Source organism: Chaetodon auriga, chromosome 6, assembly GCF_051107435.1.
Source record: "Chaetodon auriga isolate fChaAug3 chromosome 6, fChaAug3.hap1, whole genome shotgun sequence".
NCBI lineage: Eukaryota > Metazoa > Chordata > Actinopteri > Chaetodontiformes > Chaetodontidae > Chaetodon > Chaetodon auriga.
The window spans coordinates 28,627,305-28,764,354 of NC_135079.1; the positions used below are offsets into that span (position 1 = coordinate 28,627,305).

Here is a 137,050-nt window from a genome sequence, read left to right on the forward strand (position 1 = left end):
GAGGAGGGCCTTTCTGTGTGGAGTTTGCATGTTCTCCCTGTGTTCACCTGGGGTATCCTCTGTAAAAAAATATACCCCCACTAAAAACATGAAAGAAGATCACCACCTGACCAATGGTGACGGCGACGATGGGTCCCCGGGCGCCGGTCTGGCTGCCCACCGCTCCTGGTCTGCCGCGGAGGAGGAGGACAAATTTCACCTCGTGTGCAGTGTTCCGCATGTGCATGTGTGTGACACATTCTTAAAGCGCCATCTGGTGACTGGTTTGTGTGGTCTTGGTGGGTTCCATTTGAATGATACTTGGGCATGGTCACTGATGATGATGGGGTGGATTCGATGATCAAAGATATCTGAGTTGATTGAATTACTGGTAAGGAAGAAATCGATACATGAATATGAATGATGAACTGATGAAAAAAAAAGAGAATTCTCTGTTGTAGGCGGCATCTGTCGCCAAGACCACAATCACTCATGAACTGGATTATTGTTTGTGTGGATTGCCAGGTGCGTATATTGCTTGATGTGTTAGATCTGTCTATTGATGGTTTATTACTGTATTAAAGTCACCGCCGATTATTATTGGGGAGTCAGAAAAGTTGGATATGGATGAAAAGAAATTATGGAAAAAAGATGGGTCATCAGTGTTTGGGCCATATAGATTACCAATTGTCAGTGGGCTATTGTTGATTGATATGTTAATGATGATAAAACGTCCTTCTGGGTCTGTGATGGTGTTGTTATGGATAAATGATATTGATTTACTGATTAAAATACAAACTCCTCTTTGTTTTTTATTGAAATGTGATGAAAATGAGTGAGTAAACTGAAATGGTTGTAATTTGATGTCTGATTTTGAGAGATGTGTTTCCTGTAGTAAACAAATATCTGCATGGAGTGAGGTGAGATGATTAATACTTTACTTTGCTTAGCCTGAGTACCAATGCCACGGATATTCCAAGAAACAAATTTTATTGCTGACATGTTGGGTGACTGTTAGGAGAGGGATTCATTATGCTGAGTGAGACTGTGGTTGACTGTGTCTGCGGGGAGTTTGAGCTGGAGTTTCATGAAGTCCTTTACTGATTTCTCTGGGTCATTTGTGATGTGTTCAGGGATGCCAGAAAAAAACAAGTTATCTCTCATACTGCGTGCTTGTAAATCCAGAATTGTTTCCTTCATTGTTTTATTTTCAGTGGTGACGGTGGTGAGCTGGGTTGTAACAGAGGTGAGCTGGTTGGTGATTGTGTTGACGGTTTTATGGAGGGTTTTGTTTTCCTTGGTGAGTTTTTCAATCTGTTTGTGGCTGTATTCTAAGCTTTGACGGAGTGACTGGAATTCTTTGTGTAGAACTTTGATGAGTGCGATTCTGGTGTCAAGTCCGGAGAGTTTTTGGTTTATGGAGATTAAAATGTCGCTCTGAATGATGGGGTGGGTTCGGGGGTGAGGATGGAGATGTGTGTGTGCTGGGTAGGGAACCTAAATGGGGTCTTTTGTAGGCTGGAGAGAAGCTGGATTTTCCGGGGGTGGTTGAAGTGGCCGTGTTCATTGTGCAGTATGTGGTAAAGTAGTCGATGTAGTTCTCTAAAGGGTCCCGGTCGATGAATGAATGAGGTAGTCCATTAGTAGAGATGGAGCCTAGGTTTATGGGGAGTGGAAAAAAAAGAGCTTGCAAAAAAGAAGAAAAAAAATAAATAAAAATTTTAACGTCCGTAGAGAAAAGTTTGTTCTAGCAGCTGGTCTCCACCATGTTGAATCGCACACTGTCTGTCACGTCTGCATCTCACCTCCGGACTCGACACCAGAATCGCAAAATACACCATAACTTGTCAAATATTGAAGTAAGAGGCTTTTTGCAACTTTGGATTTGCAAGGAAGCCTCCATGCTCCTCCCTTTCCTTGTGTTTTCTCTGTCCCTGTTCCTTTGTGTCATGTTAGTCTCTCCTTGTGTCTGTCCTTCCCTGCAATTATGGCTCATCTACACCTGCTCCCCGTGCCAATCAGCCACAACAGCTGTAGCCAATCCATTCTCATCAACCATTGGATAAAACTAGGATCTCCTCACCAGTCTTCACCAGATTGTTGCACTCACTAGCCTGGTTACATGTCTCAGCCACACTGTTGGCTCCAAGTTCTTTGTTCTGTGCTCTTGCCTTGCCTGTTTTTCTGAGTAAGTAAGTCTGCTCTGATTGTGTCTCAAGATCATCTCCTCGTGTCTCAAACCTGCCACGTCTGCCCAGATTGAGTCCACCACCGGAAGAACCTGCTGACTCACCACATCTGCCTGATTGCTCCTTTCTGGATTTACACAGAACATCTCTTTTTGTGACAATAAATCTTTTAGTTATACAAATCTTAAGTGTCTTTATTTTGCTCTTGGAGTCCAGCCATTTCCTCAGGCCCTTAACAGGATGAGTCAGAAAAGTCTTTATTTTAACTCACAACCTGCCTCATAGTCAGCTAGGCAAGCCATTGCCTGACTCTGAGGAAACCCCTAAGATGGCCGGGACACTTGCTGTATCAGTGATTCCTCCTAATGAAAACTGGGTGGCTAAGTTGACCTTCTGAACCATACTTGAAAATCTGGCCAAAGAAAATGGCATCCAGTCTGAACAAAACTGCTAATAATCTCTACAGCAGGATCACCAAAGCAGAAACAAGAATATCCAGGTTGCACGGTGAAGAGGCAAAAGCAAGCCCAATTAGGAAGAACTTTGTGAAACAAAACCAGCGACTGCAGGAAAAACTGACAACACCAGAAGGATTCTTCCAGTGCCACAATGTCAAAATCCAACTGTTTATCTTGTCTTTTAACTGATAAAGTGCAGTTTACTGGCTTCACCGCAGTGACAAAACTAACACACTACAAACATGGCCCAACATTGTGGGGCACAATCAATATAATGTGCTGAGTGCACAGACACAAGCAAGCAAAGAAGGACTTGGTGGTCTGTGGCTTTCACAATATAGTATTGCTTATACAACGATGAAGCTTACTTTAACTGTCTCTTCCCATACAAAAGCCTCTTACCTGTGATCGCTTTGGGAGCCTATAACATATGTTTCAGTCTGTCCGGTGCATCCGGCCTTTCTTCAAGCTCAGACAGTGACATGGCCATTATGTCACTTCATCAACAGTTTAACGGCAGGTTGGTCCTTGTAGGCAACAGAGGAACAGCTGAGAGGCGACATAGTAGAAACAGCACTGGCCATAAAAGTTCTTCTATGTGTTCCTTCTGCAGGATCGCTGAATATATGAACAGCTGATCTTTCTGAGGAACCAAATGTGTTCGATGAATACAGTCTGTTATTCAGCCGGCAAGTTGAAGGACTGTTGCCTATGTTACTGAAAATACAAACATTTGATTAGCAACTGTGCACCACCTTTAGCAACTCACATGGCAATTGAGTGACAGGGCGATGTGGGGAGCACAGATTGTTATATCCTTGATGACATCATGGCAAGGATTTGAATTCCAGCCAAATCTGGCACTTAGGTGTGGCTTGTAAAGCATGATGGGATTTGGCAGTATTCCTTTGTTTTGACTTTGTTATCAGGCTTTGGATTTGCATGTGGGCCTTTGTTCATCAATTTTATTTTATTTTACAGTCTCCTTATATAAAGTGGCTGCTGCTGGACATGGGTGGTAAGTGATGAGGAGGGGTGATAGAGGGGATTCCAGTCCAGCCTTTTGGGGGGCAGAAGGGAGCAGTGGGAGAGAGTTCAGCATCCTGACAGCTTGGTGGATGAAGCTGTTACTCAGTCTAGTGAAGCTCGCACAGAGCCTCCAGTACCTTCTCCCAGATGGTAGAAGGTTATAGAGGCTGCGTGAGGCATGAGTTGAGTCTACCACAATGCTGATTGCTTAGCAGGTGTGGCAGGTGTTGTAGATATCCAAGTGGGAGGGCAGAGAGGCACCAGTGATCTTTCCAGCTGTAGTCTTTTGTCTGTTGCTTTGTGTATCAAAGTTTAAAAAGAGATAAGTTGTTCACACTAAAAACAGCTGGGTTATTTCTTCTACTCAGCCGCTGGGTTATGAAATGTTTTACCCATTATGGGTTATTTGTATGTGATTTGGGTTATTTTTGTGCAACTCATGCGCTGAGTCAAAATCCATCAACCCAACATACATCGGCTGACTCAGCAACCGGGTTGTTTGTGCTTTGAACGTCACACATCACACGTCATCATGTCGACAGACGTGCTCCACCACGAATCCAAACACCGCGCCAGGCTTCATGCATCGAGAGCTCACACGTATGAGCACTGGGAGAACCTGACTGATCATCCTCGTGGCAAGGCAAATGTATAATAAAAGGTTTGTGCGCACTACATATCAAATTCACATTGTCTGTGTTGCATTACCTATTAAAATAGTATCTTTACCCCCCCCCCCCCCCACACACACACACACACACACACACAGACACCCTGATCAGTGCGTACACAATGAAGCCACCATGCATCGTAGTTGACCAATCACGTGCGGCTTGAACAGATAAAAAAAAAGTCGAGGGAAAAATAAAACAAAGCGGCTCCTGGTCCGGCTCCCAGGCAGGATCTGGCTGTTTCTCAATTCCGGTCCTCAGGGACAACTGCTCTGCATGTTTTAGATGTTTCCTGCTCCAACACACCTGATTCAAATGAGTGGCTGGTTATCAAGCCACTGCAGAGCTTGATGATGAGCCGATCATTTGAATCAGGTGTAGTGGAGCAGGGAACATCTAACACAGTCACTACGTTTACATGCAGTCAAAAACCCTTTCATAACCGGAATATCAGCAATAACCCGGTTGAAATACCGTGCAATATATGGAATGCCAGGAGGGGTGTCCAAACTGGTGAAGTTTCTTCAAAGTATTATACTTGCTTGCAAGTAGAGGAAACACGGGAAAAAATGGATACTAGGCCTGTTAACTGTTTTCAGTTTTGTTTTTTTTGCACTGAATGATTTCGTGCCACTGATTTGAACTGTTCCAGTTCTTGACCTTATTTATATTCTGTAATAATAAATTTCAAGGCGGCGCCTTGTAAAAATTCCAGTATTGTTGAAGTGTTTATTGCATTATATATGCTTTGCATGACCAAATCTAGCATGTCTTTTCTTATAGGTTTGTAGATGAACAGTTGTATAGGTATGGGTAGTCTATTGCAGTTTATTTTCTTATAGATTGTACTGTAATGACCCAGCATTTGGGTAGGGTAAATAACAAATATGTGTGGTTGAAACAACCCAGATTTGCAGTTAATTTGACCCAGTATTTGGGAAGAATATTTAACTCATCTGTTGGGTTAAAATGGACCAACCCATCTTGCTGTGTCAAATTAACTACTGCTGGGCTGGTGCTATAATGTTGGGTTTTATAACCCAGCGGTTGGGTTATAAAACAGCCCAAATTGGGTTATTTTTAACCCACCAGTTTTTAGTGTGTTGAGACCCTGCCACACGCTCAGTGTGTCTCTGCTGTCTCTGAAAAGGCAGGTAACTTTTTTGTTAACTGATGTTTGGATTTCCTGATGCCATGGGACAGTTTGGTTCTGGCTGTTTTCAAACCAGATGTGTGCTCCAAAAGTGGCGTTCCGGGCCTTCAGCAGCCCGTGGACCTCCCCTGTCAGCCAGTCAGCAGAGGTGGCACCCTTTGAAGACACTGGTATGACTTTCACCCGTGGTCTGTATGCTGGTTTTAGCATGGGAGTAATGTGGTCAGAGGTCGAAGTCGGGGAAGAGTGACACCTTTTATGCTTCTTTGTGGGTTGTGTAAACCGTATCCAGAGTATTATTTTCCCTTCTGTTGGAAAATCAGCATTCTGGTGTGTTTTTGGAAGCACAGTCTTAAGGTCTGCATGGTTGAAATCCCCAGCTAGAATTAGAAATCTGTCTGGGTGGGCTGTCTGTTGCTCACTGATGGCCTGATACAGTTCACCAAGTGCTTCCTTTCTGTCATTGTTGTTGGGACTGGGGGTAATGTAAACAGCGACCAACAGAATGGCTGTAAATCCCCTTAGGAGATAGAAAGGTCAGCACCCGATGAACATAAACGCTGCCAGCATCGCTGATGTAAACACAATCTCCACCACCGCAAGTTTTCCCTCCCTTAATCAAGGGTAGGGCATATTAGCCAGTCAAGTTGAATAGTGGAGTCTGGGATGTTGTCATTAAGCCATGTTTCAGTGAATACAAAAACATAGCATTCTCTCATGTCATGCTGGGTACAGCTCAAAAGATGTATGTGGTCCATTTTATTATTAGGGAGCGTACATTTGCAAGGAGAGTGGTTGGGCTGCCTGTGTAAACTACATGCTAACCCAGCCCTGATACCTCTGCGCTTACCCCTCTTCTGCTTCCTCTCACACACTTGCGGTGCCTCCTCTTTGGATGGGTAGCAGCAGTCATGGCAGATGATGCTGGCAAAGTAATCCAAGACCCCAAGGTTCTCAGCTTGTGTGGTTCCCAAGTTGTAATACAATGTTCTGCTGATGTCTAGCAGAAACTGATGACTGTACTTTTGTCATGGCATGAAAAATAAACAGTGTTTAAGTTCCCTCCTTATAGCCTTATTTAATGTGTGCTACTGTAATGTTATCTAGACTTCAATAACTTATCTACATGATAGGTAAATGTCAGGTTGCTTCTGTTGTGTTCACCCTGCTAATGAAAAAGTAAATTGTTTTCCTTCTGTCTCTCAAGCAAATGAGGTAAAACACACAGCAAGTGAAGCCTGAAAAATGAACAGACATTATTGCACAATGGTGGATGAAAATGTAAACACCAGTCAAAGCCCTTAAAGTCAGTTTTATATAACTGACTTTAAGGGCTTTGACTGGTGCCTTCAAAACCTCACAAGTCTCCCAGCTTGATGGGTTTGGGGCTGATGATTGCTTTTGTTGTACAGGCTTACTGTGCGAAACTGAAACAGTCACATTTTTTCCTTACTGAAAACCATCCCTGCCGAATGAAGGAAACTCTTCAGAAAGCCTACAAATGACAGAGGAAGGTATGTTTGTGCAGGGGTTATAAATTGAGAGGATGTGTATCAAGAATGCTGTGAAGTGATACCAGTCCCCTGTATCCACCTCATAACAGACAAACTGTGATGATGTGATTAACATACATTACACTCTGGTGTGATGGGTTATGGTAGACTGCTGAACCTCTAATAAATCTAATATCAATCTATTGCTTGTAATCATTATAAAGTGACAAGTTATACTGGCTAATTAGAGGCTTTAATTATTTTGAATCTTCTTTCCCCCAAATTATCTGAACTTATTTTAATACAATGATCTTTGGGAACTACACTCATTTGACCCAGAGATCGATTAGAAGATTGATACCATTCTTATATGGTAAATATGAAGCTATCAGCTCTTTAGCATATCTTAGTGCAGGCTAGGGTCCCACTCTTTTCTAGAGATCATTTTCCAGAACTTTTCCAGTCTTGACCTGAGGTGTTGGATCTCCTGTATTGTGCCATGCACTTGTGAAGGGGGTGTTTTGTTTCCCTGATGTACAAGTCTGTGCATTCATTCAAACATCTTCTAGAACCACAAGCATGAATGAGAATCTTCACAGATATACGGGCATAACCCTTTAATATCACTAGTTTTATTTCTATCTCATCTTACTGTTGCTTTTTTTTTATTTCTAGCCTTTTTCTATTTCTGTTTCAATATTATTATTTATTTATTTTGTATAGTGTTTTGCCATTGTATTTTATTTGGAAAGCCCTTTGCGCTCTATGATTGGCAAGTGCTACTGTAGCATTTTAAAAATAAAAAAAAGTACTGTAAGCCAGTATTTAGCCAGTGTTTGACTCACTCCCACTAATTGTTTTAACCCTGGCTTCCCATTGATTTTTATACACAGTAAAATTTGCAGTGTTAAAGTAACACTTAAAGAGTTTAAATTTAACACTATTCCCAGGTGTATTTGGTCCCATTCAGAATTGGTGTTAAATTGACTTTTGCACTAGTGTTAAAATTTTAGTTAAATTAATTCTAAATAGAGTATTCATTCAATATTCAATATCCCTTTATTACAATTCCAGTAAAAAATTAACACTCACTTACACTGTATTGTGTTATTTAAACTTAATGCTACAGGTTAAATAACGCTGGAGAGTGCAAATATCATTCTCAGCAGTGTTGATAATTGGCTCTTCTGTGATAACAAATCAACTCTGATTGAGTTAAATTCCAACACTAATTTACACTGCATTGAGTTATTAAAACACTGGAGGGTCAAATAACTCTGATAAGAGTTGATGATACACACTAGTGTGTTGATAATTTACTCTCTTGCTGTGAAAAACAAGCTGTGATAGAGTATAATTTTAACAGCCATTAACACTGCACAGTGTCTCTGAAACTTGACAGTATTTGAGAAAATAAATCTCTGCAGTGTTAATTTTACACTTAATTTACGCTTTTGTAGTGTCAAATTACAACTAAATTTTAACAATATTGTTTTTTCAAATATACCATTAAGTGAGTAAAATCACAAGTTATCACAAAATAATGCATTTAACAACTTTATTTTCAGCTCCCAACTATGTCAGGCTAAAATATCTCATGGAAAATACAAAAACACTCTAAAACATTGATCTTAGGTGTGCATAAATGGCAATATGGAACAACATACAGGGAGGAATCTGTAGTTCCATACTTCATTTGAACATCAAATGGTTTGAAATAACACAGCTCATTTATGTGCAACACCTTTAGAACGCTGTCTAAAGCTGCATCTTTAGCCTGACTATGAATCTCAAAAAACACTTCTTCCATGGATGAGACGAAACTGTTTACATTAGACTGACTTTATCCAGCTGTCTTGAGTTGTGTGACAGTAGTGACACACATATCTAGAGTGCTCCTACTGGACTTTCTCAACAGTTCAGATGTTGTGGCTGTCTCATCTACATTAGCTATCACTGCCTCTCCTGCACTGCTTAAATTACCATCAGTGTCAACCTGTTGGTCAATATACTCGGTCTGTTTGGTGTTTAAATGTTTTCTAAAACCAGAAAAAGTACCGAAAACATGGCCACATCCAGTCTGAACACATTTAAGTCTAAGATATTTTCCAGGCAAGTAACTGTGAACTACTCGTAAATGTCCAACAAGCATTAACAGATGGAGAAGAAACTTCAAGCACTTATGAAGTAACCTCACCCTAACTTCAGCAACATGAGTACTCTCCTTGACTTTACCAACATCAATATTGTACACAGTGGTCTGGATGAACATGTACAAGTTGTGGAGCATGGTGTTATATTATGTACCAAACACAAAATGTGCCTTTATCAGTTCATCCAAAGCACCAAGAGAGGAGGTTGATATGGACGGTATGGCACTCTTGTCAAGAATGATGAAAAACTGGTGGACTGCATTCTTCCTCACTCCGACAGCCAGGAGATAGGGTTGAGTGCTGTAGGTGATGGCATCGAGATGCTCTTGGATGTTTGTTCCAGCCTAAGAAGACAAAGAAATGCAGAGAAACACATGGTAGAATCACATGGTTTTAATGTTACTCTGCTGCACAGAGCACTGTTTGCTTGTTAATTCAAAATTTAATATTGAACCTGTGTCTCCTCTCCCAGTTGCACCAAATCTGACCAAATCTGCACTTTCTTGGGTCCCCAGCAATACACCCACCAAGTGTGAAATGGATTGGACGAATGGTTCTTGAGATATGCAAAAGGACACACACACACACACACACACACACACACACACACACACACACACACACACACTCAGACTGAATCAGAGATTCCTTGCTTTATACTATGATAATCAAAAGTTCCTATCATAAATTAGGAAAAAAATACAGGCCTTCTTGAAGACCACAAGATGCTTCTCTGTTTGGGACGCCGATACCTTTCCTGGCCTCTTCCAGCCTTGAGCAGAGGATGGAATCAGGTGTAACAGCACTAACATCGATAAGAGATCACTGTCCCATCCTGTAACAAGAGAAGTTTTCAACAAAATTCAGTGTATCTGCAATGTCAGCAGCATTCTTACAATATACAGAAAAGACCCAGCAGTTCTATATCATCATAAGAAGCTCTCCCACTCTAAAAAATAGGACTGTGTTTGAAATCAATATCACAAGAATCATAAGGATTTTTCTCGATATCAGTATATATCACAATATGGTTCATGTATGCAAAACCATGTCAAATAATCAAATTAATGTTCATCTCATTGAACCAAATGATAATGTTAGGTGTGATGTCAAACAAAACTTAAATATTTAAAAAAAATATTACGACCATAGCTCATTTTGTGAGCTATGGTCGGAGCGGTATCACCCAGCTCTATCTAAAGATCCTTCTGGCTGAGGTTTGGTTAGTTTTGAGGTTTTGTTCAATATACAGTACCAGTCAAAAGTTTGGATGCATTTTCTCATTCTAGTGAATGCTTATACATGATACATGATGTTGATATATTACAAGTCTATGAGTGCAATACAACAAGAACAGTTTGCTTACAAGTATCTTACCAAAGTCAAGATCAGCTTCAGTGCCATCCTCAGAAGGATCTGCTGCCAGCAGGAGTTTGTCAAGCTCAGTGATGGATGGAAGCTTTTTGCATTGTTGGATGATCTTTTTCTTGAATGTGATTGGCCACCTCTCCAGAAGCTTGCCTGATACACTCTCTCCAAACATCAGAATGAAATCCTGTTCACCTGGAGTGGGGGCATTGGGCGACAATTTCAGGATTTCCAAAGTTAATAGGTGTTAGTTGTTTGAGTATCAATACAATACCCATATACTGTCTAAAAAACAATTCAATTGTCATGATGCAAAAATAATGACAGATAATTACCAAGCCTTTGACGTCCTTGAAACGAGGAAAGTCAGACAGTATGTTGCTTGAGCGCTGGGTGTCAAGGACCATATTGCAGCGATAAACAAACCTTAGCTTCATCTTCTTGTTGACTGTGTCCTCATCAGCTGAATGTTTCATCAGTGAGACCTCTTCCTTGGACTCATCTTTGCTCAACACAGTCTCTGGAACAAACTGGGACTCTCATCTGACAGTTGGTCCTCCAGACTTGTTTTCACCGGATGGTCCTTTGGTTGATGCTACACAATACGGGAAAATACCATCAATACAGACAACCATGTACGCTCCTAGGCAAAAAATCAGAATCAGAATTACTTTATTGATCCCCGAGGGGAAATTGTTTTTGTTACCGGTGCTCCTTACAAGAATAAAATTAGAATAAAATCTTCTGGAATCTGCTGGAGCCATTCTCCCAGCTTGGGGGTCACTGTTCCAAGTGCCCCAATCACTACTGGGACCACTTTTGCCTTTATGCTCCACATATTCTCAAACTCCTCCTTGAGACCCTGGTACTTCTCCAGCTTCTTGTGCTCTTTCTTCCTGATGTTACTGTCACTTGGGATCACTACATCCACCACTGTGACTGTCTTCTGTTCTTTGTCTACCACCACTATGTCCAGTTTGTCTGTCTGGAACTGGAAGTCCCACAGGATCTTGGCTCGGTCGTTCTGGATTACCTTTGTCGTCTTTGCGTCTTCCACCTTGATCCTGGGACCTCCAGCCCATACTCGGCACAGATGTTCCTGTGTGCAATGCTAGCCACCTGGTTTATATATATATATATATATATATATATAGATAGATAGATAGATAGATAGATAGATAAAAGCAAAAATAGATAATAAAAAGAGTATTTACAGTAGGAAAGAGTATATACAGAAAGAAGAAAAAACATGCTTTGTTCTGAACAATAGTAACATGATTATTTAGTTAGGCCAGCAGTGAACTGCATGTTACGGCCCTGGCCATATTGCTCTGTTTGTTTGTTCCTGTGTGGTCCTGTGGCGTCCTTTTGTCCGGTTCATGTTTTTGTGTGTGAGTGTGTGCTCTTCTTTTTTTTAGCAGCTGTGCTGGTCCTACCCTCCTCCGTACAACAAGTGGTGTCGCTCTCCTATTGGTCCCTGCTGCAGCATCCAGCGTGTCTTAAGCCAGGGATTTTTCATTCACCGGGGGACTCGGCTTGACAGCAGTGGCTCATGTGTTTTCTGGCATTTTGACTAAAGAACTTTGTCCCCAGATCTCCGGTGTATATTGTGGCAGTGTTCGTTTTGGTAGTGTGGTTTTTTGGTGGTGGGTTTTGGATCTTCTCCAGGTTTTGGGTTCTAGTTTGTTACACTGTATATATTTAGCACTATTTTGTTTTGCTTTGGCTGTGGCCCTTTTTTTACCTGTACATCAGGTCTCTTTTTGTTAATAACAATAAATTGATGGTTTACCATTGTACCTGGTTTTGGGCTTAGAGTAATTTGTTGATTTGGAGACAAAGTTTGTTACTTTTTGTCACTCTTTTATGTTGCGTCCTGTTGCAGTATAAATATGAGTGATCTGACAGTGAGTGAAAAAAGTCCAAGGGACATTCAGAGGGAGGAGTTGTACAGCTTGATGGCCACAGGCAGGAACAATTTCCTGTGGTGTTCAGTTGTGCATTTTGGTGGGAGGAGTCTCTCACTGAAAGTACTCTTGTGTCTGACCAGCACATTATGAAGTGGATGTGAGTTCAAGATAGTCCGTAGCTTTGTCAGCATCCTCCTCTCTGACACCACCGTCAGAGAGTTACACTCCATTCCCACAATGTCACTGGCCTTGCAGATCAGTTTGTTGAGTCTGTTGGCGTCAGCCATCCTCAGCCTGCTGTCCCAGTATGCAACAGCATAGAGAATAGCACTAGCCATCACAGACTCATAGCAAATCCTGAGCATACTCAGGCAGATGCTGAAGGACCTTGGTCACCTTAGAACATAGAGACGACTCTGGCCCTTCCTGTAGAGAGCGTCAGTGTTCCTTGCCCAGTCCATTTTATTGTCAAAAAACAGGACAAGTCTCTCCAGGGTCTTCATGATGTGGGAGGTCAGTGCCACAGGTCTGTAGTCCTTGGAGGCCCCGGGCCGTAGCATCTTTGGCACAGGAACAAGGCAGGACGTCTTCCACAGCATGGGGACCCTCTGGAGACTTAGGCTCATGTTGAAGACATGGTGAAGAACTCCACACAGCTGGGGGGCACAGGCTTTGAGCACCCTGGGGCTGACACCATCAGGGCCTGGAGCCTTGTTTGAGTGGAGTCTCATCAGCAGTTTTCTCACCTGGTCAGCAGTGAAGCACACTGTGGAGGTGACAGGTGGAGGAGGGGTACTAATAACATTTTAGAGAAATATCAGTCTGGTTTTAGAGTGAACCACAGCACCGAGACAGCCCTTTTAAAGATTTTAAATGATATCAGGTGTAACGCAGACTCACAAAAACTCACAGTCCTGGTGCTACTGGATCTAAGTGCTGCCTTTGATACAGTAGATCACCACATTTTATTAAACAGACTCAGAAACCTGGTGGGCCTCTCTGGTACTGTTTTTAATTGGTTTTACTCGTATCTCACAGACCGCTGTTTCTATGTAAGTTTGGATGCATGTTCCTCTGGAACCCGTGAAATGAAGTGTGGGGTGCCCCAAGGGTCAATTTTAGGCCCAGTACTTTTTAATCTTTACATGCTTCCCCTTGGGGATGTCATCAGGAGACGCGGCATCAGCTTCCACAGTTATGCTGATGATACACAGCTTTACATTGCCGTGTCTCCTGATGACACGGGGCCTATTGATACCCTTTTAAACTGTATTTTAGACATCAAGTCATGGATGGCAGAGAACTTCCTACAGCTCAACCAGGATAAAACAGAGGTTTTAGTTATTGGTCCTGAAGCCCAGAGAGAGACACTTTTACCAAAACTACAAGGTTTTACACCCTCACAATCTGTTAAGAACCTGGGCGTCATTTTCGACTCTGAGCTCAGTTTTATTCCTCATATTAAAAATGTAACAAAGATAGGTTTTTACCACCTTAAAAATATAGCCAGAGTCCGCCCGTTTCTCTCTCAGGCTAACACAGAGGTACAGATGCATGCTTTTATCTCTTGCCGTCTAGATTATTGTAATGCCCTGCTCTCTGGTCTTCCCAAAAAGACTATCTATACAGTAACTTGCAATTACTCCAGAACTCAGCCGCACGTGTGCTGACGAGGACCAGAGGGCGGGAGCACATTACACCAGTTCTAGAATCGCTGCATTGGCTCCCCGTGTGTTTCAGGATCGATTTTAAGGTGCTTTTATTAGTTTTTAAGTGTCTTAACGGTCTTGGGCCATCTTATTTGTCTGAACTGCTTTTACCATACCAGCCCTCGCGGAACCTGAGGTCCTCTGGCACTGGCCTTTTAATTGTTCCAAAGGTTCGGACCAAAACCCACGGGGAGGCGGCATTCAACCATTATGGTCCGAGGCTTTGGAACAGCCTGCCGGAGGGCATCAGGACCGCAGAGACCGTTGGTGTTTTTAAGAGGAGGCTCAAGACTCACCTTTTTAGTTTGGCTTTTAATTGATTTCTTTTACTCTTTTAATTCAGACCTGTTTTATCCTAGCCTATTGTCTTTAGCCTTTAGGCGATTTTACTTTAGGTCTTAGGTCTCTTATTCCATTGTCTTTTAGTTTTCAGATCTTTTTATTCCATTGTCTTTTATGTTTTAGCTCCAGTGTCTCCTCATGGGGGGCCTCCACGCTGGGAGGTGTGTCTGACCTGCCCGCTGGGGCGTCGTCCTGGGGACTCCTTGGGCCCGGAGGACTGGGGGGCTCTGCCCTGTGTGTGGAGTCCATCCCGGTCTATCTGGGTCGGGGGTCTCTGCTACGGCGGCGCTCCCTGTGGGCTGTGACCCCTTGCAGTGTGGAAGAGCTCCCCATGGATGGTTTTTTCCTCTCTTGATTCCTCAGTGCCCTGCCATGTCATTATACCGACAGCTACGTTGGGGTGTGTGTGTGTGTGTGTGTGTGTGTGTGTGTGTGTGTGTGGTTGTGTGGTTGCGTACTATTTTGCTATCATGGGTGGGTGTATGTATTTGTGGTTGTGTTCTATTTTCTATTATGATGCTGATCATGTTTTTATCCTTTGTCAAGCACCTTGTGTTGCATTTTTATGTATGAAAGGTGCTATACAAATAAAGTTTGATTGATTGATTGATTGATTGTAGTCCTCAGGTTGGAGAGTACAGTCAGTCAGGCAGTCTGAGTTTCTAACAATAACAGACTTGTGTATATATATTTAAATTGTTATTTTTTATGCTCTTATTTTAGTAGATGTGTCATATTTTAGTAGATGTGGCATGCACCAATTTCACCAGAAAAAATTCCTCGTATGTGTAAAAGCATTCTTGGCAATAAAGCTTTTTCTGATTCTGATTCTGATTCTGATTCTGAGGTGTGAAGAGGTCTCACACAGGAGGATGAGGGGGGTGGGTGGTAGTTGATAGTGGTCGTCCAGGACAGGCAGCAGAGGAGCTGGAGGGGGGATGAGCCAGGCCTGCAGTGTCAAATCTATTAAAAAACAGATTCAGTTCATTGGCGCTGTCAACGCTGCCTTCAACTCCTCTGTTGTTGGTCGTTCTGAAGCCAGTGATGGTCCTCATTCCACTCCAGACCTCTTTCAAGTTGTAACATAAAACACCTTGGTACTTTAAAGTAATCCCATGTTCTTTATTGCACTTGCATGTTCTGGAAGAATGTTACTCCTAGCCTTGAGTTGTAAATATCCAATCCATTCCATTTTATTTATAAAGCACAATTTTAAATAAACACAAAGGTTTCCAAAGTGCTTTACAGTAAAACAAACACAATAAAACAAAATAAATAAAAGATTAAAAAGATAAGAACATAAAATGATAAAATATCTGTGCACATAAAATCAACAACCTAAGTGGCGTGAAAAGCCAAAGAAAAAAGGTGCGTTTTAAGAAGAGTTTTAAAATTAGACAGTGAAGAGGCCTGTCTAATGTGCAGCGGCAGTTCGTTCCACAATTTTGGAGCTGCAACAGAAAACGCCCGATCCCCTCTGAGCTTCAGCCTAGTTTTGGGAACCCTCAGGAGCAGCTGGTCTGCTGACCTAAGAGATCGGGTGGGTGTGTAGAGGTGCAGAAGCTCAGAGAGGTACGATGGGGCAAGACCATTTAGAGATTTAAAAGCAAATAAAAGAATTTTAAAATGAATTCTAAAGTGGACGGGTAGCCAGTGGAGTGAAGCTAAAATTGGTGAAATGTGCTCAAACTTCTTTGTACCAGTTAAAAGACGTGCAGCTGCGTTCTGTATCAGTTGAAGACGTGCGATGGAGGACCCACTAACCCCCATATAAAGTGCATTACAGTAATCCAGTCGTGTGGTCACAAAGGCGTGGATTACTGTCTCAAAGTGCTGTCTCTGGAGAAAAGGTTTTATTTTCGCCAGCTGCCTTAACTGGAAGAAGCTTGTTCTCACCACAGCTTTAATCTGGCTGTCAAACTTAAGATCAGCGTCCACTTTTACCCCTAGGTTATTGACAATAGGTTTGGTGTACTGTGCCAAGGAACCCAGATCCACTGGGGGGGTCACCAATGTGCCACCAAAGACCATCACTTCAGTCTTGTTTTCGTTAAAATTTAAAAAGTTTAGAGCCATCCAGGCCTTGACATCATCTAAACAATTTAACAGTGGCTTAAGGGAGAATGAATCAGCCTTTTTCAGAGGGACATAGATCTGGCTGTCATCAGCATAACAGTGGAATAAAATGCTGTGCTTCCTGAGAATGGAACCAAGAGGGAGAAGATATAAAGAAAATAAAAGAGGGCCCAGCACTGAGCCCTGTGGAACCCCACATGAGAGAGGAGCAGTGGAGGACACAGAGTCACCCAGGCTGACACAGAATGTCCGATGAGACAGGTAGGACCTGAACCATTCCAGCGCAGAGCCCCTGATGCCCACCCACTGCTCCAAACGAGCAATCAGGATGTCATGGTCCACTGTATCAAATGCCGCAGTTAGATCTAAGAGCACAAGGATTACACAGTGACCAGAATCAGTGGCTAAAAAGACGTTTAAAAAAACTCTTAAAAGCGCAGATTCTTTGCTGTGCAATGTTTTAAAACCAGATTGGAAGGCTTCAAGAACATTTTGTTCATTTAAAAAGTCCATGAGCTGGGAGTAGACGATCTTCTCTAAGATTTTGGACAAGAATGACAATTTAGAAATCGGCCCAAAATTAGCCATAACAGCAGGATCCAGTCCAGGTTTTTTAATCAGTGGCTGCACAACTGCATGTTTAAAACTTACAGGAACCACTCCTGAAGACAGACTACTGTTAATAATGCTATGTAAATATGGCCCAACAGTGGGAAAAACCTCCTTAAAAAGTTGAGGAGGAACCAGGTCATTGGGCAAGCCTGATGGCTTTAAATGCCCCACAGTCTCAAATGAGTCCAAAACAGCAGAACAAGGGACAAACACTGAGGGGTCATAAGCAGGAGGTGAAATAGGTGCTCTGGTAGAAGTGACTTTAGCAGCGAAGAATTGCAGAAAGATTTCACACACAGAGGGGGAGGGCTCAATTCCCACAGTCTGTGGTGCATTCAGAGCAGAATTGATCACTTTAAACAACACACGAGGTTTGTGACAGTTTGAGACAATAATATCGGAGAAGTATTTTCTTTTAGCCTCTTTCACAGAGGATTGGTAATGACGCCAACAATCTCTCAATATTTGAAAAGACACTTCCAGCTTATCCTTTTTCCACCTGCGCTCAGCTCTACGACATTCCTGCCTAGCAGTGCGGGTTGTTTCATTATTAAATGAACACTGTTCATATTCAGGCAAATATTAGGTGCCTGGCGATGACCAGTTCTGATAATAACAGATACTCTCTTTATTTGTGATGTCTGTTACATCAGTTCCACACCTGAAGACAGCACACACGCACACACACATACAGGTTGTTTATTAGATGTCTAGAACAAAGATATGGTATGCCCAGGCCTTGGGAACTGGCCATTTATATTCTGTAACATATATCTGATTACTGTACAGGGTTTGGTCAAATCCAACAAGATAAATGTGAACTTTTGTCTGACAAATGGGCTCATTCAGGTGGAGATCCTGTGGGAACTCTGTCAGTCTGAGACCAGCACTGCATTGCTTTATATGTGACCTCAATAAATACTTTGACTGTGAACTGAAGATTGCTCTGGACTGTTCTTGGGTTTCCAACAAAACCGGGCTAACAAAGTTGTTCTGCTGGAGTTTCCACTCAAGCTTCCTCCTGTATTTCTCCTTTGCCTCCATGATTTTCACCTTCAGTTCCCCCTGTATTATTCTCACCTCCTCCCTGTTACCAGCTCTGAAAGCCCTCTTCTTCTCATTGAGAATGACTGTGATGTCCTTTGTCACCCACGGCTTGTTATTTGGATAACAATGGACAGTCCTGGCTGGGACACTGGAGTCCACACAGAAAGCGATATAGTCCATGATGCACTCTTTGAGCCCATCAATGTCCTCCCCATGTGGCTCACAGAGTGTCTGCCAGTCTGTCACCTCAAAACAGCCCTGCAGTGTCTCATATACTGTATCTCCTCTGACCATCTCCTCATGGTCGTAGGCTGACTCTTCAGTAAAGGCACATAACAGGGAGTGAGGTGCACAAGGTGTATGCATCTTTAATGTTAGCATACAGCAAGTCCAGGGTTCTCTCCTCTCTTGTAGGACAGCTCACATACTGAGTGAAGTTGGGCAGTGTTGTTGCCATGGTGACGTGGTTGAAGTCACCCAAGATAGCGATGAATGCACTTGGGTGTTGAGTTTGCAGACGGGCTACGGCGGAGTGAATGACGTCACATGCCGACGTCCGGTTGGCGGGGGGGGGATATAAACAGCTACGATAATGGCATGTGAAAACTCCCTGGGCAAAAATACGGCCTGAGCGTAACAGCCAACAGTTTAATGTTGGTGATCTTCAAGCTTCACCATCTACACAAGAAGGTCTCCATTGCGGAGGCAGCGAAATCCATAGTGCTGAGGCCCAGGGACCATCCCGGCAAGAAGCTACGGATCACTGAGGATATGTCGGTGCGTCGGAGAAAACTTTGAGACCAATAATGGTCACTGTGGGAGCAGCTCCATGATAAAAATATCAAGACCAGAGTCTGGGACCCGGGCACCCTCTGTGTCAGGGTCCACGACGAACCTTTGAAGTTCGGGAGCCTATGTATTATCATTTGAATGACTAGATTAACCGTGTTGTCTTTTAATGCACGTGGCCTTAATTTGCCCTACAAACGCACAAGTTTTCTGGATGTATTAAGGATAGAGGGAGTGGACATAGCCATGGTCAGCGAATCCCACTTGCTTCAGAAGGATGTCCATAAACTGCAGAATAAACATTACTGTGTAAAGGCATACTCTTCGGCCCTTAATAAAATGAAAGGAGTATTAATTGTTGTCCGCCGTAATTTTCAGTTCACCAACTTAGGTGTTAGGTATGATTTAGATGGTAGAATCACTTTTATGAAAACCATCATAGAAAACAAGAAAATTGCATTTTTATCTATCTATGCGCCTAACAGTTTTGATCCTGATTTCTATGTACAATTGTCTAATCTCGTGCATGACCTGTCAGAATACCGTTTAATTATTGGGGCAGAATTTAATGTGGCTTGGGACCACTCTGTGGACAGCACCGCTGTAGTAGAGACCAGTGATCAGAGATCAGCGTCTGGTGCATTAAGAAAATGGACTCGGGAATTATCACTAATTGATATGTGGCGTGTTACCAATCACAATAAGCAAGACTTCTCGTTTTTTTTGGCAAGACATCATTCATTCTCTAGAATAGACAACATTTTTTTATCCAAGGATCTCCTTGAAAAGGTAAGCATGGACATGCTCCCCCTGGCCTTCTCAGATCATAAGGCTGTCATTTGTAGGGCTAACCTTTCTGTATCTCGTGACCATGCTCCACGCTGGTGTTTCAATACCTCGTTGCTGCGTAATGAGTGTTTTTTGGATCAACTTGAATCTGGCCTAGCAGAATTCATATCAGTTAACGAGCATTCAGTAGAGAGACCCTCACACACTATGGGATTCTGTGAAAGGTTATATTAGAAGTAACTGTTTATCGTTTGCCTGTAATTTAAACAAGATTCGTCAACACAGGATTCTCAAACTGGAACGCGATCTCGGACAACTTGAATGTGCTATGCACAATAACGTTACTATAGACTCAATCATCCAATGAAATAAAATAAAAGAGGAGCTGAATTCCCTGTTTCAGCAGCACGCTCGATTCCTTATCCATCGTATGCGTCAAAACTATTACTTTGAGGGAGCCCGCCCCAGCTGGTCACTTGCCATAAGCCTTCATGCTTGTGAAAATTTTGCGCATATACCTTCCATTAAAACATCAGAAGGAGCTCTGGTAACGGACCCATATTGATTAATTCAACCTTCCGCTCTTTTTATTCTAACTTGTACAGTTCTAAAGTTCCTTATGATTCTTCTAAATTTGATTTATTTTTTAAGAATCTAAATCTTACCAAATTGCTGCCCCAGGAGGCTATGTCTCTAGATAAGCCATTTACATTATTTGAATTGGAGATGGCTTTACGCAGTCTTAACAAAGGCAAATCGCCTGGGTTTGATGGAATTCCTCTAGAACTCTATTTACAATTTTGGTCTCAACTTGGCCTTCTGTTGCTGAACATGATCAACCATGCCATTTCAAGTGGCTCCTTTTCAAGAGATGTTAACACTGCTATAATTACTCCACAAAAAAGGAAAAGACCCAAATGAATGTGCAAATTATTGTTCTTTATCGCTCTTAAATGCTGACATAAAACTGTTTGCTAAAGTCCTTGCACTAAGGCTTGAGCCCTTTATGAAAAAGCTCATTCACCCTGACCAAACTAGCTTTGTAAAATCTTGCTTATCTTCAGATAATTTTCGGAGACTATCGCATATTGTAGAAGCTTCTACTGAGGTCCAAACTCCTTGTGCTGTATTATCTCTGGACACGGAGAAAGCTCTTGATCACCTTGAATGGCATTACCTATGGTCTGTCCTTCACTATATGGGATTTGATATCCATTTCATCAACATGATAAAAACATTCTATGCCTCTCCTTCAGCCATGGTAATGACTGGCAATATCTGTTCGCCTTTATTTCCAGTGTGCTGCAGCTCTAGACAAGGTTGCGTTCTTTCGCCATTTTTGTTCACCTTATCTCTGGAACCTCTGGCCCAGGCGGTGTGTCAGTCACCCCACAGTCCTGTTACGGTCAATGGCACGGATCATTTCATCTCTCTTTATTGTGATGATATTTTACTTTATCTTGGTGAAGCAATTAATTCTACCCCAAATATTTTGTCTATATTTGAAAAATTCAGGAGTTCACAAAATAAACTGGTCCAAGTCGGCTTTCCTTCCTCTTAACGAAACTATGAAGCAAGCTTCTTTACCAAACGATATTCCAGTGGTTGACCATTTAAATACCTAGGTTTATCAAAAAAGTAAGACCACATAGGCTTCAGGATGTAATTCATTCTAACATCCCTCTTAAAATTTGTAAATCCAAGTTTGGCTCTTTAATCTCACACCTTGTTGCCACATGGAGAACCGTGGAATCACACTCCACATTCACTTGAAATTCCATCCTCACCTTCCTTTATTTAATAATTTTGCCCTTTGCTTGGGTGGTCATCCGATTTCATTCCCTCAGTGGAGTGATAAAGGGATTAATACCCTTTCTGGCATTATGACACTCAGATCTTTTCAAGACCTGAAGTCTCATTTCAACCTACACGGCACATCTTTTTTCTTCTACCTGCAACTCCGTAGTGCCTTACGGGCATACAGAGTTCCCTGGGGAGAAAATGGAGAGAATGAGAGTGGTTGATTGTTGTATGGTGTCTTATTTGTGTATATGTGTAACTGTTTTCTGTTTGAATTATAAAATACAATTAAAAAAAATTGATCACCAAAAAAAAGGTGTTAGGACACCATGGGATAGCCGCACTGACAAGAGCTCTGTGTCAATTCAGCAAGCTTGTGTGGAATTACTTTGTATTACTGGTTCTTGTTGCACATACTTTTACTCCCTTAGTATGATCGGCAAGCACTTTTGGAGATAGGATTGTCAGCAGAAGTGCGTCACGGCTCAGTGCCAAACCTGACAGAAAACAACAAAGCCCTCTGCCCAGCATTCTACTAGCTAACGTTTAGTCCTTGCGCACGTGGCTGGAGCCTAGCATACCAAACTGTGCTGTCACAGAGGGTTTCCCCATGTATTGGTAAGATGGAATGAAGGACTCAGGCAAGTTGAGTAGGGATGTGTGCTTTATGGTTAACTCATAGTGAGCCACGGATGTCTGCGTCTTAAATATGCACTGATCTCCGGTTCCGCAGCTGCTGACCATCAAAGTCTCAACCCTTGTACCTCAACATAAATACATTTCGCCATCTGCAGGATGAAAGCAGTAATTTCTTACCACCTCGTCCAATATTTGTTGACTAATGTGAACAGGCATTCTTAGTGTACTCAGTTGTTACAATACGTGATATGTGATTGCAATTCAATTTAATGAGGTGTAGTGTTGTGTTTTATTCCCCGGGTTCAGCGCTGGTGAAGCTGCGAGGCTCCAAAATTTCTTTAATGCTGTAGCCGTCATTGAAGTACTTTCTAATCAGATCCTCTTCTGTGGGGCTGTCCAATGCTGAACCTGACAAACAAGGGGAGAAAAAGAGAATACATTTTCAACAAGGACAGGCTGTACCATTCTGTGTCAAATCAGCAAAGGGTTGTTACAGTTCAGTCACATAAAGTTTGTCTATATATTGTATAGATAAGGCGTGTAAAATATTTCTGTTTAATGTACGTTACATTAGATTATTACACTCCAAAATGCTGGTTAATCTGGGAAGAAGCCATGTTTGGGCATTTCTTAAAAAGTATGCCATGTTGTACCAAGAGTACTTCAAGACTACTTACTGTTGTCTTCAGCTTGTGCCAAGAACTGTACATTTTTGCCACGAGTGACAGAACACTTGAACTGTCCCCAGATCTTGACCGCAGAAAGGGCAAAACATGGCAGTCTGGAAAAATGATACGTTATGGTGAGTCCATTCAATCAACTCAATTTAAAATTACGTAATGATGATCACTAAATAAGGAGAGAGGCCACCTCAGGGGAACAGGTAATTTTGTGCGTGTTAGGTTTCTGCTGTTTATGGATACTTTGTTATACTGTTACCTCTCTCTCTCTCTCTCTCTCTCTCCCTCTCTCTCTCTCTCTCTCTCTCTCTCTCTCTCTCTCTGTCACCTTTCTCAGCTTTTTATTTAATCTTGAGTTTGTCTAATGCTTTCCAGATCTCTTCATAACCCTCCCATTTTGTCCTAATGTCCCTTCTCTGCTTCCTGGCATTCCATCTGTTACTCTTCATCATATTTGCTACCTTTTCTCTTTCCTTGCCATCTCCCTGGCCTGTACTCTACCTGCACTCGGTTTGTCATCTCTCTGACCACCAAAAGTGTCCAATATGAGGAGACGATGTCGCAGAGTGAAAACTAAAGTTAAATTAAATTAAAACAAGCTAACATTAGCTACGTAACTATGCTGCTCTTCTATAAAATTGTAAAAGATTACGGCCAAGTGTATTAAAAAAATACATAAAGGAAAACGTACCTTTTCACTCTCCTCTCCAAAACTTAGCCAACTTTCTTCTTCTTCTTCTTCTTCTTCTTCTTCTTCTTCTTCTTCTTCTTCTTCCTCTTCTTCTTCTTCTTCTTCTTCATCTTCTTCTTCATGTCTTTCAAGAGGGTCTGGTCCCACAGGATCCGTCCATCCCTCAGGTCGAGTCCCCCTAGTGGCCTGGTGCACTTCCGTTTTGTGGAGTGAATTTGCAGCATTTCTCCCTTGCAGTTGTTTTGGGGTTTTGTGTGTTTTTTGATATTTGCAGTATTTTTCTTTTGCATTTATTTTGTGGGTTTGTAAGTTTTTGCTTCTGCTTCATTTCTGTGATTGCAGCATTTTTCTTTGGTAGCGTTTTTCTGCTGCATTTGTTTTATGTGTTTGTGTGTTTTTGGTTTTGCATCATTCCTGTGTTTGCAGCGTTTTTCAATTTGCAGCGCATTTGCCCTTGTCGGCCACCGTAAGGGGGCAGCTCGCAGCGTGTGTGAGTAGTGACTGACAGATGTCAGACACTCCCTCAGACGCTCCTCTGACTCTGCTTGTTTTGTGTCGGGTGCAGTGCGTTCTTGCAAATCGCAGTAGGAGCAGTAGGTGAGACCAATGGAGCCGTTTTTTTTTCACAGATTACATGTTTCATGTACTGCTGTCTGGGCATAGGGACAGTTTTAGCAAATATGACAAAAATTACTTTTATACAAGTTGCCTACTGCAGCTTTAATCCTCCAGGCCAGGTACCTAGTGCCACTCTCGCCATCAGAATAATGCTCGTTGTGAATGCATAACAAAAACAGACACTTAATAACATTTAAAAGTGAAAACATGCTCTGGCAGGATTCAAAATGTTTCAATATGCTATACAGGTTTAGCTCACAACCCTACAGTCCCCCGCCTCCTCACACCTCCCCACTATCCACAACAGCCTCCACAACCCCCCTCTGCCCAAGCTCTCTCCCTCCAACCCTCCCTGGTGATCTCTCTCTTGGACTCAACTCCCACATCCCCCACTATCCCCCACAGCAGCCCCTCCACTAGCACCATCCCCTGTCTGACTGCAGGCCAGGTAAGAAGACAGCTGGAGATGCTGCACCTGGGCAAGGCTGCTGGCCCTGACAGCATCAGTTCCAGAGTCCTGAGGACTTGTGCCAGCCAGCTGTCTGTGATCCTGGGACACCTCTTCAACCTGAGCCTGGGCCTGCAGAGAGTCCTGGTGCTGTGGAAGACATCCTGCGTGGTTCCTGTTCCAAAGAAGAAATCTCCATCTGGCCCCAACAACTACAGACTCGTTGCCCTTACATCATGATGAAGATGCTGTAGAGGCTGGTCCTGGCCCACCTCCTACCGCAGGTGAAATCATCACCGGACCCTCTACAGTTCGCCTGCCAACCTCATCTGGGTGTGTACGACGCCATCATACACCTGCTGCAGCCTGCTCACTCCCACCTGGACTATAGCAGCAGCACTGTGAGGATCACTTTCTTTGATTTCTCCAGTGCATTCAATACCATTCAAGCCGCTGCTCCTGGGTGAGAAGCTGCAAGTGATGGGAGTCGATGCACCCACAATCTCCAGGACTAATGACTACCTGACAGACAGACCGCAGCTTGTCCGACTGGGCAACATTCTGTTTGAGACCATGGAAAGTAATACAAGAGCACCACAGGGGACTGTTCTGTCTCCTTTTCTCTTCACCTTGTACACCTCAGACTTTCAGTACAACTCTTCATCGTGCCACCTACAGAAGTTTTCGGATGACTCAACGGTGGTGGGGTGTATAAAGGATGGACGAGAGGAGGAATACAGACCTGTGGTGGATGATTTTGTGGAATGGTCGGGTAGAAATCACCTGCTGCATACCCTGGCAAAGACCAAAGAGATGGTTATTGATTTCAGAAGGAACAGAACGAGAAGGGGATGAGCGGACTCTAGCTGTGTCCCAATTCAGCGGCTGCATCCTTCGGAGGACCCAGCCTACGCGGCCTCCGGAGGCTGGGTCCTTCGGAGGCTCCTCCGTCGGCCGCATCAACTATCGGTAAATGGAACGGTCTAGCCTTCGGAGCATTTCGTGATTGCGTCACGATATCATAACTTCTTCCCTCCTAACCTGGGAAAAACACACGTACGGGGTGCAAGATGTGCCCGTACAGCTCCTATCGCTTGAAAGAGGAGCGAAATGTAGCCTATTATACAACTTACAAATTCACCTGATGTGAATATCTTCACAGTTACAATAGGATATTAGTTGACATGCGAGCTTGTAACATTTGTAAGTGAAGGGTTTTAATAAGGCTAAGTTAACTGAGCTCCTCATATCAACAGGTCGCCATTATTAAAAAAAAAAAACAATCGGTGCGCAAAGCATCTTGGGATATGGGAGGCCGTGAAGGATAGTAGCGATGCGTCCTCTGAATACAGGGAAAAGGAGGACGCATTTGTCGGCTGCATTTGGAGGATCCTTCGAATTTGGGCGAATTGGGACAGCCTTCGCGCAGCATTATGACGTACTCGGCCTTCAAATCCATCCTCCGAAGGATGCAGCCCCTGAATTGGGACACAGCTTCTATTTCTTGAGGAGGCTCAGATCATTCAACGTGTGCAGCAAAATGTTGGAATTCTTCTACCAGTCTGTTGTTGCCAGTGCACTCCTCTTTGCTGCAGTGTGCTGGGGGAACAGCATCGGAGCTGGCGACACCAGCAGACTGAACAAACTCATCAGGAAGGCCGGCTCCGTTATTGGCTGCAAACTAGACACTTTTGAGGAGGTGGTGGAGAGGAGGACACTGGACAGACTGTTATCCATCATGGATAACCCTAAACATCCTCTTCACCACCCCGTGGACAGGCAGCAGAGCTCCTTCTCTAACAGACTGCTCGAGCTCTGCTGTCACAAGGAGTGCTTCAAGAAATCATTCCTGCCACAGTTAATCCACTAACCTTATAAACCCCAATATTTTTAAATATTATCTGCACTAGTGCAATATTGCACATACAGTCTATGGTTTACATTTATTTATCATCCAAAACTGCACAAATATTTTGCTATATTGTACTATTTTTTACTACAACAAAATAATTTCCCAAATTGGGATCAATAAAGAAGCAGTCTAAGCCTAAGCCTTAGTCACAACAACAAAGAACTTCTGGGTGGATAACATCAGTGGTGCTACATCAGTGCTACAGTATTTTGTGTTACTGAACCAAAGTAAGACTCTTTTAAAGCTTAGAAATGCACAAACATTTTGTAGCTCTGGCTGTCCACCAAAAAACAGACATTCCTGATATGGGTGCTGTTGACATTTGTATAACTTTTAACACAATGTAAATATATATAGCCTATTTAAACATGTGTCCACAAACTACTATGTTTTACCAAAATGTTTAGAAATGCTTAAAAGTTATGTTTTGGCCACTGTCTTACACAAATTAACCATCATTTTCTGTTTTATTTTATATTATGCTATATATGTTAGGATCTAGACTATTTTGTGGTTGGTTCCTGTTTTATTTTGGTAGCCATCCCTCATGTGTCTTAATTTACTTTACTTCCTGTATTTTTCCCACCCTGGTGATTGTGTGATTGTGTTCACCTGAATCTCTATCTATTAAAGTCTCTGTGTGTTTCCTTTGTCTTTGTGGCACCATCCCTTGTGTGTGGTTTTCCTTGTTTCCCGTGACTCTTGTGAGAATTCAAGTGTAGTCCGTGGTTTCCCTGTCCTCCTTGTTTTTTTTGCTCGACCACTTAAATCAAAACAGAATGGTGCCACCTGAATTGAACCCAGCAGACGTTTTGTTCTGGTTGAAGGAGGTGAAGGATCTTGATATCCTTGTGATTTATTTGAATTATTGTGGTGGGGGTGGTCCCCTGGACAGTCAGGGTAGGTTTGTTGCTTTAATCTTGGTGGAGACCCTTATTTATAGCAAAGTGTGGTTTTGGAATCTTCCTAACTTGCCAGAGGTGTTGTGTTTAATAGACACCATTAGAACCATGCCATTCAGCAGTCTCAGTTCCCCAGCCGTCAGACCCCCAGCCTGCTAGCCTCCCGCCAGCTCCAGCTCCAGAGCCACAGCCGCAGCCACAACCATCCACAGAACCACAACCAGAGCCACAGCTGCAGCCACCCACTGAGCCACAGCCACAGCCAGAGCCACAGCCATGGCCACAGCTGCAGCCATCCACCGAGCCAGAGCCAGGGCTGCAGCCGCAGCCACCCACAGAGCCAGAGCCACAGCTACAGCCAGAGCCACATCCGGAGCCACAGCCAGAGCCACAGCTGCAGCTGCCCACCGGGCCAGAGCCACAGCCACAGCCAGGGCCGCAGCCACAGCCACCCACAGAGCCAGAGCCAGAACCAGAGCCACAGCTGCAGCCACCCACTGAGCCAGAGCCACAGCCAGAGCCACGGCCACAGCTGCAGCCGCAGCCACCCACAGAGCCATAGCCACAGCTACAGACACATCTGGAGCCACAGCCAGGGCTGCAGCCGCAACCATCCACAGAACCAGAGCCACAGCCGGAGCCACAGCCACCCACCGAGCAAGAGCCAGAGCCAGGGCTGCAGCTGCAGCCACCCACAGAGCCACAGCCGCAGTCACAGCCACCCACTCAGCCAGAGCCGCAGCAGCGCCCACCCACCGAGCCAGAGCTGCAGCCACCTCCTTCAGAGTTCTTCAGAGGGGTATCGCCTTTGCCGACAGCCTCCAGAGGGATATCGCCTTTGCCGCTGTTCTCCAAAGGGATATCGCCCTCGCCTTCACCGACGGCTTCCAGAGGGATATCGCCCTCGCCTTCGCTGATGGCCTCCAGAGGGATATCGCCTTCGCCGACGGCCGCAAGAGGGATATCGCCTTCGCCGCTGTTCTCCAGAGGGTAATTCAGAATCAGAATCAGAATCAGAATCAGAATGCCTTTATTAGTCCCCTGAAGGAGAAATTTCATTTCAGTTACATCCCGTCCAAGAAATATAAAAAAAGACAGTGACACATAACAGGGGAGGTCGCACACAGGGGGAGCGCCCCGTTTACTTAGATGAGAAAAAGGAAAAATACTTAGATGAGAAAAAGGAAAAACAAGAGGGAGGAAGAGGGTAAAAAAAGCAACTCCCAAAGTAGGCTCCTGTGGGGGGGGGGGATCTAGGATAATTTGTGGTTAGTTCCTGTTTCATTTCGGTAGCCATCCCTCATGTGTCTTAGTTTGCTTTATGTTACTGGTCCCAAGGCTGGTTCCACCGTAACAAATGAATTTTTTTCCTTTTCTTTTTAAGCTGGACGTCAAACCTCCTGCAAACACAGATGAAAGTTATCGAGAAGAACGAAGAGCCGAACCATCTGCTTTCTTCCTGAATTTCCTCTGGCGGGAGAACGGAGGTGCCCACCCTCGGAAACCGGCCACAACGCCACTCAAGCTTTTTTTTGGTTCTGCCTCCCCGCTCCCCAAAACCCCCATCTCACAGTGCCTGTGAAATTAATTACTTTGGGTCTAAACCCGCAACACTGCAATATTATTTGCTTGTTAAAAATAATAATAACAAAAAAATAAAGTGCTCCCAAATAATTACAATAATAATATGTAAATAATAATTTTACACAAAAGTGTTGCACCTTTTGAGTGTATCACACACTCCCCAACAAACAAAAGTGGCTCCTGACACCTGATCTAAATACTTCAAAACATTCAAATATTCAAATGTCATAAAAAAAAAAAACATTTCACTCTGAACACCACATGTTATCCAATTATGTTATACAACACAATGAATCACACTTTAAGGTAAGTATGAAATGTTTATGTGTTTGTGTGTGTCTCATTGTTTGTTTGGTTGGTTTTTTTTTTCAGTTCAGAAACAATGAATTGGTGAGTATGGGTATGGAATGATAAATGAGGTCTGGAAGGGATGGGGGTAGAAGTGAGAGTGGCACAGGTGAGTATAAGGTGTAGACTGCATTCCAACTGTATTCACAGTGGGACGTAACTGGTAGGATGGTTGGCCAAGGGATGGGTATGTGAACACGTAGCCCGGCCGTCTTTCTCTGGTAGACTGTCTCAGAGGGAGTTGGTGTTCTGGCCAAGGTCCTGGGACATCCTCCCCATGGTCAGCCACTTGAGGTATCTCTTGGTCATTGTTAGGCTGAGACTGATCCATGTCTTTCCCATTCTCACTGTGTGTTTCCAGTTCCTCACGTATGTCAGTTTCCCTTTCTTGCTCCGATTCGGTATGGATTTCCTCTCTCAGGTGAATGTCACCCTGTGCAGGTTTGTTTTGCAGCTCATGGGGAACAGTTTGGTCTGGTAAGTTACTTTCGACTCTTGTCTTCCTCACAGGTACCCGTAGCCGGTAACGAGATATGCCTTCCTCTTCTTCAGAGTCACTCGTATCTGGGCTCTGTGTCTGTTCTGTGGTCTTTGGAGGATCTGAGAGTCTCTTAGCTCTCTTTTGTGACTTAGGGGTAGGGGGTAGCTCTACTGGTAAGTCATTCACCTGCAGCAAAAGATTTCGCTGTAGGATGCGAGGGGGGCGGACTCCTGTCTCTGGACTTACTTTGTAGACGGGGTTATCCCCAACCTGCTCTTCCACTACATAGATGGTCTGCTCCCAGTAAGGTCTAAGCTTACCAGGCCCTCCTCTTTCACTGAGGTTGCGTACGAGGACTCTGTCCCCAGGCTGGAGAGTCACACCTTTGCTCCTTTTATCATAGTGTACTTTTCCCTTGGCACTTGACTGTTGGCTGTTTGTGTTTGCAATCCGATGTGCCTCCATCATTTTTCCTGCCCATTTTTCAGCATATCCTCTTGGGTTTCAACTTCTTCCTTGGCTATTAAACCAAAAAGAAGGTCAACAGGTGTGGGTGTCGGCCATACAACAAATAGTATTTAGTAAGCCTCGTGCTTTGTACAGTTATAAGCGTGGATCACATGAGGTAAGTGGTCCCTCCAATTCTCCTTTTCTTTCTCCCCCAGAGTCCGAAGCATCTGCAGCAGCGTGCGATTTAGTCTCTCTGCGGGGTTACCCTGAGGGTGATAGGCAGCGGTTCGAGAGTGACTGACACCCGATAACTGTCTGAGTGTTCTGAACAGTTCATTCTCAAACTCCCGACCCTGGTCATGGTGGAGTTTGGTGGGATATCCAAATCTAGGAATAAAATCATTAAACAGCCGGTCCGCAGCCATCCTGCCGGCTTTATTTCTGGTAGGGTAAGCCTGCGCAAACCTGGTGAAGTGGTCAACCACGACTAAAATGTACTCACAGCCACCCCGACAGGCCTCTAGGTGCAGGAAGTCAATGCACACAAGCTCAAGAGGCAAGTTAGATGTAATACTACCCATTGGTGCTCTCTCTGGCGTAGCTGGCTTTTTCTGCTTAATGCAAGGGCACTTTCTGGTGACGTACTCTTGAATCTCTCTTTTCATAAAAGGCCAGTAGAATCATTCCCTTGCCAGGCTCAAGACTTTTTCCATGCCAACATGGCCCATGTTGTTATGTAGGTGTGTGAGAGCTACTTGTTTGTAGATAGCAGGCAGGACCAGTTGCCTCCGACCTATTGTTTTCCTGTAGAGTAAGCCATCCTCTATGTGCAACCTGTTCCATTCCCTTAAGAGCCTCTTTGTGCCTGTGTCAATTTTCAGTCTGTTGTCCTCTGTTGGTGGTGTTATTTTCCTTTAACTCTATCACCTTTCCAATTACAGGGTCTGTTCTTTGTTCTCTTACCAACTCATCATGACTCACTGCCTGCAAAGGCTCCATCTGAGGTTGACCTTGAGATGAAAAGTTGAGGGCGGCCGCCCAGGCTATGTCTTTCTGTTGGGCCCTTCAGCTTCCTTCCCACATAGCACACACGGCTTCCTCCGATAGTCCATAACAACACTCTGCCATGTAAGCGTCGATGTCAAGGGGACAACGGGATAAGGTGTCAGCATCAATGTTGACTTTATCTGGCTGGTATCTGATGTCAAAGTGAAAGTCAGCTAGTTGTCCCACCCAGCGGTGGCCTACTGCGTTCAACTTGGCAGTGCTCAGGATGTGAGTGGATTGTTGTCTGTATAGACTGTGAAATGAGGGGAGTAGAATAGATAATCCCTAAATTTGTCACATATTGCCCACTTTAATGCCAGGAACTCCAGCTTCTCGCTGTGCAGGTGGTAGTTCTGTTCCGCTGGTGTCAGCATACGTGATCCGTAGCCGACCACTCTCATCTTCCCATCCTGGTTCTGATAAAGGACTGCTCCCAGACCCTTCTGAGAAGCATCCGTGTGGAGTGTAAAAGGGCGGCTGAAATCTGGGTATGCCAGCACCGTGGGGCTCAGTCAGCATGTCTACCAGACGTTCAAGGATCTTTTGGTGTCCCTCATTCCACTCTATCGGGGTCCGAGAGGACTGCTGAGAACTTTTTATCTTTCCTCTTAGCGGTTTGGACTGTGGGGTGTAGGGCTTTGCCTGGAGCAGGTCATACAGGGGCTTAGCTATGCGCGAGAAGTCTTGCACATATGTTCGGTAATAACTCAGAAACCCCAGCAACTGCCTAACATCCCCGACTGTCTGTGGTTTCCTCTGTTTCAGTACCCGCACTGCTTCTAGGTCTTTGGGGTCCACTTTCACCCCTTCTGCAGACACCAACCGGCCAACATACCGAACCTCTTTGCAAAACAGCTCACACTTCTCTGGCTTCAGTTTTACCCCATGATGCTGTAGGGCTTGGAGGACTCTACGCAGCACTTGCACATGTTCATCAAAGGACTTGGAAAAGCAAAGCACATCATCCAGATAGGGAATGCAGCACTCATCCCTGAGCGTGTCAAGCATCTCCTCCATGCTCCTTTGGAATGCTGCTGGTGCATTCGATAATCCAAACGGTATCCTGACCCACTCGTACAGGCCCCAGGGGGTTGTGAACACTGTCAGGTACCGGGATCCTTCAGCAATAAAGCCTTGGTGATAGGCTTTGCCCTGGTCCAGGATCGAAAACCAGTTGTATCCCCCCAGTTAGTCAGTGAGATCCTGGATTCGAGGGAGGGGGTGTCTGTCTGGTACAGTTTTGTTATTCAGGAGCCGGTAGTCGATACACAGACGCAAGGAGCCATCCTTTTTCCTCACGCATATGACAGGGGCAGCGTAAGGTGAGTGGGATTTCACAATCCATCCTTTCACCAACAGCTCCTGAATGTACTCTTTTACTTCCTTGTAAAGCGGTTTTGGGATAGATGCATATGCCCTCTGTACCGGAGTGTCATCCTTGAGCCTAATCTCCATCTGCAGAGAGGGGATACACCCAATGTCGCCACTGTCACGAGCGAACGCCCCTGACTCAGCGTAGAGCACTTCCTCCACCACCTGTTGTTGTTCTAAGCTCAGATGACTGATATTGACAGGCGGCAGCCAGGGCTCAGTGGGAGGGCCAATAGTGGGCGCGATGTTGCTAACCTCAGCTGTTGCCACTTTTGTCAATGCAAAATGAGCCTGTTGTGACTCAGGTTCGCCTGTCTCAAGGACCTTGGCGACATGTTGGATGGTACCTAAAGGGGTCCTCTTAGGAAGGATGACCTCATGCTCTGAGTGGTTGGAAATGGGTACTTTAACATAAGGCCGTTGCGTGTTATTGATTTCAAGGAGACCTTCTCCGACACTCAGCTGCCCTAAAGCAACGCTCTCCTCTACGGGTTCATACAGGACAAGGGGAAGTTGGTGGGGACCCTGCACCACACATTCACTGCTTTTCCCGCTGGAATGACAACATTGTCTTTACCCACTCTTACTGTGGCTGGGTCACAGTATGTTCTCTGTGGGACCTGGATGAAGTTGACCATGGCCACCACTTGCTCTTCTTTCATTCCAAGAGCGCTTCGTAGAAGTTTGACAACTGTGGCAATGGCTTCATCAGTGGATGCTTGTGATAATTTCTGTTTGAAAGTGGCTGAGAGGGAAAGCGTGGCAAGGGGTGAGGTGATGTCTGGGATTGTGGTGTCAGTGAATAAGCTACCTGGGCACTTGCTGCCTGTTGCTCGATTTAAGTGGCTACCATGTGTGTCAGGTCCTCCACCTGGGCACTGAGCTGCTGTATGGTCTGGAGGTTCTTACTATCTGCCGCAATGTCCCTAGGCTTGTTATCACTCTGCCAATCTCCTGTTTCCACCTTGGCACTATGTGCGTGTGTTGTCTTTTGCCGGGGGGGTTGGCCAAGTCTGCGCTGGTGCTCATTCTCATCCCTTATTATCCTCATTACTTGGCCGAGAATTTCCTCATCAGTGACTTGGCTGTTCGAGATGAGAGGTCTCTCTCTCTGTCGGAGATCTGCATATTTCGCTCCAAGGCCCTGGTAAATTGTGTGTAGGAAAACCTCCTGGATTGTCTTTGGGTCTTACGAGATGTCTGCATTGGCCTGTCTCGACTGAAAAAGGACTTTTTGTTTAAGCCCAATCATGCGGTATAGAAACTGCTGGGGTGACTCTTGCTCGGCCTGCCTAGCGCACATTAGCTCCTGAAACATCTCGGTGGTTGCCTTTTCACCTAGGTGAGACCTGAGGAAGCCCTTGAGTTCAGAGACAGTCATTTCATCTTTATTTACAAGTATTTCCTTGAAGGTGCCTGGTTTAATGATTTTCAGCACACCCCGGATTAACTCTGCCTCCACAAAGCCCTCTCTGACTCCCTCGTCAATTTGTTTACTGATGCTGTTATAACTCATGTCAGAACTCTGGTCTCCAATTTGCCCACCTTGCACTTTAAATTCTCTGCGCTGGATGTAAGGGAGGTCTTTTAGGGGGACCATTCTCTCTGATGTCCTCTGAGACATCGAGGGTGGCACTGATGCACCTTGGTGGTTGTATGTAGCGGCTGTGGCTTCACATCGACTTAACTTCTCACCCAACTCTTCATACACTTTTCTCAGCTCTTCTACTGACTGCGTGGTTGTGTTGACATGTGTATTGGAGTGGGGATGTGTTTGTGGTATGTGGTCGGGAAGTACAGTGGATGGACTGAGACTGGGCTTAACATGTACCATAACATCACTTGATACATCAACTGGCAAATCAACAGCAACAGTGGTACCAATAACCTTGCAGATCAAATCTTCCAACATCAATAATTGACTCATACCTTCATCCTCAAGTTCTAGTAAGGTGTCAGACTGCATGTAGGTCACAACATAGTCCATGCAGTTCTCTTCGTCGCTTGGGCTCAGCTCGACGTTGTCTTGGTTGTCAGCTGCAACATCCCTTGCCACCCGGTAGATGTCAGCACTTGAAAGTCTGAACAAACTCTTCCTGATGCTCCACACCAGTTCTCTGCGTGTTTTAGACATGGTGCGTGTAGCCCCAATGGAAACGTTGCTTAGTAATGTGTGTTGGTCTGATGAACCAGCAGCGTTGCTCCCTGATGACTGGCGTGCATCCATCACCCGACCCAGTAGTGCGGCTCCCTGGCGGAGAAAAGATCCCTGTCCTGCTGGATCCCCCTCTCCGGACACCCACCAACTGGACTGTAGTCACGTCTCGTCGCCTCGGTTTCATGGTTCTGATATCACTGGATCTGCTCCCTCAGAGATGGCGAAGGAGAGATCCCGGACGAGCCCCCACAGTTTGTTATGGGTCCCAAGGCTGGTTCCACCGTAACAAATGAATTTTTTTCCTTTTCTTTTTAAGCTGGACGTCAAACCTCCTGCAAACACAGATGAAAGTTATCGAGAAGAACGAAGAGCTGAACCATCTGCTTTCTTCCTGAATTTCCTCTGGCGGGAGAACGGAGGTGCCCACCCTAGGAAACCGGCCACAACGCCACTCAAGCTTTTTTTTGGTTCCGCCTCCCCACTCCCCAAAACCCCCATCTCACAGTGCCTGTAAAATTAATTACTTTGGGTCTAAACCCGCAACACTGCAATATTATTTGCTTATTAAAAATAATAATAACAAAAAAATAAAGTGCTCCCAAATAATTACAATAATAATATGTAAATAATAATTTTACACAAAAGCGGTTGCACCTTTTGAGTGTATCACATTTACTTCCTGTATTTTTCCCGCCCTGGTGATTGTGTGATTGTGTTCACCTGAGTCTTATTAAGTCCCTGTCTATTTCAGTCTGTGTGTTTCCTTTGTCTCTGTGCCACCATCCCTTGTGTGTCGTTTTCCTTGTTTCCTGTGACTGTTGTGAGTATTCAAGTCTAGTCCGTGGTTTCCCTGTTGTTCCTGGTATTGCTTTGGTTTTTGGATTTTGTACATAGTGGAGTTTTGTTTGCCCTTATATTTTGTTAAATCAATGACTTGGACTATCTCCACTCAGGCTTTTGTTATGTCTGCATCTTTGGGTTCTCTCCTTGTCTTAAATCATAACAATATAGCCAAACAGTGAGAAAATGTCTGCTGCAAACATTGCTGCCAGTCTATCTCCAGTTCTGTAGATGCAGACGGCCTGTAAACTATTATCTGTATCCACCTATTCTGTTAGGCTGCTTTAAACAGAAAAAGCCTAAACCTAATCCATTATGTACCAAGCTATATTTGACATTACAGCCCCGAACACAACTGCCATTTCGGCATAATCACTAATGTTTTATTTAGTTGACTCATATTTACTGCTGCTTAAAATTAAAGATTTCCACTGCTGACAGGTGCAAGTTATCCACCCGGAAGTATTGCCAATCTGTTTGTTTACAAACATTCTGATTCAACGTATAGGCTATAGCATTTAAAATGACCACAACCATTACTGTGTGCAACTCACATAGCCATTCTTAGAGTATGGGTCACTGAGGTAGGAAAATAACGTCACAATTCCTCTGGCATGCATTTCTTTCACCTGTCTGGTTGGTGATGTACTGCAAGATTGAAGAAGAGAGGATTTCTCAGTCACATTCTCTGGATTTAACTTAGATTTCAAATTAATCTGAAAGATAGATTGACAGCACAAGGGATAACTAAAAACAATGACCAAATTACACATTCTTCTCTGTCATGTCAGCTGCCAGTATGTTCGCCATTTTCCTCCTGGTTTTATCCACCAATGACTTGGTTCGATTGTATTCATTTATTCTACGTTCCCCACCAGGTTCCTTGGTAAGAATGGATACCACCAACTTAAAACACAATGCAAAACAATTCAGCATGTTGGGAACATATCCACTGCAATTCAAAGTTAACTTCAATGCTGGAAATAATGTATCAATCAATCAATCGAAGTATATCCATCTATCTATCTGTCTATATAATATCATGACTTCAACAAGGTCTTCAAATCATGTAATATACAATCTCCATTTATGCCACTTTCATCCTTGAAAAGAACTGAATTTAAGAACAGAAGTGTCACAAGAAAACACCGATGTTTGAGTATCAACTCTTGGCTTCTGTTTGCAGCCCCTGCCATTTTCTGGAAGGGCTATCTGAAATGATGATTGTATCCTGCAAGTCCGATGAATTGAGGGATGATAGTTGGAACTAGGGTTAAGCCGGAGTATCCGTCAGACGAGTATTCGGTACGGATAAAGCATTTTTGATGAGTACGAGCATGATACGAGTAAAACTTGTCAATATCCGTGCTCATGCTGAAAGAAAACCCTCATTGGGTAACTGACTGATTGGCCAGTCACACACAGCGCCCGCCCCTCCCTACACAGACACGTCTGTAGCTCGCGTTGCTCTCGTCAGTACTGCGTAGGTTTTCTCCAGCTCGCCTCTATTTCATGCCGCGTCGGTCACTGCCTCCACTCCACTGTTTTTTTGTTTTTTTTTTTAACTGACTGCTTGCTCTTAGTTTGGCTGGTGAAACTTTGCTCGTACTGAACGCGGTGCTTTTGAGAAGAATACAGTGAACATTCATTCATTCATCTTCTTTACCCGCGCATCCCATTTCGGGGTTGCGGGGGGCTGGAGCCTATCCCAGCTAGCAATGGGCGAGAGGCGGGGTACACCCTGAACCGGTCGTCAGCCGATCGCAGGGCCACATACACAGACAACTCACACACTCACACTCACACCTACGGACAATTTAGAGACCAATTAACCTAATGAGCATGTTTTTGGTCTGTGGGAGGAAGCCGGAGTGCCCGGAGAGAAGCATGCACGGGAAGAACATGCAAACTTCACACAGAAAGGCCCTGCCCGACCCAGGGTTCGAACCAGCAACCTTCTGCTGTGAGGCACGCGCACTACCTGCTGCGCCACCGTGCCGCCCTACAGTGAACAAGGCTGACATATTATTTCCCTGTTTGCCATCACTGGATGTTTGCATGAATCACCAAGTTCACACAGATCATTAAAAAAATAAACAGTCTTATAGACCACTTACACACATACATCCATATAGCTGAACACACAAAGTAGCCTATATTAATATTTTTATTGTATATCAATTTCAGACTTAAAATAATGTACCGATTTATGCCCCACCCATTTCCGTTAGGCCCCGCCAACTCCAAGTACAGATACGGATACAGATAATTTAGATGGTTGAACAGATACAGATACAGATACAGATAGTGGTGCTCAGGAGAGGCTACCATGGAGACAGATTATAACCATAATTGGAAAAGCAGAAAGGAGGAAAGAAGAAGAAGAAAGGAGAAAGAAAAAACATTATACACAGTTCCCTCATCAACCTGTCCCTTATCTAATGAACAATGTAAGCTTCACATGACAAAGAACTAACTTATCCATTAAAAAGTTAAGATTATCAATTTAACTGAAACAAACCTGTGTCACATTTGATGGTTAGCACCCCAGTTGCGGGATTCTTCACGATATACTCAAAAACATCATCATCCAACTCAGTCCCCAAACTGTCAACAACTTCCACACCTTCTGTTACAGCTGGGACACCAAACTTTGCAAATGCTAGGAAACAGACCCAAAAGGTTGAGTAAACAGGAAGGTCATTGGATATGTGATTATTTCATATTAGTCTACTACTCACTATTTACCTTTTTTTAAAAAGGCTCAAGCAAACACTATTAAGTGAAATGACATGACTATTTGTGTGAGTGACTATTTGTAGTGTTGTATCTTAAGTATATTTTAAGTCATCAATGCTTACAAAGTTAAAGAGTGTTAGAGAAGGGAACACTGAAGACATGTTTTGTTATTATAATTTTTTTTTTAAGCAAGCAACAGGCAGCTTGGAACAGGCGAAAGCAAAGTTACAGGAGGCAGGAATACTGCAGAAAGACAAAGCGGAGAGAGAAGTAAAAAAGGCCAGAAACATTTCTGATAAATTGTCAGTGTTCTTTAAGAGAGGGCAAGCATGCTATTCACATACAGTCCACTGCACAACCAAAACATAAAATGCCAGTTAAGACCTTGACTCCTCCAGAGACACAATGCACTCAGCCAATTGATAACACACCCTTGCAAAAACATCAAATGACAAAGCTTTTGTTGATGTTAAAACTGCTCTGTCCACAGCCTGCAAACTCCAAACCAAACTACTCAGAGCCTTTTCATTTGGATGTTGATGAAAAGAACGTTTTTGTGAATGGCGTTCTTTTTCAAAATGAGGAGAGTAGTAAGAAGCATGCAAATTAGAAAAAGGAAAGACTGTAACTATCTACACTAATTCGGCTTATGCAGTCCAAGCTGTACATGTGGACATATGTCATTTGAGACGGAAAGGTTTTATGCCCTGTTAAACATTTGAATCAGCTACTTGATCTCTATTTTTCCCTGCTTGAACCAAATCAGGTCGTTATAGTCAAGTGCTGAGGACATCAAAAAGGAGATGGCAGAATAGCAACCCTAACCCTAACCCTAATACAGCAGATATGGCAGCAAAAGCAATAGCAGGGTACTATGTATATCAACAAATGTCTCAAAAGATATCTTATATTTTGTGTAGATCCATTCTCTACGTCAGTAGAAGCCACACCAACCAAAACTCTCTGACCTATATAGATGCAATTGGAATCCCCAGAGGTGTACCTGATGAATATAAATTGGTTAATCAAATTGTAACAGGATTTGAATCACCCTTATTTTGGTGGGTAACCATAAATAAGAATGTGGACAGAATTAACTATTTAACTATGTTCATTTTAATATTCAAAGACTAAGTAACATGACCAGAGATGCCATAACGGGCCTACATGGAGAACTGGCTGCTACTTCATTGATGACTTACCAAAACAGAATGGCCCTCGATTTCCTTCGAGCTGAAAGAGGTGGTATGTGTGATATATTTTCCCTAGACTGTTGTGTTTTCATCCCAAACAACACCGCTCCAGAATTGGCTTGATAGAACGTTCTGTATTTATCTCACTTATTGCAACAGTGACTATTTTTACCTTATGTGGTTGTTGTTACATACCAATGTAGTACAGTATCCTGGTGAATTGGTTTCTATGCTCTCTGAGTTTCCACAGGAAGAAGTTGAAGCTGAAGAGGACCCGACATGGACGTAAATGATGATGTTCAATGCTTGTACATTTGAGATCTTGTATACACGTGACTTGCTAATGGTTAACGGTTGACAGCCCTCTGTTGGAGCAACACTGGCATTAGGTAGGCCTCTTCCATGCTGCTTATTGACTTTCACGTCATGGACTCACAAATACTCACATTGCATTAGACCTGTTTGATCACGACATCATGAAATTAATATTGCATATTCATTATGACCAAATATACTCTTTTTGTCGTTTTTGCCATATTTTCTTTATCCCATGGTTTGTGGTACATCATATTATTCATGTTTTTGTTATTTAATTTATTTTTCAAGTTTAAAATTATTTCATGTGTTCATTGTGTTTGAATAATACATTTCATGTGTTAATCGAGTTTCTGAAGATTGCTTCGGACCGGTCTTGGGCTTCCAACAAAAGAACCGGGCTAACAACTTCCTAGAGTCTTTGTAGAAATAACATAGGTTATAGCTATAGTAGTTAGGCACATATTCCCCAGCATGTCCTTTTTATTCTTTGTTAATTTAAATTTTCATTTGTGACCTTTAGATGTGCTGTTTGGTGGCTAGAGCCAGGCTAGCTGTTCGGCCCTGTTTCCAGTGCTAAACTAAGCTAACCATCTCTTGGCTGTTGCTTTATATTCACTTTACAGATATAAGACTGGCATTTTCTCATCTGACTCAAAGCAGTAAGGTAATAAATGCAGTCGCCAAACTGTTGAACTATTCATTAAAGTCACAAGAAATTATTTCGAATAAAACTGGCATGGCTATGGCTTTTGTCACGTTAATTTAAGATATAAACTGATGCAAAATGAGGTGATGATGGTCCACATGCCACTGTTTCCTGAAAACAACTAACCCACTCTTGGTTGCGCAAATACTCATTTACAGACGCATGTGTGGACACACACGAGAAACATGTCATCATTAGTTCTATGGGAAAGGAGGCTTCACTTTTGTTTGCGTTTGGGTGGAAGGAGGGGAAAACAGAATGAAGGAGAGGGCGTTCCTCGTTAGCGACTCTTCCTCACCCCCAGGTCCCCTTTCCGTTCAATGGATCTCTAACGGGAGAGTTAGTTGCCTCAATCAAAAGAGCGCATTCCTCAGCCTCAGACCTTGAATTAACCCGTCTCCCGTATACCCCCACCATCGTGATGTCTCTGTTATTGGTGTTAACGCGGTGATCATTTGAAGTCACAGTGCATGTGTCCTGCGCGTTTTCCGGCTGTAGTTCACCCGGCCAAAGCGCGTTCTGCCCAATCAGTCCGGTGCGTCCGCAAGGTGCGTAGCTTCGGCGAAGCGAGCAGCACGTTTCTTTCTGTCTGTGCACTCTGCATGTTACCGACTGTGGGGTTTGGTACTCCACGTTCTGTCCGCTGTTGGCTTGATGTTTTAGAAAGGGTGGATGGACAAAACAAAGACCCCCAATTTCTGAGTTTTGAAAACGCTTCGACGATCGAATATTTAATCTGCTTTTTGTCTTTCTGCGAGCTTTTTGTCCATTTTTGACGCCATGGAGTCGGTGGAGAAGGAGTGTGGAGCGCTTGGTGGATTATTCCAGGCCATCGTAAACGACATGAAGGTAACACATATAAATTGCAATAGGCAAGGATAAAATCTGACCTTTTGTGGTTGTACGGTGGTTCAGCAGACACAGATTTTTTACTGCCTTTGTCTCTTTCAGCTGGTCCTCCCCCACTGGAAACACCACTGCAGGACAAACTGAGATCTGTTATTTTTTATTTACATAATGTGCAGCAGGTCTACTTCAGCCAGTGTGTCAATCTGTACCACACTGCTTGCATCAAAGTGTTAGCGGAGCAAAATATTTTTTTATTTGAAAACCGCCTAGGTGGTGGCTTTTAGTGTTTGGATCAGAGGTCAAACCGCAACTTCATCATCATTAGAGTTAAATAGTTGAATCATGTCATAAAATTAAATAATCATCAAAATTGGAAGATAGTTTACATTTGTGCAGTTATCACAATACAAATGTTCTGGAGTACCATTTGGCCCCAAACAACTGACGAGGCTGAAGTTGGCATCCGATTCACAGCTTCTGATTGGAATTTTCCGGTCCACCTTAAAAGTGTCATAACGCCTGTAGATGACGGTATTCAGTTGTTTTCCTAATTCATGAACTGAGAGCATGAAACATTGTAGGACGATGAAAGGAGAATCAGCCCTAGATTACAATGGTATTTAATTATTCAAAAAAAACAGGATTTTATTTATTTTAATTGTAGATCTTCTCTCTAATATGTGTAACTCACAGTAAAATGCAAATGATGTATTTCTATGTCTTTTTCTGATCTACGTCACATTTGACCTGTTCCTGATATAAAACCACAAGACTTATACTCCTCAAATCTGGACTAGATAATTAAACAGAGTCTATACATTCATAAAAACACCGTCTCTGGTTTGTGAAACCTTTATTCTATTTGTGAAAATGCAAAAAAGGCGCATTTCACTGCTTTTTTTTCTCATCTAGACCACATTAGACCAAGTCCAGGTCTAGAACCGCTACACTTAGACTCCTCAAATCTGGACTGAATTATTCTACAGAGCCTAAACATTCATAAAAACACAGTCTTTGATTTGTGAAACCTTTATTCTATTTATTGTGGAGGGCGCTCATGCTACAAAGTGTTTTTAATAGGGCACGAGTCAAGCATCAGATGACTCTTTTCACCTAACAGATTTCTTATTAAGCACTGCTTCCTTTGGACAGACTAGACCTATAAATGAACCCTTGTTTGTCAAGCTCCATTAAAATTAGCCACTCAGCTGTGCTGTACTTGAGGGAGGGAGAGAAAGAGAGAGAGAGAGAGAGAGAGAGAGAGAGAGAAATGTAGTGATTATAGTGCAGATGAATGAGACTGAAGCCCTTAGTCAGAACATTGTTGATATCTACTATTTGAGATCTGACCTCATTCTGGCACCTGGCTGTGCCACACAAGCTTGTCAGACCAGCTTCATTCCCCTGGGAGCAATGCAGCTTTTCTGTGGTGATCTCACTGATTGTGAACAATGTTACAGTATTGTGCATAATTAGGTGCACATGATACATGCACAGTGCCAACGTAAACTCACAAAGCCCATAATAGACTGCACATAGAAATGTCTTGGTACAAGTAAGATGTTAGTTATATAGCTGTCAGATGATGATATGAGAAATTAAGCAGAAGAGTAAGAGGTGGTAGAAGAGGAGGTAAAGGGTGGAAAGAATTGAAATGATCCAGCTGGATTAGATCAGTAATCAAGAATTAGGTCAGCAATAGTAGTGATTCAAAGCCTCTGTGCGTGAGAAAACAACCACATTTTTCCTTTTTTCATTGAGCAACACTGCTTACGGGCTCCAAGAATAATAGTTCTGACCTCAGCCTCCTGTGAAAGATAAGGTATGGGAGGTAGAGCCTTTCTGTCTAGTTTCTTTCCTCCAGTTGTCTCCTCCACTTACAGTCCCTGGGAGCTGCTGGGTGTGGATGAAGCAATGTGCGTCCTCACATCCCCTTGCTGCTCTGCATGTAGCTTAATTCTTTTCCTACTTCTTTGCCCTCCTTTGCCCTCCTCCCTCAGCTGTCTTGCGTCCCTCCTAACCCTCACAGGCCACACAGGTTACATAGACACCTGTTAGAGTTAAGTGCAGTCTTGGAGGTTCATGGCAAACATTTTTGATAATGGATGATGATCATTTTCTCAGGCAGAGGCTTCATCCGAGAGAAATGCTGTCATTGCTGGATGAAGATTATACCAGAAATGATGGACACCTAGACTGTTTCCAGATTGTAAAGTTACCAGGGGCTATGTAGTGAGGATGTGTGGCCTCGTTTGGCTCCTCTCCATCATAGAGGTACACAGGGGTGTCCTTCCTCTTCTTTCTCTGAGGCTCAAGCTCTTGCTCTAATAGGATGTAGCCTTGAATGTTTTTTAACAAGATAGCATGTGATGATCCTGGGATGAATGCAATCCAAATGTTTCAAAGACCGGCCTCACTAACTGCCCAGTGCACATAAACACTTTTGATATTAGAATTTATGCAGATTGTGCACACACAACAGACCTAATAACATCTGAACATGCCAAAATGGAAGATAAAGGCATTTAGGTTGATTAAGGGCAATAGTAACATAATTGTGCACTGAGAGATCATGCTGACCTTTTGAAAGAGCACGGAGCTTTCACACTAACCTGTTTGTAACCATTAGAGGAAGAAGCCAAGGTATCTCTCAATTATTGCAGCTTTATTTCAATTTCAATTTCATTTTTTTCAATTTCAACTTTATTTCAACCCATTTCTAACCCATTTCAGTGTCTTATCAGTGTATATGAAAGAGAAAATACAGCAAACATAGCTGATTCAAATGTTATTAAGCAATGCCAGATTCTATCCTGTTGTAGAGAAAGTTATGTCTTCTTATGTGTATGTTTGAGACAGTAAGCTTATGCACTTAAATGTTCTTGCCGATGTATTTATTTGTCTCATTTCTTGTCAGAGCTCCTACCCTGTGTGGGAAGACTTCACTGCCAAGGCCACAAAACTGCACTCTCAACTCAGGTGAGAAGTAGTTCCAGTGAATGGTGTTGGGAAGAAAAATCTTGTGCAACATTTAAAGACTCTTTGGTTAGGCAGTTGTGGTGCAGTGAATATCTGTCAATGTATTTACAGGACCACAATTCTGGCAGCAGTGGCCTTTTTAGATACCTTTCAGAAGGTGGCGGACATGGCTACCAACTCTAGAGGTAAGGGGGAGAATTTTTGTCAGTGCACACTGATTATTGATGTCTTACGTAAATATTCCAATTACGTGAAAGTGATGATAGTGTAGCTCTGCATTATGGTTGAGCTACACTACCATAATGTTTTGTGTTGTGCACTTTAATGCTTTTAAGAATACAGTATTGTCTGCACTTGCAGTGTGTATGGAGGTAGGGGTTACCACACCAACTGAAACACAAGTAAGTGCAATTCTTCCAACGGCACACATTTTTATTTTGTGATTGTGTACGTCACACATCTTATAAGACCACTAGCAACTTTGTATGACCCCCTACCAAGACACACTTCTGGCTCTCTGAGATCCTTGAGGGATGGTGGTGGTGGGAGCTCAGAGAAGTGAAAATCTTATCTTATTGTAAATCTTATCTTATAGAAAATTACTACAGAGGCAATTGTTCAGCAGTCTTCACACATTCTCACCAATTTTATTCCAGCAACAGAGTTTATTGCTACACCATACATCAAGTTACCATAAATGATTCCTGATGTAAGTACTTAGGTTCTGTAAGATGAAGCAAAGTAGACTGAGCTTCAATAAAACAAGGGCATAGACCATGCAGACATGGCATGACTTCAAAGGAAAAGTGTGTCTACAGTAAAAGAAGGGAAAACAGCAGAATGATTGATGGACTAGAGAGAGATGAGAAAGAAGGGTGTATTTCGCATCACAGCTATAGATACATAAAATCCCCAGTGTCACTCATAGGTCCACTCATTCTTCTGCTCATCTGACAGGGGCATTAACTTGTGGATTAATACCATCCTTCTCAGGCCACAAACTGTGATACAAGCACATACCTTATGTTATGAGAGATTAATAAAGCATTGCTTAGATTAGCAGACCTGTCAACCCTGAGGTTTTTCCCTGGGATTTTCCTATATTTTACCATTCTCTTACACTGTCCTCCTGTTTAAATGTTTTCCTCTAAGTTTATCCTTTTTAAAAACAAACAAACAGAAAAACTGTAGCACTGACAGGAGGCATAACCCTCCTTGATTTGTTTGCCACACCCCCCTCCAGTATAGCAGGTGTAGAACAATGTGGAACATTAGCAGTAACATCTAGTGACAGGAAATCACTGAAATGACACCCATCAGTAAATGAAGAAATATAAGATAAGAGGTTGTGAAGTTTTAATGCACTCTTAACCAAAGTGCCACTTCAATCCCACTTATGCTGTGGAAGACGTGTTGGTCTTTGCATGCTCCAAAACACAACAATGAATTTGGTGGCAGGAGGAATGTTGATATTTACTGGAGCTGACTGGGTAATAGGACAAATTTGCCTTTCTGACAGCTGCCATGTTAAATGTTATCCTAAAATATTTTGGTGTTCAAATGTTCCACTCATTTCACTTCTTTTTACACTGAATAACTCAAGACTGTTTGGGACACAGTGGTATGGAATTTAGAGATTATCTGCTCACCATTGCGGAATTCTCCATTTCTGTACTTCTGTCTCCCTCTGTCTGTGTGTGAGTTTGTCTGTCTGCAGTGATCATATTTGACTCAACATCTTCACCTCCATATTTGGTTGATCCTAACACAGGGGACAGGCCCTGAGATATGAACTGCTGGCCATCAGGCTGTCACCCCAATTCCACTGTTATGTTGTGAACGAGGTGTATCTGCTAGCACAGGTTTCATTTTGTTCTTCTTCTTTTAATCTACCTTTGACACACTCATCCCATCACCTTAGTAGCTCTCACACACACTTTGCATGATTTCCTTTCAAGGAAATCAACATTTTCCCATCATTCAGTGCTTCTTGGTTCATCCAGACAGAGAAGACAGAGGAAGAAACAATGGTTTTATGTATTCCTTTCTTACTTTTTTGTTGACTTACTGGAAGGACAGCTTTTCATGGCTCCTCCTCATCTGCATCTTCATGCATCACAGTGCCTTGGTCTGCAAGCATGCCTCTTGCCTGTGTTGTCTGCTTTTGGAGTTTATGGTCATGCCGTCACCATCTGTGTTTTATGAAGGTGCTTGAGTGGTCAACTGCCAGGCATTTTGGTGTCATGTCATACAGCGCTCTTTGTGTAAATTGTGTTGATTGATCTATGTCCAAAGGCACATCTATCTCAGTGAACTGACAGCTCTCATCTGTCAACACCCATCTTTCCTGGGACATAGTTTGAGGCCTTGCAAACAATGTTTTAATGTTAGTTTGGTCAGCGTAGGGTTTTTTTTTTTGTTTTTTTTGTGTGTGTGTGTGTGTGTGTGTGTGTGTGTGTGTGTGTGTGTGTTGTCCAGATCAGTGATTCTCAACTGGTGGGTCACGGGCCTTTGCTTAGGCTAAAAAACAAATGTTAAGAAAAAAAAAACTGGGCTTTTATTTTGAAGGGGTTGTTTTTTTTTCATGCAGCCGAGTGCTGTCTGTCTGTGTCGTGGCTTGGGTCACTGCTTGTCCTTAAGGGGTAATGATGGGTCCTGAAGCCAGACCAGTTGAGAACAACAGTTGACCACTCCAGTTGAGAACAACTGGTCTAGATCATTTTTATCATTCATATTAAATTTTTAAAGAATTAAAGAATAGTGGGCTTTGTGTTTGTTGTTTTGTTGTTACTTGGCTGGATGGCATGCGTTTTCCTTTTTTGGACATGGTTGAATGACATGTCAAAGAGTCAATAGTCCAGCGCAAATAGTACATCAGGGTATGAGATAGAGACTCCATATTTTTTGGAGAGTGGGGCGATTCCAGTGGGCGTTGTGATTGCAGTGGGATTTCTACAGCTCTTGGTATCCAGACTAGACAGATGTATTTAGCAAATCCTCTTAGCCCCACTGTGTAACACACAGACACAGCCAGTCTTCCCTTTCTTTCCTGATCAGCCACCCCCAGCTTTGAAAATTCACACTAGGATTACCGGCCACAGTGATGCTCTGCAAAGTTGTGTTCAATGCTGACAAAACCTGTCTGTCTTTACATCTGTGCACCAGAGCCATTGAATGCAGACACCATTATACATACTCAGGCATAATGTTTCAGTGGGTCATTGCAGGCTGTCTGTCTTTTTGTCTCTGCTTTATGTCTTTCTCTTGCTCATGCAGTCCATACTCAGTGGAGGAATGGAGGTATGCTAGTAGATCAGTGTTTCAGTGAAGCAGTAATCTGCTCGGTTGCTGTGCTTCTCTGGGTTGGCAGATGGGATGGATATCCCTACCCACCATCTGGACTGGCTGGCATGGACAAGATGCGGCTGTGGCCTACTGCAGAGCGAGATCATGGGATTACTGTCCTCCATGCTATCCCACCAGTGCAGCTATTTTTGTGTACATGCCAAATAATGAGTGCACCCATGCGACCAGCACTCACATCCATCAAGATCAGCTTTTCATGTTTAAACCTGTGATAAACATGTATTGTGTTTAGTGTGTGCAAGGACAGGGAGCTTAGCTCTGCATCACAAGTGAGTTTGACTTAGAGTGACATGACCTAAAATTCATCACCATATTTTTGTTTGTTTGTTTGTTTTTTACTGCGTTGATCACAGTATTACAAAAATAACAGGGATATTCCACTCAAAGCAGGATTCATTTTCACTCTGTTGGCTATATAAGGGAGCATATAAAAAATATGTAACAGATGTGTTCATTGGCTCCAAATAGGAATAGGTCTATATGGTTTTAGAAGGTGTAACCTGCTCCATAATGCAGGTTATTTAGTAAATGTAATGTCTGTGTTCAGAGTTAGACAAGGGGTAGGATTAGGCAACTGAAAAACTGAGAAGCACATCTGGACAAGTGGCAGTGTTTATTTTTAGCAGCCTTTGTGGCCCTTAACAGGAAGCTGCAACAGAAAAATATCTCCTCCTCCTTTTTCTCCCCCTTCACTCTTGTCCTTATGTGTTTACACGACATATACACGCTGCACAGATGTTTGTCTGTCTGTGCGTGTCTCTGGTTGTAAGGTTAAAGTTGCTGTGTGTATTTGCCAGACAACTGAAGTGTGAGTCAAGCAATTGTTCCTGAGGCTGCTTCCTCTGCTTTTCATTACTATTGTTGCTGGTAAGTAGGGAGCGACATTCCACATGTAAGGAAGTGACACAAAGAGGTTTGAATGCTGTTTTTATTTTTGCTGCAGCCATAAGTTCAGATTCATTTATGATTAGGGTTTTGTATGGTTATTTCCAGCTTCTCAGATGTGAGAATTTGCTGCTTTGTCTCTAAGTAAGTGTAAGTCTAACATCCTTGAGTTTTGGATTGCTGGCCAGACTGAGTAATTTGATGACACCATCTTGGGCTCAGGGAAATTTTGATTGGCAGTTGTGATATTTTTGTACATTATACAATTACTCAAGAAAATAACTGAAAGATTAATTGATAATTAACACATTAGATTGAACTTTATTGTCATCCTCAGAGTGCAGCACAGACAATGAAATGCAGTTTAGCATCTAACCAGAAGTGCAAATAGTCATAATATCCAAAATATAAATACATACAGGTAGTGCAATTGGCATGAGGTACAAAACAGTATGAGGTAGGTGCAGGTAGTGCAGGTAGTAAGTGGCAGTGCAGTAAAAAGTATAAGTGAAGAGATGAAGTATATAGTGTATATAAAAGTATGACAGGCTGAGTAATGTAATGTCCATCTTTGTTGTAGTCTCTTGGGTCCTGAGTGAGGGCCACAGGGTGGTAAGAAGGGGTTTCAATGTCAATAGGAGGGTGGTGTTTTCTTTTTCTTTTTTTTGGGGGGGGGGGGGGGGGCACCACGATGTGGTAAGAGGGGGTATCACTGTCCATCAATGGGAGGGTGGTGGGGGTTGGAGGGGGGCCACGAGGTGGTAAGAGGGGGTGTCAGTGTCCATCGATGGGAGGGTTGTAGGGGTTGGAGGGGGGCCATGAGGTGGTAAGACGGGGTGTCAGTGTCAATGAGAGGGTGGTGGGGGTTGGAGGGAGGGCTGCTGGGGGACAGAGTTTAGCAGGGTAACAGCTCTGGGGAAGAAGCTTTTCCTGTGCCTGCTGGTGTGGGAACAAAGGCTCCTGAACCTCCTCCCAGATGGGAGAGGGGCAAGCAAGCCATGGCTGGGGTGGGAGCTGTCACTGCCGATGCTGCGTGCCCTTCTTAGACACTGCTTGTGCTGCAGGTCCTCGATGGCCGTTAGTTGGGCACCAGTGATGTACTGGGCGGTTTTCACCACCTGTTGCACGCCCTTCTTATTGGAGGCTGTGTAGCTGCCATACCGTACTGAGATGCAGTTGGTCGGAATGCTCTCGATGGTGCAGCGGTAGAAGTTAACTAGGATTTGACGAGCCAGGTTAATTTTCTTCAGTTTCCTCAGGAAGTAGAGGCACTGAGCCTTCTTTATCAGGGTGGAGAGGTTGAGGGTCCAGGAGAGGTCCTCGGAGATGTGGACACCCAGGAACTTGAAGCTGGAGACACTGTGACTGCAGCCTTTAGTTTTCTTGTAGTCCACGATGAGCTCTTGTCCTCTTGGTTACTTTCACTGAGTGATTGTATTCACCAAATCAATGAGTGGATGTGCCAGAATTTTCTTCAGCTTAATGCAGATAAGACAGAAGTGATTGTATTTGGCCCCAAAAATGAAAGGTCAAAGATCAGTGCTCACCTTAATTCCATGTCACTGACAACAACAGATAAAGCCAGAAATCTTGGTGTAATTATTGATTCTGACCTGAATTTTAACAACCAGTTAAAGCTCATTACCAAATCAGCCTACTACCACCTGAAAAATATAACCAGAATTAAGGGATGTCTGTCCAAAGAAGACATGGAAAAACTGGTTCATGCATTTATTTTCAGTAGGTTGGACTGTTGCAATGGAGTCTTTACTGGCCTAAACAAAAAATCAATAAGGCAACTACAGCTGATTCAAAATGCGGCTGCACGAGTCCTTACAAACACCAGAAAAATGGACCATATTACACCAGTCCTCAGATCACTACATTGGCTCCCTGTGAGTCAAAGAATTTACTTTAAAATCTTACTGTTGGGCTATAAAGCATTAAATGGTCTAGGACCAAAATATATTCTAGATTTATTAACTCCATATCAAGTATCCAGACCTCTCAGGTCATCAGGGACAGGTCTATTGTGTGTTCCCAGAATGAGAACCAAACAAAGTGAAGCAGCTTTCAGTTATTATGCGCCTCACCTGTGGAACACTCTCCCTGCACACCTGAGGTCTGCACCAACTGTCAGTTCATTTAAATCAGAGTTGAAAATATTATTATTTGCTACAGCTTTTACTTAAAATAATCATTCTAAATGCTAAATTATTGTCTTTTACTGGCTTCTGTTTTTAATGTTCCTTTAATTGTACTTTATTTTTATTTTTCTATTCTCCTCTAATCTCTTTCTTTCTTTCTTTCTTTCTTTGAAATGTATGATTTTAATGTATTTTTATGCTTCTGTAAAGCACTTTGAATTGCCTGGTGTATGAATTGTGCTATACAAATAAATTTGCCTTGCCTTGCCTTGCCTAGAGGATCAGGTTGTTGTTGGTGCACCACATCGCCAGCTGCTGAACCTCATCCCTTTAGGCTTACTCGTCATTGTTGTTAATCAGGTCTGTCACCGTGGTGCCGTCTGCGAACTTGATGATGGAGTTGGAGCCATGCGCAGGCACGCAGCCATAGGCGAAGAGGGAGTAGAGGAGACGGCTCAGCTCACAGCCCTGTGGGATGCCAGTGTTCAGGGTCAGGGTGGCAGAGGTGTGGTTGTCTAACCTGACAGACTGGGGTCTGTTGGTCAGGAAGTTCAGGGTCCCGTTGCAGAGGGAGGTGCTGATGCCGAAGTCACTGACTTTGTTGACCAGCTTGGAGGGGATGACTGTGTTGAATGCTGAGCTGAAGTTGATGAACAGCATCCTCGCGTAGGTGTTGTTGTTGTCCAGGTGCGTCAGGGTGCAGTGGAGTGCAGTGCCGTGGAGATGGCATTCTCTGTCGACCAGTTTGGTCGGTAGGCAAACTGATGGCAGTTCAGTGTGGGGGAAGACAGCATTTGAGGTGGGCTAAGACCAGCCTCTTGAAGCACTAGGTGATGATGGGGGTGAGTGTCACAGGGCGGAAGTCATTAAGGCCCACTGCAGCGTACTGTTTTGGTATCGGCACGATGGTGGTGGTCTTGAGGCACATGGAGACTGCTGCCTCGGCCAGTGACAGGTTGAAGATGTCAATGAAGACTCCAGCCAGCTGTTCTGCACAGGTGTTGAGCACACAGCCGGTTATGCCGTCAGGGCCAGCAGCCTTACGGACACTCACCCTGCTGAATGCAGAATGCACTTCATGAGTGGAGAGTGTGAGGGGCTGTTCATCTGGGTGGGGAGCAGTTTTGATGGTTGGTAACTTTCACACCGAATGCACGTATATATATACAGAACAGTCCCCTTAACCTGCACAAACCTTTACTTATGTGCTTTTGTTATTTGTACGTTGAGGTATTGGGTCAAAAAGCAATATCAGAGAACCCTAATGTTCTGTTTGGGGTTCTGGATACCATGGACCCTCTAAAAGCAGGTTTTTCAAAGTTACATACTTAATATTGTTTTATCACCTTGATACATTGTAACTTTTCTTAAATTTAAAGCATTTTTTTAAAGCATTAATTTCTAAACAAGTCTTGCTTATAAAGCTGATCTTGCACTGATGACATGTTTCAGAACTGTAGAAAATGGCACATTGCATCAGTTTGGGGTTAAACATGGTTAAATTGGTACTGACAGTAGTTTTTATATGGCATAATATGGTCTCTTTCACCCCAAACATAAATAACACCACTTTATAAGATAACATCCTGTACATTTCTTTGACTGTGAATGACTTTTTGGCACCTAGGGAACATAAGAATTATTATCAACACAATGAATATATGTGTGTATATATGTCATATATGTATATGTATGTATATATATGTGTATATATGTTCATTGGCAATCCATATTTAGTTTAAATGTTGTATAAAGAAAAGAAAAAAAAAGGGTGATTTTAGATAGATAGAACTTTATTATATATCCCACACCGGGGGAAGTTGTTACAGCCAGGAAGTTACAAAAAGCAAACACAGTGGCATAAAGAGGTCAAATTAAAAATGTAAAAGTACACAAGAAACAGAATAGAAAAATCAGCTATGTAAATGTCCATTTGTACAGATTATAAAAAATAGTAAATGCCAAAGAATCCTATTGCCATAAAAGTACTGTTGTCAGTAGACTGAGAAAACTAACTATTGACATGACATGTATTGTATTGCACTTGAAAAATACTATTGCACCTGAGAAAATACTATTTCACTTGAGAAATGCTAGCTCTATGTATATGCACAATATATACAGTTTATAAAAAGTAAGTTGCCAATATGGGTAGTAAATAGTTATTGCACAGTTGAGAGAAATATACAACTTAGATTTTGCACCAGGTGAAATGGATAAATGTGAGCAGGTATTAGCATTGATCAGAACAGTAGTGCAAATCAAAAGTGGGTTTATGATGTAGAATTGAGAAAGACAGCATCAACACAGTGCTACATGACATAATGATGCAGATGTAGGATGAAGGACCTGCAGTAGCGTTCTTTCTTAGAGACTGGATCAAAGAATAGAATCAAATCTGTTGAAAAACAGGTTCAGTTCATTTGCCCATTCCCGGTCTCCAGATTCAGGGCCTCCCTCACTGTTGCTACTGTAACCTGAGATGGGTTTTCAAGGCCCCAGGCCCCTCCAAACCTCTCTGGCGCTCCTCCAGCTTCCTCCTGTAGCTGTCCTTGCCTCTCCTTGTCTCCTGTTTCAGCTCCCTCTGCACCCTCCTCAGCTCCTCTTTGTCCCCTGATCGAAAGACCCTCTTCTTCTCGTTCAGCAGGGCTTTCAGTTCTGGGGACACTCAGGGTTTGTTGTTTGGGAAACACCACACCTTCTTTGTAGGCACAGTGTTTTCCGCACTAAAGGTAATGTAGTCCGTAATGCAAGTTGTTAAACTGTCAATGTCCTCCCTGTGCGGACTGCACAACACATCCCAGTCAATGGTTTCAAAACAGTCCCTCAGTGCCATGCTTGACTCCCCTGACCATCTTCTCACATGCCTGATGGTTGGTGGTTGTTTATTCATCAAAGGTGTGTATGGAGGGAGTGGATAAACCAGATTGTGGTTGGAACATCCCAGCGGAGGAAGAGGTGATGAGCTGTGAACATCCTTAGTGTTTGCATACAGTAAATCCAGTGTTCTATTGTCTCTGGTGGGGCACTTTACATACTGTGTGAAAGTGGCGGACAGGGAAGCGTGGTTGAAGTCTCCAGAGATGAGGAGGAGGGCCTGGGGGTGCGATGTCTGGAGCTGTGAGACTACTATGTGCAGAAGCTTGCATGCTGTTGTGGCATTGGCCAATGGGAGGATGTACACAGTTATCACGATAGCATGCGAGAATTCCCTTGGAAGGTAATATGGCCGAATGCTAACGACTAACAGCTCAATGTCTCAGGTGCAGTGCGCTGCTCTTTTACTCTGATGTACCCTGGGTTACACCATCTGTTGTTTAGAAACATCACTATGCCCCCACCTTCCCAGAGGAATCACAGGAGTTAACCAGAACAGAGCTCTGGATGGGACCACTCATTAAACACTTAGACCACACTGCACTGGTCCTGGATACTGGAGTTTAGGGTTCCCACTAGGGATGCACATGGTTAACCGTTTAACCGTTAACCGATAACAGTAACTCTAACCGATGAATATTAACGGTCAATTTTGTTTTTAAGCTACGTAATTCAATCAACTCATGGGGGCGTGTCGACAGGTGCAACACATGCCATCACGTGCTTTCCATCACAGCCCACTTTACAGCGAAGATGAAGAGAGCAAAAAGGAGTTCTGTGTGGGACAATTTCGACCAGAAAGGGGAGGAGGTCATTTGCAAATTATGCGGTACAGCACTGAAATACTCCAGCGATACGAGTACAATGCAGTACCACTTAAGAAACAAGCATCCAGCATCAGACGATGGAGGACCATCGCAGCGAACTTTGCCCTCCATGATGGCCGGGAGAAAGTGTGACGCGTGGCGGTCTGAGAAGATAACGGGCTAGCTAGATAATTCGGGCTAGTGTGAAACATGTTAGATTCATGTCTGAGTCTCAGGGATCACTGACTGTAAGCAGAAACACAGTGTCAGTGACCTGTCACAGCAGCCAGCTGGAGCGCAGCTCTCCATTGAGCCCGTGTGTCTCCATGCATGCTGGCATCATATGCAACATTAATATTACAGATATCAATGACAGCTCTGCAGATGACACCTGAAGTCACTGACTAATTCCAGTCTCCTTCGTGTTGTACAGTAGGGGAGGGTGTGTATCCTTGTATGCAATTACGCACAAAACACACATTACATTGAATATTATTTTTTTATCTCCAGACACGTCGCGGGTCATCCAGGTTTACAGTAAAATTGTTCGGAATGAAGCCGCATCATCCAGATAAACATTGAGCTCCATCAGAACTGTTTAAAAATCAGATTTCAGAAGCTCAAACTTTATTTTGGAAATGAAGCAGAACACACAATTAAAGAAATCACCAGCGCGCTCGCTCTCGACATAATTTAAAAAGCAATAGCAGACGATTGAAGCCTACAGTACTGTTAATTATATCTAAAGCTTGTAGCTTTTTTTTTTTTTTTTTACATTTTAGATGAGTAATCTAACTATTTGCCGTCATTGTAAATCTGCAGTTCAACACCGGACAGCGCCGAGTCAGTGACTCTCTGATTCCAACCTTTCCTTACATGGAAAGCCTTGTCGGAATGGTGGGACGTTTGTGTGTCGGAATAGCGGTATTTCGGGATGGTGATGTGTCTAAATGGTGGTATGTCGGAATGGCAGCATGTCGGAATGACGGAATGTCGGAATGGCAGCATGGAAGGGCATTTAAATCTTATCGGTTAACGGTTATTAATCGTTAAAGGGCGTCGGTTAACGGTCATAAAAAAAATCCAAAATGTGCATCCCTAGTTCCCACCAAAACCCAGCAGTAGGGGCTTACCCACCAACCATACCATGCACTCCTCCTCATGCCCAGCACACATTTTGAGATATATGGCTATGACTGTATATGGCTCTGAACTCCTATGCATTTTTAGCCAGGTAACCAGGCTGGTTGTGGACTTTCGTCGGCGCCCGCACTCTTCACCAACACCAGTGAACATCCAGGGAAGGGACATTGAGATGGTGACATCTTATAAGTACCTGGGTGTTCATCTGAACAATAAACTGGATTGGACTCATAACACCACTGCACTTTACAAAAAAGGACAGAGCAGACTCTATCTGCTCAGGAGGCTGAGGTCTTTTGGGGTGTGTGGGGCAATCCTAAAGACCTTCTATGACTCTGTTGTGGCCTCTGCCATTTTCTATGGTGTAGTCTGCTGGGGGAGTAGCATCACTACAGCTGACAGGAAGAGGCTGGACAAACTTATCAAGAAGGCCAGCTCTGTCCTGGGATGCCCTCTGGAACTGGTGGAGGAGGTGGAGGGGAGGAGGATGACAGCCAAGCTGTCCTCCATGACAGACAATGACTCCCACCCCCTCCAAAACACACTCACTGCACTGAGGAGCTCCATCAGTGACAGGATGCTACATCCAAAGTGTGTGAAAGAGCGGTATCGCAGGTCATTCCTCCCTGCAGCTGTCAGACTGTACAATAAAAGCTACTCCAAGTAATCAGTGCAAAAGTCTGGACAATAAGCTGTGCAATAAAAACATGTACATAACAGTCTGTAAATACTATCTACAATTTCTTACAATTTTTTTTACAATTTCTTTCTTTTTATTTTTATTTAAATCCTCACTCTTTTGTATATACTGTTTTTGTTTCTTGTCTCTCTAGTCAATCTAAACCCTCCTCCTACCTTGTATTTGTCACATGCCTGTGTGCATGCAGGGTAAAATGGGAGTGAATCACTCTGTGCCTGTCCATCTTCGTCCTTGCAGCTGTGTATACCTCCCATAATACTTTTTGATAAGAGGAGAGATGCATAAGCTGTGCACACATGACCTGTGTGCATGTCTGAACTTACAGTTGGTTTTATTAACTCTTGAGCCAGTCTTAAGAGAGGCTGTTACCTGACAGATACACCAGTCCTTTAAAGATAGACAACCTCTGTCAGTTGACATCATCAAGTGCAGGCCATTGTGTGTTTCTTTCTGTTTCATTCTCTGTCCCTCCTTCTCTCTCTTTCTCTTTCTCTCTTGCTCTCTTTCTCTTTCTCTCTCTCTCTGTCTCTCCGCCCTGCATGAACTGTGTTTAGGAAACAGAGAGAACAGGAAAGGGAGGGCCCACAGGGAAGAATAGAGGGATATCCTCCCAGGGGTCCTTTCTTTTTCCTCCAGGATAGAGGGGATGAGAACTTCAGAAATAGGGGGTGATTGGTAAATCACACCACGTGTCCACACACGCGTGTACACAAACCTGTGCACACATACTCCAGAAATCACTCATGAACACAGATACAGTTATGCATGCCTCCTCTCTCTGTTGAGGCCGGCCTGCTGCTGACAGATGTCCTCTTTCCTTTTGTGCATGCAGCCCAGATTACAACAGGATCAGTACTGCCACATGACTGTAACTGTGGACAGTTACTAAGACAGTGGGACATCAAGGGCTTTTGGGGTTGAAAACCATATTTTATTTCACTCAGGCAGAGAGGAACTACTGTAGCCAACTCACAAAAGCTGTTATGTACACTGTGGTGACAATGCATGCAATCTGCAAATGTAAAATGCATGTTTTGTCAAGAGGGAGGAAGTGTAGGGTTTCAGTTTTCAGGTACTGTCACATTTTCTATACCCAAATGAATATGAAAACAATGGGCTTTGCTTTTACAATGAGCACTTGTCCACTTAGTGGCTGGAAATGCTTCTCCAGCAAGGGAAAAAGCACCCTGATAAATCAATCTGACAGAGATAGAGAGAATTCAACCTTGAAAAATTATCTCCTGATGTCTTTTCATAGAAAATCATATTTTTCTATGATTTGTAATGTCAGCCTCTTCCATCATTCGTGAATATTTGTTTTGTTTGTTTTATCTAAGGTGCCACCAGGGACGTCGGCTCAGCTTTGACAAGGATGTGCATGCGACACCGCAGCATTGAGGCAAAATTACGCCACTTCACCAAGTAAGTGTTACATGTTTTTTTTTTTTGCCCTCCCTAGTGCATTTTTCTCTTTTCTATTGCCTTGGGGGTATTATTGTGTTCCTAGATCTCAGCGTCACTGCTCATCTTTCTCTCATTCTGCCACTCACCACTGGATGTTTTTGTGCCATGGAAATTAATCTATTTGTTATGCTCCTCATTATCTCACTCTCTCTTTTCATGTTGTGTCTCCTTGTCGCCGTAGTGCTCTCATGGAAGGCCTGGTTACGCCACTCCAGGGCAGGATAGAGGAATGGAAGAAGACAGCTACTCAGCTGGACAAAGACCATGCCAAAGGTCAAAAACCAGGAAATACAAACTATAAAAACTTGTGAGCACTCTATATTGGTCAGATATCTATACATGTTTGGTTTTGCCTTTCTCTCTGCAGAATACAAGCGGTCTCACCAGGAAATCAAAAGGAAGTCGTTAGATACCATAAAACTCCAGAAAAAAGCAAGAAAAGGTGAGGAAAACTGTCCCCAGAAACCGGAACCTGTTAATTTATAAAGCCTTGGATAAAACACCTCACACAACTCTAATGAGATTTTAAAACTGATATTAATGATGTCTGCTTGGCTGCTGGTCCCTGGTGTGCACCAAAGATTCAGACTGAGCTTTAACCCACCAAGAGTGTAATATCAAAAATGACAACTCAATCACATCAAAGTGCCAACCATAATTTCAGAGGCACCTTTTTAGCTTTGGATAATTTGCCAGTTTGTCAGCTCTACCTGCATTAGCCCCTGCTTATAGATGAAATTAAACTCATATTTCCTATTTTCATACAGGGCTTACCGTACCAGTGGTACGGGCTTGTCAACATGCAATGTGCCTTGACGAGATACAGCTAACACAGCATATCCTTCTGTTTCTCCTCTTGCTGCCTGATCCTGCAACCCCCTCCTCTATTTCTTTCTGGCTATTTCCCCTGGCTGTAGAGCTTCTAGGTATGTCTTCTGAGCTTTGCCCTGTTTGAAAACTTCCTGAGATAGTCATCATAATCATCTTTGGATCACTGTCTGAAGAAAACCCTGTGCATTTTTTCATTCAGCATTTTTGGTTGAATGATTGAAGTGTTTGACATTGTGGGAAATACTTATTTGCGTTCTCAATGAGAGTTAGGTGAGACAATTTATACCACTCTAGTTCATGACAGCAGAAAGTTAGATTATCTTAGCACAAAGGCTGGAAACAGGGGTAGCAGTTAGCCTAGCTCTATCCAAAGGAATCAAAATCCACCTACCAGTTTCTCTCAAGTTCATTAATTAACAAAATATATCTCTTTTGCTTAATCTACAAAGAAACACAAGTGTAAAAATGACACATTGCTGTGTGCCCCAGTTTCCAGGCTTCATGCTATGCAAAGATAAGCAGCTGCCAGTGGTAGCTTTATATATGGTGTTTTCTTGTCTAGCTCTCAGTAGGAAAGTGAACAAGTGTCCAGTCCCATAATGTTGAACTATTCCTCAACCCAAACCTTAAACGATGCACTCATTGTCAATATTCTAATATTAAAGAATGCAAGTAGTACATGTACATTTAAGTGAATAGGTGAAGGTCATAGTAGGAAAAGCACAGGTGTTGCTAATAACATTAGAAATGGCTCTTTCTTTTCCAGTGTCTCAGTAAGTCACTACAGTGTGACAGTGGGCCAGTATGCACAATACCCGGACACTGAAACTGAAGCAGCTAAATGTAATTCAGCCATCATTAGTTTTATTTAAACCTGAAAAATGACCATAGAAAAATGGCACATACTCTATATTTGTCTCATATTTGTTTGCTCCTTGTACTTGTCTTACATCAAGATCATTTGAAAGACCTCTTTCAAATGTAGCCCTTCCATTTTCCAAATGCCTTTTTAATAGAGCAAGAAATTGTTTGGCAACTTATCAATCTTTCATTCTTCTGAGTAATAATAGCTTCTGTGCCATGTCATGAGCTGACATTTGGCTCCATGATGACAGCTAAGTGTTTGAAGTATTATTATTTAGCAAACTTTTCATTTAATAATGCCTTTTTAAATGCAGGTACCCTTAATGATTAGCCAACTTAGACAGTATGTGATAACAAATAGTGTTAAGACAGGGTTGTTGCCCACCCCAGGGGCACCAGGACTCACAGTAAACAAGCTGTATGTAAAACAAAGAGGAAGCCTTTGCTTGTGTTCCGCTCAACTGCAGGATTTATTCTCCTTTGATTACTGTAATTAATTTTCCATAGTTCAACATGTCATTTCAACAATATTAGTATAGTCTTACAATCGCTAACTTTAGCACTCATTTTACTCCACACATTCACAAATTCCTCCTATTAATATATCTTATAAACTCTGTAACAAACACACATATGCAGAAACATAGTTTAACAAAACTGAAATATATGCACCTGCACTCAATACATACTCAGATCAGTATCAACTTTTGCTTGTGTTCTGCTCAAATGCAGGATTTATTCTGCAGTGCTTGCCTCCAAGCCAGGTTTTGTTTCCTCCTAAGCACCATGCAATCTCTAGTGACCTGTTTGAGTATAACACCAACAAAGTAACAATCAGTACAATGAAACTGGCACTTAAATCACTGTTTAAGACAATTAAATGAAAGAAATATAATGGGGAGTCTATTTCTAAACACATCTTACTGTTTTAGCAATGAACTGTACCATAGTCCCAGAATGAACCATACTGTAGTCTCAATGACTTTTTAAACATCTTTTATGCAATTTCTAACTCCTGTGTATGCATTTATCATTTACACTAGCAATGTAGCAAGGCACAAATCTGAATTCACTCAGAACTATATTTTTTATTTATATTTTCAAGTTGTAAGGTAGTTACAGCGAGTGCATTGTTTGAGACTGAACCAAAAATTCCAATATACATTTTACAGTGTTTAAAAAAAATGTAACTAGCAGTGTATGTGTATTAAATCATACAATAAGAGAAAAAGAGAACTTGGCATGTCTGTGGTCATTTTTATTGCATCCTTTCACTCTTTTGCCTTCCTTTATCTACTGTGTCATGTAGTGCCATTGTGGTATGCAGTAACTCTTTCTGTTTACTTTCATGTGTCATCCTTATCAGGACCTACATGTCATTACCAGTTGTTTTATGCTAGCTTATGATTGATGACATGTTTTCAGTTTGTTCTCATTGCCATGCACATGAACCATTTGTTTGTACTGTTTTTCAGTGTGTTGACCTAGAAGCAGCACAGCAATTTTACCATGTCACATCCTCAATTATTGCCTGCCCCTCAAATTTGCGGTCCCTTTTCATTCCTCCCCATCTTTTGTTTATGTTTACTCAACCCCCTTCACCTCTTTCCTCCTTCATTCCATCCTCCCTCCCCTTGTATGTGTCCCTGCTCCCCTTGTTTTGCCTTGCATAGGTCGGGGTAACCTGCGTCCCCAGCTGGACAGTGCCATGCAGGATGTTAGCGACTTGTACCTGCTGATGGAGGAGACAGAGAAGCAGGCAGTGTGCAGAGCCCTCCTGGAAGAGAGAGGACATTACTGTACATTCATTAACATGCTGCAGCCTGTGTTGGTGAGGAACATTCAGCCTTTGTTACACCTACAACTTGTAGAAAATAAGTGTAAATAGTACTGATGTAAAAAACAATGTTTTACTTAACTTGCTCTTGTTATTGATGTGGTATCTGTTTAATTTGATCCATCCTGTTTTTCCCTCCAGAATGTAGAGATTGCCATGCTGGGAGAGATTACACATTTACAGGCCATTGTTGATGACCTCACTATGCTGACTGAAGACCCACACAAGCTGCCACCAGCCAGTGAGCAGGTAACAGAAATGTTATACTACTCATGCTAATACCAATGGAGATGGTCAGGCTGTTTAGATCACAATGACATCTACCTTGTCTTATTACAGTCCAAGGCTGTTCAGCGATGTGTGGTGATCTTCTATATTACAAGTATTTTCTGTGGATCCACAGCCTGATATAAACTTCTATGCAATTGAGCTCCGTTGTTGTCCCGAAACTATATAAAACGAGCTTTGATGGATTTATTTTGAGTTGATCACGCATGCTTTGTCCATCTGCTGTAAATACTTCTTAGAGCACCACATTGTGTATCACTCCACTGATAAAAGTAGTCCCCAACAAGTTCATTCTTTTCCCCTGAACAGCTGTTTAAGCTGTTTCATGACATTTGTTGACAGCAGCAAAAAATAATAGAATGTCAGAAAATAGCGTACAGATACATAACTACAACAGTGTTGCCTGATGCTTTTGTGGTATTTTTAAGAGGTTGGATAGTGCGGCATGATTTGAACACAACATGACTAAATGGAGCTTGAGAAATAACTTTTTTGGGGGTCGGCAATAGCAAAACAAGTTGTAATCAGCTGTAAGTTATTAAAATTTATCCGAACTATTGCCTGATTTTTCCAGTATCTCTTTTAAAAGCAATGTTGCCCACCTCTATTGTTGCCACTGTATCATCACCATTTGGTTGTGTGATGCCGCAGGTGATCCAGGACCTGAAAGGCTCTGATTATATCTGGCCATACCAGACCCCTCCTTCCTCCCCCAGCAGCACTGGCTCCAGGAAGAGCAGTATGTGCAGGTACCCTATATGCATGTATGTGTTCGTCATACAATAAGATATGATATGTTTCATGTGCCTGGGCGATGTGTTTGTGTTAATGTTGGATTTTAGTCATGCTGGATCTGAGCAAATGTGCACATTGTTGTTTTCAACCAATTTATTCACACAATTGCAAAGGATTGAACAATTAAAGGTTTTCAAAACATAGCTTTCTGTAGTTAATTTTTATTTTGGATATTTTTGTCTATCGTTGATATTATTTCGTTTTTTTTTTTACCATCTATTTTGTTCCACTTGTTCTGTTTTTTACCTCTCCTTTTTATTCTGCTGTTGTGACAATTGAATTTCCCCAGTGGGATAAATAAAGTATCATCTTATTTTAAGTAGGTGTCCCTCAGTCAGGACGTAGTACATGACATATCTTGGCACCTTCTCAGCTATTGTTCCTGGCCGATCTCCACTTCTCAAGCTCACTTGAGCTAGTCCCTGTTCCTGAGCAACTGTGACTAGATGGTCTGTTGCCGCGGTGGCCGGCTCGATTATCTCAAAGCAATTCTGTGTGGAAGAAGAGCATGCAGGGACCATGATTGGCCAGATTGTACTGTAACGCACTGGTTTAGGACCCAAGTGCAGCACTAACAGAACACTAACAGAAGTCTTTGTGAGTTTGTGCTGCGGCTCAGTTGGTGCTCGGTGCGGAGCAGACTACAGATCCAGGAAATGTTTGGTGAGCCAAACAACAAACAGTTCCACTGACTCTTGAGTTTAACATGGGCAAAGCAAGAGATGTGGTCAGAGACAGAAGGCAGAGGTAATTACCAGGGGTGCAGAGAACAGACGAGGTCAAAACCGCGAGATCAATCCAAATGATAATGCTGAAGAGTCTTGCATGAAGGAGAAGAGTGCAGACTGAGCAGGTGAACAGATGGGAGGGTGGAAGGGGTGGGAGAGAGTGTGGCAGCAGGTAAGGAGCTGATGAGTGTGACTATGACTTCTGTCCCACTCTAGGGAATGCAATATCTCAGGAATACCTTGAGTGAATTTCTTCAAATTTGGCACAAACATTCCCTTGCATTTAAGTATGAATTGATTCGATTTTGGCCATCAAAGGACACTGTAGATTAGGGCTCCTCAACTACATTCACAATTTTTATAGGCAGACACTGTGGGGGCTGGACTTTCAAATAAATACATTTATTGAGGCCTAATTATTCTATTATTGTTTAATATTTCCACTGTCTTGTAAATATTTGTATTTTATTTTTATAAGCCTATGTCAGTGTGAACAGACTCTTAAAAAAAACATAAAAAAAATCCATAATGATAATTAGATACTTACCCTGAAAATTCTCTCACACCTCAGCCAAGGATACAGTCAGCGCTCAATACAAACCCGCTGTTTAACTACAGAGGAATGAGTCCTTATTTCAACAAAAAACTTTTGAAGGATGCATTCTTTAGATTCATAAATATTCCACGAGCTGGATGGGAGGCTTTGGCCAGTCGAATGTGACCCACAGGCCTCCAGTTGATAATTACTGCTGTAGATAGTAGCCACAGTGACAACACAAATTCTAAAAATTGGCCATAACTGACAAATTTGTACACTAATTATGACAACATTTCACAAAAATAACTCAGGAACAGAAGGGGAGATTGTGACCAGATTTCACATTTGGTTGAATACTGAATTGGTGAACTAATCTTGGTTGCCCACCTTGAAATTGCGTTGATGGTATAGATTTTCTGTGCTGCCAAGGTTGAAGATGTGTGAAGTATCCAAGTTGTAGAATTTGCAGCTTCTTTGCAGCAACATACATGTTTGCATTAATTTTGCTCATACTGTGCTTCAAGTGATTGGTGTTGCACTATTTTACAAAGTTCTGTATCAGTCCTCTGTGCTCCTCTGTAAAAATAGTCTGCAAGTGAACACAGCATGTTTTTGACTGGAAATTATTCACTGGAATTGTACATGTCCACATTATGATAGCTAATGTTTTGCCAATAAACACAGTTAATAACTTATATCAAAATCCTCACTACGTATATTATATTTGTCTGGACAGACATGGATGTAGACTGCAGCTTAATTCTAGTTTTGAATTATGGATATAGACAAGGAGATTCACATATGTCTATATCTAAACTGAAATATCTGCATATCTGCAGCTATGGCAGACAGCATTTCATGTTAAAAGAGTTTCCTGTGTGACGGCTTACTGCAAGGATGTTACTATTAACTGCACATCTAGTTACATTTGTAGCAATCATAAGACAGACAATCACAAAATACACTATATTGCCAAAAGTATTCACTCACCCATCCAAATAATTGAAATCAGGTGTTCCAATCACTTGTGACTGCATTGTGCCAAGTGTAAAGTTTGGTGGAGGGGGGGATTATGGTGTGGGGTTGTTTTTCAGGAGCTGGGCTTGGCCAGAAAAAACAAGGTCCATAAAGACATGGATGAGAGAGTTTGGTGTGGATGAACTTGACTGGCCTGCACAGAGTCCTGACCTCAACCCGATAGAACAGCTTTGGGATGAATCAGAGCGGAGACTGAGGGCCAGGCCTTCTCGTACAACATCAGTGTGTGACCTCACAAATGCACTTCTGGAAGAATGGTCAAAAATGTGGAAAGCCTTCCCAGAAGAGTTGAAGCTGTTATATCTGCAAAGGGTGGACCGACGTCATATTAAACCCTATGGATTGAGAATGGGATGTCACTTAAATTCATATGCGAGTCAAGGCAGGTGAGCCAATACTTTTGGCAATATAGTGTATGTGCAGTGTTCTGGCAATTTTGTACTAAAAAGCACAGAGTCGTTCGTTGTCTTTCTGTGAGTTTATTCTGACGCCTGCAGACGGACTCCCTTCTTGTTGTCTCAAGTGTGAGATGACAAGAAAGAGCCCGGAGCAGGAGAAGTTGATAGATTATATGCAATATATTATCTTTGTAGACAGGATGACTTTGTTCTATCATCAGAACAATGTCAGCACAATAGGCACGTCATAATGTGTTGTACAATCAGGACACAAGGTTCACTTAATCAGTGTATAATAACATACTGTACGTGGTTACATGGTCAGCAGATTATGACATACGCACCTAATCATATGATACGGTTGTTCATTTGGCTTTAAGACAGTGAATACTTATGATTAAGTACAGAGAAGATGAATAATAAGAATTCCCATTACAGCAGTCAACAATAGTGTCTCTCTTGCTGGCTACCAGTAGTGGAAAAAGCCCTGAGAGCTTTTACTTAAGTAAAAGTCACAATACCGCTCTGTAGAAATACTCTGTTACAAGTAAAAATCCTGTGTTCAAAATTTTGTTTCTGTAAAAGTATAGTGTCAAAATATATTTACAGTAAAAAAAGTAACTCACTGTGCGGAATTGCCCATTTCAGAATAATATATATTATTGAATTCTAATTATTGATTTATTTCAAGCAGGAGAGACAAGTGAATGAATGTAAAGATAACTGTTTATTATGACGGATGATATGTGATGATTAAGTCTTATCAGAAAGTCTTGGGCACTTAGACTTCATAACAGCATGAAAGAACTAACTCAGGGAGAGGTTCCTATTTAAAAGGCAGCAGGGACGTGATAAGCTAACGGTGAAGGTGTAGCTGTGCTACTGGGTGGATGTGAACAGCTGATATCTCATTGACAGACAGACACAGACAAAGACAACAAAGAAATTATAAGTGAGCATCTGTGAGATGAGTGAATGCAGGATGGTATGAGAAGTATGCCACAAGCCTAAGCATGCTGATTGAACATTCACTAGAGCTTCATTAATACATACATCACTTTAATGTTGCGGCTGGTAAAGGTGCTGCTGTTTGTTACAATATGTATACTGCTGGGTAGCTTGTGAATTTCATCCTGGGGATCATCTTATCCATACTGTTACTTAACTTTATTGATTATGTTTTGTATTATTAATCTGAATCTGCTAAGTAATTTAAATTATCAAATAGTAAGTATAAGTAAAAAAAATTGCAGTATTTGCCTCTGAAATGTAGTGGGATAGAAATATAAAAAATGGCAGAAAATGTAACTGTTCAAGTAAAGTACAGGTATCTCAAAGTTCTACTTAAGTACAGCACTTGAATAAATGTACTTTTTTATTTTGCAACACTACCGGTTATCCCACAGGGGACTCTTGTGAAAGGCTGTATGTCATTGCTGTCAGTTAACTTGTCCATGGTCAGGCCCCCAGTCTAATGGGACAGTTGATTGTATTTGAAGTTTTAAGCCATGAGCCTACATGAGAATCTAAATCTACCACCTAATGTTTAAATTTCAATCATTTATTCATACATCTTTAGCTTTTCTTAATGCTTAACATAAAGAAATATCAAACCTGGTTACTATTTGAAGTTTGACATGCATAGTACAAAATTATGACTGACATATTATTGCAGATGTATTCTCTCAGCTGGACAACGCTGAAATACCACTCAGTGATTTCAGTGATGAAAAATTCTGTGAGAAACCAAATATTGAAAATGATCATTTATTATGTGTTTTTCATTTAAGAAGTAAATGCATACATGAAAGGGAAGTATAAATTACAATGTAAATAATTGTATTTCACTTTTTTCCTTGTTTGATTTGTTTTCATTGAAGCATTGTATCTCTTCCATATATATTGAGTTATATACTGATGTGATATCCTGTCAACAGTCTCCTCCAGATGCCCTCGGCAGGAGCCCATCGGCTCAGCAGCGTCTCCTCCCATGACTCAGGCTTCATGTCCCAGGACACAAACACCCACTCTAAGCCTCCGTCACCCGTGCCCTCTGATGTCACCAGCCAGGTAGGTGTCATAACACTAAAGTTTGTTCTTTGATAAGGAATAAATGAGTTTTATTAGAGCAGCTGCCATTCACTAATCAGAAGGTTGTTGGTCTGATCCCTTGCACCTGCAGTCTACATGTCAAAGATACTGAACCCAAAATTGCATCTATCACCTTCAGTCTAGTTTGCATGTCAGACATAGACGTATCTCAGTCTGAGTCTCAGCTCAGCCAGAGCTCTCCATTTTTGCTGCAATAGAGCTTTATCAGTTGCAAATGTTGAATTTTTATCCCACTGGACTGATAGTTATTCAGGTTCTCATGGTCTGAACATAGTGCAGTATAGGAGAACACACTCAGTAGCACACCAGCACACCAATTATTGGCAGCAAATTAGACACCTTTGAGGTCATGGAGAGGAGGACACTGGACAGACTGTTATCTATCATGGATAACCTTGTGGCCTGCGGCTGTGGCTCAGGCAGTCCACATGCCGAAGTATCCTTGGGCAGATACTGAACCCCAGAACTGTGTGAATTCAGATGTATGTCGCTTTGGATAAAAGCATCTGCAAATGACTTATTGTAATTGTAACCCTGAACATACTCTTCACCACCTCATGGACAGACAATGGAGTTCCTTCTCCAATAGACTGATACAGCTCCACTGTCAGAAGGACCACTTCAGGAAATCATTCCTGCCACGAGCCACCACACTATACAAAAGTAATTTAAACAGTAATCTTCACCAACCTCACAAACTCCAATAGTTCAATGTTTATATATTATTTTCACTACTGCAATATTGCACATTACTGTTTATTGTTTACATTTATTTATCACTTGCAACTTGCACATATTTTTTCTGGTATATAGTTTAGAGCTCTCTCTCTCTCTCTCTCTCTCTCTCTCTCTCTCTTTAAGAATGGCTGTTATTCTTTGTTTATATACTTAGTTATATTGCATTATATTGTAACACATATAATATATATTATACTCTATATTGTAATGTTTATTGTGATATATAACTATACACTTAGTTATACTTAGTTATATTTTTTGTTATTCGTGTTTATATATTTAGTTATATTTTTTCCAATTCCTATTCTATGTTTATATACTTAGTTATATTTTTAAGAACATTCTTTTCTCTTAGCTTTATTCTCATCCTTATTCTTTATTGTATATATTTTATGTTTATGTGTATGTTTAACCTGATGCTGCAACAAAAGAAAATCCCAATTTGAGATAAATAAAGTTAAGTCTGAGTCGTTGATATAATTGATGCAATATTCTTTTCTGAATAAATTATCTTTCAGGCTACTTTATTTTCAGTCCATGCTATGCTGTATGAGATAAAAATACCTCCCTCCTCCTAAAGTTCATCAACACTCTTCTACAACGCTCACCCTCTTCCTATGCACCTCTCATCTCTCACACCTGTAACTCTCTCCTCCTTTCCTCTGTTTTCTACTTCACATACCCTTTACCAGAAATCAACAAGTTCAGCCTCGTCTGAGGCTTCAGAAGCCTGCCAGCCCGTCAGTGAGAGCAACTCTCCTACAGCGGTTAGTACTGCATGTATGTCACTACTTTATTGGGTGCACACAAACTCACACACACACACACACACACACACACACACACACACACACACACAGTGTGCTGTTCATCATTGTTATGTTTAATTTAAAGAGGCCTGTGGGCTCTACTTCACAACATGCAGTGCATGGGTGTTGAGCACTCTTACTCAGACATGTCTGTCTGGTCTGCAGTTTGGCTTATGCTCATACCTTTCGCCCTGCTTTCTCTCACACTGGCACCATCAGGCATCTCTCTGTCATACTTCCTGCATCCTCCACATCTAACCACTCTCCTGGATCCAACAACCCCACACCCACATTATGTCTTCAAAACTGTGTTGCTTCTTCTTTACATTTTCAAGCTGTTTTCCAATCTTTCTTTGCAAAGATGCAGTAAATTGAGACGACTCTTTCATTTAAAAGCACTTAACATAACCTAATGTAATCATACTCATATCTACATCAGCATCTAACCAGTTCATGAGCAAGATCAGCAGCTGCCATGTTTAACTGAGTGCAGAACTGTTGAATGGTAAAAGCTAGATATGCACAGTTGGAAGACAGTCTATTTTTTTCCTTTTGCTGCTGCAGGACTGGGCCAAAGTGAGTGCCAGTGAGCCACTGTTGGCTGGCACTCTGCAGCATAGGAGGGAATCTGCGGATAAGATGAGAGAACTGGAAGCTCTGCCCAGTCCATTGGGGTATTCTGGGATGCAAGTAAATGATCCACACCAAGTGAGAATAGGCCTAACAAAAATCACACCCAAGGTAAGTATAAAAATGTAAATCTAAGTATATTAATTTATATTGCTTGAAGAGGTTTTGTGTGGTCAATTGCATATGTGAATGTGTGCTAATCTTTTTGTATTTTCTTCTTCCCTGTATCCGTGCGTGCGTGCGTGCGTGCACACCTCAGCATGGCGAGCAGCTCTCTCCAGCAGCCAGTACTTTAGCTATGATTCTGACCAGAGGCTTGAGTATGGAGCAGCAGAAGAGCAGCAAAGACTCTCTTGAGTACTCCAGCTGCTGCAGCACCCAGATCAACATCCCCTCCCACTCTGAGGACACCATACCCTCACAAGGTAACTCAACGAATTTCTGAATTTCCCTGTTGTTTTTTGATGGAGTTTTGATGGGAATATTGTGTTTATTGGAAAATGCAATAGCCATTTGCCTGCAGTGCTTACAGTATTACTGTAAGAATGTTTTTATGTAATAAAGCTGAACATAACTCTTCAAATCAGTGTTGTTTTCAGTATTTATTATTTAGTGGCGAAATAGATTCTCATGACTCACTGTCACTTCTAGGTTCTGATTGTGAGTGCTACCCTCTCAATGGGGATGCTTACAGTGAAGGACAGGCAGACTTTGGCAAGTCCTCAACCATCTCACGACACAGTAACGTTGATCAGAGCTACCACCGCATGATTCACACCAAGAAACCTGCCAGCACAGCAGGCCTTCCTGCAGGTAAGACTTTGCTGGGAACTCCAAATGGCGCAGGAGGAAGCAGCTCTGGAGCCATCACATCAGGGACAGCCACCATTCGCCGGACACCATCCTCCAAAACTGGAGTGAGACGCACACTGTCCACATCTGGTCCCATTCCCATCCAGCCTCCCATTGTCCCAGTTAAGACCCCCATATTGCCAGATTCTCTGGGGTGCGTCAGCCTGTCCCATCATCGAGTGGAGAGCGAGGAGTTTCTGTATGGTGATGACGCACTTTGCAGTGACTACATGAGGGCCTCTCCAAAGCGGATAAGCCTCCCTGACACAGCTTGGGGCTGTAGAGGAGGAGGGATGGACAGGACTGTTTATACCCAGCAGACCCCCAGCATGGCTGGCCACAGTGCTGAGGAGGACCTTCTGCTCGCTGCCAACCGCCACAGCCTGGTGAAGAAGATAGGGGAGCTGGCAGCCAGCGCCCATGCCCTCGGTGATGGTCAGTTCTCCTTCCAAAGCTCATTGCTAGATGCAGATACAGCTGTGTGTGTGCCCCAGGAGCCATCCTCTACAGCCAAGGAGGACATTGATATGCTGGTGTCAATACGCCGGGGGGTGAAGCTCCGCAAGGCAGTGACTGATGACAGGTCAGCTCCCAGGATTCTACGGTAGCTGGGAGAGAAGTAGGCTGTGAAGAAGCAGCTGTGGTCCCATTATTTACAAATTCATGCTTTGTGGTTAAATGTAGCAGCTCTCATGTCATACATGAACTGAGGTACAAGTAACAAAGAGGATGTAACGTGGTGAATGAAGGCCAAATGAAGAGTTATAACCATGGACAATGTCAAGTCATTTCATTTCGTGTATGTATTGCGTATGTACAAATGAATCCAGATTTTGTTTGGTTTTTATTTTTGTTTTTGGTATGATCTTCATTGTTGTGGGCTTTGTGGCTGTGCATCTCTACTCCCTGTGTGACCATTTGTTTCAGCCAAGTTTGCCCCTTTAGACCTAGTGATGAAGATATCACTGCTGTAGGGATCTAATGCTGTATCTTTTCTCTTGCTCTTATGGTTGCCATAGTATTATACATTTTTTTAAGTAACACAGTGCTTTGTGAGCTTGTTTGTATGTTGTGTTTCTTATCATTACTGTATTGCTGTTTTGTTTCACAAGCTTAACAGCAGGTGTGTAAGTCAAGTAAAATAGGAGCGATATGGCAGTGTTTTCATTTCTGTACTCTACTGTCAATGTACTCTGCAGTTAAATGGCTTTTATTGTGAAATGGCGTAATTGTCTTTGTCAGAAAATGTAGTGTCTTTATTAATTAAGTAGAAAATTCTACTTCCATATTGTCAGGAATGCAATCAGGAACTGTCCATTTTTTCTGACCTGCAGTGTACTTTGCTGTTGTTGCAGTAGTTATTACCATATGTATCCGCATTTATTAATTGAACAGTATATTTCCACAATGTAAAGTTGGCTTCAACTATAGCTAACTTGAAATTGTGTAATTTTACTGGAATTTTATTTCCTCAGGAGCTTTCTCTACTTTAGATTTTATACTGCAGTTAAACAATCGGTATTTTATCAGTATTTTCCAGTACAATAATCTTAATTTTCAGCAGTCTGTGTGCTATGATTTTATTTTATTTTATTTTTTTTTATTTTAAACTTTAAACTGTATGTCTATTTTTCCCTCTAATTTTATGCTTATTCCACTGTAACCTTGCCCTATTTACAACACTGCAGTCCTCTAAAACAACACATAGGGGTGCCATAGAGCCAGCCAAGCTAACACACTGGCCCAGAACAAGCAGTAATGGAGGACATCAGTGACACTACAGCTTAAGTAAAGTCACGTGACAGGCTGGAAATATGAATGATAAGAGGGATAAAGCAGAGCCGAAGATTGCAAATTCACATTACACTAGTGAAACACTGAAAACGTAATCATGTTCAATTCAGTTTGAACTTTAGTTATATAGAGCTAAATCACAATACAAGTTGTGCCATACGCTTTTCATACAGAGCAGATCAGGACCATACTTGTTAATCTACAGAGACCCAACAAATGAACCCCATGATGGTGGTGAGGAAAATCTATTATTTCAAATGCATGCCATCAAATAACCAAAATGTAGCTTACATAGACTGTTGAGACTGTTTCCAGCAAAAAAGAGACCATCATGTAAGTAGAATGTACAAAAGTGTAGACTTTTTTTCTTTCTTTTTCATTTTTAAATAAATGAGCGTTTAGAACATGTTCTGAAGCAGGTAATGTGAAAATGATGTTCCTCTGAGCTAGTTTAAATTCCCCTCATGCTTTAAATGATTGGTCCTGCTGGAAAACAACCACTTGCTGCATATAGAAGCTTTCCCCCCAGGACAACAGTGAACCGCAAAGGACCTCTATTGGAAGACAGTGCTGTATCATACATGAGTCAATTTCGAGCTGTTTTTATAAAGAGGCTACTTGACTAGGAGATGGAACCATCTTCCAGTCTTTGTCGCGGAGGCAGACACTGTCTGTACATTTTAAATTAGGCTTAAAACTTTCCTTTTTGATAAAGCAGCGATTGTTTCTTAGTGTGCTAATCACTAAAGCAACCCCAGGCTTCACTAATCATAATGGAGATAATAATAATGATAATAGCATTCCTCAAGCAAAGGCCATACATTAATCATTTAATTATTTTTGGCTTTTCCCTTCAAAGTGGCTGCTGTTCTCATTTTTTTAATCATATTTGTTAAGTCTTTCAATGAACAAAAGTCAGATTTATTAGATGTGGCATTCGAGATGTAAAATGGCTAAATATAATGAGAGGATTTGGTTAATGAACAAGTGTGATTTCTACAGCCTGACTTAATTACTACAGTAGGTAGTAGGAGCCTTTAGGGGGTCACAGATAAAATCTAATTATCTGCACCTAATACAAGAGGGAAAAGTCTTCATATTTATCGGCTCCTCTAACTGCTTTTTTAAGTGGTCCATAGACACAGAAACACTACAATGAATAGAGCTGCTAGTCCTGTTGGGTGTTGAGACATTTCCTGAAATGGCTCTTTGCAGCTTTTCTAGGGGATCATGTGGGGGTAGGTTTTCCATAAATGTTCACAGATGAATAGAAGCCAGAGAGCTTAGTACTTAGTCATCCATTTTAATTGCCCTGTCATGCGTTACTAAACCTGCCTTTTTCAGCCAATTATATCATTGCCTTCTCCTTAACAGTCTATTTTAAACACACTATTTACTCTGTGGCATAACCTGCTAACTAATGTTAGTTCCAAGTCCTCTTAACACCACCTTTAAACATTTCCTGTTTTTTATTTATTTTTTTTTTTTAAACCCAGATTTTCCAGAAGGAATAATAGACAACCTGTACAGACAAGTTACATTATAGCACCTCCAACCCCCCAATCTCAGTATCTCTGGGCTCTGATGAGAATAGAAGCAAAGGTAGAATGCTTTAAATGCTACAAGCCTACAACCTTTTCCTTCAGAAGCTACGTCTGCCTCTTTTTGATTGAAGGGAATTATTCATTAAGTAAGCATGCAGCTTTCTAATGTTTCTGTTTTCTTCAGTGTGACTTTTTTCTTTACTGCCCCACAGGTTTCAGTTATTTGTTTGTAGAAGAGGGATGATGAGACTGTTTCATTATTGTTTGTCATTACAGCTTGTTATTCTTATGTACTGTATGTGTGTATGCTGGTTTTGTCTCAGTAGATAACTGCTGCAACCTTCAAGTAAACTCTCCCTGACCACTGGCCTGCACGGGCCGTTGTGATTGAATTAGCTTTTGCAACAGCTGTCTCACATTCAGGCAGTCGCAGTGAATTTCACCGCGTGAGACAGGATTTGATTTGCATTAATGAAACACTTAAGAAGTTCAAAGATAAGTTACAGAGCAGAACAAAGAGGATCCTCTATGACAGTGTCTGTTTAAGATATCACAATTTCATGGACAATTCCAGTGATGTAGCTTGAGGTCATTTACCATGAACAGACTAGACTCTCTGTCATTTTGGTCTGAGGTTTTTTTTTGTATACATATTTTGAAATACCTACCTTGCCTCAGCTGAATGATTGTAAAAACATGAAAAAAGTTTGGCAGTTCTCACATGTCCTGCATGATAACACAGCTACATAAAAGAATGAAGGTTTATCTCCCATATGAACTTGGTGCTCTGTCTGCAAGCTGTGATTCAAAATTGTCTGGGTCACTCATTGCCAGTTACCGGAGTTATTGTCTAAAAACACTGCAGAGAGTGTATTTGGCTAAAACTGCAGTGATGGACTAGGGTTTCAAATTGATAAGGGTCTTTCAGCAGGAGCATTGATGAATGTTGAAACTAAACATGAGAATGAGCAGAGCAACATCATGTGCCATTGAATTACACGTCCAGCATAACATCACATCCCCCATGCATGATCCTTGCGTGCCTAAAATCAAGGTTGACATGAGATGAAAGACAAACTCACACAAGCAAAGGCTTCAACAGTGCTCTGTAACCCATTATTTCCATAGCTTTTTGACAATTTAGAGCCCTCCAGTCCATGTATTATTTAGTCTTCTGACTTGTCATGCACAGAGAGGTGAGGGGAATTTGAAGTGTGCAGTCTGTGGGAATTAACTGTAGCTAAGTACAGATTAGATTTAGCTCTGGGTGCTTGGCACTGCAGCAGAGTGGGAGGAGAAAGGAAGAACTATCAGGGTGACTGTTAATTTCAATGGTGTGCATGTAACACAGGCTACAGAGATGTATGGAGTGAAGCAGTACAGACTGTCTTAAATCGTCATGTTTAGACAGTTTAACAACTCAGATCCTAACAGTTGAATTTAAGTTATTATTTAAATGTAAGCATTTTTCAGTGTTTTGTAGTTTCTTCAAGTTATAAATGAAGCGTGAATGTGTGGACATGTGATGGCAGAAATGCAGTGCATTGGCTGGACTGTAACCTAAAGTTCACGTCATAGGCTCAGACAGGCAGGGAGAAGATGAGTGCAGTCCAGAGGTCAACGGGCACTGTAGAAGTGTTCTTGAGCAAGGCAGCTCTTAATGCTTCTCTGGAGTCGGTATGGAAGCCAGTCTGGTTGGTTACCAGAAAGAGCGTCAATGGGGAAGGGAGCACAAGTGTTGACTTGACTTTTCTTTGGCGAATTTGTTGTAGACGGTGTCATACCGCTGTGTGTGCACAGGCTCAGTCAGCTTGGAGACGTTTGAGGCGGGAACCCTCCTGACCATCACATGTGGTGGGGTTCACCGCCAAGTCCCTGCGCTTAGTACGCCCTGGTGCTGAACGCTGGGTACGAATACAGCAACCAACTGCCTGCAGTGCCGTGGACAGCTTGAACGCAGCCAAGCACGGTAACTCTGGTGCTACTTTTTCATCACTTTGCACAACTCGTGCAACTTTCTCCGCGTCTGTGGGTCCGTGAGAGACAATGGCTCCCATTGTTTACAGTAGGGATCTGCTGCTGGCCCTGCGTAACACAGCTGTGCGGCCGGAGGAGCGACCTGATGTACCCCGCAAGTTAAGGAGGCAGGGGTGCCGCGCTGGGATCAATCGCCGCGACAGGGGGAGAGCTTATATACCGACTCTCCCGTCCGTCATCATGGGGAACGTAAGATCTCTTTCCAATAAGATGGATGAGCTAGGGGCGTTGACCTGGCATTATCAGGAATTCCGGCGGTGCTGTATGCTATTGTTTACTGAGACATGGCTCAGGAACGCAGCACACAGACGTGACTGTAGCGCTGGATGGATTCTCACTCATACGGGCAGACCGGATAGAGAGGAGCGGTAAGAGGAAAGGAGGAGGGCTGGCAGTGTTTGTGAATGATAGATGGTGTAACTCCAGGCACATCACTATCAAAGAGCAGCACTGTGGACATTGAGGTGTTGGGTGTTAATTTGAGGCCATATTATCTACCGCGGGAGTTCATGCCATAGTGGTGGCTGTGTATATTCCTCCCTCGGCTAACACCGATGCCGCCTGTGACGTTATCAACACCGTGATCAGCAGGCTGCAGACTCAGAAACCACAGGCCCTCTTCCTGATCTCTGGGGATTTCAATCATGCCTCTCTGTCCTCCACTCTGCCCAAATTCATCCAGTATGTGCCACCAGAGGCAATAAAACACTGGACTTATTCTAAACCAACACCAAAGAGGCATACGAATCATCACCCCTCCCCCCTCTGGGAAGAGCTGATCACAACCTGGTTCATCTCCTGCCTGTACACAAGCCCCTTGTCAACAGGCAACCAGCTGTGTCCCGCACAGTGAAGAGGTCGTCTGACAAGGCTAAAGAGGCTCTGAAGGACTGCTTCGATACAACAGTGTGGGATATACTCCGTGACTCTCGTGAGGAGGACATTGACAGTTTGACAGACAGCATTACGGACTACATAAACTTCTGTGTGGAGAACACTGTACCCACCAGGACTGTACGGCGTCATTCAAACAACAAACCCTGCATTAATCCTGACATTAAGGCTCTTTTAAAGGAGAAGAAGAGGGCCTTCAAGTCAGGAAACAAAGAGGAGCTTCCAGGAGTTTGCTTCGGGTAATTATTAGGGCCACGGGTTGAAGCCCCGAGCCCTATTGTTATCCTGCGTGTTTTTGGGGCCACGAGGTGAAGCCTCGAGCCCTATTGTTATCCTGCGTGTTTTTTCTTTTTATTCTTCCTCTTCCGTGTCAAATTTCGATTCATTACTTGTCCTACAGCTTTGAGAGGACCCAGGCGAATTATATATCAAAACGCGCGTCTTGATCGGGATCAGCGTGCTATTACTACTCGAAAAACTGCGAAAACTTTCCCATAAGGAATGAATGGGAGGAGGTAAAAAAACTAACAAATCATTGGACTTTTTCTATTGCCTAAATGCCCTAATTTGAATTAGCAGCCTCTAAGTGCGGCCACATCTGTCTCTGACTCCAATACAAAGATTTTCTGAGACAAGCAGAACGGACCCCTGTTTTAAACTCGCAAGTGTCGACAAAGTATGTTGTGTAGAAACACCGAAATCACATTCGATTGTTCAGGAAGTCCTTACAGCGATGATGGTCTGTATATTTTTCTGATAGGAGCTACCGTTTTGTCAGAATCAACCCAAATGTCAGACCAGTGTAGAGGCAGCAAATCGCTCTGTTTCTCCGTCTGAATGCGTGTGTGTCTGTTGCGCTGTGAGGGCATGCGCGTGCGTGTGTACCTCTCTCTCTCTCTCTCTCTCTCTCTCTCTCTCTCTCTGTGTGTGTGTGTGTGTGTGTGTGTGTGTGTGGTCGGTCGTTCATTGAACGATAGTTCATGAAGTCGTTCATATTTTGGCAGAACGTGAGCTGACCGTACTGGATTACTGCCTGATGACCGTTACTATGAACTCGTTCATTCTGGTGTCTGTGAACGGCACGCTCTCTCAGTTTAACTTCGTTCAATAGGGTGCCAGATTTCTGTAGAGCCCCAGGCGAAAACCCGGCAAAACACACCGTAAACAGGCCTTAATATGTGGCGGAAAAAAAACACCCGATCTGGCAACACCAGCCACCAGTCTCGTACCGCCGCATGCGTCACATGGGGTGAAAGCTGCAGCTGTTACTAGTGTGGACTGAATGGACAGCAACAAAGCATTAAAGCAGCAATGGGGAAATGCTGTCCCCTCGATGCTAATGTAAATCATGGTTGGATAAGAATTCAACATTGGATATGAAGATGAAATCTGACGCATAGTTGCAGTGTTAAAACTGATGAAATAATTGCTGTCTGTGGTTCTATATGGGCTGTGTCAATAATTTTGAAAAATAATAGCTCACAGCAACATATGTTAGCCTCATAGCATAATTGCCTAAGTCATTTTTTGGCCAAATTGAGATATCTGCCTAAATCTACTCTCCTGACACTGCTGCTTCATTTTGCCTTATCGCCTATGTCCTCAGCCTATCAGAAAGCTAGTTACATTCCAAAATCACTATCTGCTTAAGTCATCTCTTTGATTTGGGCATTTTTTTTTTTCATTGTTTTTTCTTCTTTCCCGAAAACCTTAAAATATGACTTAGGCAATTATGCTATGAGGCTAACGATATGGGAAAAAAAAGAACTATGAACTACTTCATTTTTAGAATGGTGAACTTAGTTGAAAATGTTGAATTGTGAACTATGAACTGAACTAGGTCATTTTAAAATTTGTTAACTAAACTTTGAACTAGTTCATGTAGAAAGTGAACTTTCCAAACACTGGCTCCTTGTATATAATATCATAATGTTACTAGTATTAATTGTTTGAAATGTCTGAAGAATCTCATCATAATGTACACACTCTGGCAGTAGCCCCCGTGGCCCTTTCAATATTTTCTAGTTCTACCTATGAGGTTTCTGAACCTTTTATTGCAGATGTAGAGAATATGATAAGCAATTGAAATAAAATAAAGATATTAATGGAAGACACAACATAAATATGATAGTCCTACATCCAGAATTGTACTTAAAGGTGGCATGTGGAGTTTTCTTATTAATACAGAATTCAGTCAAAAAAAAATACTGCTCCACAGCACTACTACTGGTCAGAAATTCAACAGGGTACCTTTAAATAAAATACAGAAGTCACATCACCAAAATAAACTGGACTCTCAAAACCCAAAGTTCTCATTAAGCAGCATAATGGCATCTGTTAATATTATGTTATTATGTATTACATTATTGTATTATTATGAGTGATGCATTAATGTATTAGCAGAATTTTAATGTTGTAGTGTACTTGGTTTAGGTGGAGCTAAATCTACCTGCTTTATATACTGCTGAATAGTACTATAACAATACATAAAAAATATTAAATATGAAAATAATTATCCATTTAAAATCTTAATCTGCAAAAGAGAGTTATAAAAAGAGTAAAATATTTCCCCCTGAAATGTGGTGGAGTAGAAGTATAAAACAGCATAAAATGAAAATATTCAAGTGAAGTGCCTAAAAATTGTCCTTGAGTACATGTAAGTAGTTGCTGGACTATCAATACATCTAACAACTAATGCACTCAGGTCAGTTATACTAATCTGTTACGTCTACTTTGTTATGTTTGCACAGAAAGACTTCACTCACTCTCATTTTGCTACTACAAGTACAATAACGTCATTGCAACTAACTGCTGTCTGCAGACAAGACAGCAAACTGACCGCTAGACTCCACCTTTGAAGTACAATTTGATTTATTACAAATTAGTTATCTTGTAATGTTATTGCAGGGACAGAGACATTCAGTTTTTCTCGTAATACTGTTCTCTTGTTATGCGTCCTCCTTTCAGCTATATGACCTTGGCTCCCCAGTTGAATCCTCCAACACTGTGCCAGGCTGCTCTCTTATTGATGACCACTGCACCAACAAGGAGCAACTTCCCTCTTGTGGTAAGAGGGGGCGCTGTCATGACGAGGGGGGCTCCTTCAGCTGTGTGTGTGAACCAGGGTTTACAGGGCCTCAGTGTGATCAAGGTAAGCATTTAAAATTGCTTTTAAGATAAAATTAGGTTTTCAGCAAAACCTATATATGGGCAATCAAAATTGAACATGTGAGAAAAATGCCATTTTGCTGTTATAGGAAGATAACCTCACCTTACAAAATTTGCAGAACAGCAACAATGATGTCTAGCTATGATACCATTGTTTATTTCCCATATGACAGCTGAATTAATTATGTAAGTCTCCTGTGTTTTTGATTGACAAGTGGCTCCAGAGTTCTCCTTTGATGGCTGCAGCCACATTCACTTCCAGCTCTTGTGGTCATTGTCTGCACGACAAACAAGGGTTCAGGTTGGGATTCGAACACGTGCCACTGCTGGTGTCATCCTCAGCCTGCTTTCCCAGAAGCAGAATGAATACTTACGTTTGGAGGTGAGTCATGCTTGGTCACTTCCATCCATCTTGATAGCCCTGACTGCCTTGTTTATGGGCCCGAAAAATTATGATTAGGGCCCTGACAATGATTGCTATAAATTCTTGCCAGGCTGACTAATATCAGGGTTGGAGACATATGGGTGTGTATAGAGGAGGTAGGTTTGCCGACAAAAAGCCATAATTTAAAAGGTTGTCTCTCTCCCCTTTCTTATTGATGACCACTGCACCAACAAGGAGCAACTTCCCTCTTGTGGTAAGAGGGGGCGCTGTCATGACGAGGGGGGCTCCTTCAGCTGTGTGTGTGAACCAGGGTTTACAGGGCCTCAGTGTGATCAAGGTAGATATGGTATAATGTGCAGACTGAATAAATAACCAGACCCTCACAGGTTTGAAAGTCTGTGAAGGAGTTCTTGGGAATGAGCCCTGAAAGACCAGTAACTTTTAAAAAAAGTAAAATCATACCATTTCATGTTTATTTTTTGCATCAAACATGATATTGAGTTGAAAAAATTCTGGAGAACTTCCAAATTCCAAAATTCACTGGTGATTGCGTAGGTCTCTAGGGGTGCTGCAGAAATTTTCTATATATTTTTTTTTTTTTACTCAGAATTTATTAAGTCTTTTGTCTTTTGCTCATTTTTTGTTGTAGACTTGAGGGTACGATGAAGTAGTAAGAGTGTGTGTGTGTGTGTGTGTGTGTGTGTGTGTGTGTGTGTGTGTGTGTGGATGTGTGTGTGGCCGTATATTACAAATGTTGTAGGTGTTAGATTTAGATAAGACTTACACAGGGGAAATCAAGTCATTACAGCCAGCAAGTATTACAAAAAGCAAAAACAGTGGCACAGAAGGGTCAAGATAAAAAAGTATACAGGATGCAGAATAGAAAAACAACTATGTATACATTATGTACAGATTCTAAAAATACTAAATGCCATAAAAATTAAGCTTTGGACATGTGCAAGGTGCAGTTATGGGAGCCCTCAATGGTTTAGTCCACTGTGTTCGCTCATCTTTAACTACTAAAGATGATTATGTTTCTTGTATACCTTCCCTTCGGAATGATTCCTGCTTCTGTCATGCACTGTGTATGGCAGCTCTGCAAAGCATCATAGCTGTAAAATTGCTGAATTAAATTTTTCCACATTTTTACCAATTTTCGTGGCAGGTTCACCACAAAGAGCATTTTCTGACTAGTTAAATATTGCATTTCTTGCCTGGCCCAAACTTTTCTTTTTCAGCCCTTTTTTCTTTGTCTTTTCTTCATCACGGGAACTGGCCAACTTCTTACTTTTTTGTGCTTTTGCCCATCAACAACAATAACATAGCAGGTCCATGTCTGTCAGTTTAGAATTTGTGTAACCCCATTTTACAGTTTCATTCACACAGCCATTCCAAAATTTGAACTATGGGTTAGCAGTGTTAGTACACTAGTGTTACTACAGCTGATGAACAAAGCAGCCCAACTTGTTTTGATATAGCAATGCAAAAGTCCCCATATGGAGTCCAGAAGAAGAGTTTTAACACTTCAGATCTGGAACTCATCCAAAATCATCATCAAAAATCATCATTATTATCAGTCAACATCTTTATTATTTCTTACTTCTTAGGGTTCTCTGGTCTGTTTGAATATCAGAATTTCAAATCAACAAAGCTTCACTGTGTATCTCAGGTTATTCAAGGTCTGCTGGCTGTTTTCTACAACCTTGGAGATGGAGACTACAACCTGACACTGAGCCACTATCGCATTGATGATGGAGAGTGGCATGAAGTGGAGGTCGATCGGTACGGCAGGGAGTTCACTCTGCGGCTAGACCATGGTGGAGGGAGACGAGAGGCTACAGCATCACCTGAGTAGAGTCAGGAGATCATTATTGACCCCTCTGTAGTGATGCTTGGGAACTCTTTTCCCTCAAGAAACAACCTTCTATCAACAAAGCAGCAAAGGCTGCTTACCTTTGTTGGTAGAATGAAATGAATTAAAGCAATTTTTCAGTTGAATTAAATCATTGATATATCATCAAAATATCTCATGACACTTTTCATATAGAGAGGGAAGAAGAGAAAGAGAGAGAGAGAGCGCGAGAGAGAGAGAGATGCACAGCAATAATAATGACAAAAACAGAATATTAAGATAAATGAGTCGTGAACAAGTGAATTAACTGTTAACATCAATAGAGAAGGTGAATGAATGAACAGGATAATTTGTAAATAGGTGAACTGGGAAATGCATACTTAAAGCAATGGATTTCACAGATGACTTGTATACCTGTTAATATGAATGGGTATGCTGTGTAAATGATCCAGTGCTTATTTTTGCCACTTGCTGATGCTTCTACATTTCACAACCTGTCCCAAAGGTGTTTTGATCCCTTAGCAGATGCAAGACAGTGAGTCAGTGGGACTAATCTGTATTTAAATAAGGTGTAAGACCTCATGCTACCCACTGAGTAAGCAAAGTAATCAGAAGAAAAAAAGAAGCCCATGCTGACAGCTTAGCCTCAGACAGTTTGGGTGTTTGTGTAACTGAGAGCGTGCATGTGGATTGGTCTGCAGGTGTGTCAGTGCGTGTGTGTGTGTTTACACCCTTGCCATGGTGTAAATGTGTGTCCACAAAAGATTTTGCCTGAGCATTAATGCATGTCTTTTGGCATTGTAAACTCTGTTGTTGTTTTTTTCCTCTCTTTGCCAGGCTGTTTGCGAGATGTGAGGATTAACGACTGGTCCATCCCCCTGCATCTGGATCAGCCTTCAGAGGGTCTCCAGGTGGTTACTTCACAGGGTGTCTCCATTGGCTGCTCTTCAGAAGCCTGCAGGAAACAACACTGCATTCCTCCCTTGGTCTGCATAGATCTCTGGAGACACCACTAGTGCAGGTACTGTAAATATACAGAATCAATAACCTAGCATGGGAATGACACCTTACAGTGTGCAGGCACTTTTTGCACATATTTACATACATACATCCAGAGAAAAGGACTGCATACTACAGCCTTGCTTATAATAAATGAATAATTTCAGCATTCAACTGTTACAATCTGGTAATTTAAAGGACCCAAAATGCCACGTCAGAGAGAACAGGAGACTAGAGAAAGTTAATAGTTCAAATGAGTCTTCCAGGAATGTGCAAAAAGACAAATCTAGACAAATCACAAAACTTGGAAATCTCAGAGAAGGAGCAGCCAGAACAGTATTGAATCCAGTCCTTACTGCAGATGTAGACAGGGCAAGGCATGAACGGAGACAGATGGGGATTAGGCACCTGAGCGTAAAAACACTAGAGTCAGGGAGGCAGGGAGCAGACAGGCAAAAAAAATGAAAAAAGTACTATGGATAGTTTCAGAGCTTGGTTTTTACCACACAGATGAACTGACAATTCAACAAAAACTGGATGAGGCACTGAGGCTTATATACTATGGGAGCAGGTGAGTCTTGCTTGCTTGACTGAGAGCGGCTGTGCTAAGGATAGGTGGAGGCAGAGCCCAACCTGTCAGCCATGCCCTGCAGTGAAACATATTCACACATGACAGACAAGGGGGAGACAGACAGGAGACAGAGGGAGAGGGGAAACACCAGACACAATGGGGAAAAGGAGGGAAAACTGTAGATCCGTACATCAACTCACAAATTGTATTAAGAAATCATGTCAAGACCCACAGACTTGCACAGTGTGGAATCTCTTTAAGGAGATTAAATAATATAATTCTTGAAAAGAAAATTTAATGTAAAGTCATTTAAAAATCTGACATCAGAAATCTGTCCAAAGCAACACATTATTATTATTATTATTATTATTATTATTATTATGAGGAGAAGAAGAAGAAGAAGAAGAAGAATCATTAAGAATAATGAGTTAAAACAATTCAAAAACAAAATGTGTTTTGCAATAGTGTCTAGATCAGGGGTGCCCAACCTTTTTTGACCCAAGATCTACTTTTCAAGTAGCCAAACTCCCGAGATCTACGAGTCCAGTGTCAACATAGCAAACCCACACACATCGTTTTCAGCCTGCAGTAACTAACCTCACAACACTTTTTCTTGTTGTCACACAACCACTAGACATCACGTCACAAACCCTCCCTCTCTCAAACACACACACACAAATTCCTCTCACACAGCTGCCAGTTTGCAGTGTGCTGTAGCACAAACCCACTCTCTCTGCTACTCTCTCTCTCTCTCTCACACACACACACACAGACACGCCAATCTGCATGATGAGCAATAGCCATAACTGACCTTATTATGAACCAAACAGAAAAATAAACCAGTTACAAAACAGGTAGATATCTGAGTTTGAAAAATAGAAATCACTTCCTACCGTGGGAGACCAGGCACTGGGAGGAGGAGGCTAGCTTCTTGTAGTCAGGAGTGTAGGAGCTTGTTGCAAGGCGTAGGCAGGCTGCAAGGTGGTCATCAGTCATTGTTGATTTGTACTTGGACTTGATGATTTTCATGTGCGAGAAAGCAGACTCACACAAATAAGTTGATCCAAAAAGAGCTGTCAGGTTCAAGGCACGTCTTCTGAGATTGGGATACTTCTCCTCCACCAGTATTTTCCAGATTACTACATGCTCTCCAGGTTGAGCGGATGTTGATCTGGCTTTGATCATTTGGCATTGTCAGAATCTCATCCTCAAGAGTGGAGCTTTCCAAGTTGAAAAGTGATCTGACTTTGGTGGCAATGTCACTAACATCAGTACTTGCACCAAATGGATAACACATATAGCTGGCTACAGACTCGATTGATGCAAAGTCAGTAAAACGCCTCTCAAACTCTGACGAGATGCTCTGAACATGCTCCTCATGACATGCACTGTCAAGCTGTGTCAGACCTTTACCTTGACGTTGTAGTTCTGCTTGCATTTGAGGGAAGTTGCGCAGGTTACTACGCTGCAGCCTGCTTCACATCAGCTGTAGCTTGCTTTTAAACGTGTTCACTGAACTCATCATGTTGATCATACATCTTTATCCTTACCCTGCAGCACTAAATTCAATTCATTGAGCTCGCCAGTGAGATCAGTGAGGAAAGATAAATCTAAAAGCCACTGGTGGTCCTCTAGCTTTGTGTGGTAATCCACATGTTTTGAAAGCTTCAGGAAGTCCTTGATTTCAGCCAACAGCTCCGTAAATCTGGCCAAAAATTTACCTCTGCTTAACCACCTAACATTAAATTAAGATTAAATTAGATTAAAAGCCTTTATTGTCATTATACGTGGTGTACAACGAGATTTAAGACAACTCTGGTGGTGCTAGAAAAAAGAATAAATAGCAAATAGTAAATAGTATAGTGCAGTAATAGTGCAGTAGATAGTAATAGTAAAGATAAGATAAAAATGGCATAAAAGGGCATTTAACAGTATGATAATAGGCATTTATCAGTATGATAAATTTAACAGTATAGTCATATTTGCAGGAGCAAAAAGAAGTTTCAGCAGCAGTGGGATATATTGCACAGTGGGATATATTGCACATATTGGGTTTATTGCACATATTGCACGGTGAACATCATCTACCTAGTGAGTACTGAGTTCAGTACTCTGATTGCACTGGGGTAGAAGGTGTTAAGGAGTCTGGAGGTGTGAGCCCTGACTGATCTGTATCTCTTTCCTGAGGGAAGCAAGGAGAGCAGTCTGTGTCCGGGGTGTGAACTGTCACGGGTGATGTTTGTGGCCCTGCGCAGACATCTGGTGTTGTAGATGTCTGCCAGAGAGGGCAGCTGGACTCCAATGGTGCCCTGTGCTGACTTCTTGACTCTTTCCAGAGCCTTCCTGTCAGCCTGGGAGCAGCTTCTGAACCACACCAGGATGTTGTGGGTGAGGATGCTCTCCACAGAACACCTGTAGAAGGACAGCAGCAGGTCCTTGGAAACGTTGACTTTTCTCAGTGACCTTAAAAAGTACAGACGCTGCTGTGCCTTTTTCACAAGGACGTTGGTGTTGGTGCCCCATGTCAGGTCCTTTGAGATGTGCGTTCCCAGGAACCTGAAGTCATTGACCTGCTCCACCTGGTCCCCTCCGATGAGAAGAGGAGGGGGATCCTCTCTCTTCCTCCTAAAGTCCAGCACTAACTCCTTGGTTTTTGAGGAGTTAAGTGCCAGGTTGTTGAGGGAACACCAGGTAGTGAGATTAAGGACCTCATCTCTGTAGGCTGTCTCGTCGTTGTTGTGAATCAGCCCCACCACAGTTGTGTCGTCCGCGAACTTAACAAAGATGTTGCTGTTATGAATTGGTGCGCAGTCGTGGGTGTAGAGGGTGTACAGCATTGGGCTGAGCACACAGCCCTGGGGAGCCCCAGTGCTCACAGTCAGGGTTGAGGAGCGGTGATCCCCCATCCTGACTGACTGCAGACGTTCAGTGAGAAAATCTTTGATCCATCTGCAGGTATACTCACCAATGCCAAGACTGCGCAGTTTGGACAATAGTCTGCTCGGAACCAGAGTATTAAAGGCAGAGCTGAAGTCCACAAACAACATCCTCGCGTAGCTGCCAGAATCTTCCAGGTGTTTACACACTGTGTGGAGGGCTGTGTTGATTGCATCACCCTTGGATCTGTTGGCTCTGTATGCGAATTGGTGTTGATCAAGACTGGGAGGCAGTAAGGTTTTGATGTGCCTCAGGACCAGTCTCTCAAAGCACTTCATCACGGTGGATGTGAGAGCCACAGGCCTGTAGTCATTCAGGCCGCTGACCGACTGTTTCTTGGGGATGGGTACAATGGTGGCCGATTTGAGACAGCTGGGGACCGTGCAGGTAGCCAGTGAAAGGTTGAAGATGTTGGTGAAAACCTCTGCTAGTTGGTTTGCACAGCCCCTCAGTACCCTCCCCTGTACGCCGTCGGGGCCAGCAGCCTTAGATGGGTTCACACTCCGGAGCACGCTCTGGACCTCCTCCGTGCTTACAGTAAGGGCCGGGGTGTCAGCTGGCAGCATCGTAGTCACGGGAGCATCCTGCTCTGTTCCAACCTCAAATCTAGCGAAGAACTGATTCAGCTCCTCTGCTAGATCTGTGCTGGTGCTGGTAGTGGGAGCGCTGGAGCTGTTCATGTTGACAAGGTCACGGATGCCCTGCCAAACACGTCGGGGGTTCCCCTCCGCAAAGTGTCCCTCGATCTTTCTAGCATAAGATGCCTTAGCCTGTCTGATGCCTCTCTTCAGGTTGGATCTGGCTAAAGTGTACAGTTCACTGTCACCTGACCTGAAAGCAGAGTCCCGTGCCCTCAGCAGCTGTTCTACCTCGCTGTTCATCCACTGTTTCCTATTTGGATAATGTCTAACCTTCTTCTCCTCAGTGACATTATCCATGCACGTTTTAATATAAAACAGAACAGTGGATGTGTAGGTAGTTAGGTCCTCTTGTGCAAAGATGTCCCAGTCAGTTGTGTAAAAGCAGTCCTGTAGTTGTGGGATGGCATTTTCAGGCCAAGTACGTGTGATTCTCACCTCAGGCCGTGTTCTTTGTATGAGAGGTCTGTATGCTGGGGTGAGAAATAGGGACAAATGGTCTGATTGTCCGAGGTGGGGGAGGGGGGAGACTTTGTATGCGCCCTTGATGTTGCTGTAGACCTTGTCCAGCACGTTGTGACCTCTCGTTGCACATGTAACATGCTGGTAGAACTTGGGGAGCATAGTTCTTAAGTCCACATGGTTAAAGTCTCCTGCCACAATGAAAAAGCCATCCGGGTGTGGGTCTGTTGTTTGCTAACAGCGGCTAGCAGGGTCTTTAATGCTATGTTAGCATTAGCACTGGGTGGTGTGTATACAGCCGTAACCATAACAACCGTGTGCTCTCGGGCCAGGTAAAAAGGACGACATCTCAGTGTAATAAACTCCAAATCAGGGGAACAGTGTCTTGCAGTCACTGTAGCGTTAGTGCACCACCTGTTGTTGGAGTAGATGATCAGTCCTCCTCCTCTGCTTTTCCCCGAGTCGCTCGTCCGGTCGGCTCGGTGTGCTGTGCGTCCCGCAAGCGTGATAGCTTCGTCCGCGATCCCCGAGTGAAGCCAGGTTTCCGTCACGACGACAATGCTGCTGTCTCGCAGGTTTTTCTGCGCGTCTATGGTGACCGATAGTTCGTCAAACTTGTTGTTCAGCGACCTGGCGTTCGTGAGGAAGATGCTGGGTAGCGCTGGTCTGTACGGGTCTCTCCGTAGCCGAGCTTGGACGCCGGCTCGGCAGCCCCGGCGCCGCCGCCTCCTTTGTTTGGTCGCGGGGATGGTGAACCACGGGCTGCTCACTGGTCTCACTATCTCCGGTGGGATGTTGTCGTTAGAAGTCCGGCTGGAGTTGGACTCTCCATAACGCATACCAATCCGGAGTAGTTCCTCTCTGCTGTACTTATTAGTGCTCAGCGAATTGCAGGAAAAAGAGGTAGAAAAAGAGGTAGAAAAAGAAGTAAAAGTAGAGTCGCACCGGGAGAGTTGTCTGACTGCTGCACTGCTGCGCGCCGCCATCTTTGTGCCATGTGAAACAGCAGGTCTGTGAGCTCAGCATCATTCTCCTCCAAGTGAGCACAGAAAAGCCTTCTCTGCATACCCCTGGCCTGAACTGAACACACAATCTTCATTGCAATATTCATCACTTCTTTCATATTTTAAATCTTTCCACACAATGCTAATAATTCAGGATATCCAGGAAAGCTTCATTTTCTTTGTACAGTGCCATGAACCCATTGGAGCGGCCCATCAGAGCAGGCACCCCATCAGTTGTGATGGAGATCAGCTTGAAGAGTGGCAGTTTTGTCTCGCTAACAAATCCCTTGAAAGCATTAAAAATATCCTCACCTCTGGTGTCCTTTTAATGGCAAAATGGTGAGTAGCTCTTCCTTTGCGCTCATGTCATCAAAAACGATCCTGATGAAACACACAATTGTGCCACATCCGCCATATCAGTCGACTCGTCAAATTGGAGGGAAAAGCACACACACGTCAATATCCTTCCTCAGTTGCTCCTCCACATCCACAGCCATTTCCTCACACTGCCTTGTAGTAGTATTGCGGGAGAGTTGCACTTCTTTAATGGCCTTCAGGATCTCTGTTTTATTTTTAAGTCGTCAAAAAGGCTTCACAATATCGCCGTCTTTGAATGGCTTCTTGTGTTTAGCAAGGATGTGACTGACGCGATAGAAAGCAGTAGTTGCGGCCTTACCCTGGGTCTTCGGTTTGGTGAAGATTGACTGCCGTGCTGCAAGCTGTGCTTTCAAATCCTGCACTTTTGTGGTGTTTAAAGGCATTTTTGCAGGGAAATCCCTCTCGTAGCTCCCGTGTATCTTTTAAAATGCCGCTCCAGATTCCCTTTCTTTGCCAATGCCTCCTTTGCATTGCAGATCAAACAAACAGACTTTGAATGAGAATAAACAAAAAAAAACCCATTCAGGGTGAAAATGGTAGGTCTTGGCTCATTTCCCCTCAGCCATGTTAACGTTTACGAGTGCGTAACCGCTAGCTGCTAGCTACTGTTGACAGTTGTCAACTTCCTGTCATGCATGTCATGTGCTACTGCTAGCCCGGTTCTTTGTTGGAAGCCCAAGAACAGCCCGAAGCAATCTTCAGTTCACAGTCAAAGTATTTATTGAGGTCACACATGAAGCAATGCAGCGCTGGTCTCAGACTGAGAGCTCCCGCAGGATCTCCACCAGAATGAGCATAGTTATGAGACAAAAGTTCACATTTATCATGTTGGGTTTGACCAAACCCAGTACAATGATCAGATATATGTTACACAATATAATTGGTCAGTTCCCAAGGCCTGGGCGGCATACCATATCTTGTTCTGGACATGTGATAAACAACCTGTATGAGTATGTGTTGTGTGAAGCGCATATCTAAATGCAACAGACATCACAAGCGGAGGAGACAAGGCTGTCAATAACCAGAGTGCCATCTGCCTTTTTGTTATGAGAAGTGGAGAAGTGGCTTTCAAGTTTTATTTAATAAATCCACATGCACATACTGTAAACAAGAAAAATGTAACAATACCGATGATATATTACTTGCATAGCAAGAACAGTTTGTGTAATATATATATATTTTCTGAAAACTTGAAATCAAAGTGTCCAGCAGATGGCAGCTAGGCTGAGTTCAGCCCTGTTATATTGTGTGTCTAGTGTGTCAGCCTGAGAGAATAATGTTTATTCATTAGCAGGAACTGTGAGAGTCTCGGCTGCCCCTTGAGACTACCCCCTTGAAATATCTATGTTCTGTGATGTCAGCACAGCCTCAGTATATAAAGCATTGAAAACAGCAGGGGGAATGATATATAGCATGTAGGCATGTAGAAGTCAGTACTCCTGATCTGACAGTTTCTCAGGTGTTGCCTGTCTTTGCTTTATGCTACTCTCTTCTCTGCACAGGTGCCCTCCAGGCCACTTGACCAAAGAGAGCTCCTTGGGCAAAGAGTGTGTCTACACACTATGTGCCAGCTGACCATGCCGCCACGGCACCTGTGTGGCTCACTCTCCATCCCACTACTCATGCCACTGCTGTAAGGGCTACTGGGGACGGCACTGTGAGGTGATGCTCGCCATATTCCGCAATGAGGACAGCAACAGTCTCAGTCTCAGTTCCATGTTTGCCATCAGCATCTGTGTCTTGGCCTTTCTAGGTAGCTATGTCGACTATGTCCTTTGTTATCTGTGGTAACCCAACACTGTCATCTCTTTTCGTGTTCTTTTAATATATTTTGTAAGTTTGTATCTCTTTTGTCTTGCTTTTTCATGTGTAGACATTGATTTTCAACCCTACAACTAATTTGCATTCATAATTATATTGTGGTAGCAATTAAATTTTTAAAGACAACATTTCTTTGAATAAATGAAACACTACGTTTATGTACTTCGCTGGAGTCGCAGGGTTGGATGGCAGGCATATAATGTGCAAGTCTGTGACACCAAAATTCAGGGTTCATGTCCAGCCTTCTGTCTGTGTCTAGGTTGAGGCACCAAAAAAGCTTTGGTTCATTTTGATTAAATGTTGATAAAAAATATTATGTCTCAAGTCACTGCTGACATTTTCTCTATTAAAACAGACCACGATTTTTCCCTAACTTGAGCAAAGTACTCCACTACCTAAACATAACCCCAAAAAAGTTGAATAATGCTGTAGTCACTATTTACTTTTTTACGAAGTATATACGATGCATGCAAGATTGCCTATTTTGGTGGAAAACAGATGAAATGCATTGCCATTGAACATATGTTCAGTATCAATGTTTTTGCAATTTGCCAGGTATGTTTTTTATGCCCCTATCTCCTAGAAATAGCATTTTATAGACAAAAAATTTTCATTTATAATTACATTGTAATCACTGGCTGTGATCACTGCCTGGGTTATGTTCACAGTCAGTATTTGTTTGAGTGAATTAAACACAACATTTATGTACTGTACTGTGCTGCAATTGCAGGGAGGTGGATGGGGTGATTGGTGGGCATATAAAGTGGTGGTCCTAGTCCTGCTATGACACCAAAATCCAGGATTTGCGTTTCAGCAACTTTTCAGATTTCAGCAACACAAGCACTTTGATTAAGATTGGGGAAAGATTGTGATTGCTGCTGACTTCTTCTGCATTAAAATAGACCACGATCTTTTTCCTAACATTAACCAAGTGCTGTCAGTGCCTAAACATAAGCATAAAAAGTTGAATAATGCTGTCATCACCATAAGTGCATAATGCATTGCGTGACTGCCTATTTTGGTGGAAAATAAATTAAACATGTTGTCAGTAAACAACAGTATGCTTTTAATATCAGCATTTTTGTGATTTCCCAGGTACATTAATTAACAAAATTTCCTCATTATGTTCATACAAAACGTAATTCAGTTGGTATCACATTTCCCTCAAAACATATTTGCAGTTGCCTATTAGTTGTATATAAACAGAATTTCTGAGAGACAGGGATTTTCATGCTGTTGTACCTTTTTTGTTTGTTTCTTCACATTATAGTTATGGCAATATCACTGATTTTATCTGTAGCATCCACTGTTCTTATTTTCCACCTGTTTGGTTCTGGAAAATCTACATACAAATATCTTGTAGCTGCATTGATCTCTGGAGTTGAACCAGGATGTTATTTCTTCATGGGAGGTTGGTAGAAATATGAAAAAATATCAGCACCACAAGAGAGAAGCAATAGGGGAGACAATTGTATGTCTTAATCTGTGGTTCACAGAGAAACTGTGAAAGTCATCGCCTCCGTGTCCCCTTTCTCTTCTTGTGTTACACTCTGACTTCAAAAGTCAATTTCACTCTCAGCCTTATTTTTATCTGCCCAACTCATTTTATATCTGACCATCCACTCATTTTTCTCCCTTGATGTCCTTTCTTTACCTTCCACATTTCTGTGTACATTTCTGTTTTCCCAAGTCAACCTAAAGAAGAGAAGAGATGCACTTTATTAATCACACACAACAGTGCACGCTACATGCACACACGCCATGCTTATGTGATATTATTTCTCCGCATTTGACCCATCCTTGGTCAGTCCTTCCTCCGCGGCGGACCAGAAGCAGTGGGCTGCCAGCCGACAGTGGCGCCCAAGGACCCAGTTCCTTTCGTCACCATTGGTCATGTGGTGATCTTCTTGCATGTTTTTAGTGGGTTTTTTTTTATGGAGGATACCCCAGGTGAACACGGGGAGAACATGCAAACTCCACACAGAAAGGCCCTTTGCCCACAGCACCCCAGACGAGAATCGAACCCATGTATGTGACCATAGTGTTGTTGTAATTGGGTCATGGACCAACAGGGTTGAACCCAAATGCAGACCAAAAGACAGTACTGCTGCAATATAAGAAATGTATTAACTACAGTGACTAAAAAATAGAATTACAACCAGGAGGCAGGTGAGGATCAGAACCAAAGTAAAGAGTCCAGTCCAGGCAAATAATTCTAACAAAGGAGCATGAGTCCAACAAATGATTCAATTCAATTCAGTTTTATTTCCAAGTCACAACAGATGTTGTCTAAGGACACTTCCATATGGAGTTGGTACAGACCATACTCTTTTTCGACACAGAACCAACAATTCCCTCATGAGCAAGCACTTGGCAACGGTGGCAGGGTAAAACTTTCTTTTAACAAGTAGAAACCTAAGGCAGAACCAGGCTCTGGGTGGGTGGCCACCTGCTTTGATTGGTTGGGTTAGAGAGAGGCAGAGACGGAAAGAGAGAGAGAAACAGAGAGACAGACAGACAGTATCTGTGTATACAGCACTATGGATGTAATAATAATGGAAGTATGACTAATAGCAGTAGCAGTTGCAGTGGATGTCAGGCAGGGCCATGGCAGGAGACGTAGCCATAATGCACAATCCATGTTCAACCACTATCCATGGGAACCTGTGAGATGACAAAGCACAAAGACTCCTGGGAAGAAGCTAAGTTAGTAACATGCCTTGGTAGAATGTGCAGATGGAGAGGGAGAGAAGAACAGAGGAGCTCGGTGTGTCTTTGGAAGTCCCCCCCGACGGCCTAATCCTATAGCAGCATAACTAAGGGCTGGTACAAGGCAAGCCTGAGCCAGCCCTAACTATAAGATTTATCAAAAAAGGAAAGTTTTAAGCCTACTCTCAAAAGTAGAGCCGGTGTCTGCCTACTGGACAAAGACTGGAAGATGGTTCCACAGGAGAGGACCTTGATAGCTAAAGGCTCTGGCTCTCGTTCTGCTTTTGGAGACTTTAGGAACCATAAGTAAGCCTGCATTCTGGAAACACAGTGTTCTAGTGGGATAATAAGGTACTGTGAGCTCTTCAAAATAAGATGGTGCCTGACCATTTATGGTTTATAACTAAGGAAGCTAATATCGGAGAAATATGATCTCTCTTCCTCTTTGTCAGAACATGTGCTGCAGCGTTCTGGGACAACCTTAGAGAATATTGAGCAACAAATTTGGGCAGCCTTATACTAAGGAATTGCAATAATCCAACGTGGAAGTTACGAATGCATGGACTAGTTTGGGGGATGTGCCTGATTTTTGCAATGTTGCGTAGGTGAAAAAAGGCAGTCCTTGAAATTTGCTTGACATGGGAGTTAACGGACATATCCTGATCAAAGATAACTCCCAGATTCTTTACAATGGTGCTAGTGTAATGCCATCCATAACTGCTATATCATGTGAGTTTCTAAGGTGTTTTGGGGCTAGTACTATAACTTCAGTTTTGTCCGAGTTTAGCAACAAAAAATTGCAGGTCATCCAGGACTTTATGTCCTGAAAACATGCTTGTAGTCTAGTTAACTGATTGGTTTCTTCTGGCATCTTTGATGAATATGGCTGGGTATCATCTGCATAGCAATGGAAATTTATGGAGGCTTTTCTAATAATGTACCCTAAAGAAACCATATTTAGGGTGAATAGAATTGATCCAAGCACAGAACCCTGTGGAACTCCATACCTGGCTTTAGCGAGCACAGAGGATTCATCATTAATGTGTACAAACTGAGAGCTGTCTGAAAAGTAGGATTTAAACCAGCTTAGTGCAGTCACTTAAAGCCAAAGTGTTCCAGTCTCTGCAATAGGATACCTTGGTCAATGGTGTTGAATGCAGCACTAAGATCTAATAAGACTAATACAGAGACAAGTCCTTTATTTGATGCAATTAGAAGGTCATTTGCAAGTTGAACCAGTGCTGTCTCTGTGCTATGATGCACTCTAAATCCTAATTGGAAATCTTCGAATAAACTATTGTTATGTTGAAAGTCACACAGCTGATTAGCAACTGCTTTCTCAAGAATTTCTGAGAGAAAGGGGAGGGTAGATATAGGTCTATAGTTGGCTAAAACCCTTGGATCAGAAGTAAGCTTTTTAAGATGAGGTTCTATTCCGTCATACTTATTTTGTCATATTTAATAAAGAAGAGCCAATTAAGGGAAAAAAACTTCTTTAAAAGCAACTTTGTTGGGATGGGGTCAGAAATACAGGTTGATGATTTTGATGACGAAATTATAGAAATTAGTTGGTGAAGGTCAACAGGTGAAAAGTGGTCTAAAACCACTACAGGTTTAATAGCTATTTCTATGATTTCTGTGTTTGAAAATAAATCAGTACATATTGAGGGAAGGAGGTGAGGAATTCTGTCTCTAACAGTATGAATTTTATCATTAAAGAAGCTCATGAAGTCATTGCTGTTCAGAGCTAAAGGAATACATGGTTCAACAGAATTATGGCTCTCTGTCAGCATGGCTACAGTGCTGAAGAGAAACTTTGGATTTCTTTATTTTCTACTATTAGTGAAGAGTAATAGGCTGCCCTAGCACTGAGGAGGGCTTTCCTATATGTTTTAAGACTGTCTTGCTAGGTGAAATGAAATTCTTCTAAATTGTTGGAACGCCATTTCCTTTCTACTTTTCGTGAAGTTTGCTTTAATTTGCGGGTTTGGGGGGTATACCATTGGAGCTATGGTGAACCTGTAGCACTATCAACCAGGTAGTCAATTTGGGAGGGCCTAAAGTTAGGAGTTTCTTGGGAGTCCTCTGTTGTATTGAGACATGGCAATGAATTAAATGCTCATGGGATCATATCGCTATATTTAGCTGCAGCACTATCAGATAGGCCTCTGGTATAGGAATTTTTGCCTAATGGCGAGTAGTGTGGTAATATGAATTCAGAAGTTATTTGGTGATGGTCCCTTTGAGGAGACTATTAAGTGTCCAATGCCATATGTCAGAACAAGGTTGAGAGTAAATAACTCCTCTTCTGTTTACTTTTGATTTTACTAAGAAGAAGAATCGGGGGGAGACATTCCCCTTTATTGTCACACATCATGCACACATGCGGAACACTGCACACGAAATGAAATTTGTCTTCCGCATTTCACCCATCCCGGTCGTCCTTCCTCCGCAGCAGACCAGGAGCGGTGGGCAGCCAGACCGGCGCCCGGGGACCCAGCTCATTGTCACCATTGGTCAGGTGGTGATCTTCTTGCTGTTTTTAGTGGGGGTATATATATATATATATATATATATATATATATATATTTTTTCTTTTTTTCTTTTTAAATGGAGGATACCCCAGGTGAACACGGGGAGAACATGCAAACTCCACACAGAAAGGCCCTTTTTTCCTCGCGCAGCAGGCACCGAAAGCATGTTGGAGGACACACCCCCCGCAGCGAGAATCGAATCTGGGACCTTCTTGCTGTGAGGTGACAGTGTTGCCACCGTTCCACCGCGCCACTTAGTTTACATGGTTGAGGGGCAGATACAGTCTCTATGGAGTATTGGGTGGGTAACTGCTCTGATGGAAGCGCAGAGAGGTGCATAGGACTGCAACTCTGCCTCATTGACTCAACTCTAAGTTGTCATGGGTTTGGTTCACTAATAAAATCGGTCATATTTTGAGAGATGAGATCTGCTCCATCCAAAGTGGGATGAATGCCGTCTCTCCTAATCACAACAGGTCTTCCGCAGAACAACAAAAAAGTTCAAGCAAACTAAAACAAAGTACTGAATCACCGGAAAAAAAATCGTACTGACAGGAACGTGTGATGTGAACTAAGGCGAACTGACAAAGACAAAGGAGAACACACAGACTTATATAGACAGGGAAGGAGAACTTATCAGACAATCACGAGGGCGGGAAAACACAAGAAATAAAGTACAGTATGACACATCAGGGGCCCGTTTCACAAAGGAGGTTCAACAAACTCCGAGTCTAATCCTGAACCCTGAGTTGATCTAGCCTGAGATAGGAAACTCCGAGTTTCCGGTTTCAAAACAGGTGATTTGAGTTAGTTCAATCAACTCAGAATAGGTTAACTCAGAGTTGAGCGTGTGCACCACGACTATAAAAAGCCAACACAATGGAGCCCCGATTCGACGAGTCACCATGGCGACGGGGAAGAGGAGGGCTGTGTTTTTTACCCCACTGGAACTCGAAATCTTAATGCGCTCATACGGTGAATTTGAGCATGTTTTTAGAAAAAAGTGTAACACCACTGCAGCTGCAAAAGAGAGGGAGGCGGCGTGGGAGAACATTGCTGCTCGGGTCAATGCGTAAGTTTAAATGTAGTCCTTTGCAATCACAACAATATTACAGGGGAAAACTGCTTGAATGGTAGCTCATTAATTTATTTCATGTAGGTGCAATCCCACGGGGGAGAAGCGCACTTGGCAGCAGCTCAAGATGAAACATAAAAACATTGTTCAAACAGTTAAGACACAGCATAATTTAATGGGGGTACCTCATTTTGATCATGTGTTACAATGTAAAGTGAATATTAAGTGGCTGTTTGACTGTGCAGTTGTTTTATCCCCAACATAATGCTGTTTTCACACACATAAATGTTTTCTCATCTATATCATATTCTCTTAAATAATTAAGCCTATTTAAACTAACACAGACTTCTGCTCAGCCAACAGAAAGCAGGCAGATGCCCGTAAAACGGGTGGTGGCCCAGCACCTCCACCTGTAACAGAGGCAGAGGAGCTGGCCCTAAGCCAGAATGTTGGAAGGCCAGTGGCTGAGGGAATCCCTGGAGGGAGCTCATCTTCAGAGCTCACCCCCCAAGACACAAGTGCCTTTATAAAATGTAATATGTCTAGGCCTATATATCTCCTTTAAGCTTATTCATAAAAAATATTTATTTCCCGTTCATGTCTTTTTTTTCTTCTGTCCCAACAGATTCTGATGGTGCTATCTGCCTGGTGGAGCCCCCTCACGCCACAACGGACCTTGTAACTGTAATTAGGCAATACTCCAAAGATTTTGCCAAATGGTAGTTTAAGTATACTGAAACAGATCACTCATGTAGGATGAAGAGCACGAGGAAACTGTGTCTGCTGCCTTTACAGAAAGAAAGGCCTATAGAGGTAACATCTCTCTATCAGTAACATACTGATAGTTCTTTTCCCATTTACATTTGTTAACATTCTGGTGGAATATAGAGTGTGACATTTAGCCTACACTGAAGTATTAACACATTCTCATCCTTTTTAACAGGGCATGGCTGGGCAGCAGCAGGAGAGTCCCTCAACTTCCACTGCACAGATTGACACAGTGAGATGGATGTTCAGTAAACACCAGATGTTCATTCTGTGGAATTCATGTGCAACTGTATAATTTAATGCCCTCCTTATGTATTCCCAGTTACCAGTAAAAGAGATTTATAAAATTCACCTGCTGAAAAAAATCCAGAAAACCAACAAAGAAATGCAATACTTGGAGCGCCAGATTAGGAGGGCTGATCTAGAAATTGAAATAATGGAGCACAAATTAGAGGTGGGTGCATAGTCACAGGTGAATTATGTTAAATATGTTAACTATTGGAACATTAACTAACCTAGCTCTTGTATTTGTAGGAAATAAAGAAGACCAAATGAAGTGTGTATTGTGTCTTTATTTGACTGCTGTGGTGGTGGTGATGATGGTGATTATGATGATGATGATTATGGCATATGGTGTCTCTGACTGCTCTGCCGTCCTGCATAGCTGGCAGGTGGATGGGGTCATCATCAGGGTCTTCCATTTGTAGGGCAGGGTGTTGCTCTCCTCTAATAGTGGCAATATTATGAAGAACAACACATGCCACAATAATATCACAGGCCCTCTCAGGGGTCACCCTGAGGTGACGTAGGCACTGGAAACGGGCTTTCAGTAGGCCTATGGTCATCTCCACCCGGGCTCTCGTCCTGCAGTGAGCCCGGTTGAAGTTCTGTTGAGGGCCTGGTTCAGGGTCAGGGTAAGGGGTCAGCAGCCTAGGTTGACATGGGTAACCTCTGTCACCCAGCAGAAGGCCATCAAACTCTCCTGTAATGTGTAGTGGACACATCAGAGTATATTAAAGGACAGAGACAAGTGAATTATATTGTGCAAATCTTTAGGCTGCTTACCACGTCTGTTGCTCAGGTTAGACTCGCGATAAATCCTTGAGTCATGAACAGACCCAGGCCACTTGGCCTCCACATTGGAAATTAGATTTGCAGCATCACATACGTATGATCTTGACAGTGCAGAGAATGACAGATGTTGAACTATGATGCAGTATTTAACATTTTGAAACAGCAGTCAATCTACACGTACCTGCACATTTATGCTGTGAATGGACTTCCTATTCACATAATCGGCTTCATTATGTGAGGGAGCCGTGATGGGGATGTGTGTGCCATCTATGCAGCCAATCACACTGGGAAATCCTAAAAGAAATTAAAATTACTAATCCCAGTCTGAGGCTGCAGCACAATGTCATTAACGGAATATAATTTAAAATTCATTTGGATCTCTACATCATTCACCTGCAATCCTGTGGAACTCCTCGTTGATGACTCTGACAGGTTTATGTCCAGGGAAAACCACAAAGGTGGGTAATAGCCGTTTCAGGGCGAGGCACACTTTTCTGACAGTTGCCTTACTCAAGCGCTCTGCATCTCCGACATTATACAAAAAACTCCCATTTGCAAAGAAACGCAGCGCAACACACAATATCTGCTGGGATGTGAGAGCATGACTGGCTGGTAATGTTGCAAATGTAAGAACGGATTAGGTTGTGTATGTAGATGATGGACTGTGACGTGAAACGGTACCGTTCAAAAAGACAATTGTCTGGAAATGCCAGAACATCTATGCGCGGTCTGATAACCATCTCCCGACGAATATTTAATTCCCTGCGCAGTAATGCTGCACCTTCATCCAAGGGATCGTTGTCAAAAGGACATGCCATGTTAGTGAAAAAAAGTGCCTACTGACTGATTTTTTTAAATAACAGACGGCAGAACTATGTTATCCCAAGACTGAATGAATGAGGAAATCAAATACCGTGTGTGGCTGACAGAGGGCGGAGACAGAGAGAAACTCGAAGTTCATTGAGAAAAACCTGGTCCCGACCAGGTTAAGTTCATAGAGTCTGTTACTATGGTAACTGACCAAGAGCTTAAGTTACCTCTCTCTGTGAAACAGGCTAGAGTTACCCCTCTTTCTCTGGTTTGAGGTACCTCCCTTTGTGAAACGGAAAACTCCGAGTTTCCTTCATTTCAGGCTCAACAAACTCAGAGTTTTCACTAAACCTGCTTTCTGAAACAGGCCCCAGTTCTGTGAACATGTTGCATGAATGCACACTGCCATCTATTGGCAAATTACTGGCATGACATTTGACATTAACAATGGCTCATTACAGCAGATTCACACTTTTTTTTGTCTCCGCTGTGCACAAGGTCAGATTCCCCACAGTGGGATCTAAGGATCCTTGAACTAGTTCATAGTTGTTTTTGGCGTCATTAATTACAGTTTAGCTCCAGCATTATTACATTCAGTAAAAGTGCTGTGTGCTTTATCACTGTAACTTTAAAATAGAGATTTCACTTACTTCAGTATTTTCTATTGTGTTTACAGTGTAAGCATGTTCATGATAGAGTCTAAATTGTAAGTAACAACAAAAAAAAAAATTGTAAATTGGGCCCTGGTGCTGCATGCATATCTGGTTCCAGGTGTTTGGTTTCATATATTTCTGAGAAGCTATAATTTTTCAGAATTCCAAGATTCAAGACCCTAAACCCTAATCTCCTACAGTACAGCTCTTCTGGAGAAGTTTCAGTAGAAAATAGACCAGACTGTTGTTATACAGGACAGCTGGCCAGGTGTTACTGTGAGCAGAAATAAAAGAACAGATCATTGGTCTCAACAAAAGTACCCTGAATATATGAAGGATGAGATGAGAGACATGAGAGACCTTGATTTATTTATTTAAATAGATGTAATTTAGCTTTCAGCCATTAAAGGACACTGTAAGTCCACAAGCAGCTGCAGCAGCACAGTAGACAGTGGCAAACAGCACCTGGGGGTAGTTACAACTAGTGAGGAAACAACATTAAATGGTTTGATTAACAACGTTGATGTGAATCATGTTACAGCTTTCACCGTCACCGGGTCTCAACTAGGTTGAGCCCATGGAAGATTTTGGAGCAACACATGGGATGCACCCAATCCAAATACTTTATCTGTGAAAGTACAAATAATACGATGGAAACAGATGTTTCTTCTCGAAGCTGCTTGTTATTATTCAGGAAAAAAAATCCACTACATGACTCTGCATTAGCCATTATATTTCTTCAAATCAATTCATATGATTGTGGATGGACAGAAAAATGCCCTCCCAGCCGTTGACTGGCATATTGGAAAAACCCTTGATTTTTGTTGTTAAAATTTGTAATTTTTACTTTACTGTAATTGTTACATTCATAACAAATCACTGATTTAATGTACCACCTGGAAGGCATGCTACAAGTGACACAAATCCAACACACCCAAGATGTTGTGACCAACATGTGTATGCTAAATGGCTAAATGATACTGGATTAGAGACTTTTTCACCAACAGGCCTCAGGTGGTGAGAATAGGGAATGCAACATCATCCCCTCTGGTCCTCTGGTCTCTCATTCAACTGAAAATGTTTGAAAACTTTCACAGTGGGGCAGAGAAGCTGAGTTGTCCGGTTATAATGTGAACTGAGCATGGTCAAGCAAAGAATTTGAACCAAGAGCAGATTGTGGAGGACTGTGCAGTGCACAAGACTCAGAATGACCTTCAGATGTTCAATTCATGGAATTAATTGTTATTTGAACATCAGGGCTCAGTGGTGTGAGGTTGTTACACTGGTGTTGTTGGATTGACATTTAATGCAATTGTAGCCCACCAAATTACGGACACTAACCCTACTACTAATATTATAGTAATTATTATAGTTATAATAATATTCTAGTACTCTTTCCATCTCTGTTTCCCTAATAAGAAGCATGAGCCCATCAGAATTAGGATTTAAGATTATTCCTTTCAACTGAAAATGTTTTTTTTTTTTTTTTTTTTCTTTTTTCTTTTAAGGTTTGTTTCAATAAGTTTCTATTTCCAATGCAAATTTCCAATTTTCCAATGCAGATTTTTTTTTTTTTTTTTTTTTTTTTTTTTTACAGTTTCTGATTGTTCAGTTAAAGCGGGGTGGGGGTGGGGTTCAGACAGATCGGACGTGGAAATATATTTCATAATTAATTATATGCCAATTTTCAACAACAATTGCATTGCCAGTGAATATTAGGTTAGAAAATACATGATTTAACATGACTTCCACTATAAACCACATCTACTTCTGATCTTATCTTTGATATTTTTTTTTTGGTTTTTGATGTTGTTGATTGAACAGATACGCATAACAAATACAGATGATGATGTCTCTGGCTTCTCTATCCACCATGTATTTCTGGAGTTTTCTCTAATCTTTGCTTTTTTTTGAAATAATGGATAATTTTACCTCTTTGGGTCAAATGAGTTAAATGAAACCATTTCCATTTCATCACTTGTGGAAATATAGTGAAATTATTTAGTTACAGTGGCTTCTAGGTAAATGAAGTGCAGTTAGATGTGTTCCTTTCTGAAATGTAGTGGTTCTTCACTCCAAGCTGACAATATAAGCTAATAAGCTAAGTATAAGCTAACAAAAATCAGAAATAGTCAAATAAAGTTACTAACAATACTTCAGTAAATGTAAGCTTATTTGCCACCACTGCTGAACACCACATAATAGTACATGAATTTGATTCACAGACTAGAGTTCAGAGACTTGGAACACTGAAGCTGTTGAGGACATCTTACCAAGACACAACATTGGTTTTTGTTACTGAGCTGTAGGTAACTGTGTAATCATATTTTATAGTGTTCAATGCTGTTCCCACACACAAGAACCCCTGAAGAACCATTAGATATTCATTTAAAAACCCAACAGATTCCACAGACTGACAAGTATGAAGCACTATATACTCACAGAACATCTGGATGGATGATACACTGTGTCTATATCCTCTTGTGCTACAGGATACATTTCTGATGAAATCTCGCTGTAGACGGCGGGTGTAGGGGGGAGGTAGTTGTGGTGGGGCAGAGTATGGAGGTGGAGCAACACAGGCAGAGTGTTTGATGTGACAGCTGGAGATTGGAAGAATGAGGAGGTGACACAGAGCTCTAGCATCCTCAGCTTCAGCCAGTCAGTCTGTCAGTCAGTCACTCTCTGAATTCAAACTCTGGTTACTCTTGTGTTATTAACATGTATGAGTGTGCGTATGTATGTGTGCCTGCGTTTATCCTCAGGCAATGGATCTGGGAAAAGTGACAGTGTGTCGTGGCCCTCTGTCAGTCGGCCAGGAAAGTGGCATGCGTGTCAGCTCTTCTGACAGATACTCTCAACAATGGTGGCTGCAAATGTGGGACATGTCTTGTGACAGAGCGACACAGCCTACACAACAACTCACAGCATGCAGACAGGACAAGAGCAGTCAAGTTTGATGTGAAAGGGTCAATGCTGAGGGCCTGGGCTCTCAGAGGGTGAGTGAAAGCTGCAGTGATTTCTGCACAGCTGGAGACAGCGACGATACCACTCATATATATCAATATTCCCTGTGTGCAGTGTATAACTCAACCACTGCCTTGTTTTACTTATCATATTGTTTACTTATGTAACATATCATCTTTTCTTACTGATGCTTTGTGCTATTGCACTCTCCCCTGCTGCTGTAAAACTGCAATCATGACTAATTGTTTTTACTAAGTCCAAGGTAGTCTTACTTTTTTGAGTATAGAACTGTCCTTCTGTTTTCTAATATCCCTAATTTATACTTAGTGAGTGATTAAGACAAACAAAGAATCAAACAATCACAACTGATGGATCTAATGTACACAGGGGGTCATAAATGGACTGTCATCCAATGCTGTTTCAATTTTTTTTTTTTTTTAAATGGTATTTCTATATTTACCTCCATCCTGTTTCTGCATCATATCAAAAAGTTTAAAAAGTTAAATGTATCAGTGTGTTTAATGATTCAATTTCAGTCTTTTGTCATGTGAAAATGACTCATTTCTCTTGTAATTTGCACATTGGTGCCTATTGTGAACATTATTATTTCATAAATATATTAAGGTTTAAATTAGGTTGCACCATTTTAACTCATTCATGCTCTAGCTATTTTAATTATTGGCGGAACAAGTTGTATGAACCCAGCATTAACCAAGTAATTTGTGTACAGTCCCTAAATTCGCAACAGCGACTACGAAGTTTACTTGTGGTAAGATTATTTTTCTTCACTGCTGTTTCCAAGGTCAAGAGTGAAGTTTCATCTTCAGTGATAGACGTGGTTATTTTAATGTCCAAACTATCATTAGCCTGCTTTGTTTCATAGCATCTTATCATGCAGTTCTTGTCCTCTACTCACAGATGGCACTCTTTACCATATCTGAACTTCAACTCCCACCACTGATCTGTGCTCTTTTCAAACTCTGACAGATATATACTTCATACCCTCCCTATGTGGTTCACTTTATTCAATTTATGATTGACTACATTGAGATCATTGAATGGCACAATCGTGATGTGTTCTGTGAGCAGTTGATTTATTAATCACTGTCTTCAGCTAGGCAGTGAATACTCAAAAAGTAACCAGCAGGGGCGGGGTTTACGGACAGGCAAGCCAGGCAGTTGCTTGGAGCCCCCGGCCACTAGGGGGGCCCTGGCCACTTATTTACAACAACGATTACTGATAGGCCTGGGCTTTCAGGGACCTCTGTTGGTCCCTGGACCTCACTTTGAGAACCACTAATCTGTTTTTTCAGTATTCATCTCAAATGTCCCAGAAATTGTGCATTTATGTGTGCAAAAACCAAATTTTTGTGACGTGCATGGGTGGGGTGGGGGGCCCCAGGGATTTTTTGCTTGGAGCCCCAAGAGACCCTAGCAATGTCACTGGTTACCAGTCACTTCCAGAAATCAGCTTCCTACACAACCTTTTTTTTTTATTTCAAAAGTTGTAAATGGTTTTGTTCTGCACTGGTGAGTTTGAGATTTGTTGAGTATTACACAACAGCAACTGAACCTGTGAGGTATTCTTGTGTTGAATGTGGCCATTTGAGGCACTCAAGGACTTAATACATCGATGAATGAGGAAGAGAAGTGTTGAGAAGAGCAGTGGTGGAGAGGGGGAGGGTAGAAGTTGAGGGGGCCTGACAGATGGGCTTTGTGAATAAATCACTGAGGGGCCTACTAACCAGTGCTGCTTCCATCAATACCTCAAAGTTTGTGTAATAAATTACAGCAGACAATGCTAAATAAGCATTTTCTTAACAAAGCCAGGTGAAAATATTACAATATTTCATTTTCAGAACTTCGGACAGCAAAATAAAAGCAATAGTCAGGCTAATTTTCTGAGGGGTATATGAGGGCACACAGCCAAAGCACAAGATTTTTTAATACATAGATCATATATGTCAGCTCTTATCTTTGAACTTTCATTCTTAGTATTTATTTTCTAATTCTTAATGGTAATCAGGCAAAATTCACTAGTCTTAGCATAGCTTCAAATGCCACCTTGCATTTCACTACACATATTGTATGAATATGTGACAGACAAAACCTTTCAGTCTTCAGCCATATCTGCCTCGGTTTAAAATTGGCTACCTCAGCACATTTATAATGTGAGTTCATATGGCTGCATTGTAAACAGATTCAGCAGGTTCTCTTATGTTTTTCCCTAACATGTATTATTATGTATTTCTAACAAAGTGGCTGCTGTAGGACTATTTGCTGCCTATAGAATTCTGAGACCTACAGCATACTTGCACTTACCACATCAGGTGCTGCCAGATCAACCAGGAATAACGTCTTAAGGACTATTACTTGAACAGAAGAAAACTTTGAGAAAATGTATCTGAGATACAAAAACAGACAACTAATATCAAAATTTAGAAAACATTACAACCTCTCTTACCAAACTAATCATCTCCTCTCTGTTTGTTTCCAGGAACTGGAAACAATGGCTGGTCCATACAGGCGTCAATGTCAGGGTACTGACAGTCTCTCATTCCTTCACCAGCAGATATGATAAATGACATGGCCCATATGTTTCAACAGCCTAGACTCTATCTGCCAGCATCCTTATCATCCACATCTAAATGGAGTTAATATGTCAGAAAGGTAATGTGCACACACATGCAAACAAAGCACACTTAGACACACACACACACTTTTTTGTCAAAAGTAAGGATATACTACATTAACTGTACTGTGAATTGATGTTGAAGACAAGAACTGATGACAAATGCTAATTAATGGCACAATTGTGATGGATTCTGTGAGCAGTTGATTTATAATAAAAGATTTTAGTAACTGTAACTGTAGTATGTGATCCTTTTGAAAATATGTTTATGCTCTCTCTCTTTCTGCTCCAGTCCTCTTTCTACTCTTCTCCTTGGCAGCAGTAAATCCTGATGTCCATACAGGTAGCAGTGCTCTGGCCCTTGCCTGCAGTGTCCCAGGTGTCTTGTCAGCTGTCAGAGACGTCTGACAGCAGACAGGGATGGCATGACCAGCGGGCTGGGCCGTGTTAGATGGGTCAGCTGTCAGCATTGTGGACAGACAGGCATGTGGCAGTGATCTCCCTGTGACAGGCTGTCAGAGGCACCAGATAGCCACCAACCAACACTCGCCCTCTGTCATCCCACCTGATTACAGACAGGGGAAGCTTTGAATTCTCAGCTTGGCACTCAAACTCCTCTGCTTCCTCCCCTGCTGCTGTACAGTACATACATTGTGGCTTCTAAATTCAGTTGACTCCTTTATCTGTGAAATGCATTGTGTGGCGTCATTCTCTATCAGATATTCCAATTGAATGTTGTGAGAGGGTGATTCATTTCAAGTTATTTTACCTGCTTCACCTCTTGAAAATATGTTCCTGCAGGGCAGGCATAGTGAAGCAGACAAGCCCCACAAGAGGAGGGGAGACAAACCTGTCAAATTACATAATTGCCATTGTATAACAAGAGAAATCTCTGCAGCTCGTAATCCTTTACCCCGATGAGAGCGTTTGCTTGACTATGTGTGTTTACGCCAAACCACTCACCGCCCCCTGTTCTCTGTGTCCCTGTGTGACATTTGGAGAGGTTCGCGAGATGTATGTGCAATTTGTATCCATGGCAGGGTCAGAGCAGGTTACATGACCTGCAGGACAGCAAGCTAGAAAAAAATATAATCATCTTTCCCAGGGATCAATATGACACAGAGAGGCACTGATAATCGGCTGCTGTCAGTCATTAAACATTTCTTTGTGGGAGGAGGAAGTATTAGATAGGCCAAGACAGAGTAAAACGCTTGAATAATTAAAACTTGCAATTATTCACTGATTTACTATGTCTACAGTGGCAGAAATATTTAGATCTTTAAGTGAAGGCATCAATACTGTAATATAAGAATACTCCATTACAAGAAACAGTACACTTACTCAAATACTGTTATAAGTTCTAATTACTAAACTTTACTTGAGTATTTCCATTTTATGATACCTTGTACTTTTACTCCTCTACATTTATTTTTAAGCTTTTGTAACCAGTTACTTTGCAGATTCATATTAAACAAACCATAGTCATGAAATAAATTATGAGGCATTATTTTAGATAAAAATACACAGCAATATATAAAGTAACTAGAATTAGTCCCACCTTTACCAGCTGCAACATTAAAGTGGATTATTATCATTGATGTATTAATGTACACCTCAGTGCAATGATAATAATACGATAATGAGTACACCATAATGATTACTTTTGGTACTTTAAGTGTATTTTTATGGTAATTACTTTTGTACTTTTTTTCACTCACATGTTTTATCTAGAAATATCTAGAAACTAGTAACTAAAGCTGTCAGATAACTGAAGTGGAGTAAAGATTAATATTTGAAATTAGTAAAACAGAAGTACCTCAAAAGCGCACTCAAGTACAGTTTGTACTATATTACTTTGCACCACTGAAAATGTTTTGCTATCAAGTGTTATGAAAATGTTTTCCAGAAACATCATTAATACACTTAAAACCTACATTTCTAACACTTAAGATCATCCGTAACTTGTAATTGGAATGTCACAGTAAGGTTACAACATGGTTTTATGATTTGATAAACATGGTTTGGAGACATTGTGTAGGACAGAACCTCAGCTGGGGGGATTTATCACTAATTATCTCAGATAAGATGCTGCATATATATACTGCAATCATTCTGGTATTAGTTATATAAACACAAGTGTGAGGGACCAAGTAGACAGGCATGAGGAGTCCAGGTGGATTTTAACAAAAAGAGATTTATTTGGACAAAAAAATTAATCAATACATAAAAGTTCTGGGCCCAAAAGAGGTCAACTAAGCAGACCTTAACTCAGGCTATTTTAACTTAAACAGACTGAACTGAATTGAATTGACCAAACCAAGACAAGCAAAACCTACCTAACCAACCGCACACAAAGGGGGACATATATATTGACTGATCAGACCATTTGGAAAACAAAGGGGATAACAAAACAAACATCACTAACTGGATGACAAATAACTCAAAACAAGACAACTAGTTGGTCAGAAGGAATATTTCAATAATAAGACTAAACCACAACACCGCAAACCCTACTATAAATTAAAGAAATAAAGAAAATCCTGTCCTAAACTTTCCTGCCCCCCTCGATGTTGTAGGCACTTGGTATAGGCCCAATTGGCCACTTCCTGTATTTAACAATTGCTTCTCAGCCACATCCTTTGCACAGGCCTGGCACGATGTCCCTCAGCAGCCGAACCCTCCACACTGGTAACTCAAAAAAAGAACTAATAGAACTTGAGAAAACCGGTAGTTTGACTATACAAAAGATAACTAAATGTGCGTGCTACAAATAGAAACTAATGTATTGTCAACTTAAACAAAATAATTGTGTATATGTTATCTGAAAACAAAAGCTATGTGTCATCCTTTATGTGTTTGCTGTCTGTATGTGTAATGTGAAGGTTGGGGGATCAACTAAATGAATAATTAAGATGAATAAAGTAAGATGAGTGAAGGAAGGACAATCATGTCAGCTGTGCGGCAGCAGTTGCAACCATCACAACAAGTAATTCCATAAACATATCTGTGACAGGAGTGATTGAACACCAGTCTGTTTGAGCTAGCATGTCTGATTGTGTTAATGACTGGTGCAGTTAGCAATGTCTGGACTGTTGGTGCACTTCAGAGGATACAAACATGTAGACCTGTACAAACAAAAACACTTGGACATGCACATACACAAAGACACACCAGAGGTGTAGACATATTAATGTGATGATCAGAGAGGACGTGACATCAGAATATGCAAAAAAGTCTTTGCTGCAGGTCAGAGATTTTTAATGATGAATCCTCTCATTATAGAATAAGGTCATTACACTTTTGTTGTCAGGAAATGAACAATTCATCGTCAGTCCTCCCAGGACCATTGCCCCTCCAGATGACCCTGAATTGAAAATTTATGAAGTGAAAAAATAACAATCATACACAAATACCAACACACATGCTTGCAAACATGCATACACATCAACATGCCCATAGGTAGCAAACCTACACATGAAACCTTTGTCTACACTGTGTTAATTTCATTACACTGTTTATGAGACAAGACAACGTAACCAAATTCCACCTTTTTTGTGTTGTTTAGCTTTTTTATCTTACCAAAGAAGATACGAGATATATGAACCTGAAATGAAACATTTTATGCTAATTGTATTTGTTTATGAGCAAATTAATGGCAATCGTGCAAAACTGATGATGGTGTGAGCACATACACAACATGATATGATTCCTGAGGAATTTATTAGCTGTTGGCAGGTAATTAGATGAAATAATTAAGGTGATTAGAGTGCATCACACGCACATATGCACACACACACACACACACACACACACACACACACTCAAACACCTACCGTATACATGAAAATATCTCCCCTACTGCCCTCCCAGTTTTTCTGCTTTTTGTGGAAAGTGCTGACAGTGCTGTCTTCAACAACCAAATCACTGAAGAGAGAGATTTTGATCCCTCTTCCTATCCTCATCTTCTTCTTCCTCATAGTTCTCCAGGTGGTAAGGTCCCTTACAGTCACTAATCCTTCACGGGCCCGACTAGAATCTGACACATGTACCGTAGCCTATTGGTGCACCAAAGATACAATCGAGTGCAGAATTCTGGCAACACAGTGCAGGAGTGATAAATCAACAAGCTGGTGAACCCCATGACACAGCACAGACTGCTGTCCATATGAATAACAGGGTGGTAATATATAATTTATACACACACAGAAACAGTGTGTACGCTGATTATTTGAGTCTAATACGCAAACAGCCTCTTCTCCAGTGTAATTGGTCTGCAGCCAAGGCTTGTTAGTGTCACAGCAGAAATAATCATGCAGTAAAAACCCCTCTTGTGACTGATCACCATATATCAAACACATACTCGCTTCACATGCATGAATGATTCTCTCTCTTTCTCTCTCTCTCTCTCTCTCTCTCTCACACATACAAACACACACACACACACACACACACACACACACACACAAACTTGTGATAGGTGGAGCTTTGGTGTTATAATGCAGATTTGTGCATTATGGAGGACTATGGAGGATGTGTAATAGGTGGACATGTGATTTGGAGGTTAGATAAGAGATAAGATAGGACTTTATTGATCCCACACCGGGGACATTAGGTTGTTACAGCCAGCAACTATTATAAAAAGCAAAACTAGTGGCACAGAAGGATCAAGATAAAAAGAATACAGGATATAGAGCAGAAAATCGTACATTATGTACTGATTATAAAAAATACTAACTGCCATAAAAATACTACTTCCAACAAAAATGTGATTGCCAATATTCTTATCAGAAAACTACCAATGTCAAATGTTGTATTGCACTTAAGAAATGCTGTTGCGTAGATGGAACACTGAATTTCATAAGTCTAAGTATTTTGCACAAAATGTACAGTTTATAAAAATACTGTTGTCATTATGGATAATAAATACAATATATAATAAACAGTGTTTGTACTATTGCATACTTGAAAAAAACACAACAAATAAAAATTACATAAGATTTAATGGTATTGCACCAGATGAAGTGGAAAATATGAGCATATATTAGCATTGATAGACAGCATCAACACAGTACTACATGATGATGGAAAGTGTTCTTTCTTACACACTGGATGCAGCAGTCTGCTACTGAAAGAGCTGCTTAAGCTTAAGCCCCCCCACTGTCTCATGCAGGAGGTGGGATGGGTTGTCCATGACCAATGTCAGCTTGTCTAACATCCTCCTCTCACCCACCTCCTCAATGGTGTCCAGAGGGCAGTCTAGGACAGACAGACAGGCCAGCTCTCCTGAGCAATTAGTTTGTTGTCTTTTCCTGTCCCTCTCTGAGCTTCCACAACCCCAGCAGACCACTGCATAGAAAATTGCAGATGCCACCACAGAGTCATAAAATACAGTGACCTGCATACTCCAGAGGACCTCAGTCTTCTTAGTACGTGTAGATGACTTTGGCCCCTCCTATACAGGACATCTGTGTTATTTGTCCAGTCCAATTTGTTGTTGAGGTGAACACCAAGTATTTGTAATCCCCCACGATCTCAATGTTCAGGCCCTGGATGTTCACCGGTGCAGACTGTGGTACCTTCCTTTGGAAATCAATCACCATCTCCTTTGTCTTGCTGCAGGTGGTTCAGTCCACACCAGTCTACAAAGCTGGTCATGACCTCCCTGTATACCAGTTCATTCACTTCCCTTATCATTGGAGAACTTCTGGATGTGACAGTTGTCAGTGTTGTGTCTGCAGTATGATGTGTAGAGCGTGAAGAGGAAAGGAGAGAGCACTCTCCCCTGTGGAGCTCCTTTGCTGCAAACTACCACATTGGACGCGCAGTCATGAAGCCTCACATACTGTGGTCTGTTGGTAAGGTAGTTGATGGTCCACGCAGCAAGGCGGCAGTTTACTCCAGCTTCTTCTGCCTTCCCCCTGAGTAGGGATGGTTGGTTTGTGTTGAAAACAATGAGAAGTCAAAAAACATGATGCATCATCATGCTCCCAGTTTTCTCCAGATGACAGGCAGATGACTGCATCGTCCCCACCAATGCCTGCATGCACCATGCAAACTGTAGGGGGTCCAGCTCGCTGACGCCGCTGCTCTGTGGCAGCAAGCTGGACTGCTTCAGGTCTGGACTATGGTGGGTTGGGGAAGAAAGGAAGTAGAACCAAATCTGTTAAAAAAAAAAACAAAAACAAAATAGGCTCAGTTTATTTGCCCTTTACTGGCCTGCAGATTCTGGGCCCCTCCCACTATCACTGCTGTGGCCTGCAATGGTTTTTAAGCCCCTCCAAACCTCTCTGGCATTGCTCCCCTGAAGACACTCCTCCAGCTTCCTCCTGTAGCTGTCTTTGCCTCTCCTTATCCCCCATTTCAGCTCCCTCTGAACCCTCCTCAGCCGATCTTTGTTCCCTGATCTGAAGACCCTTTCTTCTCATTCAGTAGGGCTTTCAGTTCCAGCGATACCTAGGGTTTGTTGATTGGGAAACACTGTACCTTCCTGGTAGGTACAATTCTACCCACACAGAAGTTGATGTGGTCCATGATGCAGGTTGTCAAACTGTCATTGTCCTCCCCATGTGGACTGCACAACACTTACTGTCTCTGGTGTGGCAATTAACATACTGGGTGAAAGAGGGCCTGGAGGCCAACAATGTAGGTAGGTCCCCTCCAAAAGCTGGTGAGGTGTCTCAGGTACAATGACCAGTGGCAGGGAACCCAAGCACCAGTCTGGCAAGAGGGCAGCAGGACTGGAGACCAACGACAGTACAGTAGGACTGGGGGCTGGCAACAGGACAGCAGGGCTTGAGAAAATAACAGCAGGATTGGAGGTCGGCGACAGACCAGCAGGACTGGAGGCTAGCGAGGGATGTGGTGCAACCAGAGGAATAGGCCACAGATGAACCTTCACAACCAAGTAGTACCGCAGGTCAGCATCGTTTGGAGATGGCTCTGGGTCAGTGGATTGCTGCAACTCAGGGAGTGAAGACGACTGCAGCTCCGGCTCAAGGGATGATTGCTGCTCTAGCTCAGGGGATGACTGCAGCTCTGGCCCAGATTATAGCTGCAGTTCTGACATGGAGGATTGCTGCAGCACTGGAACTGGAGAGGTGTAGACTGGGACAGTGGGACCTCTGGGATGCTGGGCAGCTGGATCTAGGGGACACTGGGCAGCAGGACCTCGGGGACACCGGAGAGTGGTGAGGACGAAGAGCTGGGTAGCAGTGAGGACAAGGAGCCTGGCAGCGATGAGGATGTAGAGTTGGGCAGCAGTGAGGTATGACATCGGTATTGCGAGGCCCGCTTCTTTCTGGCAGGAGCCAAATCAGGAACAGGACATGGCTGGAGTCAAAGTGGCTGTTGGCTAGCTAGCTCAGGGACCGGAGCTGACAGCAAGCTACCAGGAGTGGGGCTAGCTTGTAGGTTGGACTATTGCAATGGAGTCTTTACTGGCCTAAACAAACAAACACCAGAAAAATGGACCATATTACACCAGTCCTCAGATCACTACATTGGCTTCCTGTGAGTCAAAGAATAGACTTCAAAATCTTACTGTTGGTCTACAAAGCATTAAATGGTCTAGGACCGAAATAAATTGTAGATTTATTAACTCCATATGAAGTATCCAGACCTCTCAGGTCATCAGGGACTGGTCTATTGTGTGTTCCCAGAATGAGAACCAAACAAAGTGAAGCAGCTTTCAGTTATTATGCTCCTCACCTGTGGAACACTCTCCCTGCACACCTGAGGTCTGCACCAACTGTCAGCTCATTTAAATCAGAGTTGAAAACATTATTATTCGCTACAGCTTTTACTTAAAGTAATCATTTTAAATGCTAGATTATTGTCTTAAACACTGAATTATTGTCTTTTACTGGCTTCCTTTAATTGTATTTTATTTTTATTTTTCTATTCTCTTCTAATCTCTTTCTTTCTTTCTTTCTTTCTTTGAAATGTATGATTTTAATGTATTTTTATGCTTCTGTAAAGCACTTTGAATTGCCTGGTGTATGAATTGTGCTATACAAATAAATTTGCCTTGCCTTGCCTTGCCTTGCCTAGCTAACTCAGGCATTGGAGCTGACAGGAGACTAGAAGGCAGTGGGTTTGATGGCTGGAGAGCAGGGACTGAAGGAGGATGAACAGCTTCAACAAACAGCTTTTCCAGCCTTGCTTTAGTATGTACCTCCCATAATACTGTCTGCAGATCTGTAATTTCCCAAAACCAGTGCTGATGACAGATTCGAAAGAGGTTGTGGCTCTTAACATGTACTGAATGTCCTGGGAATCATCCATATAGATATAAAGTGCAATTGATTCTGGGTCCTTTACCTCCTCCAAATGGGGATAAATGTCTGCTGGTTCATGTCTTGGTCAATTTGTTCTGTTGTGTCAGTGTCACGGAAAAACAGAAATTGAACCCAAACATAGACCAGAAGGCGGGACTTCTAAAACTATCAAATTCAGACTATCCAGACTTAAGTCCTGAAGACAAGACATAGTCCTTAAGCTTCAGTATTCTCTGTGCAACAAAAATACTGTAGCATAAATTAAAACAATAACATACTTAAGTACAAAAATGCATTACATAAATACAGTAGATTTGCTACTACTAACTGCTTACAGTGTATTTAAATCTGTAAGGATGAAATCTGATGCACAAGCCAACCAGTTCCAGATTGACTTGACGTGAGAAATTCATGCGAATAAGATGAGGAGAATTATATTTCTTTCTTTTCAAATGCACTCTCCCACATTTTGACAAAAACTCAAATGCTCCATCTATCAGCAGAAACGCCTGTGTATGCTGCATTTGCATGCTATTCTACATATGGAAAGAAATACTGATATAACAGTTACAAAAAGTGTACAAGTTTTTGTTTAATGGCTGTATGTGAGTGTGTGTGTGTGTGTGTGTGTGTGTGTGTGTGTGTGTGGTGACACAGAAAGGAGACCTACACACTGTCTGAAATAGACTCAAACTCCTGACATCCAGGTGTACACCACCTGCACCAGAATTAATTTAAGTGTCCTCCTGGGCCATCGTAACATCAGGAAAATTCAATCTCCCTGTCTGCTGTTGGAGTGGGGGGACAATGTTCTCTGAGATTACTTGCAAAGAAAGTTAATAGCTAAGACCATTAAATGCTGGCTGTTGCAAGCACTGCTGCCAATAGTGAATAAATGATTTTGGCAGTGTATACAGACAAGGAAATCAATACCAGAGGGTTTTGGGCTCTTGTATTCATGTAAACATGGGAAATGGTTTTCTTCACACCTCAGAGTGAGATTACCTATCACCGGGAGGCCTGCCCGGGTGCAGAGGAAGATGAAGCTCTCAGTTTGAGTCAGCAGCAGGGAGATGGTATTTGAACATCAACAATTCCAATGTGACTTATGCAAATATCTGGCAATTTTTTCCTGGTTGCCCACAATACGTGTCAATGAAAGAAAAAAAAAAAGTACTTTGATAAGTGAGTGCTCAAGCAGAATAACTGTTGCACACTAGTGGAAGCTGCCAGATATCTTGAAATTGTGTCATTGCGTAAAGCAGTATTTCATAAAGTGTCTCTGTTATGCTCAGTCTAAGGTGCTGGCTCTTTTGCTTTGTCATCCCCTGTTGTGACTCCTCTCCTCATATCTCCATCCAGACTTCACTTAGGGGGCAAATGGAGAGATGGACACAACAGGCTGAGAGGAGGATGCAGAGGTGTGAGGGCGCCACTGCTCAATCATGGTGACCGTGTGAAAAGGCAGTGCAGATGTAATTTGTCCTCAATGGCTGTTTGGGAAGAGTAATTGTGGTGACATTGGTGGGTCGATAGTATGGATTTTTTGTTTGGAGCGCCCTGTGTGTGTGGTGCTAAGGGGAGGCCAGGAAATATAACACTGCTGCTCAAATACAATAAAAATAGATCAAGGGTGTGGTGGTTGTTTGCAGAGCTGGTAGCCATAGTTTGGCTGTGGATGTCATATTGTAGCTGCTGTGGTTATCAAATACACCACTGTTCTACCCTATTAACACCAAATGATCAAGGTCTCAAAAAACTCTGGGGAAAAAAAAAAAAACATCAGTTAAGACTGGAGCAAATGTGTGTCCATATAAACTAAGCAAAAAAAGTGGCTGTGTGCTGTAACAAATCCTGATTTTGCTCTTTTAGATGTACTTCCCAGGAAACCATGATATATTAGTTATAGTAAACAGCACTCAAAAAGGTCTGTAGCAGAAAGTGTTGGGACATTAATGGTGCAGCGTGTTGTTGATGTATAGGAAAATGTAGAGGTTTTGGTGGTCACTTGACCCTTATGTTGCAGTGACTGTACAGTAACAGTGGGGGTAGGAAAGAAGCCTTATGCCGAGATCAGACTACATGATGTTTTTGTCTTTGACAATGGTCACCATTGTCAGATCTAAGGATCACAGTGCTCTTGCCATGTCTTGGTCAGGTGACTGGAAAGCCTACGCATAGGACCCTGATTTGTCACAGCACATCTTATTTCACAATGACATGCGAGTTCAGAAGTCATTGGGGAGGCGAGTTGAGCAACAGTCAATCATGGAGACTTTGTGTGTGATGCTGTCAGTCTTGTGTAGTCAGAAAAAAAAAAAAAGAAAATAAAGAAGAAACTGCTGTGGATGCACTCTTGGGTGAACAGAGACAACAGTGTGGGCAATGGACTTTTCTTCTGTTTGTCCCACCTGACAGCTGCAATTTCAGCATCCCTCTTACTCCCAACCATGATTGTTACCGGGCTACACTCTGGAAAGAGCACCTGTGGTGGGTAGCATCCCAGATGCTGCATAACAGCATGTCAAACTACACAAGTATAGACACCCAATTGTTATTCATTAATTAGCCACAATGTTGGTAATTTGTCAGCCAGATGCGACACTGACTGTTCTTCTGCAGGGTGACTTTGCATGTATACTGTCTGGTGTACAGTATTTACGTTAGAATGACTGTAACTCCTTTGCCTCCTCAGTGCCCTCTGTTAATCTTCAAGTGTCAGAAACACATCCAGAAAAATGCTCTCCACCACGCTGATAATGAATGTGTTCCATCTTAATAGGACACTTCCCACCAAGCCGGGGCCACTTCATTGAATGCTTCCAGGCCAGCCCTGTCTGTGTCACCCGTCATCTCACATCAAATCCTGTTTCTCTCCAAAGCAGTGCTCTTTGGGTAGAACCATTAACAGAGACAACAGACAAAAACAGGACCACATTTCGACACTCAACCGCCACCCTGACGTAACCAGGCATGACACCTGACGTGGTGAAAAGGTCACACGATTGTCAAAGAGACAGGGGTGCCTCAGATGGAGGATGCAAGGACTCAACATTTACGCCTCCCGACGGTGATGATGGACACATGGCTGAAATATGGCCTTCTGGAAGCGGTGGGAGGAGTGGATGTCCTGCGAGGAACTGTCCCTTTAGTTTCCTGCTGACGAGTGGTATCCTCACTGATCTCACATGATGAGGCTCATGCTAAGTAGGCAAATTAAATGTGGCGAAGTGTGGACAGTTTCACATGTAATCAGGCTTGTCTGTGCTTGCAAAGTTATGTTGATATTCACATGGTTGCAAATCAACCTTAAAGGACACTACGTAAAAATCTATGCACTTTAAAATGTTAGACAATGTGTAACCCATAAAATGATTAAGTTCGACTTATTACACCACATTTTAGCATCTTGTGTTAATATATGCTCTTCCACGGACATGCAGCACTTAAGCATCTTAGCTATTTGCAACTTTTTTTTTTCTTTGGAAAATTGAAATACCGAATTGACTATAAGTCACATTCATAGTTTGGCTGCTCCTGCTGTTAGCCCCGATTCTTTTATTGGAAGTCCAAGAACAGTCCGGAGCAATCTTCAGTTCACAGCCAAAGTATTTATTGAGGTCACAGGAAAAGTATAGTAGCGTTGGTCTCAGAATGACAGAGTTCTCGCAGGATCTCCATCAGAATGAGCAGATTTCTGATAAAAGTTCACATTTATCTTCTTGGGCTTAAGACAGCCCCGTACAGAAGTTGGACTTACACGACTGAATGTAATTGGCCAGTTACCAAGACATGGACAGCCCAACTGCTGTCCACGTCTTGTACTTGGAATGTGATAAGCAACCTGTGTGTGAGTGTTATTTAGGCGTGGATCTAATGCAACAGACGTCACTGACAGAAAAGAGAGAGAAGAGAAAAGTGTCATCTGCCTCCTGTTACCCAAACTGGCTTCCACCAGTCATGTTTTCTTACAACGCTGGATGATACAAGGACATTCATTGGGTTACACAAGTGCAATAAAAGATCACAGGATGAGAACACATAAAATCACTTGAAAGGACCAAATCATTACACTGCGACTTATAGACAGTTGCAACTTCTATATCAAAATATATATAATTTAACATGTTTTTAAATGTTAATTAATACTGACTGACATGAACATACCAGACACGTATTCAGCTTGTTGTTCTGTGTACTATTGTGTAGTTGAATAACTTGCCTTTCCAGATTAAATGTCTCTTCTTGGTCTTGGATTTTGTGAAATAAATTTCTAAATAAATGCGACTTATAGTCCAATGCAACTTATATATGTTTTTTTCCTCTTCATGACACATTTTTTGACTGATGCGACTTTTATTCCGGAGCGACTTATAGTCCATGTATTTAATGTTTTTGCACTGTTTTTATGGTAAATCTGGTCAATCATATCTATCATATATATCATATATCTTTGCCATTACAGCAAAATTATGAACAAAATTGATGTTTGCCATTTTGAGAAATACACTTATTTGCTTGTTTGCCAAGAGTTAGATGAAAAGCTTCATAGCACTTTCATATCAGTCTGCAAAATGTGAAGTAAAAGTCATCAGACAGTAAGCTAACAAAAAATCTTCTTACCAGCATCTCTCAAGGTCAGGAATTAACACATTATTTCTCATTTTTCTAATCCTTCCAAAGGCAAATGGGTAAAAACATCACGCTGCAGTGTTACACACAATTTTATTACTTTTGGGCTACCTAATTCCTCATTTAACATTTTTGTGCTAAGTTAAGTCAACTCTCCTCTGGCTCTAGCTTCATATACACTGCACTGACATGAGAGTGGTATCAATCTTCTCATCTATCTATCAGCAAGAAAGTGAATAAGGGCATTTCACAAAATGTCAAACTATTCCTTGAAAATATGTTCATCTTCTTCCTTCAGACTATGCCCGGATAAAGATCAGTGAAATATTTCACTCCCACATTCCTTGGAAGAACATAGCTCTTTACACGCCATTAAAAAAAATCCTATCTTGGTGGAATCTTTGATGGTCGACTTTGTACTGTATTATAGATTTAGCAATTTTTATCATTTACACATATAGCAAAAGATTCATAAAGTGTTATAGGAGTAGAATTCTAGTGGCAGACAGACACAGAAGGACTGACTATAGAGAGCAAATGAGGCAGGGAGAGAAAGTGGAAGAGAGTGAAATAGAGACAGAGACCCTGGGGTCCCATTAGAGGCAGTTCTGAGGGCCTGTGACATCTGACTGGATCAGTGTTCTTCAGTCAGAGGCTCTCCTCTTATCTACTCCCCTGCTGGAGTCAATAAACACATCACCTACGCCCAAACACATACACACAGTAACTGAACCTGTAGGGTAAATACCAGATTAGTTCATTTAGAGGGTATCTGATTCTTTCTTTCTCCTTGAAGGTACACAGCTTACAAAGGACCTAATGAAAATGTCAGCACTGTTGCTATGTGTTACAGCTGGAATTGGACTTTTTAGAGGTATAGTCATTTTGAAAATTGTTGTCATTTTCACCTGTAACTATACATCTTAGTGTGTAAAGAAGAGGCAGTTGAAAAGATGCTTGACTAACATGACAGAAAAAACAATTGATGAGCTGCAAACACTTTTCTCTCAGTTCTGACAATGCGATGGCATCAAGCAGGATGAAACTTTGAAAGTCAAGCTGTTCTTTAACCATCCCTGTTCTGACCTTTCTGCTAGGCTGCCCTGTATTCACTGGCTGTCAGAATGAGTTTGTCAGGAGCCATCTATCTCTGTCCACCACCACACCCTTTCCAAATCCCTGCTGACCCATTAGCTGATAGTATCCGGTAGCGGCTGCATGGCCAGCCTATGGAGGCATCTCTTCCCTCCCTTCCTCCCTCTGCCCCCTCAACCTGGGTATCCATGTAGCACACAGCTCATATATACATATGTACATACATACACACACACACACACACACACACACACATATATATATATATATATATATATATATATATATATATATATATATATAAACATATATGTGGATGTTAACTGGAACTGTTAAAGAAGAAAAAAATTCTTAAAGAGAAAAAGAGAAATGGCATTAAAATGGGTTTTACCAGCAGGTGCCTCCAACAAACAATACACAAGCATATGTTAAACAATAAAAAGTTGCTTGAAACAGCAAGTCTGTGTAAGACCTCATGTCCATGACTTCATCCCAGGTCACTCATCTCATTTCATTCCCTGTAATTTGCAGGCACAGGCCATAATGACAAAAAGGGACTGGTGATGAAGATACATTCTCCAATGTACACTAGACATACGTACATATAGACACTGTTTTCATGGTTCCTGCAGCAGTCTCTTCACGGCCATAGGGAAGAAGCTATGTCTCAGTCTGTTGGTGCAGACTTTCATGGCTCTGAGTCTTCCAGAGGGAAGGCTGGTGAATAGAGAGTGTCCTAGGTGGGCAGGGTCATCCCGGATCTTTGTGGCCCGTCGGAGGAGATGGCTGGTGTAGATCTCCTCTAGGCCTGGAAGTGGGGAGCCGATGATCCACTGAGCTGTCTTAATGGCTCGCTGCAGTTGTTTCTTTTCAGATGCAGTGCAGCTGGCGTACCACACTGTACATCCATAGGTGAGGACACTCTACTGTGCAGTGGTAGAATTTTTTTCTGCAGAGGGGAGGGGAGTTTGTTTCTCTTCAGTGTTCTCAGAAAAAAGAGATGCTGCTGGGCCTTTTTGATGATGTGGGTGGTGTTCACAGTCCAGCCCAGGTCCTCCGAGATGTGCAGGCCAAGAAACTTAAAGCTGGTGACCCGGCAGGTGGGGACTGTGGCTTGCTGCAGTGAACGGTTAAAGATGTTAGTGAATACTGCAGCATGCTGATGAGCACATGATTTCAGCACCACCCTGGTACTCCCTCCGGTCCTGGTGCTTTCGTGGTGTCAATGCCACACAGGACTCGCAGTACCTGATGTTGTTGCATGGTCGGGGGGGCTGGTCATGCTGTCTGTACGTTGTTTTTGAGTCTTGATGCCTCTGTTCAGGTCCGCTCTAGCCTTCCTGTAGGCTTCCCTGTCCCTCGACCTCAGTGCTTAATCCCTGACCAGGGTTTTTGGTTGGTAAATATTTTCACCTGTTTCCTTAATGTTACGTTATCCATGCAGAAACTGATGTATGACAGTACAGAGGAGGTGTGGAGCTCAATGTCAGTGTTTTGTTTGGATGGTGCCTCAAATGTTTCCTTGTAACCATTTAACACATTACTAACAGTGCAGGACAAGCTACTTTCAAAATGTATTACTAGTTATTGCCATTTGAGACTAGTAAGTTACTTTACAATATTACTGTCTGTGTGGAGTAATGCATTAGTGATTACTTTTATGTTACTTTGACCAAAATAACCACTTGCGTTATATGTTACAATTTGTAATAGTAATGCTATCTACTATAACCTGGTCTCTAGGGCAACATTAACGTTTTTCCTACTTGTGTGTGTCACACAACATATATACTCTTAATTTAATCTGTGCAACTATGTGCACTGGCTCCATGCATGCTTGCATTTCACCTGTCTCACGGGCATAATCACCATTTAGTTACGCTTCAATACTTTTGTCTTTCAATAATACGCATGTAGGCAGGAGGTTTCTGCACAATTAAAACGCAATTAATGAATATTTTTGACACACACACACACACGCACACACACACACACACACACACACACACACACACACACACACACACACACACACACACCTCTCTTCCACAAAAAGTTTATTGAAAGCTGGAGCCATAGTACCAGATTTCATTTGTCACCATGCCGTCCTGGACTAGTTGGACCACATGTTGGTTTATGTTGGTTACTGTCATTTTTGTGCTTTTTGTAACCATTAGCGAATCACTAGTTTGAAAGTAGTTGCTAAGAAGTTAGGAAAGACTTTGTATGTAATTAGGAATACATATATAAAAAGCTGGTGGCAAGAGAACACAATAGAATTCTATTATTCATGTTGATAGATGTCATATTAATGGGTAATTTGTCTTACATAATACCACAATTTGATGTTCAAGTCTGTGTTGCCCTCAAGATTAGGGAGGGCGTGTCAAATTGTAGACAGACAGGGCTTAATAGGATGATAGAGAGGACATGTGATGAAGAGAAAGTAAGGGCTTGGGAAAAAAAGTGAAACAATTGTGAAAGATTGAAGGATGGATAGATGGAATGATGGAGCAAGAGCAGAAAGGTGGAAGGAGGAGGCAGTAACATGATTAATGGATAGGTGGTAGTGGGGAAGCTGAGGCAGACTGGGGGATAGCTGAGTGACAGTAATAAAGTGAACCTGCCTCCCATTCATCTCCCTCAAACCATCTCCTGTCTTACTCGTGTTCACTGTGTGCACATGACTTTTCCCAAACAGAAAGTGAGCTTTGTTAGTTTTTATACATGATGATTTACTGGTGTTTTGTTATCTTTCACCCTGCTTTTCAAGAGTGAGTTTAAAATGGTCAACAGTGGTATTTAGTGACCTTACCTCTGGCTGAGAGGGACAGTGAGATGCATATCCTAAATGTAACCTCATTAACCTGTTCTGAAATGTCTCAGGTAATGTGTTTTACATTGAGTCTGCACTGGAGAAATGTAACCCATACATCAGTGACGGCTGGTGAATTTTTGTCTTGGGGGGGTGCAATTAATTTACCAAACCAAAAAGCGGAGTTGGCAACGCCAGACCACAAGAATTAATGTATATTATGTTTACAAATAGACAGTTAAATGCAGGTGAATGTTACCAGTTAGTGAATTTGAATTTATCTCCACAGTGTTTGATATGTTTGGCTCCAGATAAGATTGGTACACACAAACCCTTAAAATCTCATTTTCCATCATTAAACAAACCAAGAATGTATAAATATATTTTTTATTTCAAAAGTAAAAAGAGAAACAATTCATTTTCACAGCTTCCAAGAATACCAAGTTCTTCTTCTGTCCAGCTAATTGTTTGGAACAACATATTTATATTGACATACTCAAATAAAAAAAGAAAAAAAAAACAGCAAATACATACACATGAAACCAACAAACACTGGACATTTTGATTAAAAAAACAATCAAACTATCAGGCTTAAAGCCCAAAGTGCTTCTGTTAGCTAACATTTATATTAACAACCTTAAATGACAATGAAAACACAGCAAATCCTCATATTTAAGACTATCAAAGCAACAAAAAACTTTGTATAAAGAAAATAACTGAAACCATTAGGCTTTAAGCCAAAAGTGCTTGATCACGCTTGATCAGTTCCCTTGGTTTGGAAAAGCAGGCAAGGGAAGCAAAATAAAACACCAGCCTCACTGAATCCAGTTAGCCAAGACGTCTTCTCGTACCAGCTCCGTGAAAAAGAGCGTGTATATCTCCTCCCTCTGTCTTCGGACTGCTGTCTAATTAAGAGGGCTGGCAGGTCAGGTCCGAGCTCCTTCATTCTCAGTTTCTCCTGCAGTGTTCTCCTCTTGAACGGCATTGTTTTCAGTGATTTTCTCTCTTCATTCTCTCCATTTTCGGCTCTCTCTGTGACTAGCTAATAATCTTATTTGCTAATTACTCCGACACTCTGCGCTCAATGTCACTCGCTTGGCGGTTTTAATTACAAGCTCGCGGGTGAACAAACCGCTCGCTCTCTGCTGCCACCCCATGGCCGGTGGTGTGTATAGTGATCAGAGGGAGAGCGGGGCGCAGTCAGCCTCGTATCGCTTGTATTGAAGAGGAACGAACTGCGCATGTCAAAGTTATAACGGGAGTCAATGGGGAAAGATGTGTGCGCCCCGTCATATGTCAGCTATTAGTAACTGTAGACAATGTAGGACATTTCTAATCTGACTATGTAGTGCAGATTTTACATTTTAGTAACTCACTTCAGACTATACTATTCATTTTGCCTTTTTAAAACATAGAATCTACTTGTAAAAGTCATTTTTAAAAAAAATTTATTAAAGGAAGGGCTGTGTGATTCTACATGGTGTGAGACGGGGGGCGGCGCCGTAGCGCCCTCTATCGGCCAGCCGCCCCTGCCCTACATAATTGTGTGTTGCATTTAAAGTGAACCTTCCCTGACCTTGTTATGGAGCCTCAACTTCATTCATCAACCCTCCGTTCCCCAACAAACAAATATATTATGTGCAAGTGGATGTGATGTTGAAATAACTTGTAGATGAGCAATTGTTCATCTTTCAATCAGCGTCCACAATGCACCTGTAAATCACAATGTTTGAAATCTTGAAGCCTCCAGCAAAACTACAATTTATGACTAATTGGTTTAAATTGCTTTAATACAAAGATATATTTATATATCTTATCTCTCTATATATAAGATATGATATATATATAGATATAAATATATTTACATATAGATCTATATGTACAGTACATACAGTGGGGGAAATAAGCATTGAACGCATCACATTTTTGTCAGTAAACATATTTCTAATGGGGCAATTGAAATGAATTTTTCACCAGATTTTAGTATCAACCCAAGTAATCCACAAATAAAAAGAAATCAAAACAAATGTCCATAAATTAAGTTACGTGAAATAAGGGGATCACACAGGGTTATAGTATTGAACACGGAAACTGAAAATTATTTAATACTTGTAGAAAAGCCTTTGTTGGTAATGACAGCTTCAAGACACCTCCTGTATGAAGCAACTAGTTGCATGCATTGCTCAGGTGTGATTATGGCTCATTCTTCCACATAAACTCTCTTCAAATCTTGAAGGTTCCGAAGCCTCTTCTATGAACTCTGATCTTCAGTTCTTTCCATAGATCAATCAGATTTAAGTCAGGTGATTGACTCGGCCACTCTAGCAGCTTTGTTTTCTTTCCCTGAAACTAATTCAGAGTTTCCTTGGCTGTGTGTTTGGGATAATTTTCTTGCTGAAATGTCCACCCTCGCTTCAGCTACAGCATCCTGGTGGATGGCAGGCGACTGTTATCAACAGTGTCTCTGTACATTTCTCCATTCATTCTTCCTCCAATCACATGAAGTCTGCCAGTATCCTGTGCTGAAAAAAAACTCCACACCATGGTGTTCCCACCTCCGAACTTCACTGCTCATATGGTGTTTTTGGGGTGATGTGCGTTGCCATTTCTCCTCCAAACATGGTGTGTGCTATGACAACCAAAAAGTTAAATTTTGGTCTCAACTGACCAGACTATGTTCTCCCAGTATTTCATCAGCAAATTTTGTGCAGCAAATGAACTTCAAATGAACAAGTTTTTTCTTCAGTAATGGAGTCTTGCGTGGTGAGTGTATATTGAGGCCATGGCAGTTCAAATCAAATCAAATCAAATCAAACGTTATTTATATAGCACTTTTCATACATGATAAAATGCAACACAAAGTGCTTTACAACAGTTAAAAACACTATAAAGGAAAACATAAAAGCAGAGAAAACCCATCCCTCCGTATGTACATATGCGCACACACACACACACACATAGTAGCGAGACATGGCAAAGCACTGAAGATCGAGGAAAATGCCACCTTTGGGTCCATTCACACTGAGAGGAGTCGTCGCAGACTATGATCATAGGGAGGCCCCCCCGACTCCGACAGACAGATGGACCCCCACACCAAGGTGGGGAGCCCTTCACCCAGCTGGGCTGAAGGGACCCGGGAACAGCACCCCCAGCAACAGACCAGACACAACTCTCAGTGTGAAGAACCCCCCTGAGGAAACACTGGAGTTAAAAGTAAAAGGCATGATATAAGATAACTAAAATAAATGAAACAGTTAAAAGAAGAAAAATACATAAGATAATAAATGAAGTAGATCAAATAGGATAAAACAATACAAAATATAAAACAGCAAAATAAAAGGCATCAACATAAGATAAAACCTGAAAAGAATGTAAGAAGAATTTAAAGGTCAGTTGAAAGCCTGATTAAAGCACCTGGTTGTGGCCAGTTTAAGGTGAAATGTTCTTTCCACTTAATAAATAATGGCCCCAACGGCACTCACTGAAATGTTCAGAAGTTTAGAAATTCGTTTGTAACCAATGCCATCACTATGTTTTGCAACAATGAGGATGCGAAGGTCTTGCGAGAGCTCTTTGCTTTTACCCATCATGAGATGTTTCTTGGTAATGAGAAACCTTTTTATAGACCATCAATGAGGAGTAAACCAGTGGATATTAATTTGCACCGATGACACAGGCAACAATCAAAGGAATATTGAATTGAAAAAAAAAAACAAACAAAAAGACAAAAAACTGGAATTTCCCCTCACGGGACAAATAAAGGAATATTGAATTGAATTGAATATTGAAGTATTGAACACTCGTGTCATGTATTGAACACTCATGTGTTCAATACTTCTTGCCTGTGTCATTCCACTTCATTTCACTTGGGTTGTTACTGGCATCTGGTGAAAATTCTATTTCAATAGCCCCATTACAAATATATTTACTGACAAAAATATTATTATTATATTATTTTCCCCGCTGTGTGTGTGTGTGTGTGTGTGTGTGTGTGTGTGTGTGTATATATATATATATATATATATATATGAATAGATGTGTGTGTGTGTGTGTGTGTGTGTGTGTGTGTGAAAAAGTAATAAGCACACAAAAGTAATAAGCAATAACCAAAAGGCACTATATTTTGTCATTTATATTTTATATTTTTTTATACATTTATATTTTGCTTATGTGCAATTCAAAACCCACTGTGAATTTGAGCCATTCTTCATAAGGCAATATTTTTTATACACTTTTGTATATAATGTACATAGTCTCTCTAGTTGGTTTTATGTTGTTTCATTTTGTTGATTTGATTTTATTGTCTATTTGTTCTACTTCTACTTTTTTCTACCTGTTCTTTTTATTCTTGCTGTTGTAACAAGTGAATTTCCCTGGTGTGAGATCAACAAACTCTCATCTTACCGTAACTCATTTTATGGTATTGACCTAAAAAAAGATCCCCCGTATTATTTCAATCATTAGTGGTTTTAATTGCAATAGACATATTACTAGCTATTGCCCTGCGATTGGCTGGCGACCGGTTCAGGGTGTACCCCGCCTTTCACCCATTGCTAACTGGGATAGGCTCCAGCCCCCCCCAACCCCGAAAGGGATACGTGGGTATAGAAGATGAATGAATGAATGAATATTACTAGCTAATAAGGACACCAGCGATGGTAAAAATCCCTCTCCAATGGGCCCCATCTGCATAGGGTAAATCTGTCTTCATATCAGCCACATGACTTTTGCCTGGACAGACAATAGGTTAAACAATGGCTGAATGATTTATTAGCTGTCGTTGTTATGCTATTTAGATGGATGGGTGTACACACGGCATGACCTCACTTCCTTGTTCTCTGCTTTGTATTGGAGGGTATGAAGGGATGAGGGTGGTGGATGAGGAGATGCAGGATAGAGCTGGTCAGGCACACCACTGGCCACTGACAGGACCCAGCCAGTTGATCAATGATCCCTGGATTCGATATTGTGATGTGTGTCTGTGGGGTGCGAGGCAGTTGTGTTGGAACACCAAATACATATGGAGGGGCAAAGGTGTGTGTCTGTAAACTATTGTCAGTATGAGTGTGTGTGTGTATGTGTGTGGGACGCAGCACGACGTCAGAAAAGTAACAAGCTTTACTCTCTCCTGCCTCATCTCCCTGCTCTTCCTCTTTCTCCCTCTCTCAAATGGGTTATTCTGGTGATGGCCCTGACAGAACATGGTTTGGATTTTGATTTATGTTCCTGTGAAACTCAAATCAAAGATTCCATCTACTACTGCTTTATGGCAGCTGGGATGATGAATGGTGCAGTCTCTCGGTCAAACCAAGCCTCTGTGTCTTTGCCTCACATTTTAATTGCTAAAGTAGCCAGTCATCACTCAGCCCTCCTACCTTCTCCCTGCCTCCTAAGCCCATCCTTTCTCTGCCCATTGTCTCTCACCCTCGCTTATTCATTCTCAATATACCTTCATCCCTTCAAAATGCCTGGACAGCATAACTTTTCTTAATAAAACTTCTAATTTGCAACTAAAGAGCAGCCATGCGAACAAATGATAATCATCCCCAATTTATCCAGATGTTTAAGCAGTGAAGTCTAACAGATATCCCTTAATACTTTCAGACAGCATCTGTCTTTTCATTTTGCCTTATTTTACATTATTTTACACCACCAACGTTGGTACAAGAAGGAAAATTCATTTCTGCATCACCATAAAAGGGCACTTTATTTGGAGGAAGAATGTGTAGATGTCAAGCTCTGGTAGAGTTTATGTTTTCTCACTATTTTTCAAAAGTAAACACATTCTGCACTACATGACATTACTAAGTAGGTTAAGTAAAGCCCCAGGCCAACATCTATCAGCACAGAATGAAGCAACCATATTCTACTTAATGAGAGGTGAAAGTCTTCCACTGTGCCACGATGACATTTAATTTTTCACATCTTCTGCATGTTCCTGGGATGAATTTGGCAGACCTGGTGCAATTTAGCTGCTTGGCAGTTTGAAATTGGGCAATGAATCACAACGTGGATTCAATGGGAGCCAGTCAGTGTACAATATTTTCGCTATGTCAGAAAGAGAGAGTGAGATACAGAGAAAACACACACAAACACACACACACACACACACACACACACACACACACACACACACACACAAAAAAAGAGAGAGAGCTGTCGAGGCTTTAGATTGTGTTCTCCAATCATTTTCCACTCGTACAGCTGATCATCCCTTCCTCCCCCTTCAAAAAACAAAGTGTATGAGTCGACCATTATAAGAGGGGCTGTGTGTGGCTGCAGATGTTGAGCAATGGTGGAGGTCTTTAAGGTCTGCAGTTGGATATTTTGACAAAGGGCAGGGAAGAAAGAAATCAATAAAGTCAGGACTTTGCCAGTCACTGAGCAGCGCAGTGGAGAATGCAAAGAAGAATGCTCTCCAATCCCTAGACAAACTTAAAATGAGCAACCAATAGACTGACACTGCCTCTGACACAAGACATTTATTAGCCAGGCAGCAAAATATGGTGGATTGCACAGCTGATGGTCTGTAACTGGAAGGACCACACCTGATCAGGAGGCATGTTGAGGCATGAACAGCTTATGTGCTAACACTGGACTGTGTGGTATTGACTAAAAGTGTGCATTCTACTGTAGTAACCATATTGCATATGGCAAATAAAATAACAGAATTTTCAATCTAAAATATAATCCATTTAATTAGGCATCAATATATACTGTAGTCTAACATACATGACTATATTCAAGCCCCATGTTTGCATCATCTGCTTCGCTGAGTGCTGAAGAATGATCACTCCATTCGTGCTATTGTGTGTATGACTCTGCACTTCGACCTCTTGTTGTGAAAATAGCAAATATAAATAAATAAATAAATGAATAAAGGTACAGAACTTATTAAATATTAAAGTAGCGTTTGAAACAATACTGACTTTGAAATGATTCATGTATTACTTTTTATATAATTTTAAGTGTAAATTGTTTTATTAGGACAATAGACAAGGCCCAGAGAGTTTTCTAGACTTGTGTTTTATCTCTGTGTTCTTCTCACCACTCTAAAGAGGTTGGCTTTTCATTGGTGGGCAACATTTGAAACAGAATCACTTGAGATGTCAGTGTGTTGTGCACACTATCAAATCTGATCAAACCAGCAGAAGCAGAATAGTTTTTCAGTATTGAGGCATTAATTGATAATACCTACGTACATATGTTTTCTCCAAAACTTTACTTAATTCTTATCTAGTAGTGAATATTTGATTTTATAGAGAAATACTGAAGAGTTGAAACAGTGTTTTCAAGGGACTTTAAGGCCCTTCATTCAGAAGGTGGATCAGTGTCCGACACATTTGTAGAACTTGCATAAACCACAATCATCATCCTGAATAAGAGTTCAACTCACTTTGACTTTTGAACCAACAAATGTATAATAATAATAGCATCAGCCTCCTGAGTGTGTGGGTGGGAGTGTGTTGGTGGAGGAGCTCGGTCAAGCAGGGTGAAGCCACATTATTGAGGGCTTTGTAGGTCATGAGGAGGATTTTAAAATGGCAGCAAAGAAAGCATTAAGGTCATTGAAAATTTATGTTTAGTCTCTCTGGTTTGGACTTTTAAAATTAGAACAGGTGAGATTGGTAAGTAGTGAGAACTCTTTAAAATATTTCAAAGAAAATCCTTATTTTTAGACTAAATTGTACATTACAATTCTTTTTTTCCCCCCATTTCTTATACACCTCTAAACATACTAGCCACATTTCAGGAAGTTGGTTAGACCCCACAGTTGGAGCACACTGGTCTGCTCAGTTCTTTGATCCCCCTGGTCGTGGGCGTGCAAGAGCCTCCACTTCCCCTGTGTAAAATCACATTACCCAAAGGGAAAGGCAAATGAAAGCATAGTGCTGTGGAAGGACCTTAGACTAGTGAGTTGTCAAAAGCATTTATGTTTGGCTGAGAAAGACAGAAAGGGTGAGCGAAAAATGGAGAGAGGAAGGAGAAGAGCAGAGTAAGTGTTCTTTCAGTGTTACAGATGTACCCATCTTTGTAACACCTGCATTTATATCTCCCCTTTGAGTGATTGTGTATTGAGTAACAGACAAGGCATATGTCCCCATTACTTTCCATGACATTGGGCTGGAAAATGTGAAGTGAAATCTCTTTGTGTGTGCATGTGTGTTTACATGTGTTTTTGTGTGTCATTGTGCGTACATGTTTGGGTTGTGATGATGATTCAAAGTGCCATTTTGTTTTGTGAGGACGGCCCTCACAAACACTCTCATCATGCAGAAGATGTTGTCATCTTCCGCCTCATTGTTTGTGCAAGTGATGTCTCCAATCACCATCAAACACATGGAGATTTCACCCACCCTCTGTCACTCTTCTTCTCTGCTTTCTCCTCCAATTGTACAAATTGTCCCATTGTCCCTCTGCTCCTGCACTCTTGCATTTCTTCTATCGCTATTTGCTCAAGAGGACTGACTTAAAGGGACAACAGATACACAGAAACAGTGATGTGCAGCATATAGAATGAGCTTAAAATGAGTGCTGGGCCCAAGTTTTTTCTTGGTCAGTGTACATCTAAGAGGCCTGTGGAACATGGAAAGTGGGTATGACATGAAAGCCAATATATTAGTATTCATAAAAATAAACAACAATAGAACAATTGAGATACATCATATAGTTTACAGTAATTGCATGGTGTATATGGGCAGGAATAGAGAAATGATCATATATGGTACTCATTCATTCGATATAACTCATAACATATCTAAGTAATAACAAAATAGCACATAAAAAGACAGAATAAAGAAAAGTGATAATTGAATGTATTTATATGATATATTGTCACTGTCAGAAGAAACCTATGTATCTTAATCCTCTTGATCATTAAACTAAATAAAGGATTGAAACGCATAGTGGGTTGACTGCAGTGGTGGAATGTACTAAGTTCATTTACTCAAGTACAATTCTCAGGCACTTCTACTGTAAAGGTGTATTTGCCATTTCTGTTACTTCATTCTTCTACTCCACTACATGTGAGGGGGGAATATTACACCCTTTACTCTCTCACAACATGCTTCAGTCTTGTCCTGTTTTTGTGGATGATGCTTTCTAAAGGCTTAGGTATGGTCGTCATGTGATTAGCATTGGACATGGAGTTTGACAGGACTGTGGTTAATTGGCACCAAAAATGCATTTGGAGCAAAAAAGGATCATTCCATTCGTGTGCTGTTGATTTCACTGTAGCGGCTTGTATCACTGCATTGGTAAGTACGACATTAGCACTGTGTCTATGTGTTATAATGGAGCATGTAACAGGCCCATTACATTACCAGTCTCCCCCACTCCACACCCACCCAAATATCTCGACATGTTATCATTTGTTACCAAAAGCTATAGCCACTCCATGTAGAGTACTTCAGATAGATTTCCCATTTTAGATGAGAGCAAAGTGATGAGAGCAAAGTGAAGTCAGCTTTGATTGGACCCGACATCAGAGGAGTTCTTCAGGGCAAACCAGCTGTGACTGGGTTGATGTGTAGTTGTCACTGTATTGTAACATGATATAATATGAAACGATATTGAGCAACGCCGGTTTGGCACTAAATTGATAGCAGGGCTTCAGGTGTGACAGCAGCCAGTTTATGGCTTTAATCCCAGGGTCTTTAAAACCTTGTTTGACATAAATTGAGTTTGACTTCTCGGCACGGGAAAAAAGAGCAATGACAGAGAAAACGTTTTATTTTCTTCTGTCTTGTTTGGCTTAAATCTCAAGTTTTTTCTGTCTCTGAAGTTTAATTTACTCCTGAACCTTAGTAAATGTAGATGTTAATGTCACAGTGGTGCAGTGGGGAATTTGCTGTCACTGCATCTGTTTAAGCCATGACAGGCAATTTTGACACCATCTTTACACTATCTCACAGATCACATACCAGTAAATACTGATCAATCATCCAGACCTTGAATACAGTACTGAATCTAAACAACTTTAGACGATCATCTAATCTCATTGTTGGGACATTGGCATCAGACAGTGATTTGTAATAAATCTTGTACGTAAAGCTCAATGAAATCCCTTAACAGAGGTCTGAGGGACCTGTTACCATGACTAATGCACTGATGGACAGCAAATGATAAGACTCATCCTTCACTTCAGCAAAGTCCATTTCTCAGCAATAATGTTCATAATGGAGTGCTCCAGTGCTGTTATTGTGTGAATAATTTAAATGGTGATTTAGGTATTGGGCAGTAAGGTCACAACTACAACACCTTACTTGCCTGTTCCAGATGAGATATAGTATAAATATATTTTGAGATGCTTCTGAGAGGCACTTTTATTCAGAAGCAAAATGGCTGCAGATGACAGAAAAGAAATAATTTGGCGTGTTGCTTAGATGTTCCAGCAACATCTGGTTTTAAGGGGAAACTGCAGCTATGGCACATTAATTCACTTTGTAATGAATGACTGAATGTCATTGCAGACCGTGAAATCACCAAGTGGGAAGTCTCTCTCTCTCTCTCTCTCTCTCTCTGTGTCTCTGTGTGTGTGTGTGTGTGTGCAACACAGTGATGCTTTTCCATCTGTTTGGCAAAAACATTCCCCTTCTTACACTGGCATCATTGTTGTGCAGTAGCCAGAATGGGGAGAGATTCAAGCTGGCCTAATAGTGATTGGAATGCCTTTTGAATGGAAAAAATGAAACAAAGTTCGAGTGGACATTATGCCTCTGAATCTAAGTTAAGGGTGCTTCACACTGTCATTAATCTCATGAAATTACAGAGAAACCAATACAACAGAATCAAATGGGGCTAGCAAAAAATTGTTTGGGGGGGGTTGTTTGTTTAGTTTTTTTCCCCTGTGCTAAGATCTGGTATAACTCAACAAAATCGCTTTCTTCATTTTGCATTTGGGACCTCTGCCCTAAAGATGTCAGACAAATGACAAATCAATTGCTTAAACAATTCTGTCTTTCAATCTTCATGCCTGCATGAGCCTAGGGGAGTCAAAGGCTAATTACCAAACAAGATAAGAAGCAGAAGAGACTTGAATGTCTTCCATCCCATAATAGGACAATAATAGGACAAAGGTACCTCAAAAAATGCATCCACAGAAATAAGCCATGTAAAGTTCTAATATGTAGTTAACTTCAAATTTGTTGTACTGCTGATTTTATTACCTCTGGACTGTGCCAGCTGTTTCCCCGTGTCTCCAGTCTTTGTGCAAAACTAAGCTCCTGGCTATAACTTCATTAGCAGTGATTTCACTGGGTAGGGTGACACTGAGTGGTGTCAGTCTTCTAGTCTGATCCTTGGCAAGAAAGCAAATAATCCTATTTCCCAAAATGTTTAACTAATCCTTTAAGACTACTTAATGCATACCTATCAGTATCTATCTCTATAAAAACTGCTATTGTATATTACACAAACAATATCAATAATATAATATTACATATTATATTAATATTACATGAGCAATTGGTACCACATATGAACTCCATGACTGACCAAGATAACAAAGAAAAAAGCCCAACCTGACACAAAAGTCAAGCAAACATGATAGAGATGGCGTTCACTCTGCACCATTGTCCCTTCACTTGTCTCCTCCATGAGAATTCTTGCTTCATTCAGGAGAATGATCATCCTGTCTGTTCTGCTAAGTCTCCCTCTGCTTGACATCTCAACATGAGAAGAAGGATGTTCCTGTCTGTCTCGTCACATCACAGCCGTCCTGATTCAGATCCCTCCCATCCAACACTCTGTGATGCTTCTCTTTAGAGAGCTGCCCGTCCATCATAAACATCCTCCCTTTTATGTTCTCCGCCTAGGAAGGAGGGGGAAAGAGAGGAGTCAACCATTTCTCAGTTCAAGCTGACAGCAAGAAGCAGACTGATGTGACAGAGGCACCGTGTGCCATATGTAGCTTTGAATTTCCTTGACTAGGTAACACCAAAATTTTTACTCAATCAGTAAAACCATAGCTAAAACTTATTGAAACATGCAAAAGCACAATAGAGTTACAACTGACCCTGTGTTCATTTTTTTCTTTCTGAGAAGTGTTAATCATATAAATCATTGTTCTTTCATCAGTCTTTTTCCAAATATTCTGAGCAGTTCAACAAGAGTCTTAAATCTCTGACATTGACTCCATATAAATGTAAATCTGTCAATAAAGGAGATATAAATAGATAGGGGGGTTCATAAACCACCTAAATATTTTGAAAGGGTCATTTGGACAATGAGGCAGAGAAAGAGAACTAAAGAGACTAGAACAATTGTCTGAGTTCTGCCTCTACAATCAGAATTGTGCTTATTGAACTGGCGTGGAGTCATTTACCATCCATAAAGAATGAACCACAGCAGATTTTTCAAAATAATTTATCACAAAATGATAGAAATCCTCTTTAGTTTCACAAATACCTTTCCTCTCCTGCCTGGACAATGATTGAGACAGAGTTACTTGTTGGCTGTCTGAGAGGAAGCAGTGAGAAATGTTACAATACCTGACCATTCAGTTTGTGAATGTTAATGGTTTTTAATGAAGACATGAACTGAAAACTGAATTACGCAGCCTGAGAATTGGGGAAAGGGATGAAAACTAAAAGGGAAGTGACAACATTACAGCTGAAAAGTATTTTTTTTATAGTTGGTAGTTAATGCTTAAGGGCAAAAATGGCCCCGAAGACAGATATGTAGCATGCCAAAGGCTTTCATGAGTGTTTAAGGTGGATTGCTGGATAAAGGCGCTTATGCTGACCTTTCATCACATGACCACTTTTCCCTTAGTTTTTCTGTTTTTAGTGAAAAACTAGAATGACTAGAAAAGGTTTCTCTGCAGATTTATAATGAGAAATAATAAGACATTTTTTAGAATGAAAATCAGTAACAAAGTCAAAATGGTATGGGAAGGAGCAGCACCAGTTGAAAGGGTAGGAGTAGGAACAGAAGAGGCATGTGCCTTAACGTAACATAAGTGTAATCTGCAACCCAAGACCAAAGGCAAGAGCTTCATCTCACCAATTTTCTTTTCAGGAGTGGAAATTACTCTGTGCCATACATAGCTGATTCATTCACAAATTAATGACCTGAGTTATTAATGGGTAGATATGCATATATTAAACACTATGAGTAAAGGTAGCTTTAATTAATTAATTATCGTTTAGAAAACCTGTTTAACTTCAGCACCTGTCGTGTAGATGCAATTTCAAAGTCAATCAGATTCTTGAAAAAAGAGAGAGAGAGAGAAATTTAATATAGTAATTGTGCCTCCTTTACCTTCCATAGGAAAAAGACTCAGACAGTTATTTATTTCTATGGGTTGGTTTAGCTACAGTGTCAGCCAAAGTACGTCAAATAGTCTTTACTTCATAGTGTTTATTGTGTAGATATTGTTTTAGCTTTACTATGGATACAGCATATTTACATAAATGCTACTCACATTTTACTGGACACTTTGGAGCCATTGTGTGAGTTAGAGTTCCTGCCCTGCCCCATCTGTTGTCCAAAGGCACTGCTGCATTGACAATGGCGTCACTTCTCTCCCAGGGGGACACCTCAGAGTGATTTGTGGTCCGGGAAGCCTGATGAACTGCTATTGCCACCCTGTTTCTTTGCAAGATCAATTTTACATGTAGGAGTGTGCTTTATGAATGATGGAGACCTCCTCAAGCCATCCATACAGCTGCCCAAAGACACAGCTCTGGACCCCATAGCACCTACAAGGCAGGAATAAAGCAATCACTCTTCTCAACAGGGCCATATATTACACACCAACACCCACACCTACCTGAATACACCTACATGAATACACAGATAAAACAAAAAAACATGCACACAAACACCTCTATTTGCAGAAAAAAAAATAGAAACCCTATCATTTTGCTGCCTTTTGAGTTTTATTCAGTAGCATTTTCAACACAGAAAGCAGCAAAACTTGCAACATTATGGAAGATTAGTCCTTGGATTGGACAAAGCAGTGTTGAACAGGACTCATAAACTGTATATTTGCACTCTGACATTGCACTGCATTCCACTGCTTTTCTGGACAAGCCCATGACTGTGTGTACGCCAGTAAGAGTGATCTGATAATACTGAAGGATCGCTTGCAGTACACATCTGAAGGCTGAATAACATTGTGAATAAGAGTAGCATACATAGATGTCATGAGTCTTG

At 41.9% G+C, this 137,050-nt stretch overlaps 2 protein-coding genes and 1 long non-coding RNA gene across 7 annotated transcripts; all 3 read left to right on the forward strand.

The window, feature by feature from the left end:
- The first annotated feature begins 41,085 nt into the window (after positions 1 to 41,085).
- mtss1la (MTSS I-BAR domain containing 2a) lies at positions 41,086 to 74,478 on the forward strand. Of its 4 annotated transcripts, none has more exons than XM_076732324.1 (14): positions 41,086 to 41,541; positions 44,459 to 44,520; positions 44,632 to 44,705; positions 57,782 to 57,866; positions 58,090 to 58,181; positions 58,276 to 58,350; positions 61,277 to 61,434; positions 61,582 to 61,689; positions 62,380 to 62,477; positions 67,163 to 67,295; positions 68,768 to 68,842; positions 69,449 to 69,625; positions 69,786 to 69,939; positions 70,166 to 74,478. In XM_076732324.1, the coding sequence occupies exons 1-14, from the start codon at positions 41,473 to 41,475 to the stop codon at positions 70,972 to 70,974; spliced, it is 2,169 nt and encodes a 722-aa protein (XP_076588439.1). In that variant the 5' UTR covers positions 41,086 to 41,472; the 3' UTR covers positions 70,975 to 74,478. The 4 variants fall into 4 exon arrangements, with proteins under 4 accessions (XP_076588439.1, XP_076588438.1, XP_076588440.1 ...); XM_076732323.1 differs by having other exon boundaries at positions 41,087 to 41,541; positions 69,774 to 69,939; XM_076732325.1 differs by lacking the exons at positions 41,086 to 41,541; positions 44,459 to 44,520 and adding an exon at positions 44,881 to 44,921 and having other exon boundaries at positions 69,774 to 69,939.
- A 1,047-nt stretch (positions 74,479 to 75,525) lies between these two features.
- Positions 75,526 to 91,900, forward strand: LOC143321739 (putative neural-cadherin 2). Of its 2 annotated transcripts, XR_013077237.1 has the most exons (6): positions 75,526 to 76,874; positions 79,603 to 79,786; positions 80,019 to 80,185; positions 81,858 to 81,970; positions 82,878 to 83,061; positions 90,532 to 91,900. XR_013077237.1 is itself a non-coding variant. In XM_076732328.1 (5 exons), the coding sequence occupies exons 1-4, from the start codon at positions 79,531 to 79,533 to the stop codon at positions 82,900 to 82,902; spliced, it is 561 nt and encodes a 186-aa protein (XP_076588443.1). In that variant the 5' UTR covers positions 79,086 to 79,530; the 3' UTR covers positions 82,903 to 83,061; positions 90,532 to 91,894. The 2 variants fall into 2 exon arrangements, 1 of the variants encoding a protein (XP_076588443.1); XM_076732328.1 differs by lacking the exon at positions 75,526 to 76,874 and having other exon boundaries at positions 79,086 to 79,786; positions 90,532 to 91,894.
- Positions 91,901 to 96,210: 4,310 nt separating this feature from the next.
- On the forward strand, positions 96,211 to 98,492 carry LOC143322552 (uncharacterized). Its single transcript, XR_013077307.1, has 3 exons — positions 96,211 to 97,701; positions 97,794 to 97,981; positions 98,112 to 98,492. It is a non-coding gene; the product is annotated as an uncharacterized LOC143322552 (long non-coding RNA).
- Positions 98,493 to 137,050: the final 38,558 nt, after the last annotated feature.

Coding starts and splice junctions, on each gene's coding strand:
- mtss1la (XM_076732323.1), top strand. CDS start 41,473: ATGGAGTCGGTGGAGAAGGAGTGTGGAGCGCTTGGTGGATTATTCCAG. Junction 62,478..67,162: donor AGGAAGAGCAGTATGTGCAG/GTACCCTATATG, acceptor TCCTGTCAACAG/TCTCCTCCAGATGCCCTCGG. Junction 69,940..70,165: donor GGACACCATACCCTCACAAG/GTAACTCAACGA, acceptor TGTCACTTCTAG/GTTCTGATTGTGAGTGCTAC.
- LOC143321739 (XM_076732328.1), top strand. CDS start 79,531: ATGTTATTGCAGGGACAGAGACATTCAGTTTTTCTCGTAATACTGTTC. Junction 80,186..81,857: donor ATGAATACTTACGTTTGGAG/GTGAGTCATGCT, acceptor TGTGTATCTCAG/GTTATTCAAGGTCTGCTGGC. Junction 81,971..82,877: donor CATGAAGTGGAGGTCGATCG/GTACGGCAGGGA, acceptor TCTCTTTGCCAG/GCTGTTTGCGAGATGTGAGG.